The 144,179-nt window shown below is 34.6% G+C and overlaps 3 protein-coding genes across 5 annotated transcripts in view; 2 read left to right on the top strand and 1 right to left on the bottom strand.

Annotated features, from left to right (window-relative positions):
* The window catches only part of CFP1 (CXXC-type zinc finger protein 1), an 8,411-nt gene extending 2,625 nt beyond the window's left edge, over window positions 1-5,786 (bottom strand). Inside the window, exons 1-4 of one of the 2 annotated variants that reach the window (XM_051215568.1) lie at window positions 5,706-5,786; window positions 3,825-4,195; window positions 1,638-2,083; window positions 346-607 (exon numbers count right to left, since the gene is read on the bottom strand). In XM_051215568.1, coding sequence (XP_051066098.1) covers window positions 346-607; window positions 1,638-2,083; window positions 3,825-4,166 — 1,050 coding nt within the window. In that variant the 5' untranslated portion in view covers window positions 4,167-4,195; window positions 5,706-5,786. Of the gene's footprint in view, window positions 608-1,637 lie in introns of both variants that reach the window. The other variant, XM_051215567.1, reaches the window with a different exon arrangement.
* Window positions 5,787-10,091: 4,305 nt separating this feature from the next.
* On the top strand, window positions 10,092-22,994 carry MS3_00007311 (uncharacterized protein). Of its 2 annotated transcripts, XM_051215566.1 has the most exons (12): window positions 10,092-10,794; window positions 10,829-10,913; window positions 10,947-11,022; window positions 11,051-11,152; window positions 11,187-11,514; window positions 13,619-13,703; window positions 13,737-13,868; window positions 15,231-15,417; window positions 17,242-17,534; window positions 18,046-18,168; window positions 19,188-19,297; window positions 22,222-22,994. In XM_051215566.1, the coding sequence occupies exons 1-12, from the start codon at window positions 10,769-10,771 to the stop codon at window positions 22,376-22,378; spliced, it is 1,704 nt and encodes a 567-aa protein (XP_051066096.1). In that variant the 5' UTR covers window positions 10,092-10,768; the 3' UTR covers window positions 22,379-22,994. The 2 variants fall into 2 exon arrangements, with proteins under 2 accessions (XP_051066096.1, XP_051066095.1); XM_051215565.1 differs by having other exon boundaries at window positions 11,187-13,703; window positions 15,231-22,994.
* A 17,363-nt stretch (window positions 22,995-40,357) lies between these two features.
* CNGA3_3 (Cyclic nucleotide-gated cation channel alpha-3) lies at window positions 40,358-137,579 on the top strand. Its single transcript, XM_051215561.1, has 11 exons — window positions 40,358-42,147; window positions 73,821-73,879; window positions 86,942-87,003; window positions 105,284-105,372; window positions 107,604-107,706; window positions 114,383-114,537; window positions 121,534-121,617; window positions 122,476-122,572; window positions 128,956-129,254; window positions 135,059-135,119; window positions 137,220-137,579. The coding sequence occupies exons 1-11, from the start codon at window positions 40,484-40,486 to the stop codon at window positions 137,304-137,306; spliced, it is 2,760 nt and encodes a 919-aa protein (XP_051066094.1). The 5' UTR covers window positions 40,358-40,483; the 3' UTR covers window positions 137,307-137,579.
* Window positions 137,580-144,179: the final 6,600 nt, after the last annotated feature.

The raw sequence follows: 144,179 nt of genomic DNA, 5'->3' as shown, positions 1-144,179 counted from the left end.
GCACTAGGTCGTCCACTGCGTGTTTACGTGTCCACTGAAGCAATCGATCGATAAAACGCTGCTTACCAAAACCTGCAGTCCACCCGTTACAACACTTAATATTACCTACTATGATCTGGAATCCGACAACAGAATCATTCAGTACTCTGTCATCTTCAATGATTGGCTAACTGATACCTACGTAATACCTAGGATGAAAATGTATCGGTTCGAATTAACTCATTATACATCAGGGCAATCAGAGAGAACTGAACTACAAAGTGAAACCAGGAGTGAAGATAATACACTGACAAAAAAAAATTGTGAACATAAAAATCAAAAATTGCCTGACATGAGAGAAATTACCATTTGTTCATTGTTTCGTCCAGTTTTTCGCTCTTGAGCTCGACTAATAAGTGCCGTAAGCTTTTGATGCTCCATTTCTAATTCAACCAACCGATTGTGTACTACACACTGTTCCTTACTAATTTCTTTAAGACGCAATTTGTCAATAACGGTAGCCATACAATCCGGTAGCCTTTCTAATTCAGAAAGAGCCGTTCCAGCTTTCGTAAACAAGTTAGGATACCAAGCATGAAAACTTTCTGGTAGTAGAGTTTCTAAGCGCCTAAAAAAGAAAATGTGTAATTTACCAGTCTTAAAAAGCTCTGTAATGAATAGTGAACTGAGGTCATGAGAAACTTTATTTTGAAGACTTTAAGCTACTTCAATTTCTTATCAAAGTACTCCCTATTTGTATAAAAATAATTATCTCATTTGTTTTCCTTGTCCAAGATGTCAGTGAAAGTCAGGCTCGCTACTTTACGTGAAACCATACACACATCATTCGCATTCTATAAGGGACTAAGTTTTTCTTAACTGTTGGTTAGCCAACAGCGACTTTAGCAAAAGTTTCATACAGAAATTCACAGCCTTAAATGTCTCACTAGAATTATGTGTGCAGACGATTGATTTTTCTGGACTCAACTCATCAGTTACCACTCAGGTAGTGAACCAACGACCCGAACGCACGTAGCCATACAAGTCTGATATGTTTATCAACACAGAGACTCTATAATCGTCCGTAACTGACAGTACTATTAGACCGATTCGCGTATTTATTCGACAGGCAATATATAAGGAGGTATTACTGATCAAGTAAATGAGTTAGATGCCACAACAGATGTTCATTTTACGACTTTCCGCCCATGAGTAGATCGGTCAAACCCGAAAAATGAGTTCCAGATTCAACTTAGGTACTGTATATGTATTCAGCTTTTATGTCATAAATAACGCCTAGTACTAATGGTCATAGCAATATAGGTTGCAATCTATAACAATTGCGGTAGGACTAGTAAAAACAGTGGGTCACTCGAAATTTTCAAAGGAGCCTCATATGATCTTAATCAATAATCAAACAGTTAAAGGTTGGGTGCTTTAAGTGTTATGAAATAGTATTGTACCGGCATATATAAAAGGAGCGATAAATTACGCCTTTATAGACTGCTTGATAATGATTTGGAGCAGACACAGTAAATATTTTTATAATGGATTTTCGTCTTATTACTTCTAAACATTTTTAAGTCATTAGAGTTTAAAAATGTGATCTATAAACAAAATATTTCGTAAATGAAGCAAAGTACAGATAAGCTACAAACTTGATGGCAAGTTTAATTCCACATTCATTTGAACAATATTTTGTATCTGGTCTTGCTGCAGCTCGAGTGCATCCAGGACCGAAACATTGTCGAGGCTTTTTTAGTTCGTTAGGTATTAGTGAATCAAATACTTTTCGTGGGTTGCTATTATTTGTCTTTGGTTTTTCAACTCGACGTGTAGCAATCTTACGACCAGATGATGCATGAACAGTCCTAGCACTTCCACCTTGATAGCGATTAACAGTTCTAGGTCGACCAACGGATTTGGAAGATTTATTGGAAGAAACAATACGATTACTCTCTGGATTGTAAGCAGCTGTCCTTGGCAAACTGCTGCCAATTCTACGTTGAGAACGATCTCCATGTGAACTTTTGCGATGTGAACTGCAACTATTTCCAATTTTACGTGAACCAGTGAGTTGTGTTCGAGAAGTGCGACTAGGACGCTAAAAAAATTGGTAATGTAGAGTGAACAAAAGCTTCGCAATTGAAAACCTAGGCGAAATTATTTCATTAAGACGATAAAAGAGAACAACTTTTTCAGTTACAGTGAAGTACAATTAGTTATAATTAATAATGTTCAAGTATACCAAACGATAATACGAGTGGTTAGTCCTACTACATTCGCAGACCAATCGTTCAAAATATCATTTGCTTCGGTCTGGGCACTCGGGCAGTATTACCCCCCACACAAATCAAGTGACTTGTGTGACGCATGTGTATTTGGTACCCCTTTGTATCAGTATTTATGTGTTCAAATAAATAAATAAAAAGGTCCAAAAGGTTTAGAGTAATGTTGCGAAGAAGCACATAAAACTGTAGAAAGATAGGAATTACATGTTCTAAGCAATAGCCACCTATGTTTATTATGGCTAATGACAAGTATCTCAAACGTTTCAATGAATAATGTTCTATACTTCTACACAGTGGAGTACATTAACATTATCTAGTTAACTGCATTTAATCCTTAAAATTTCGGTTCTTATTAATATCCACAAAATAAGGACAACCTTGAGAAACCTAATATCATTTTCTTATCTAATATAAAAAACTGATCAATTGAATTATTTTAGAGAAACATTTTTTAAAAAATGATTTAGACTACTAGACTTCACATTTTGTGTACCATTTTTAGAGCGGAGTCTGATAAGAGTTGCATGACAATTGATTAGATGTTCAGGTCCTTTGTTTTTTGCAGGCATACATAGCTGAGATTATACGAATGACAGAGTATAATTGACTAAACTATCATCAAAAAATCAGATGGAGATGTACAGATGATAGAATTAATGATGAAGTAGGATGGAATCAATACTTAGTATGATAACTTAAATACAGTTTACAAATCTCTTAACTGTAGCTCACTGCACATAAATTTTAGCGTTAATAAATCGTTATACCTAAATAGGAAAACACTACAGTAATTTAAAGTAGCCAGCTTCGACACTAAATATTAGAAAAATTTCCGACCATAAGACATGACTACCTGTGATTTTAATAGGAAATAAAAAAAACTGTTGTATACATCAGGAAAAGAAATAAGGAGACTTAACTGTTGAATTTAGATTTAGCGTGCCTAAATGAATACAATTGAGCATATCACGCACAAAATGTTTTGCGAAATGGGAAAGATGTACATTTTCTAGTTAAAATTCATCCAATACTTTTTTGTCAGACATCGTTATAATGATTATCGCTAACTTTCCTTCAATCCAAAGCAAATGTGAACGTTCAACTGTCGATAGATTGGGTTTAATTCTAATGCTAGATTGTTAAGGTGAAACATGTTACAAAATAATATTTTGGATGCTATACTTACTAAGAGGTATATGCTAAAACGTGAGTAAATTAAACTCAATAAACCCACGTAAGTAACTTTACAAAATTTGGACACCAGATTAATTGACTAAAGCAGTTTCTCACTGAAATAATATCCCCATCCAGTTGTTCTTTTTCAGGCCAACTTTCCTTCATGATGTCGTGTGAAATGTAACGAACTGATTATATCTGTCTCAAACAAGTATAGTTGAACACCTGAGAAAGGAATGGCATATCATACTGTACTATTACATTTTATTACAGCCACAAAACAAGAAATTTTCTTTCGACCTGCTATGTACATTTAAGATCACACTTACGATGTAAAAACATTGGGGTTTTAAGTATAAATAACCGAAATTGACCTACTTTTTTCTCATAATCGGAAGCAACCCAGTCCTCATCTTCTGCATCATCATCTTCATCAAAGTCATTGTCATCATCACTCACGAGACCTTCAACGTTACTATCATCAAAATCATCACAAGTTTCATGTCCATTTGATGAGACGCGGTTTGTTGCTGACCAGTTATCAGAGAGAACGGATTCCTTGTAACTTTTTGATAAATCACTTCGATGACTGCTACCTTTTACAAATTTATCACGAGGACTGTTTTGACTGAAAGGTTTAGTATCGGCAACACTGTCATCCCATTCACAAATTTCTCTTCTGCTAGGCAAATTCTTCTCGTGATTGTATTTTTGACTCATTTTGTAGTGAACGTGAACAATTTGTCACACTTTAGAAGCCAAAAAGAGAGAGATGATATTACTCGATATGACTACTTCCGTTAATTTTAAATAGGAAATCCAAGCTGGTGAGCTGGTAAATCTGATCGCTTGCCATAAATATTCTGGCGATTGCCTGTTACTGGCTAGTAGCAACTCCAACCAAAATCGAAGACAATTATGACTGAGTGACTTTGGTAAAACGTTAGTTATATATACGAACTACTGCTCGGAAAAGCTGCCTTACTTAAACTATGACTACGTCTAAGCTCTGGTACACTCGTATGTTCTCAAATAAATAAATGAAATACATCATACAACTTAAAGTGATATCAATGGTATACTTCAGAAGGAAGTGGCTGTATGAATATCGAAGTATAAAAGTGATAGTGATCATGTAGTTGTTTGAAAGAAACTACATTTCTGTAACTGTGATCGAACTTAAGTCATTTTATGCTACATATGGATAAGTATATGAGATATTTCGTTACGAAAAAATAAAAACTGTGATAAAATTAGTTAACACACCGATGTGTGACACTAATCTAAAAGATAAAGCTTCACGAAATAAAAGAAGTTTGAAACTTAGCTGACTTTTCGCGACTAATAAATGTTGAGTTCTGAAAACTAACCGGATGACCACAGCGAGATTACACAACGAAAAATAGCATCGTGGTGCTGATTGCCATAGTATTTCGGATCGTTTTACATCACGTTTAGCACTAAATTCCGTCTTGTTTACTACCAGCTTTCTTAAATAGTCTTCTTTGTCATCTGTTACTGGTGTGAACGATCCTAACATACAGAATGACATTTTCCGTGCTCCGGAAGACGTTTTGTATCAAATGTTTTAGCTCAGGATACCCGCATAAAACTAGACGAGTCTTACTATCGAATACGGAGTTTTCGTGCCACTGAAGAATTACACATGAATAAATACTGATTGGTAATACTATGTCTAGCGAATAAGGGAACAGTATAACTACAGTTGTATCGGTAGTATACGGAAGTAGTATGTTGGGATAACTTCTAACAAATAGAGATAGACTGTAGAGATCGTTTCCTCTAATACTGAAATATGGTGACCGGTTAACTGAGTATTTCTAGATATAGCAGTTCTGTTCTGTAATTTAAGAAACTGTGACCGCCAAAACTTTCAATTTTAAGTTGAGAAATGTCTACTAATTTCAAATGCTTGTCAGAACACTAGCAGTAGAAAATTTGTAGGGAACTTTTTTGAAGAACAGTCTCAGAATAGAAACCACAATCATCAAACAGTCCAATGACTCGGAATTACACACCAAATAGAATGAAAAGCGGTATAATTGAGAGGGATATCTTAGATAAATTAACACTTTTCGTTACTATTTGACGCTGACAAGGAAAAATATTTGTTTTGCTTAAAATATTTAAATATTTCAAGCAATCACAAGCAACCAATAAAGTGGAAACAGAGGCAAACAAGGGGAGATAAAGCGAAAGAAAACGTAAATAAAGTGTAAATGTTGATTGCACCCTTACGTCGTTTATTTAGGGGAAATTTGTAGACAAATTTACGTAACGTACATATCCGAATATGCCGCCTCCCGTTCGTATATTTTCAGATACGTATATAAAATAACGTACGTTCAACATATTTTCCCCTTTGTTCGCTCTTATTAACCTCTTATTGATTGTTTAAGAAGCATATATATGCTTGGTGGAATATCCTCATAAACCCCTTACAGGCTGCACAGGAACAAATCTAGCTGGATCATGAGTTCAGCGTATGATTTGATCGGATGATCGATCCGAACCTCCCACTTTCCTGACATGTTAAGAAATTAAAATGAATGCAACTGACAGTCCTAGCAACACACAATTCTAACCGTCAACCTCAACTTCAAACCTTGGCCTTTGAAGTGGTCTAGTGAACTGATCTCAGAGACTTGTGTCTGAGTAGTAGGAGAGCAGCCTTGTTTAGGTGAGGGGCGAGTATGAACAGCAACATAACGAGTGACATACTTCAATACGTAGAGAGCTAAAGTTATCTTTAGGCTGTTTTTTGAAGGATTCAGAGGGTTTTGAACCAATAGCTTCTGGCAGAAGCCTCTATAACTTTCTGACTTAAAAAGTGCTTTTTGGTGTGAATTTTTTCTCGTTTTATCCTCGGTTGATCTCCCCTCCAGTGTAGTTTATCAATGAAAATCACCAGTTATCCGTTATAGTAGGGAAAATTATGAAAGCTATGGTGTGTAGCGGTAAATAAACCCACGGCTTATGTACTCCGCTAAGTCGTCGACATCAATGTCGACCTCTTCATTTCACTTATACACGTCCCTAGCCGACGTTGCCCGACCATTCATCTGCACCAACTGACGTTTGGGTTCACCGTGCTACGCATCCCTCAAGACTATTAGCCATCTTTGATCCAAAGCTTCTCTGCATATCAATGACTCGCCAAATATATATCCAAACTCCCTTTCTGACTTTTGATCTGACTGTTTTCAGTCTTCGATAATAAAGATGGTAGGTTGGTGAAAATATTTTAATCATCACAGTTTGTTTTCCAATGAAGGTCCAGCTTCTCTGAAATGTCCACTGGTGGAGCTGAATCCACTTATTCGGGTGAGGTATCCTAGTTATTGACCACTCGATGAGGAAAAAGGAACCTCACTCTGAGTCTATGGGATCGCGATGGGTTGCTTCCCTCTTGTTATTGTGTCATCAAAGAGTTTTAACAAGGACTTCTTTGACGGAACTCAATGTTATGAAGTGAATTGACTTCATACTGTTGCTGTCTGACTATCTGCTAAAAGCTTCTTCGACTCGTTTCGTTTAAACAGAATTACGACCCCATTTCGTCAGGAAAATATCTTTTGTTTGTCAAGTACGTAATACCTGCAATTAATACTTTTCTCCGTATGATACATTATTTAGTACCACAGGAAGTCTTGACTCCTTAGTGTTATATTATCAATCTTGAGATACTTTGTATTTTCAAATATAATTAATTATCATTACTCATTATCGTTACATTATTTTGGGAATTCACTTTGATGTAATAATTAACCTATCCAATCATACTTGATAGAAGAACTCTGAAAAATTCGGAAACTTCCATGTACCTGGAAAGCATAATCGATGAACAAGAAGCATCAGATGCATGCGAAAATGCAAGGATTGGCGAAGCGAGCGCAGCACTCTTACAGTTAAAGAATATATGGAAATCAAAACAAATATCAACAAATACCAAAGCCAGCAACCTCAATAGAAACGTAAAGACATAAATTTGGAGAACCACCACTTTAGTGAGTCAGAACACAAGTGGTGGCAATCAAATGATTTTGAATACAAAACTACGGAACATCTTAGAAGAATCTGAGCACTACACAAAAAATACTTATTTTGTAAAGTGTCAATCAATCGTCTCAATTTTGACTGTTCCTTTCGCAAATGTCAATCAGTCGTATCAGACCTCATTTTTCCTTCATTTCCACAGCAATCATTCACTGTTCTCATTCACTTTCCTTCGAACTTCCTAACCTTCTGTTGCCAGGTATTTCACTTTCGATAGGCGATACATACTATTTATACTATTTATACACATAACGCCACAAACATCATCAAAAAGGTACATGTATTTGTAGAATTATGGTCTACTGTGATATTAGTACCGCTCTAATAACAAACCTAACCCTATAATTGTAGATTTGTCATGATGCAACTGCCTAATCTATAAGATCTTACGTGGAAGTCACATCATCGTCTACACCACCTCACTACATCGTAACAAACACCAATGCATGATAGAGAACAGACTTAGGCTAGAAATCGAACAATATATTTAATATGAATAGAAGATATAAGGTAACATTCAGCACGGACCATGCCTGCATGGCCAAACCATGTCATACGATCGACCCCGATTAATTCAATTGCTCCTCCCCCTCTTCACATTTGGGTTTCTCTCCGTGGTAATTGTTGAATGTCTATTTCCCACATTTTCTCGTATCAGGGCCCAACGCCACTACATATTAATAAATAATTGTCTACACAAGATACTCACCGTCCATTGGCCGGATACCATTAGCAACATCCAACTGTGGAAGAGAAAAACGCGAGCTTTCAAATAAAGAAGAAATTAAGGAAGGACATTCAATGAGGATCGGACAAAAATTTCAGAAATAATCAAACTGCATCGCGAAGCAAGTGCTAACTTGGAATCCTGAAGTGAAACGGAAAAGAAGGAGACCAAAGAATTCATTGGAAGCAGACATGAAAAGGACGAATAGCAACTGAGAAAGACTACCCAGGACAGAATTGGATGGGGAATGCTGGTGGGAGGCCTATGCTTTTCAACGAGGAGCGACAGGTGTAAGTAGGTGATTACATAACTATCAACGAACAAAAGAAGCTTCATCCCCTCTACAGAAGAGCGACGTGATTCAGGCCAAAAATATTTTCGATTTTGTTACTTCATCTGCTGCACTAAGGCTAAATACCTGGACCATGTTCGTTACACTTCTATCACCTGATCAGGTTAATGTGACACAAAAGGTGAAATTTGACAACGAAGGTGGTTTTGTACTTATAAGTTACATGCTGACTCAGACGTTGTATAGGTCCCCAGCCATATCTGAAGGCTACGATGGATGATGCATCGGTCAGCGTTCTGATATGTTCAATCGGTGGTTTTGTTGAGTTTGTTGATGCTTAGGTCAACGCAATCGTTTTTACTGATTCTATGTTCTGTCATATGACCTGGAGATAACGTTTTTCGTGACTTTGCTTCATCTTCCTAGGTAGCAACTCCTGTGATCATTATGGAAAGCAATAGTGATGTCAGTTTAGTAGATAGCTTGCCCTGTTCTGAAAGATGCAGCTAGGTAATCAAAATGGTCGGACTTATCGAAACACTATAAACTGAGTTAATTTGAAATCTATTGTGATTTTCAGACTGCCTCGATAGTAAGTGGTAAGTGGCGTGATATTTAGACAAACTGTATCTTGGTTTATCAGTAGTTAGTAAAATTTAGGGTTCCTGAGACGTTTGAAGGGTACTGAAAAGTACTGATTGAACGTAACTTAAAAGTATCTCAGCGGTCTTCAGGAGCAGAAGGGTTGAATTTCTTTTCCCGACCGTATCTTAGAGTATTGGACAATCGTTAATCTCACTTTTTCTGAGAACTTCTAACTCGACCTACATTTTTCTCCGCATGTCAGAATGGGACATTTAAGTCTTATACACAGACAATCTAGGAAGTAACTGATCCCTGTATCAAGCTTTCGAATACTTCAAGAGTCTGGTTACAACCAATTTCTAGGTTTTATTCAAAAGAAGGTTCGGTGGACGGAGATATCTAGTTTACAGCTAATAATATCTACAGTAAAGGACTTGTGACAATCATGACTGATTGTTCGGAACTTTTTCGTTCATTTGTCCGTTCTAAAAACGTGGACCTGGGAACATATTCTATAATATATCTTGTCTATGAACCTCTTCAGAAGACAGATCAGACAGTTTTTGATGATACGCAGGGTTATCGTCTGCTTGTCATTTATTATGTCTAACATTTTGATTCAGCACAAAGATATTATGCTAGAAGAATGAACAGTAGTAGGACGAATTCAAATCAGATACTAGACAATAGTGACACAAAGCGTTACCGAAATTGAGGCAACTACTTTCATACTAGTTTCATGGTGTCTACAAGGATATATATGTTTGAGCAGCAAGGGTTTTATCCAGATAATAATTATTTCTGTAAGGGCATCGTGGACGAGGCTCGACAAAACATAGGACTTCCATTCTCTGGGTTAACATCAATCAGTGGTGGATCACAGTCAGATAATTTACTGAAGATATAATAACACACAAATTTATTAAAAATACGCCAAATCATTAGCAATGAAAGCTGGAATGTCTGGTTTTTGATAGAACAAAACAGTAACAAATGGTAAATTAAATCAAAAAATGATAACAGGTGTTATGAATTGAACTCTACTTAAAAGCTCCTCCTGAGATAAAGATCAAGAATTGGTTCATTTGATTAATAAAAACTCCTCTGGACGTGTGTTACCGACGGGGTGGCGCGAAATATAAATACGATACAATTTGGGCCAAAAATCGAACACTGTTGCCTGAAAGGATGTAATAACGCTATTAAAATTTTCAGTCACAGGTTGTTGACGATTAAGCAGAAGAATAGATGACAGAGGTTGCGTTTATTTGAATAACATCGATAGCGCGAGAATTAACCAATTAATTAATTGTCTGTTTTTATTAGTGCAAATAAACATTAGATATGAATGCGTCTGTACATTAAGTGTTATAAATAAAATGTGTGATTTTTATATTGTCGTTACGAAAATCATTGAGTATTAATATCTCTGTGGATTTTTCCCTGCTCTGAATTCAGTGCATGGAACTGAGAATTCAAACTTTCAGATCATTTTTATGCAGTAGCCTTAGGAAACGTCGCATCATGAATCCACTAAAAAGGGGTTAACAAAGTTTTTCGGCATTTTTTCATTAGGCAAATATATTTTTGCTGAACGTTATACTAGGTCGAACTAACGCGCAACTAACAAACCTCAAGGTGATGCCGGATGGTCTGTCTCATAAAATGTATGTTATAGTTGAAAATCATTTTATTGAATAGCCTTATCTGTGGAGATGTCAAAGGGAAAGTCAGTGCACTATACTCAAGGGTTTCTAAGGTTATGAACGTCGCTGGACAGTTTGATGTAGGTTCTTCACAAACGTTTTTATCAATTAAGATGATGTTTTGTTTAGGAGACTTTTTTGGAACTCAAACTGATGAAATAAAAAAATTAATCGATGGCAGTTTGGCAGGTATCTTTCTAAATTTTTTTATTTCCAGCGTCTCTTCCTACCTATATCGTGTCCCCATATAGAGAAATCGCTCGAAAGTTTTGTCAAACGGAATCTGGTTGTGAGCTTTGCAGTAACGTCACGTATCTGGGTAAATTTGATTATTTCGTATTAATCGTTGTTAGGTTCTAAGGGCACATATACGGCTATGAGTGGTTTACGTGTAGTATACATGGCTGAGTGGGAACCTAATTCTGATAACTGTAATCTACCATCCAGTTTACTCAGTGAGGCTCTTGCAGCAGAGGACAGCGGCTTTTTGGGCGTTGATCTCTTGCTCACTTGTCAGTGGCCGAAACACGTTAATAAACTAACTCTATATGAACTCCCTGACGGTTGTCAGCAATGTATTGACTCTTCCTCGATTTTAATTTCGCGATTGGCTTATCTCACTCGACCAAGGTACCATTTTTCATGTGGTAACGGAGTGTATTACGAAAGGTCACCATACAGGTAATACATGATTTTCAAGCTTATTGTGTATCTTACTCGATAATACAACCGATGAGACTATAATTTATGGACGTACCAATGAGGTATAAGATAACAGGTCTCGGGTTTTAGCGCGAAACTCACTCAATAATTCGGCTAAGTAAAGTTTTGGCGTTATGGATGATGCCAGTTCGTAATGAAAACCTTGAATCTAATGCATAACCTTAATTGTCAACTATAAATCATAATTCTGATTCCTCACACAAGTTTATAACTCTAATTTGGTCCTAGTTGGATCTAGGTGGACACTCTTAAGTTCACTTTAGCGTCACTCAAAGCTCGTCCATAAATTATAGTCCTACCGCATTACTTCTTTTCCTCTTAACAAGTGAAAATCTCAAGTGTCTAGACAAAATGTCCATAAACTATCGTTTCTTAGATTGTTTGGGGATATTGTCCAAACGCTGTGTTGGACAATAAATGGAACACAGTATGGCTGGTTTAATTATATGTAGGCGAACCTTAACCGTTGGTGCTACCTTGACGTGGTGGTTGGACTTACCTGTCGTGATATATCGTTCGGGCTGTACTGACTGGAATAGTCGTTCCTCAAGGTCGGTTAAAGAGCTGTAGGACTAGAATAACTAAACCCAAGGTCCGAGGGCGAAATCATACTGCTGACTGTACAGTGGTGTGATAGCAGTAAGGTGTTTACTTAGCATGACAGCAATACTGTCTTCCCACCAAGTAAGGGTGGGGTTAGAAAAGATTGACTCTAAAAATACACACCTCACCGTATCCCACGGATATCCGTCTCTGGCGGTGAGATCTTAACAAGTATGGAGCCAGCACTAAAAGATCGTGTGTGACTGACCTCAAGCAGTTGTCCCTTGGGCACTGCAGTCGCTCTCTAAGGTCACTGAAATCAACTCTCACTCAATTTCCTTTTCAGATACCGCTAGAAGAACCCTTCTACGACGTAAGCAACTATGAAGTGAAAACCTCCCTCATACCTTCAAACGCATTCAAGACCACTGTATTCATAATCAACTTCCCTCTTCAGCTTCTATTATTCCTCCTACTCCTAATATCAACTCTAAACTTCATCCGCAAGTGTCACTATAGCCAACAATCCTAGCTGTAGACAAACTAGATATAGTCCCTAGTTGTTGTTGGGTTCTTACTGTTTTCAAATAAACATTTATTTGATTCAACTGTAACTTAGATTCTAGCAAATCTGCTTGTGAAGTCATTGTTAGTTGAATATAACTTCATAAAAGGTTGGCAAAACATCTGTTATCTTGCAGTATGTACAATAAGTAGCTACATTTGTAGTTACTCATAAGGCAAAGCTGAACTATAAGGCCAAATTGTAGTAACTTTAGATGGGCTGAACATACTAACCTTGTTCATCTTATCAGAATACAACAAATATAAATAAATGATTTGTAACTCTAGGACTAGAATTTAGGATTAGGATGCTGAGTGTAAGATTTACGGTGAGAATAAGGGTGTAAAGTGTAGGATTAACGGTTGGAGTTAAGACTTAGATTACTGACAAACCAACTGTATAACTTAATCCCTATTCTGAACCATAACCTTAAATCCCGAACCAAAGTATTAACTATGAAGTTGAATTTTAAAGTATATAGTGTTGCTTTCGTCATTAAAATCGGTCCAAATATTTTTTCTGAGTTAAAACAATATAATCAGTGACCGACAATTCATCTGTATGAACCTCTATTCTATTCTCGGTAGACGAGATGCTGTATTGACACACACCGTCTTGATGCGATTTGCACTTTGGTGATTGGCTCGTCATCATAGTGTAGCTTTACTAACCATTCTGTGGCGTGTATATAAAACAATAGAGTTCTTCGCTTGTTTGGCTTCTTTCTTTTGGGACACATTGCGACGGTCCCTCTGTATCCGCTCTGTTTTATGAGGTTTCATAACCCGCTTATTTCACTAGTTTCTTGAAGTTAAGTGGCTTGATTAGTTCTTATACAATCGTTACGGCCTTGTTGTATTTTCCTCAAGACAGTTCGTTCGCTTCCAGCTTTAAAATTCTATTTTTATGGAGTTTGATACTTCTAACGTTTTTGTTCCTATGATTCGACTGTAGAAATCACCGTGTTTTACAAGAAAAAGCTTGTCATACTACACGTTTTATATCATTGGCAGATGTGAAAAATGAACGTAACCAGAAGGTATTGTTATGTAAATTTTACTAATTTGTTTAGTATTTATATGCTCTCAAGTTAATCCCGATTGATAAAATGGATCATCAGGATTTAATAAATCAACCTCCAGACGTAACAGAAAATCCATATCGCGAATTTGTTGACCATAAACATTCTTTAGATAGAGAAACAGTAAGTTAAACTAGTTAATAGATATATGGTAGTTAACGTGTATGGGAAACATGCATATTCCTATTTTTACCTATTTTTTTCGTATGATTTTAAAATAGTCAACTACAAGACCCGAAAATAGATATCTTACTTGTTCACATTCTTTACTATGTACTGCTTACGATTGTACATAATTCTGAAATCCTTTGCTCTTCGTTACCGAAATCCACATCAAAAAGACACTATTATGTTTGGGGCGAAAGCCAACGTTGTACACTACATAGAAATTAATATTGGCTTGGGATTTGTATCTGTGTATATGTATGATTATAATATACTTCCATTTATTTAGTACAGCTTTTGCTATGTTTATTTATTTATTTCAACACATAGATATTGGTACGAAGAGGCACCAAATACATATGCGCCACACAAATCTAATGAGATTTGTGTGAGGACTGTGATACTGCTCGGGTGCCCAAACCGAACCAGGTGGTTATATTAGGGGGCCACTCCCCGAGCCTTCGACCTGAAGGTCTGATCCACAAGGCAGTGGAACATCGTGAGGAGATGCAGTCCCATGGAAGCCGGCGACCAACAATTGGTTCATACGCCATTTGTTCCCGCAGGATACTGGAGCCCATGTGCACCATTGGTTTGGGATCCGGTTAAGGCGCCGGACATTCTCTTTTCGTTCTCTCACTTTCGTAAACAACACCCCCATCACGAGAAGGCAGTGAGCAGGACTTCCCTGGCAGAGGCTATATACGCGTGGCCATGTGAGAGCATTTGGAGAGGGAGAGCGGACTCTCCCCACTCTCGGCCGTATCAGGGCATTCGGGGGCTATATGATGATAATTGGTTATACAAGATAAGTGAAAAAATATTTCTCCATTCAGTTTAATTTGGCGAACCACTTCATTCCTGAAAGTTGAATTATAGAATAATGCAAACTCGTACTACAGCGACGTATTTATTCATAGTAAGATATATGAAGCACATAGATTCGTAGGTCGTCTCTCAAGGTCCACATACGACCGGATTTTGTCAAAATCTACTCCAAACAGAACAGCCGAAAAAGTTCCGACTGTAATTGTCGTTAATAATTGTGGCATTCTCTACGTAAATTAAACTAGCTATTATTAATCCATTAAATTGTCATTGTGTGACTTAATCTTTCCAAATTGACTCTTACCGCGGGTCATTATACATCAAAGTTGATTATTCCAGTTATATATATATATATATATATATATATATATATATATATCGTGGTAAGTGTCGTAAGGTGTTCAGCTGCGGGTTACTAGGTAGAATTATGCTTCATAAGTATACATACATGCATCCAAATTATTAGCTCTATGTTTTAATATCGATTATTAGGAGGTACAAACTGAGCAATACTTTTACAACATGAATACCAACGAAAAATCAGCAAATCTTACGAAAAAAGGCACTCTTCAAAAGCGCAAAATAAACACTAATACATTGGAAGACACAGATGACAACAAAAGACAACTTGTTGATAAAAATGATATCAGTGAGGAAAGTTTTCAAGAGAAAATCGACAGTAAGTGAGATTTGTTTTCTAGACACTTATGTATGCGTTCTTGACATAATACTGACAGAACTTAGTATCCTTAATCAGTCACATTTTTTGTTGTAATCATTGGAGAATAGCAATTGCTTCACCTGTCTGCAAGATTCTCAGTGTGAAGGAATTAGGTAGACTGCTATTAACACGATACATTATTGCTAAAGATTGCTCCATGTTGGCTGTATGTCCCGTCTGAATTAAATGGGTTGAAATGAGGCTATTAACCGTTTTGACTATACTTTTGCTTAACCACACTGGGAGGTGCTCACGAGCCCGAATGTACACATTTCTAGAACATCTACCAACATAACTTGCTCCACAGGAGTAGCTGGATACAGAAAGAGGTGGCTCAGTCAGTTAGTCAGTAACAACGTGGAACTCCGTACGTATGTACATCAGTTCGAGTTGCCATACCACATTAGCACAGAGATGCAGTTATCGATTCAATTCCCGTAGTGGTAGAGGTAGTAAGAATATAAGCAGTAATAGGAAAGATTAGGGTTTGAAGATGTTATTCAAGGAGTGTAGTACAGTGAAATAAATTCAGAAAGAAAATAAAGGACATGAAGAATTCAGAAGATTAGAATTTGGGAGAACACAATGTATGGATGAACCTGTGCCATTGCAAACGGTTTTGAGCCATGTCATTCAGGGTCTCTAACCATCGGCTGCCAATTGTCTCGCGGATCCCAACCAGGTACTCTACACCTACCAACATGGCTCAGTCCACTTCATGGATTTGTGCCATGTTCGGGTCTGGCCGCCCTTAGCTTTCTTCGAAATTACTCCTACACCATAAAACATCGCACATCGGGGCAGTCGATGGTTGGGTATACGTAACACTTGTCCCAGCCATCTCAACTGATGAAGTTTCACTAATTCATCAATTGATTTGTCATCCTTACCTAGTACCCATTTCCTAACAACTGAGTTACCTACTCGGTGGTCACAGGATTTATGAGCAATGTTTCGAAGACATCTGCGATCGAATACTAGTAACTTACGAATATCCTCTACTATGACCGGCCATGTTTCACAGCCATAAAGCAGGACGGAACGAACTGCTGCACAGTAAACCCGTCCTTTGATTGGTAGACGGATATCTCTCCTACGCCATAAATGATGCAGGTTGGTAAAAGCTAGTCGAGCCTTCTGTATCCGTGCTGAGATTTCGTCACACACCAGATCACAAGGGCTGGTGAGACTTCCAAGATAAGTGAATCGGTCAACACGCTCAACTACTTCACTCCCTATCATTAGTTCGGGTGTCGATGCAACCCAATCCTGAAGTAACATTTTGCATTTCGACGGGGAGAATCGCATTAAAAGTACTTTGAATTGATCTGTTTAACTTCAGTCTTAACATTACGCTCAGTGCATCGCTTCTGAATTGTAAGCGTATATACAGAGGCTTTTTATTCACCGTTAGGTATTCCCTATGTTCTCTTTTATTGGCTATGTTTTTATTTATAAATTAATCAGGATATTCATTTTCTTTCATGGTTGTGTATAATGTCCCTGTTTAATCTTCGACCGTATATAGTGAGCATATGGTCTGGATTCTATGGTGCAGTGTCTTAATAAGGTTTCTTTTGTATTGCAGAGGAACAAAACGAAGAAGGTTTGTATATTGGCGCGTCCAAGTAGTTTTCTTGTTTATGTTTCTTCTTAGTGACCCGTCTTTTCTCCTTGAAAGTAGAACATCTAGAAAGGCTATCCTACTCCCATTTTCCTTCTCACATGTGAATTTTATTATTTTTCAGAATATCATTGCTGATGTTTTATTTTTTGTTACAGAAAACAGAAATCATGCAGCTTGTTGGTTTTGTTTAGGTAATCCACAAGTGAAAAAACATTTAATTGTTAGTATTGGTACTCAAGCTTATGTAGCATTACCACGTGGTCCTATTGTACCTGACCATGCATTAATTTTGACTATTGGTCATCATCAAAGCTGGATTTCTTGTCCAGAATATGTTCGTTCGGAAATTGAAGAATATAAATCCCGGTTAAAACGTATGTATGCTGCACAAGATAAAGCGATGGTAACATTTGAACGAAATTTGAAAACCCAACATTATCAACTTCAAGTGAGTATGAAAAAATGGGGTCTGTGTATCCATTTACTGGCTTTTGTTTCTTAAACCTGATTTTCACCTGAACAATTAGTTGTCAGGTTTTAAATGTAAGTTTTTGGACGGCAACTCAGACACAACGCTTCTATTTGGGAGAGCTTGAGGTCCTGGTCTCGATCGTCGGTGGGTTCGTGTTAACTATTATTTTGAGGTCGTGTACAAAGAGGAAACGGTTATTTAGTTCTCCCTATTTTCCAATAATTGTCCAACTGAAATCAGTTTGTGATTTAAATCGTTTTAAAAAAGTTGATTTTTAATCAATTTACGTTGTTATCTGAGCTGTAGTTTCGATCTCAGTAAATCAGTTTAAATCTTTGTACCTTTAATAATAAGAACACTCTAGTTATAGTTTTAACCTCAGTTATTTCGCATCATTGATGTTTAACATTTTCTGTGCACATGTTTTACTTTGATGTTTTTAACAATCGTATACGTCTTTGTTTATGGTTTTATTTATTCACTGAAGGTTGTTCCTGTACCATTTTCAGTTGCAGCGGAGGTGAAACAGGTATTTCTCGAGCTATCTGCCAATACTGATTTTAGTCCATGCGAACTGAAACCAGTTCCTCGACGGACAGAATTAGATGAAGTATGTTTTGTAAATTTTCGTGGTTTAACTTTAAAATTATTTTCAAAAAAATGTATACAGTATAAATTGAAGGTTAGCTTTAAAACTAGGAATTAGTTCTTTTTGAAACCACTCCTCGATCATAACTTACAAGGTTCATAAATGGTAAATAGAAATTCAGAAAGGTTCAAAAGATAATCGCTAGAGTAAAAAACGTTAATATCTTTGCCCCCAAATGCCTTGGTACGGCCGAGAGTGGGGAGAGTCCGCTCTCCCTCTCCAAATGCTCTCACATGGCCACGCGTATATAGCCTCTGCCAGGGAAGTCCTGCTCACTGCCTTCTCGTGACGGGGGTGTTGTTTACGAAAGTGAGAGAACGAAAAGAGAATGTCCGGCGCCTTAACCGGATCCCAAACCAATGGTGCACATGGGCTCCAGTATCCTGCGGGAACAAATGGCGTATGAACCAATTGTTGGTCGCCGGCCTCCATGGGACTGCATCTCCTCACGATGTTCCACTGCCTTGTGGATCAGACCTTCAGGTCGAAGGCTCGGGGAGTGGCCCCCTAATATAACCACCTGGTTCGGTTTGGGCACCCGAGCAGTATCACAGTCCTCACACAAATCTCATTAGATTTGTGTGGCGCATATGTATTTGGTGCCTCTTCGTACCAATATCTATGTGTTGAAATAAATAAATAAATCACTCATCAGCATGATAGTACTAGAAATTTTGATTTGTTGGCATTTTTATTCGCATATTGAACAACAGGAATGACTTACTTCTATTCTCAAACTCCAGGTTATTCTCAGTTTGAACTAATTTTTTTAGTTGTTGTTACTATCGTTCACATAATCACATTCTTTTCTTTTCTCCTAGTTCATCTCTTTCGTTATTTATTGCTAGTCCCTTTTCGTTTTCGGATTCTACAATTTGTCCGAAAATTTCATTAGATTTCATTTCTTTTATATATTCAGTAACTACCGTTATATATGTTTGTATAATGCAAACTCTCCCATTTATTACTGTTTAATATAGATTTGTAGGGTTGGAATTCCCTACTTTTTTGTTGAACTCCCTACTGGTGAGAAACTTTTTGGACGAATTCCAAAAGATCGTATTTCCAGTGCGAACTTACAATTTGGTCGGTATGTTCATTGTATTACTGCTAATTAATTTGAATCAAAAAAGCTTTTGTCATAAGTTTACTGGGTGTACACAGCATATGACCTAATACGAACGGGTTACCGGTCGAAGTTATCATATCTCATCTAAGTGCAAGAGTAAGGTAAATTAATAACATAAGAAATCGAGGAGTCAGAACAATAGTACTGATGTCAGTTACAGTAATATGATATATAGGATGACACTAAGGGCAATATTTAGGGGAGTGAATTGAACTAATATCGCTTTTGAGCTTTATCACCCAAAGCTTAGACTAGCCATAAGTGGTTTCACGGACTGATGTTGCGTATTAGTTTGATCTCCACTAGTCTTCTAATACATTTTTATGCCAGTCAGCATCACATGCTTTAGTGAACTGTTACTATGTACGTGTATTACACCCCATAATCGCTCCTGTTTCAGAGGTTTTTCGGCCTCACCAATTAATTCCCCACTTTTATTTAAGTCTTGCATTTAACCTCGACATCATTTTTACCATTTCCGAGCGATGCTTTGTCAACCCGTATGGTCAGCTACTCAGGACATGTACCTGTTCTCCACTCTCAGGGACTACATTTCACAAAATTATGGTAGTACAGTTGGAACAGTTTCCTAGTAGACTCGCTGTGATGTTCAGGTAAACACCTCACCTACCCTGTAGACAATGCATATCGTGGGAGCTTTTTGACTGCAACCACAAATTCTGGGCTATCAGGACTTCCAAAATGAATGGTGTGGTCAATGCTTTAAACTGCTTAGACTAGACATCGACTAAAACCGCTAGTAGAGTAAATTTCGTATTTAGAAAGAGACAAAGTCACTTCTCTCATTCCTCGATAGTTACCCATGGCATTCAGAATATCTCATTATATCAAGAATTTCACCAGACAAAACTGTTTTATCTGCTTACTTTAGGTTAATAGGTAAAAATTCACATAGGTTAGCTTCCTGAAAGTCAAAGAAAAGATGTTATCATAAGAAGACATTTGTTTAACAAATCTAAGCAGAAACGAATGTGGATTTCCTCGAGAAACATCGCTTGACTCAGCTAATCACCATGACAGTTTTCCATAAGTTCCGTCTCGATCAATGATGTTAAAATGCACGAGCCTTAGAGGGTTGACTTCTTTCTTTGGGAGGCCTGTCGTCGGCAGATACTTCCATAAGATCTGTCGTTAGGTTAAATCGATTACCACTCTCATGTCGAGTTTTTGTATAAACTTTTGTCCCGAAACCTGTTAAAGGGTGAATCTTTCATCTACAAGATTTCATTATTATTAGGAGATTATTGTAGGTTTCGTGGTGGTTATCGTCTAATTTGAATGGGACTCGTTCAGTGATCGTGATCCACAGTTTAAATACCACATATAAATTTACATGATTACCGGATTTCAAGTATGTCAGTATATATAGTAAGTCTTCATCGGGACATGTTTTATGTATACCCAACCTCCTTCGGCTTGGGCACCCGGGCAGTATCACAGTCCTCACACATATCAAATGACGTCTGTGTGATGCATATGTATTTGGTGCCTCCTAGTACCAATATCTATGTGTTAAAATAAATAGATAAATAAATAATCCAACCACTGCCTACCTCGACAGCCAATGTTGTCTGGTGTAGGAGTAGGCTGGAAGAAAACTAGAGGTGACCAAACCAAAACATGGCATAATTCTACGAAATCATTGACTATTGAACTGAGCCATAGGTGTAGACTACCTGTTTGGGGTCTACATGATAATAACCAATATCTGGAGATTCTGAATGACATGGCTCAGAATCGTTTGCGACGGCTCAGGTATATCCATTCTTTGTCTCCCCTTCAAATTCCAAGCTTCTGAATTCATCATTGTTTTTGCTTCACCAATCCGTATTTCCTTCTCGAGTCGTTTCTTCGATGTTTAATCTTTTGTACTACCACTGCTACTGTGACTACTTCTAGTGCTTTCGAATTTCGCCCGGCAATTTCATCTCTGTGCTAATGATGTATAGCAACTTGCAGAACCGATATACATACGTAACAGGTTCCATGTTGTGACTGACTGATTAATATAGTACTGCAGACTTTTGCTTTAGTTCAGTGAGTTATGATTCTGTAACCTGTTCCACCTAACGGTGTATAAGAGTAATTAAGTGTACATAAAATGTCAGGAGAGCGGACGCGTAATTTTCATAATTTTCGATTTTCAACTGGTGTTGTGTTGGAAGTTCGTGTCCTATTCACTTTTGTTTGAACAGTCGGGTTGTATCACTGATTTTAATGTAAAGAGAAAACGGCTCAAAACTACCCACTGTAAATGAATAACGTTGCCATAACTATCACTACAAAACATCAAACAATATGCGCTGTCCATAATCCAGTTCATTGATCTCTGTACAATTAGTTGATCACCGAGTTATGACTAATGACTTGTTTGTCTAATCTTTTTTAGTGCTAATTGAATTCTATCAATCAAGTTACTACGTAACCACTAGTCTAAGTAGCTCAACATTACATGCACTATTTTGAGATGTTAGGTAGTTGGAATAGTCAGTAGGAAACTCTATATCTAGGTTCCATCTTGTTTGACACTCATCAGCAAGGTGCTTGTGTAAACGTCAGTCGTAGCCTGAACAACTTAGCAGTAACGTTTCAGACAGTGTAAGTCTGAGTGGCACGGGTTCGAAGTGCACAAAACGAACAAAAATTTCTTCAAGTTTGCAGGTGCACTTTGCTAATGAGTACCAGCTATCATAAAATTTAGGTCTAGGGTTCCCTGTTGACTAACTCTTATTACTTAACACATTAATTTGTAGATTTTTAATCAACTGAATTCTTTATTCATCTAATACATTTTTTACTATATTTACAACTAATATGTTATTGTCCCTTTCTTACATTCTTTCTACTATTTCTACTATTTACAGTATTGTTCTAACAGATCCACGTATTTTAAATTGTCCAGAAAAAGCCGACTGGCATGATTGTATAGATGAGGAAGATGAAGAAACTGATTTAGCTAAACATTTCCGAAAAATGTTTTCACCATTTGATGTCAATGATGATGATAATGATATTGAATAAACAGAGCCAATTTTTAAAGAAAATCTTTTTTCCAACAGCATTTTGTTTTATTTTTTTAAAAAAAGAACGAATTATTCATTCTCTAAACTACCATCTTCATATGTCTTTAACAAATTCTATTTTCTTGTAGTAAATAACGAAATAAGAATGTAAATTGTACAGATTCAATTTTCTTTTTTAGACAATACTACTATTGAATTATTTTTTCGTGGTTAGTGTTTTTCTAACGAGTTAGTTTCCTACAGGATGGGGTCGCTAACCCTATGCCCAAATGTTATAACTTGTGGCATGAGTGCCCCATTAATGTATACATAATGATACCTCTAATTAGGGAGCAGTGAATTATCAATCGGACCAATGACACAAAACACGTACGAGCAGTCTAGAGTTCTTATTGGTCCTGCTTCCTGCCTAGCCCAACTAGTTAAGTCCAGAACACCAATCTCAGCCTCTGTAATATGAATCATTTATTTCAAACATACTGAGTTTATATACCAATCAAACAGACCACAACGTAGTATAAAATAGAAAATAACATTTGTACAAAATTTGGCCAAATGTGGCTGTGAATGTGAGAGACTGTAATTAGTAAACTGGAAATAACTTAAGAATGGTAAATCGTATAATAATAGTTCATAGGTCAAAATAAAGCTCATAATAAGAGGGATATGAATATGAATAGTTTAGTTATTTGACAATTATACGATAAAAATGTACGTATAGTATTGACTGATAAATGGATCCGAAAAGCTACCATTCATTATGCTTATCGGGACATAACACCAACCCTCTTCCTTTTCCCGGGTTTGGGACCGGCAGTAACTCTAGAAGAGCTACAGGCGGAGAATACTACTATAGTTTTCTTAAATTAACAAAATGAACATATTCTCCTATACAAATGTTATATAGCTAATGATATCTGAGTGTTGAGAAGAAGGAAATATTGTGTATTTTTTTAAATACGTGAATATGAGAATCCAGATGAAAATAAGCTGGTCAAGTGGCCCCAATTATTATATAGTAGGAAGATTAAATTGAATAAGTAAAACTGAATATTGTTCTCATGAAAACTGATTATACATAATGGTTAAGTTGGAATAGTATGATATTTAAGTGTCAAATGAATATGTACATATTTGTGTTCATACTTTGCAATATGTACTAATAGGATACTGATGACTAGTTCAAGAAAGCCCAGAAGTTTGATTTGGGACAAAATAATACTACTAAGTAGTAGTATGATAGTGTGTCACCGTAAAAATATTATTTTATAATGGTTAATATCTGGCTTAGGTATAGTTTATGATCTATATTGTAAAAGTATCGAGATTTCATTGATTAGGATTGTAACAGAGGACCTGTATTGCAATTTTTCAGGTCGTAAATGGTTGACGAGAATCTGTTAGTATCAAATAAATTCATGTAATTCTAATAACCTTTACATACCTCATAAGTTCGATTCTCTTGCACTCAAAATATTTCCGTTCATGAATCTATTATTTATTTTAGTCGGTTAGTATTGTTGAATATCTGAAGAGGCATTCATTTCACTAAGGTTGACAAGAAGCATAAAATCATAAGCTTATTATGTATTCCGTTAGTTTAATAACAGATGGGCTTTTTTAATAGTATCACATTAATACTTACGGCGGACTCACTTGTTTATGGGTTATGTGCTCGCCTTGAAGCATAAACATCTGGAGTGCGTTACTTGACGCGCCGTAGATTTCAACGATTACCTATCTTAAGTTAGTTCGTGATGTAAATCATCTTCAGTTTAAATAATCTCCAAAAACTTTTCAACATAAGTTCACAGATCATTATATTGGATAGTCGATAGGAGACCATAGACCTAAATTTCATGCTAACTATCAAGATGTATCTGTAATCTTGATGGGACTAATACTCCTTGTAGGGCTCAAATCTGTATCACTTAGCTTAACAATCTGACACGTTACCATTAAACTGTTCGGATAATAACTGACCTCGTAATTAATACATCTAAATATATACACATAAAATGTATATTATACATCCTAATAAATTAATCATATATAGAGTTGGTTATTATCAGTTACAATGATTATCTTCTTTAAATTTGACCACATATGGTTGGTACACAAAGATATTTCTTACTTTCATAAATTATTCCTTAATCTGGTTGATTTTATAAGAAAAAAAGGTCTTATATAATTTACACCATAGTATTCAGTGTTTTGTTCCTACTGACGTCAATTTAGAATTTGTATACAGAGGTTTATTTTCCATTGTAATAAGGGATTACAACCAATTCAAACTAAAATAGTGTAATTAATATATAGATATATTTTATTACTTCGGAAGTGAATATATCTATAATAAAAACAAAAAAATCAAGATTATCAGTTTTATTATTTATACTAGGTGGGCAAATAATTGTGAATTATCTGTTTTCTTAACATGATTTTACATTTACCTACCAAATGTGTTTTCATTCATCTAGTAATCATATGAATACCCTTAAATTTTACAAGATTAAATAAATCTGGATTATGTCTTGTACAAAATTATTAGCTTAAAAGTCTTATTCTATAAAAGTTATGACTTTATAAATTAAACAGTGAAATTCTGTTGATAAATGTCTGAAAGTAATTTCCCTTTTTAAGTGTCATCAAATAAAGAATCCACTGATGTTTGATGATGATCATCGTATTAGGTCAAGTGATTGGACATAAAAAGTGGAGGCTATCGGTCAAAATCTAATGTTTGAATTGTAACATGCCGACCACAAGCTTGTGAGTTAGATCATTTATGAAGTTGGGGATGTAGATTGTTGAGAAATATCAAACTTGAATAATACATTATTAGGTTTATACTCGTAAGGTACATCATAGAGATGTAAAGGTGTTGTAATAATTTTTATCATAACGATATTCTCTATCACTGTCGAAGAGAATAATCTTTATAATACCGACTATTTGGAGTTATTATATCTTTTACAACGAGAAGGGTCTTTTCTGTCATGACAGAATATAAACTTAGATACCAGCGTTAAATGACAATATTCTTGATGATTACTTTTCAACATAAACCTCCTAGATGAACAACATATCCTCTTCAGATTATAAGTAATCGGATCTTGCATGATATTTTGAAGAATATGACATTGATTTAGTAATAAAAGTGTGAAAATAAAGAGTATAATGACCAGGTAAGTAAATGACTTGGTGATACATTATGTTAAGTTTCTCCTACTCATAAGTAGTATAAAACGTTATTACTCATTTGATGCTATTGAGCTCATCTGTTTCTTATGTAGAATCTCTAGAAAAAACTCAATAGACTATATACATCCGTTACGCGTTTGTTGAAAACCCGAACGTTGTTGCTACCTTGACGTGGTGGTCGGGCTTGTCTATCGTGATGAAGCAACCGAGCTATACTGGCTGGAACAACCGTTCCTCAAGGTCCTACCATGTCAAACAGGTTGGTTGAAGGGCGGTAAGACTAAAAGCAACAAACCCAGGGTCCGAAGGCGAAGTCGTACTGCTGACTGTACAGAGGTGTGACAGCAATAAGGTGTTTTCTTCAGAAAACCAGCATCTGCAGCAATGCTGCGTTCCCACAAGGAGGGGTGGGGTTAGAAAAGGTCGACCCTAAAAATTCACACCTCGCCTTATCCCACGGATAACCGTCTCCGGCGGTAAAGTCTCAACAAGTACGGAGCTAGCACAAAAATTACCCATGAAAAGGTCGTGTGTGATCGACCTCAAGCAGTTATCCCTTGGGCACTGCGGTCACGCTCTCAGGTCACTAAGACCGCCTCTAATCCAATTTCCTTTTCAGGTACTTCCAGAAGAACCCTTCCGCGGTGTGGGCAACCGGGAAGTGATAACCGCCCTCATACCTCTGACAGCACTCAAGACCGCTGTATTCATAATATGTTAAATAGATAACTGTTTTGTTTCGTTCTGTATTTTGGTCAAATATTCTATCTACAATGAATTGGTCCGTATGTATTATTTCAGGTGTAATATATTTAACTAAATAACTAAATGGATTCACTTGAATTTTTCAATGATAATATCATCATATAGCAATTTAATTATTATCTATGTACGGCTTACATAAATAAAATCATTCAACTTTATTAAAATGTTTACTCAGAGATCGGGAAGATTATTAATGCTAATCAAGTTTAGCTGTAGAAAACAAAGAAATATCGTTCATAGTTTGAGCGTTATTCAGTTGGATTCTGTCATAGTTACAAGTAGATCCATAAATATATAGGAATTCAGCAATTACTATTCAAAACTACAATCTATAACTAGTTTTTTGTTTCAATATTTTTAAATCCACATTTCATTTCACAAATCAATTTAAGATTCAGTATTTAGGTGTGTTTTTCAAAACAGTCATAGAGTGCAGCTTGACAAAATTTAATATCTAAAAGGAACATCATAACACGTAACATAATTGGTGATTGATCTATAATAAAAACTAATTAATAGCAAGCCCGGCAATGGTTGCATAGTGCGAAATTATGGTAATTGGCATTGAGTAATTTATGAAACAGTTTGGCTGTGATCTCTGGCAATGAGACAGAGTGGAGAATGAGATAGATTTGAATTCCTTAGATTTATTTGTCTATATTCAAATGTGTATCTATGTATGAGAGCTATCAGTTCAAATTGTACCTGGACTTAGGTTTTGAGTTCGATTCTGTTTAATGGAAACTAACTACTTATTATATACCTTAAGTTCTGTACCTATTAATATTTAGAAATTGACATGCTTTGATTCAATAATATAACGGGATGATCTTACAAGTTATGAGTGTAAAATACAAGTTACTGACAGACATAGAGCCTTTTGATGTTCTGACTGTAACCCTGAAAATTTTAAGGTTTGTTTGGTTTATTGACCGGATGGTTAACACAATAATGGGTTTCATAAAATTCAATGGTAATGGTTTAAGAAATAGCACAAAGTGAGATACACAGAAAATTTTAGTTCGGGATTTATCAACAGTACGTACCTTCAATGAGTTCATCCTTAATCTGCTCTCTAATTAATAATAACATGAATATATAAGTTTTCTAAACTACATTTTGTATTAACCTGTTGAATCCTTTTATTATTGATTTATTCAGTATCCAAATTGTTACTCTGTGCCTATTTCTCTTACTGATTGTGAATTGATTTCTATTGAAATCTTAAAGATGATCAATAACTTGACTGAATTACAATATTACTTAACTGTTGTGTATGTTTTGTTTGAACGAAAACTGAGCATAACACTTCATAACTAAAGGGAAAATGTAGAAAAAATGATGATAAACTGGAGATAAAAATCTGCTACACATTACCTATGCGTAATTGATTATATTCGATATATATGAATATGGAGTGTATTGGTTTTTCAATAACTGAAAGCACTTGACACAGCATCGGTTAGTATGTTACTTACTTACTTACGCCTGTTACTCCTCGTGAAGGAGCATAGGCCGCTCACCGGTTAGTATGTAATGATCGATTAATTTACTTAATGTAATGTCTTTTATAAATAAAAGATAAATTTGTGTTAGATTTCAAATATTGTATTATTAACAATTTAAGCAATCAGTTTTTAACAGTTGAGTGACACATTCGAATCCCTGTTTGCCTACTTCTGTTTGAACAGTTAGATAGTATTCGAATGGATAAACTCATCTTAAAGTTACATCAAATTAACTATTGACTTATGAATTCATTTGTGAGAATTTACCAGTTGACATTAGTTAGATAGATAGAACAGCAAACAGAGTATACGAGTAACCAGTTCAAAACTTCATTAATTATAGGAGTAGAAAGTCGATCAATCAGAGAACTAACAAAAGATAAACTAACTGATACAAAATTATATCAATATAAGATTTTGCTGAGATTGTAGAATTTCTCTATACTTTAAAACATCAACTGATCTTGGACTAGACCACTATTGTAAACTATTGGCTAACTTCATAGTCCAATTCATAAAGTTTGATTGAGAAGCTGTATCCCCCAAATGCCCTGGTATGGCCGAGAGTGGGGAGAGTCCGCTCTCCCTCTCCAAATGCTCTCACATGGTCACGCGTATATAGCCTCTGCCAGGGAAGTCCTACTCACTGCCTTCTTGTGACGGGGGTGTTGTTTACGAAAGTGAGAGGACGAAAAGCGAATGTCCGGCGCTTTAACCGCATTCCAAACCAATGGTGCACATGGGCTCCAGTATCCTGCGGGGACAAATGGCGTATGAACCAATTGTTGGTCGCCGGCTTCCATGGGACTGCATCTCCTCACGATGTTCCACTGCCTTGTGGATCAGACCTTCAGGTCGAAGGCTCGGGGAGTGGCCCCTAATATAACCACCTGGTTCGGTTTGGGCACCCGAGCAGTATCACAGTCCTCACACAAATCTCATTAGATTTGTGTGGCTCATATGTATTTGGTGCCTCCTTGTACCAATATCTATGTGTTAAAATAAATAATAAATAGAGAAGCTGTGATCAGTTGAGTTCAACTATGTCATATATGAGATAGTTATTCAAAAGTTGATTAGATAGATTATATGAAGGAGATTTGAAGAGTTTATGTAAGTGAGTATAAAGATAATTTATTGTGAATAAAATAACAATCAGTTAATGAAAGATAGCGTAACAAAATACAAATAAAAACAACAATTACAGATGATTTAACTAGATTAACCATGATAGTGATAACTTGACAACTGTCTCTTTTTGAAAGCATAAATTTGCTTTAAGTTTTTAATATCTGTTGATTCCAAGAAGCATGTAGAGCTGGTGAAGATTTGTAGCTCAGTTGGATGATTTTGATGAAGTTTTGTTCTCCAGCTCAGAGAAGCATGTAGAGCCTTTGGTTTTTTTATTTGTTAATTGTTTTAAACGATTGGTCTCAAATTCTTTGGAACAGAAGAAAAATGTAATTTCTTTTAAGCTTCTCTGAAGTAGTAGCTTTTGAAATGACAAAAATAAAGAGAATTCAGCGAAAAGAACTTTCTTTTCGACAAAAGTCTATAGAAGGATAGAAATGATTACACCGTAAATTGACTCGAGACTCTTATAACCAGGTGAGGTTATGTAATAATCAAGGTGGGAAATAATTTACGGGTCAGAATTATGGAAGGTAATTGTTCAATCGACAGATATGAAGAAAAACGACAAACTTAAAGGGCATAATAATAAACTGAATCATAATCAAGCAAACTTGTGTAAGGTAATAATAATAACTAATTAGAGTTTAAAATTGCAAGACAATAATTTAAAAAAATTCAATAATAATCAAATAAAAGTGAATATAAAAAAAAGTCAGAAACATACCAAGGAAGGATGATATGTTAGCCGAACCGTCTCTGCACGCAAAGATTGGGTTTGGGTTGGTAGATTGCTAATGCCTCAGCAGTACATAAGATTTTGATTCGACTTCCCTTCTAATTCTTTTGATTGTGTAGAATACTTTAGAAGAAAACCTCTTTGGAGCGATGTGCCCATAGTTGATTAAATGCTCCTGTATTGAACTAGTAATTGTTTTGCACTCTCCTTTTAAAAGTCATGCCGGGCAGTGTTCTGAGATGCGTTTGGAAAGTGATAGCTTTGTGCATTCAATGTAACCTGCCCCATATGAACAAGTAAATTTATAGATGTACTTAGATGTGGCTTAAAGCCGAAATTTATCCTTAACGCATCCGTGAATAGTAGACCGACTTGAGGAAACAATTCGGAGCTTAGCTGAGTAGAACGTTTTATTAAACGATTTTGAAATCTGTTTATTCAAGATTTTAGCAACCGTATCTCCTTTAAATTCCATATTCACAAAAAGTTGTTTTTGTGCTGTCGGTGCCTTTTCCGGATGATGTCTAGGTGTTAATTTACTATCGATGAATCTAGATGGGTAATCATTCCTGATGAGGGTCTGTCGAAGTTGAAGTAGTTCCTTATCTATTGTGTCAGTAGAACATATTCGCCTGACCCTTGAGGATAAAGACTGAATCAAGTTCCTCTTTCTACTCAGTGGGATACAGCCATGGATCCAATCTTTTCTATCCTTCTATAGACATATATTTTCCATATATAACTATAAATACGAATGTACAGCTTAAGTCAATGACTTCGTTGAGAAGAAAATTTTCCTCGCTGATTTCTCTTTATTTTTATTCACTGACACAACAGAAATGATAAGTAGTTAACTTGATGTTGACTAATCCAACAGCGATTTATTCATCGGTAACATTGGTACAACATAATTTAATGGCAAATAATTCAAGAAAACTTGTCTTAAAAGTCAAAATCAAGCTTTATGATTGTCGATAGGTGTAAACAAGACCCATCTACCACTATGAATGATACTCAAACTGTTCAGAGACTTTTGTACCAATTCATCAACTGCAACTGACCATCCATATGGCTGGACGAAGTAGCAATCGAACATTCGTAATAAATGCAATCTGCATAAAAATTTCAGAAATCAAATAAACCTTTAGCATTTATCACACTTTGACATTTGAATGAGTAGACTATAAGTAAAGTATAGTTCTTCTATGATTTCTATGTTTGAATAAATGTTTTCAGAGAGTGTTTATACAAGCTGAATGAATGATTTTGTTAACTGAGGCTGATAAGACACATCATTCAGACTAATATTAGATAATAGATAAAGTTTAAGCAGAAATATTTATTCTAGAACAAGCGTATTTTCGTTAGAGATGGAATTCGGAACACATGTTTCGCCTTATTCAGAGACTCGTCAGACAGATGTATTCTAGCTAGCAATTGCCAACTATGACTGATCAAAATTCATTAGTGAACATTAACGACTGGATAACCCCAACATTTTTAGATAATAAAAATATTTATTTACTAAAATATTAAAGCTTACTACATCAACTAATCTTTCTATTAAGGCTTGTATAAAATAAAGTTATTTATATGTATGTAATATACCAGATTTTATTCACCTGTTTGATATATTTCAAAATTAATCTATAAAATAACATCTAAGCTGACTTAGGTACTATGGTGTGCGCTACTGATGTTAACAGATATAAGTAGCATATATCACCAGTCGTAAATGGAATGCTTAACAACAGGAAGTTGAGAAAATCGGAGAGAAGAGAACAAGAACAGAGTGATTGGTATGGAAACGGAGGAACAACAAAGTCTGAGATAACTGATAGATATTTTGCAAATGAAGTATTATTATATGGTTTTCAAATTTTACCAAGATATTCTGTAATGTTGCATTAAAATACATTCAATTGTCTCCATGGATATTCTCGTTCACTATAGTACTATATTTCAAAGGTATCATTACTATTATTATTGTTATCACTACCAGTATTGTTATTTATTGAGAATTATTTTACTATAACTATGACTCACATTATAGTTAATAATCATAAACATAAGAAATTGCTTGCAATAAAAACATTGAAGATGTCAATCTCTAAATCCAATTTAATAGAAAGAAACTAAACGAAAGTTTATATTCGGGGAGTCTTCTTTCGAAGTCTATATTAATAGATCTTCCTTGTAATATTTGTATTTTTGAGTAGTAGGAACTAAGAGCGAAGAAATCTGTTGTATTCTAGATTAAAGTGTCATATTAGACTAATTACTATCCTGTAACCATATAAGGGAAGAATAGGCAACGGTACAATATATAAGTCAACTTATTTAATAGATTGTTTTGTCAAAAGCTTCTTTGTGCAAGTTATCAGTTTGCCACTATTGTAGATCATTGAATAAGAATAGAAAATCTGTTCACTACTCCATAGTTTTAATTGGTTCGTTAGTTTATATTAGGTTTGTGACAGACTTTGCATTCCAAGTGAAATGATCTTTTCTGAATTATGTACAGCATGGAATATATTCCCATGTTTATTATTTATTTTTGGATTAATGTATACATTTATACATGTTAAATAAAATATGAACAAAATAACCACTTCCTGTTTATAGTATTATGTATGTGTATATGTAATGTAAATTTTACGTTACATTCATTGAAAAATTTCCTGACGACATAATGTTAAATGGTTATAAAAGCCGTAAATTCTATCGTGTATGTGTTCACAAATTAATATTGATAAAATCAGAATAATTTGATTGTTTTCTGAACTACCTTTTTTTTGGCATGACCATTCATTAATGTAGTTAGTCAGTCAGTAACCACGTAGAACTTCATACGTATGTACATCAGTTCGAGTTGCCATACCACATTAGCACAGAGATGCAGTTGTCGATCCAATTCCCGTAGTGATAGAGGCAGTAAGAGTATAAGCAGTAATAGGAAAGATTAGGGTTTGAAGATGTTACTCAAGGAGTGTAATCCAGTGAAATAAATTCAGAAAGAAAATAAAGGACATGAAGAATTCAGAAGATTAGAATTTGGGAGAACACAATGTATGGATGAACCTGTGCCATTGCAAACGGTTTTGAGCCATGTCATTCAGGGTCTCTAACCATCGGCTGCCAATTGTCTCGCGGATCCCAACCAGGTACTCTACACCTACCAACATGGCTCAGTCCACTTCATGGATTTGTGCCATGTTCGGGTCTGGCCGCCCTTAGCTTTCTTCGAAATTACTCCTACACCATAAAACATCGCACATCGGGGCAGTCGATGGTTGGGTATACGTAACACTTGTCCCAGCCATCTCAACTGATGGAGTTTCACAACAATTGTCTTGGCATCCTTACCTAGTGCCCTAATGTAGTTAGACTTGTATCCATCTCAGATATAAAGTGAAATAGATTGAGTGGATTATATTAAGTGATTTCCTGATAATGAGAAATCTGATAAAGTAACAAGACACAAGATATGTGATTGAACCCTATGATACATTGATTATTTTTAAAGGTTAAATAAACTATTTGTCTCAGTGGAGGTATTATTACTAAGATTCGACATGATAGTAATTGAACATTGGCTTACACTCATAAGATAGACGTCAAAACTGTACTTTTCAACTCATTGGTCCTTTATAATTCTATAATAACTCTTATTATTAATCTCAATGGGTTTAATAATGTTATATCGTTTGTTAACAAAAGTTGTAAAAAAAAGAAAAAAAAACTTATTCGTATCGTGGATGTATGAGTGAACCTCTACTCAACGTCTTTTAAGGACATCAAAATAATATGTGAAACAGAAAAATCAAATCTGTTACAAATAAAATTATTATCATTGGTGAATAAGTTTGAGGTTCTTTGTAACATTTTCAATATTCTGCTAGTGAATTGTACTCGAGACTGTTGAAAAGTAACAACAGTTGAATTACTTACTTACTTACTTACTTACTTACTTACTTACTTACTTACTTACTTACTTACTTACTTACTTACTTACTTACTTACTTACTTACTTACTTACTTACTACTCACTTACACTTACTCACTCACTCACTCACTCACTCACTCACTCACTCACTTACTTCACTTCACTCACTCACTCACTTACTTACTCACTCACTCACTTCACTCACTCACTCACTCACTCACTCTCACTTACACTCACTCACTCACTTCACTTACTCACTCACTCACTCACTCACTACTCACTCACTCACTCACTCACTCACTCACTCACTTCACTCACTTACTCACTTACTCTCACTCACCCATTCACTCACTCACTCATTCACTCACTCACTCACTCACTACTCACTCACTCACTCACTCACTCACTCACTCACTCACTCACTCACTCACTCACTCACTCACTCACCACTCACTCACTCACTCACTCACTCACTCACTCACTCACTCACTCACTCACTCACTCACTCACTCACTCACTCACTCACTCACTCACTCACTCACTCACTCACTCACTCACTCACTTCACTTCACTCACTCACTTACTCACTCACTTACTTACTACTTACTTACTTACTTACTTACTTACTTACTTACTTCTACTTACTTACTTACTTACTTACTTACTTACTTACTTACTTACTTACTTACTTACTTACGCCTGTTACTCCCAATGGAGCATAGGCCGCCGACCAGCATTCTCCAACTCACTCTGTCCTCCATCTTCTTTTCTAGTTCCATCCAATTCTTGTTCACTTTCCTCATGTCTGTCTCCATTCCCCGGCGTAATGTGTTCTTTGGTCTTCCTCTTTTCCTTTGTTTAGCTTTGAGGGTTTCGTGTGAAGGCTTGTCTTGTGGCGCAGTTGGGTGCTTTCCTCAACATGTGTCCTATCCACTTCCACAGCTTCTTCCTAATTTCTTCCTCCGCTGGAATCTGGTTTGTTCTCTCCCACAGTACGTTGTTGCTAATAATGTCCGGCCAACGAATCTGAAGTATTTTGCGTAGACAACTGTTAATAAACACCTGTGTTTTCTGGATGATGGCTTTCGTAGTTCTCCAGGTTTCTGCTCCATACAGTAGAACTGTCTTGACATTTGTATTGAAAATCCTGACTTTGGTGTTGGTTGACAGTTGTTTTGAGTTCCAGATGTTCCTCAGTTGTAAATATGCTGCTCTTGCTTTGCCGATCCGCGCTTTCACATCTGCATCAGATCCACTCTCTTCATCAATGATGTTGTCCAGATATGTAAAGGTTTTTACATCTTCCAAATCGTCTCCGTCAATTGTGATTGGATTGGTGCATGCTGTGTTGTATCGGAGAATCTTGCTTTTCTCTTTGTATATATTGAGACCTACTGCTGCTGAGGTTGCTGTTACACTGGTTGTCTTCTCCTGCATTTGTTGTTGCGATTGTGATAGGAGGGCCAGACCATCTGCGATGTCTAGATCGTCCAACTGCATCCTAGATATCCACTGTATACCGTGCTTCCCTTCAGATGTTGCCGTCTTCGTGATCCAGTTGATCAACAGTTGGATTGGCGAGACTATAATTTATGGACGAACTAATCAGATTTACGATAACAGGTTTTGGATTTCGGCGCGAAATTCATTCACATATTTGGTTAGACAGAGTCTTGACATTATAGCTGATGTCAGTTCGTGATGAAAATCCAAAATCTAATTTCTAACCGCGACCATCAACTGTAAATTGTAGTCCTCATTCTTCAAACTGCTTTAAATCCTTCATTTAGCATTAGTAAGTAAGTGGACACTCGCAAGGTCAGTTTACAGTCGCTCAAAGGTCGTCCATAAATCATAGACTCACCGTTAAATTACTTTCAAAATTTTATTTGGTGTGAAACTATTTACAGCATCAAAAGATTAATTTTCTTATCTAGTCAGAATATTATTGTATTAAGGATATTAATCGCATCATTGAGGTTAACAAAATTGTGCATAAATATTCAAGAGATACATTATATACATTAATTATCATTGTACAATAATCAGTGTTATCACTAGTATAGGAGTTGTGGAGATTATTAAGTTTTTGATTGAGATCATGAACCGATTGATGTTAGACCACCACCTTTGGAAACCTGGAAGCACTGGACGGCCGTTTCGTCCTATTGTGGGACTCCTCAGCAGTGCGCATCCACGATCCCGCTCGCAGGATCAACATGTGCTCACTAGTGACTAGCTTCGTGAAGGAATTCTCGGAGTTCTAGTGAGAAGCCGTGATCAGTGGAGCTAATCCATGTCGGGTAGAGACAGGTATCTACCTCAGTACAATGGGAGTTGGTCGCGCAATTTCGTGGATTGGTTGGTGTTAGACACTATCACCATTGGATGCCGGCTCAGTGGTCCAGTTGGTTAAGCGTTCGCGCGCGAGACCGAAGGCCCTGTGTTCGAATCCCGCTCGGGGGATCGCGGATGCGCACCGCTGAGGAGTCCCACAATAGGACGAAACGGCCATCCAGTGCTTCCAGGTTTCCAAGGGTGGTGGTCTAACATCAATCGGTTCATGATCTCAATCAGTGTTATGCTGATTATATCTTAGTATCGATTGAATTTTGTTGACTAACCTACAATATGTTAATCCATTATGATTGATGACGGTGTGCCGTTCTCCAGACGTTATTTTGTAAACTATCTCTTGTAAACCATACCTCTTCTGTTCAGATTATGAATCAGTTAAGTGTATTAAAACTTTTTAATGATGTTCCGATGGTTTTATAGTTGAATAGCCTTGCATTCTATGAAGTCTTATTAAGATATACATTCTACTTACTTACTTACTTAATTACGCCTGTTACTCCTCGTGGAGGAGCATAGGCCGCTCATCAGCACCCTCCATCCAACCCTGTCCCAAGCAATCCTTTCCAGCTCTTTCTAGTTGTTATTCATACTTTTCATACCTACTTCCAATTCCTGACACAGTTTGTTCTTCGGCCTTCCTCTTTTCCGCTTCCCTTCAAGATCTCAAGTTAGGGCTTGCCTCGTGATCCAGTTTGATGATTTGCGCAGTGTATGTCCTTTCCATTGGCATCGTCTTTTCCTAAGTCCCTCTTCATCTGGAAACTGGTTTGTTCTCTACAATAGTAGGCTGCTGCTGATGGTATCCGGCCAATGGATGTTGAGTATCTTGGGCAGACAACAATTTATAATTACTTGTACCTTCTTGATGATGGTCGTAGTAGTTCTCCAAGTTTCATCTCCGTACAGTAGAACTGACTTGACGTCCGTATTGAAGATTGTGACTTTGATATTGGTTGAAAGTTGTTTTGAGTTCCATATGTTCTTTAACTGTAGGAGTGCTGCTCTTGCTTTACTAATCCTCGCTCTTACGTCTTCATCTGATCCTCCTTATTCATCGACGATGCTTCGCAGGTACGTGAAGGATTCCACGTCTTCCAGAGTTTCTCCAGCAAGTGTGACTGGGTCGATGTTCTCCGTGCTGTATTTGTGAATTTTGCTTTTTCCCTTGTGTATGTTGAGGCCTACTGATGCAGAGGCTGTTGCTACACTAGTTGTCTTCATTTGCATTTGTTTGTGCGTATCGAATAGAAGGGATATGTCATCTGAGAAATCCAAATCGTCCAGATGCATTCAACCTGTCCATTGTATTCCGTGCTTCATCTCAGATGTGGGGGTCTTCATAATCCAGAAGAAAGAGAAAGGAGGAGAGTAAGTAGCCTTGTCTGACTTTGATCCTCACTTGGAATGCATCTGTCAGCTATCCTCCATGCACTACTTTGCTCTGTAGTCCGTCCTATGAGTTTCGGATAATGTTAACAATCTTCTCAGGAACTCCTCTGTAGTTATGCCTCTTTAGTTACCACATTTTCTCAAATCTCCTTTCTTTGGTATCTTGACGAGGTGTCCTTTTTTCCAGTCCTTCGGCACTTGCTCCTCCTTCCAAATCTTCAACCAGTTAAACGAATCAGAAAGCTGATGATGGCAAGGAAACTTTGATTGACCACTGAAATAATAAACATATAAATCCTTGATGTGATATAGGTTTGTCTTTCTGACTCGAACAAGGACATGTAGGCTGAGATCTCGATTAGGAGTATAATTGGCTTCTCTCAATATCGTATGTCGTATATAATCTCTCATGTGCTATTTGATGGTTATGGAAATTTATGAACTTTGGTTTTGTGTTATTTTATACCTGTCATGTAAGATGTATTTGTGTAATTAACGAAGACACAGGTGGAGACAACTAATTTATTTAGATGTAGAAAAAGATTACAGAGTTATTTAACAAAATGTCAAAATCATATGTCTAATCCCTCATTTTCAAAATGTCCATTAATTGTCTCAGACTTTATTGTTTCTTTATTTTCACACCAATTACTCTCTGTTCCCGTTCTCTTCTATTCGATCTTCTCAACCTTCTGTTGTCAGCTATTCAATTTCTGATTGACATTGTATACTATTTATGTCAACGTAAGCAGCACATATCGCACCTGCAATCTTGAAGCAAAGAATATTTTCAGAAAAATTTTAAGTCATGTCATTATCTCAAATATTACAGGTAAATAACGACCATTTCCAGACTGAAATAAAGCACTTTCGACATACTATCTTTTAACGCTCTACGCATATAATTTCTGACGTTTTATTGTCTTTAGTTTCACTTCTTCCCTCCTTAGAGTGGTTGTGAAAATTACTTAGGTTCAATCTTTTTTTGTTTCTCCATGAAATTATGTATTTGTGGGTCATCGAATGTGTTTAGTGTCAGTTAGTCACATACTAGGATGAAGTACCTGTCTAGTGCTTCTTGGATTTTATTGCGTGCTGAATTTTTGTCAGTAAGTAAAAATTACATATAATCATTTCATTTTATTCCTTAAATGAACGTTTTTATTTCCAAACCCTATGTTTCTGAAAATAACCACATTTCGACCATGTTTCATCAATCTTGTTAGTTCAATCGGTTCATCTGATGTTATCAATTTAAAAAATAAAATGAAATATACATTGAGGAATTTTTATTTACATTATATTGAGTAAAATCTGTAAACTTTGGCTTGAAAATAATGGGGATTATCATGATCATAATCACTTCATTCATCAACACATGTTTAATGTTAATAATTTACATTACAGTATACTCGGTATTTCGACATATTCTCATTTCACAGTTATTTAAACTGTGTATACAGAAAAAAACTATCCGTAACAGTTTTCTAAACAGTAATTAGCTACCTTTCACATTTATTAGTAAATGAACATGATCAGCTTTGTTTTTATTACATCTCTCTTCAATGCATAATATACTTGATTTATGAATTCGATATATTACACTCCTTTTGTTTTGCCAAAAAAATACTGAGGAAAAGAAAACCTGATATCCATTATACTTGATATTTTTCGAAGTTTTAAGTGATTAAATTTACGGTATATTGTAAACAATTTTTTAAGGCGAATAAGTACACGTGGTTACCAAACATTTCTAGTCAGAAAACTGAAACATTTATATCAGTGAATAAAATGTATTGCTCAGGAGTTAAAAGTGAAACCACCTTGACTTATAGTTGTACATAAAATGTCATCATATCCTACGCTGGTAATGTGACTGGATATTTTTGGGGTGATTTAATTATAATCAGTCTAGCGTTTTAATGGTTGTTGAATTTCGAATTACGATCGAATTAAGACAATCCATGAAAAACTTGAAGCACTAGAGAACCATATCATCCTAGTATGAGACTCAGAAATGCACATTCATGACTCCACACACAAAAATCAAACTTATGATTTTCTCTCCCGTTCTTGAATATTTAACCTCTAAATCCTCATTCAATGGTTTAGAAATTAAGCATTCGAAACTAGATCATAAATCTCAGGTTTGATTCTCACAATTAAAGTGATAGCTGCTTATTGCTGAAGAGTTTTATCACAAAATAAAATGGTCATCTAATGTTTTCTAGTTTTCTATGGTTGTTTAACTTCGATGAGTCTCTGAATTCACTGAACTTCATGATCATTTCAGGTGAAAAGAATATTTTCCTACAACTTTATGACAAACATTTATCAGAAGGGGTTTGTGGAGATCTTAGAAATTTCACAGGTTGAAATCATGAGTCGAGTGAAGCTAGACCACCAAGAAAAACCTGGAAGCACTGGAAGGCCGTTTCGTCCTAGTATGGGACTCCTCAGCAGTGCGCATCCACGGTCCAGCACCGCGCGAGATTCGAACTTAGGACCTATCAGTCTCGCGTCAAGCGCTTAACCAACTTGACCACTAAGCCGTCATCCAATGGTGTTAATGTCTAACTTCAACCAATCCACGAATGGATGCGCATTGCTTAGGAGTCCTATACTAGAACGAAACGGCTGTCCAGTGCTTCCAGGTTTTCCATGGTGGTCTAGCTTCAATTGACTCATGATTTCAATCCGTAAAATAAACATTTACATAATCTTTTTTGATTCATTTATTTGACTTAAATATATCTTTTTATGTTTTAAAAAATGAGATTTATTCATTTTACATATAAAATCATTATTATATCATATGTTGGTTATAATTTAGAAAAACAAAATTGACCAATCACAACTCATGAATTCATCAACCAATCATGAATGAAGAAATTGTTACGGTAACAATTCAATATTATCACCTGTCAAAATGTATGGAATAAACTTCTCTTTCTTTTGTTTTTTCTTCTTCTAAACACAATTAATTCATTCATTAAATCAATTGAAAATATAGAAAAAAATAAACATTTATTTTTATTCAATCAATAAATGATATAATCAATAATGACAAGTGAAAATAATCAATTATCTAAACCAAATTCATTATTAAATATTGATTATTCACATGATCATTTATCACAAAAATCAATATCGGACAATGAAATTATTTCATTGGATTATAATAATACATATGATAATAAAACTTTATCATCATCTCAAATGAATCAAATACATGAAAATATATTAGATCCATGTCAATTATCGTCGAAACAATTCCTTAATATTCATTCAAATGATGATATATCATTATCTAAATTAGATAAAATGACTAAATCATCTATTACAAAATTAAATAAATTCTATGATCATACACAAAATGAATCACATAAGTCTTCATTAAATAATAATAATGCATCACGTCATTGGAAAAAATTACAATGTACCATGAAAGTTGTACTAAGTTCAATGGATCATGTAAAATTTAAACGTAAATTATATAATAATAATGATACATCTAGAAGAGATTCATTTATGTATCGTTTCTCTACACAAAGACGTGGAACATATAGTAATGATGAATATTATTCTGATACAAATTATGATCATTCATTTATAGATCAATTATATTCACAACAAAAATTAGATCATTATCATTGTATTCCAGAAATTGGTAATAATGATAATAATGTTAATAATGAAAGAAAATCATCATGTCATCAAGTTGATTCAAATGAACAAATAACTAACAATAATGATAATAATAATAATTCAGAAAGCTTGACAACAACAATTATTCCAGAAAAAGAATTATTATTGGAAAATCAATTAAATTCAATATCAAAAGAGGAAATGTTCTACTTAGATACACCAACTCCAACAAATAATAATAATAATAATACCAATACTACTACTACTATTACTACTACTAATAATAATGATAATAGTAATACTAATGATTATTCCTTTAAAAAGAAATTAAGTAATGAAATAAATAAAAATGATAAATATTTTGAATTAGATAAAGAATCTGGAAAAAATAAAAAATTTTTAAAAAATTATAAAAACTCCCATTTATTCATTGTATTTTATCCAAATAATACTGGTTATATAATATGGTTAACAATTGTATCTTTAGCATTATTATATAATTTATGGACTCCAATAGCACGTCAAGCATTTGATGAATTACAATCCAAATATCAAATCATTTGGTTATCATTTGATATTCTAGCTGATCTTATATATTTAATTGATATATTTGTACAATGTAATACAAGTTATTTAAAATGTGGATTAAAAGTACGTGATCATCAAAAATTAGCTAAATGTTATATGAAATCTTATAAATTTCTATTAGATTTATTATCATTATTTCCATTAGATTTAATACAATTTAAAATTGGGATACAACCAATGTTACGTTTTCCAAGATTTTTTAAATGGTATCGTTGTCATGAATGGAAAATACGTGTGGAAAATAGAACTATATTTCCTAATTTATGGAGAGTATTAAATTTAATTCATATATTATTCTTAGGTTGTCATTGGTTTGCTTCATTTTATTATTTAATATCAAAATATGAAGGATTTAAAAATCCATGGGGTTATCAACCATATACTGATGCAGAACAAGTAACAATGTCAAGAAGATATTTAAAATCATTTTATTGGGCTACATTAACTTTAACAACAATTGGGGATTTAAGCTCACCTTCTAGTAGTATAGAGTAAGTAAAATTTAAAAAAAACTTTTTTTTTCTCCATTTAAATTATTGTTATTTTAATCACAATATACAATGAAGGGAAAATTAGGTAAATATAAGATCATATCAACTATATTGAACATTTCAAAATTTCACCTTTATTGACATCATTTTTGTCTGTTTTATTAACGGTGATTGGATAGACAGTTTTACTAGAGTGTAATATTCATTTGAAACATCTTATACAAATCAGTTTGGGATAAACTCCACATTCTCAAGTCATCAAAGTGTATCGTAATTAGTAATTACAGTTGTGTTTTCATCTATTTAGTCAGCTAATTATAGATATTTTGGAATAATAATTATCATTATAGAATTAATTAAAGGTGTGATGTTTGCTATATTGTAATTTTTCTTCTATCATAATTTAAGTGTTCCACACTTGACAAGTTTCATAGCATGATGGAGTGGTAGTTTTTTCGTAGACAACTTTACATTGTTTATATAAGCCAGCACAAATGACAGAGAATGAAACATCTCTATCATAAAATATGACTGTATAAATAATAAGTCCCGCTTCATTTTGGTTAGTTGCCAGGTGCAAGGACAATGGAGTTTATCTTCACTCCTAAAAAAAAAATCAAATTTCAGTTTTAAAATGAAGAGAAATGTTTCGATTGAGAATATGACAATACCGAGTAAAGGATCAATAAATGAGCAATTTATTATTAATTTACTTATAGTTAGTACTATTTACTTGTTTTAAAAATCTAAAATAATAATTTTTTGGCAACATACTACTACTACTATTATCACTACAACCTATCAACATTGTAAATGATAACAGTTTGAGTGACGTGAAATCATTAACACAATTTTAAGTTTTATAATGAAATAAAACTCAACTGAATTGTGACTCATAAACGTGACTTCTTGCAAACATATTGATTGAGTTACTTTTAAAAAAAGAGTATTTTAATATGTACTTTGTAATTTTACAGCCGTAAACATTTTATGGAATGACGTTTATAAGAAAAAAAAATCAATAAAATGTGCAGTACTCGAGAAAGTATGGTGTAATATATGAAAACATTATACATATATGCAGCAATTTGGAAGACTCTCCCGGTCTCCCACATTGTGCGAGTATTCCATGTACCTAAATAAATGATTGCTCTGATTGTCAGAAGGGGCATCGACCTCGTAACTTCCGAAGGAATTCGGCTTTCATCATGAGGCGTCATAGTTCTTCTAAATGAAGACCTTCTGACTCCCAGGGCAGAGTTTAAAAGGTTTGAATAGTTTTTTCTGGTTAGCGTTTTTTTAGTGAGTTAGTTTTCTACGGGATGGGGTCGCTAACCCCATGCCCAACCCTCCTCCTTTATCCGGGCTTGGGACCGGCAGTAGCCCCCGGAGGGACTCCTGGCGGAGTTATCATAGATATATAATATGTAATTATTAGCTAGATATTAATGTTGGGCAATGATTATTAATGATTTAACTCATTTCATTTGTTCATAGATTGTTTTACAATAAAGACTAAGAAATATATATGATATAAATGGTTACAAATTCTGTTTATTCTTGTTGTTAGCATAGGTAAATTCAGTAGTTTAGGTCAGTTCTTTTTTGTAAAGCTCCTGTATTGAATCTTAGAAAAGATTAATGAAAGTTGAAAATGTTTTGAAATGTTTTAAGACATTGAATACTGGCCTAAGCTATACTAGTAGATACAAACTATTTGGTTGAAGTTTGTGCTGTAACCATAATTTGTTGTTAAAGCCTTTGGGTGACATGGTATATTGAAAGAAATGTGCTCGCTCTCTGTCATTTTTCTGATCTTGAGTTCCAATATTATTTCGTACATAACGTTTATTTTGTTTTGTTGTAGTGTATCGCCAGCGTTCAATGTTTCCTGATGTCACTTTCGATAATTTTGTAACATATTAGTTGTATTATAGAGATATGGCAAGTTTGGTTAAAAATACTTTTATGACAGGTTCAATGTTTATTATGACTAGATAAATGAGATAACTTCATGGGCAATCAACGGAAAAATAAGACTAGTAGGAATTTTTCTACATGAACTTCTACTCGAATTTATCTGAAATCACCAACAAAATGTGAATAGAGTTGAACGATGAGGTTGAAACTTAGGTCTATGATAGGATAAATGGAATGTGTTTTGTCCTATCTGGGACTCCTTAATTACATGTTCCATCATAACAAAGTAGACTTTCACTCCAGGACTCTAACCTGAAACAGTTTTCCTTAAGCGCCATCACGTTATTCACTTAGTTACCGTGTTAAACTAGCTGCCTACTTTTATGACAAGTGCATGAAAAGCAAGCTGACGGGTTCAAAATTGGACAAAACGCACGTTTCGCATCCCATTTCAAGCCACATTCCATCTATTGTGTATTAAATTAATTCACTATATCGAAGCAATCCACATGTGATTTCTATTATCCAACCAAGACTGATCAAATTTCAGTCCAAAAATATCAGCAACGGAACAATCCAACGCATTTCAAATTGATTTAGATCTATGATATTCCTCAGTGATTTTACATAAGTACTATTTTCCAATCATAGAATACTCGAGACAAGCCATTTTAAAAGTTATTGATATTTCATAGATTACCTTCCATAAACTATAGGATATTATTTGTAAGTGTTTGTATTTTTCCATTATTGATGTTAAGGATTTAGTGTTCATTTCCTATTAGCATATATAGTCAGTCTGAGCAATTTACTGTGATATTATCATTTAGTCACAAGCTTTTTAAAAAGTTAGATCGCAGCTAACAGCGGAACTCAGGACGTTGGATTAGTCCTATTTGGGACTTTTCGGATGGATATATCTTAATCCCAACGTTGAAGTTCACTTCGGAGCTTGGAATTAGTACATATCACTTTAGACACGAAAACGTTATTCACCAACTTATTGAGTTCCGATAGTCAATGTGACAAAAATCCAAAAGTCATTTTCTTGGTGCTGCTGCTGCCTCTTGTTACATGCTGATCATATATTTTGTATAAGGTAGAGAATATTAACTATAATTGATAAAATTAGACGTGAATTTTTATATTTGTTTCATTACTTCATAAGTAGTTAACAATTGTCAACTTTCCACACACCTTTTATTAACTGCTATTCTCATTATTCGTTTTTTAACTAACCCTTCTATGAAGCTCCATGTTTGCCATAATCGGAAACCGGTGTCAGTGATTAATGTTTACAAAATTTTATCCAATTATTCTCTAAAAATCCACTTAAAACTACTTATCGAAGAGTTCATCTCTGGAAAACTTAGACTGAATAGCAAGATTTAGTAATGTATGGCAGAACGATACTTCTTCATAATATCTAGAGACCTGTTAACAACTCATGATAGTCTGGGAGATGTAGATATAACAATGATAACAAAGTAAAATAGATAATTTAGATGAGATTTCAGTCAATAATAATCTGTTAGATGTCCTAACGAGTTGAAATATAGCGATAGTTGAGGAGAAGTAGAAAATTTCAATCACTTTTGTGAGCTTTTAATAAATAAATAGATGTTGACCGTCAAACTCCACACAAAATAGAGATTGAAGAAAAGTCAAAAAGATTGAAACAGTGATAAATAAAACTAGATAACTTTTTACAATACTTGATGGAACCAGAGTTAAAGTCAACTATTAACGTACCTTTCATGTGAAAAGCAGAAAATTGATTCATCCTTAAACTAACGACTGAAACGATGAGAGAAATATTTTGAGAAACAGTCTATCTTCTCTACAGATAGTCTCTAAAGTCTTTATAGTGACCAGTAAGCTAAATGACAGATTAATATTTGAACTTTTAAGTATTTGTTAAGTAAAGAAAAGCATGAATAACTCGATGGATAAAACATTGGCAGACTTTGATGGACTTATTCAAATATCTTAAGAAATTATAGTTTTGTTATTTTAAAAAGACTGAGACCAGGAAATAGACTTATCTCTTTTTGACTGTTCTCAGCTTTCGATTAATACAGTTGATAAGATATGATAATGAGTTTCTTGTGATAATAATAGTTGCTAACAGCTTATTTGTAAAAAAAACAGAAATGATCAAGAAGTATGGCATATTTACAGAATACTATTGATTTATATAATAAGGAGTGTCCATTTTTGTCAGTTGTTTTATCTTTCCAATTTAGGTATTGCATATCATACGGTACTAAACATTATTCAATTAACACTAATGACATAATATCTGTATAACTGATCGGTTATTTTGAAGATAATTAAATATGGTTAAAGAATGGGATTTATTATAAAAGCTGTAATTCAATAAATTATAATTTGACATTTGATATGTGAAAAGTTTTACTTTGTGAAGGAAAGTTAAAAGTCATAGAATTACAAAAAAAAAAGAAGAAAAGTATCATGAATATATCTCATAGAGATTAATCTTGACAGTTTGAAATCTAGTTTCTTGTAGTGTCTGTTATTATGTTAAATTCATATACCTTATTCTAGCTTTCGGACAGCCTATTCTATTCATTCTAATTGAGTCACATTTTGACCTTGTTAACTATTCGTTTATCAATCTTGACTGTTTTTATATGAGCGTGTAGGTCTGTGTACATTTCTTATCCCATTACTCATCATCACATGTCTGTAACTTACTTTTGTGTAACTATAACTATTGATGAATGGTTGGCTAAATGGGAGTTAGTGACTTACCAGCCACCTCCACTGCGCGTCGTTTCTCTTCTTTCTATTCCATTCACTTCATATGCAAAAAATATAAATATTCATGAGTCTATTCTCGTTATTTGACTTATTTAACTCCGTTATTGACTAATGCGATTTAAGTCGATGATAATATACGAGGATAGGCAATGTCTATATTTCGACAGCAATCATTCATACGATCAAGTTGGAGTCAGATGTCGGGCCACTAAAGTGGAGAGCGCTTTCGACAACTACGTCCGATCCAAATGACGACAAAATTAAGGGCCCCACACTCTTTACAAGTATACATAAGTATATGTTTTCTTTTTTTCTTTAATCAAAGATCAAAATATTTTCAAAGAATATTTAATCAATAAAAATAGGTTAAGGGAAGTCATTTGGTGTAGATCAATTATTGATATTTGTGTAGCAATTAATAAAAATTCATAAAATATTGAACAGATTTTTGTATGAGTATTATTTCCTTTTCAATAGTGTTCAACAGGAGCACTTATAAACAAATTTTATCATCTATATGCCTCCTAGTAAGCATATTGTCATTTAAATTATTCAATTGGCTTTTACTGGTTCAAAGTTGCGACTATAATTGATTTATAATAGTAGAATATATTATCATTACTCTTAACATGGGTATATTCTATCATTCATGACAGTTTGCTAGAATATTGAGGTTTATTCTCAACAATAATCACATTTGAGATACATGGTTAATTTTAGAATTAGAATGATTTGTAATTTTTCAGTTATTACATCACTATTAGTATCAGAGGGTTTTTGTGCAGATTGTAGTAATTTCAACAGTTGAGATCACGAGTTAATCGAGGATAAATCACTATGGAAAACTCGGAAGCGCTGGACTGACGTTTCGTCCTACTGTGGGATTCTTCAGCAGTGCGCATCTATGACCCCGCCTCGCGAGATTCGAACCTAGGACCTATCAGTTTCGCGCTCTAGCGCTTAAGTATTAGAGCCGGCTTTCAATGGAGTTAATGTCCACAACAGGATGAAACGGCCGTCCAGTGCTTCCAGGTTTTCCATAGTGGCCTAGCTTCAATTGACTTATTATCTTAACTATTGCAATTACATGAATAATAATTGATTTTTTTCTGTTGTTTTTCTAATTAATGCTTTAAAATAATGAACAAGAGATGGAATATTATTATTGTTAATAATGGCTTTATTATGTTATTATATTTTGGTACAATATAGAATTCTCAGCACAAAGTAGTTCAACAAATTCGTTTCACAAAAATAAAATAAAGAAAGAAAAAAAGAAAAAAAAGCTCTGACTCTGTACAACTTTTCAAATTAGAGACATGTTGTGATTACATCTCAGTCCTACAGGAGGTTAGTCACGGCTCGGATAGCTCAGTGGTAACGTCTCTGACCGTGAAGCTGGGTGACACGAGATCGAATCCGTCAGGGAGCACCAGCTCCCTCAAGATTACAGGTACGCCTTGCTGACGAGTGCCAAGTAGCACGAAACCCGGGTCCAGGGTTTCCTGTTGACTACCTCCAACCACCATCTAAATCTCAATACATAGTGCCCACAGTGTCGAGTCACCTAGACTGGTGGCCACATTGCAACATGATCGATAGCATTCGATCTGCACTAATAAGGACTAGACAAGCATGACATTGATCACCACCCAGTGATCAATCAATTGTGATATGCTTAAGTATACAGATTATTGACTAAGTTAACTCTAACAACCTGTTCGTCATAGATTATATTTGCTAGGTAAGATAATAAAGAAATTTTATGACTTTGCTTGTGTGCATGAATTTTAATCTATTTACATCTCGTTCTACATGAAGATATACAAGGAGAAAGACATGATTGTAGAGGATGGTTAGTATCTGATAAGATAACTACTGATAAAAGTTTGCAAAACTTTAAATGTCTATCCACAATGACCTCGAAAAATTCACCATACATTTTGTTAACTCACTTCAGTATTGTTATAATCACCAGTAATCAACCCTGTATAGATGGCACGAGTGATTATATTCATTAAAACATTGATTAAAATTATAATTGAATTTATTTTAAGGATATAAAATAAATTTTAAATTTAATACAAAGAAAGAAATAAACAAAAGTAAACAAATAAATAAACCATATTGGTTAATTAAAACAAATAAAAATTTTATTATTTTCTATGTCAGTAGTTGAAATCATGAATCAATTGAAGCCAGACCATCACGGAAAAGCTGGAAGCATTGGACGGCTTCCAGGTTTTCCATGATGGTCTAGTTTCAATTGATTCATGATTTCGACTACTGAAATTATTAAAATCTCCACAAAACCCCTTCTGATATTTTCTATGTATTTATTTTATTGGATTAATAAATAAAAAGAAGATATTTCTAATGGAATTCGAGATATTTGTAAGATATACAGTGGTAATTCACAATTACTGAATACATAAATTATGTAGAAATGATAAGACAATGATTTGATGAAGATATTATTCGAATTTTACTCTATTTCATATACTGATGAAATAATAGTTTATTGGTTTAGGCATTGAATTTCTAACTACCAGGTTGCAGATTCGAGTTTAAATCTAACTAGTTCAGTTTGAGCAGTCATATGGTATTGTGGTGTGGGTTACTTATATCCATATAGGTATTATAGAATGGTGGTCAGACATATAATGTATGTCGGCAGAAGATCGATTAGGAGAGAACGGAAACGGAACGCGATGGGTATGAAAAGGCATGAACAATGAAATCTGAGACAATGAATTGATATTTACAAAGAAACAGTGAAGTTTGAGACGATGGATTGATATTTTGAAAATTAACGATTTACTATATGGTTCTCAGATTTTATTGAGATGCTCTGTTATTTCGTATCAAATGTATTCGATTGTCCCCATTTGTGTTCTTGTTCACTACAGTATCACGAGCTCTCACATATAGGGTGTAAATGAATGTCACGTATTTGAATATGCACTCGATGAGCTGTATTCTAAATTGTAAGTTGACTGAAGTTGAAAATAAAAATACTGGGTTAATGAGTCAATGAGATTTAGGGGTTTTAACATCAACTTTATGTTTAGAGGCAATGACTGAGTTAAGCTGAAGTATAAAACAGTTATAGAGTTATTATTAACTTTTAATAATTTCCCAGTTAATATTAGGTGATGAAAAATTCAATTTGAAATGGATGCGCACTGCTGAGGAGTCCCATACTAGGACAAAACGGCCGTTCAGTGCTCCCAGGTTTTTCATGGTGGTCTAGCTTCAATTGACTCATGATTTCAATCAAAAACTTAACAATCTCCACAACCCCTAAACTGACAATTTGAAATTGTTCAGTTACATCATAATCATCTGATGCAGTTATTGAGTAAATGCCCAACCGTTGACATAACTGAGTTGAATCTGCCATGAACTCTTACCAGTATACCATATCGTAACTAGTCGCTAATGAACTATTTACTTAAATAGTAGTGAAAAATTTCACTTTCAAGATAATTTAATACGTACTGATTTCCTATGTTTACCCATACTTTATTAGTTTACTCTTGTGTTTTTATGTACGTCAACTAAGATAACATTAGTGCAAAGACTGATTCATATACATGCATATTATGACTGAAATTCTCGTCAAGTTTAGTGTTTTTTAACTATGTTTACATCTATATTTTACTACTTGAATCAATAATACACTTTTCTCAGTATGAAGTTGCGGAAATTGTTGAGTTTATATTGAAATCATGAATGGATCAATGTTAGACCACCATTGAAAACCTGGAAGCATTGGACGGACGTTAAGTCGTATTTCTAATGGAATTCGAGATATTTGTAAGATATACAGTGGTAATTCACAATTACTGAATACATAAATTATGTAGAAATGATAAGACAATGATTTGATGAAGATATTATTCGAATTTTACTCTATTTCATATACTGATGAAATAATAGTTTATTGGTTTAGGCATTGAATTTCTAACTACCAGGTTGCAGATTCGAGTTTAAATCTAACTAGTTCAGTTTGAGCAGTCATATGGTATTGTGGTGTGGGTTACTTATATCCATATAGGTATTATAGAATGGTGGTCAGACATATAATGCTGGTGAGCAACTTATGCTCCTTCACGAGGAGTAACAGGTGTAAGTAAGTAATGGAACTCCCCGACAGTGCGCATCCACGCACCCGCACGTAGGACTCGAACCCAGGACTTTCGGTCTCAGGCACGAACGCTTAACCACGTACTAGATTGAAACGGCCGTTCAGTGCTTTCAAATTTTCAATGGTGGTCTAACATCGATCCATTCATGATATCAATCTAAATACATTTTTAATTACTCTACTAATTAAACACTTAGTATCAATACGAAACTGCTCATTTGTGAACACGCAGTTCAAACATGTCTGGAGTAAAATAATTATCATCAGTTTATATTGGATAGTCATCGAACTTTAGAGGGAATTATTTGGAATTAGAATTGTACTACAAGACATCTGCTCAATGACTCTAATGTTCAAGCGACTGCTATGAGACCAAAAAGCTCTGAATTCAATACTTCAGGAAGTAATGTGAACATACTGTTCAGAAACCTAATACTAAGACGAAACAACTGTCCAGTACTCCTTAGTTCTCAGCGGTGTCGTAAATGTGATGAATTTTTCGTCTACGAATCAGATCATTTTTCACAAACCTGTCAGTCATTCTAAACTTATTGTGCTAAATTTACCTTTCTCAAAAGTCTTATTCATTATTTCAATGAATATTACTAGTTCATTTAACACTAGACTATCAGTGCTTCATTTCAATTTTGTTCTCTTATCATTAGTTATATAGACTGCGTCATTGTTACCATTACCGCAAAAACTATTTTGATTAGTATAATTTGTTTATATGAAATAAAACTGTTTAGTATGATGTAAAACTTGGTGGAACATGTTACTGAAAATAACATTCAAACATATACATACACATAGGTTATCTTTTATTTTGTGTCTCCAAGGCATTTCTTGTCAAAATGTTAGATCATATATGTTTGTGTGTGAGTTTATTCATTCTTTTAAGATACATACAATAACAGCTAAGCATATTTTAATGATAAATTATGTAAAACAATAATTGAGTGTAATACAGTGCGACAGGTATAAATTCTCATTATATATATATTACAACTGCTTTTCTGCTTTTCTAACTCTATATAAGGATACTTTAATATTTTGCTTTTCATGGTTAATATGACGAACCGATCTTCATTGAACAACCACTAGACGAGGAAGCAATTGAAATTCCTAGGATAGGACTCCTCAACACTGCTCATCTGTGATCCATCCACTGGCGGTCAAACACGGGGTCTTATGTCTTGTACGAGAACAATTAATCTCTAGACAACTGAGCCAGAATCTAGTGGTATACATGCTTAACTTTGATCAGTTCCTGATATCACAAGTCTATCCTTTAATGTACACTATGGTTAGGTGCCTTTCGTGTAACATAGTTGAACTTCATTGTTTATGATTTCTCACTAGAACTCCAGAATCACCATTCATAACTAGTCATTAGGTAGTAAATGCCTAATTACTCTATAGTTTATTTAGTTTTATTTAAAAATTATTGTGTTAAGTTACATCTACTCTTTTACCTATCGTGAAAACATTATCATCAGGTTACCTTTATTGCTTGCTAGCTAACTGAATACAGAGTGTTGGGAGAGATTGGAATTTAAACTTGTTTATAATAAATTAGTCTTGCTTTTAAAAAAAATATTTTTCCAATAAACAACGTAGGTGGTATCATTCACAGACTGATCTCAGTAGGGGTATCATTAAATAGCTGTTTAGCTCTATTGTGGGACTCCTCGCCAGTGCATAATCACAACTTTGTTGTAAATCAAACCCAGTACCTTAGCTGTATGCCAAATAAATTCAAGCCACAAGATGTGCAACTAATAAAGTGGATTTCTTCATGACCCACTACATAGAAACAATTATATTTGTCCGGTTTTTCAGTTGGAGAACTTATTGGTAGTACAATTATTGGCAATAATCAATGAAATGCCATGTTGACAAAACAAGATTTTAGTCACTTGTAAATAAATATTGACTTCTGATGATAATGTCTTGTAAAGCAATGAAAATCTTCCGACTTAATAACCAGAACGCGAACAACTTTTTAGCTTGGTCGGATACGTTCAGTAATGTGTAATTTCAAAGCTTTTGTTAGGATGATGAAGTCTCATTATTTCAATAAACAAAAATTATTCATGACGACATGAAAAGTGATAAATTAATCCGACTATTTCTAAGGTATACAGTAGAAACTTGTTATAATTGACTGTACTTGAAACTGTAACTAAAACAGTATAGCTATTATTAGACTTAATATGATTTATTCTAATCAGGTTTGTCAGTTTTAGTCCACTTAAATATATAAACTTTTCATACCATTTTAACTCTACATGTTTGATTATAATCAAAGATGTCTTCCGGAGGCTGATACTTCTAGTGAGATTTAAAACTGAATCATTCAGTGATAAAGTCCAAGACATCATGACTGAACGATTTCGGCCCTGAATGGTATATGAGAGTATGATATTCATGCAAATTTTTCGTTTCTTAGCAATTAACGTTATATTGTCAAGTCTTAACACCTAATATGGCATTGAGCTATCTCCAGTCATCTAAACTAATGACTACGTTGAACTTAATTTATAAATTCGATAATCACTAAGGTCTAAATGAACCTAGCAATACAAATCCTACACTGATATTACTAAATTTGTCACAAGCTTTAGATACAGTATTATATAATTAACACCTGTATAAAAATTTTACAGATAAATGTGCTTAGGTTAATTTCAGGTACATGACATTATAACATACTGATTAATTAAATTAATGCTTTCAAACAAAACCTGATTAAGGCATCAAAATCATTCTTATTGTTGTCAAGGAAAATAAAAAAAAGACATTCCTTACATTATAAAACAACTCATGTTGAATAATGTAAACGAATAAATGGTTACGTAAAGTAATATTAGCATTCAACAATAAAGATTTTTGAGAAAAATAAGTAGTCTGTTACAATAATAGTCATGAAAGACAAGAAAACTGATCTATAGAGAATAATGAGAATTAACTAAATTTTCATTGATTTAATTGCCTATCAACTTTATTATTTTAAATCATTTTTTGATTAAGACCATGAACCGATGGATGTTAAACCACCATTAAAATCACAATTGATTGATCACTGGGTGGTGATCAGTGTCATGTGTGTCGAGTCCTTCTTAGTACAGATCGAATGCTATCGACCATGATGCAATGTGGCCACCGGTCTTGGTGACTGGACACTGCGTGCACTATTGTGAGACTAGATAGTGGTTGGAGGTAGTCAACAAGGAACCCTGGACACTGGTTTCTTGCTACTTGGTACTGGTCAGCAAGTTGTGCCTATAATGTTGAGGGAGCTGGTGCTCCCTGACGGATTCGATTCCATGTCACCCAGCTTCACAGTCAGAGACGTTACCACTGAGCTATCCGGGCCACGACCAACCTCCTGTAGGAGTGAGATGTAATCGCAATTGGTTGACCACTGGGAGGTGACCAATGTCAGGGAGAACCAATTCCCTCAAGATTACAGGTACACCTTACTGACGAGTGCCAAGTAGCACGAAACCCGGGTTAAGGGTTTCCTGTCGACTACCTCCAACCACCATCTAATACCACCATTAAAAACGTGGAAGCACTGGACGTTCATTTTATTCTACTGCATTGAGGTAGATATCTGTCTCTACTCGACACGGATTAGCTCCGCTGGTCACGTCTTTTCAATAAAACTCCGAGAATTCCATCACGAAACTAATCACTAGTGAGCACATGGTTATTATCAGTATAGGGTCGCGGAGATTATGAAGTTTTCGATTGAGATCATGACCAGTACAATGGAAGATGGTCGCGCAATTTCGTGGATTGGTTGAGGTTAAACATTAACACTGTTGGATGCCGAACGGCTCAATGGTCTAGAGGTTAAGCTTTCGAGCGCAAGACTGGAGGCCCTGGGTTCAAATCACACGAGCGGGATCGTGGATGCGCACTGTTGAAGAGTTCGTTAATAGGACAAGACGGCCGTCTAGTATTTCCAGGTTTTCAATGGTGGTCTAACATCGATCGTTTGACGATCTGAATCAAAAACGTAATAGTTTTCACGACCCTATACTGATAAATCATTTTCATTTTATCTTATAACACCGAAAGTCACAAATGGATTATGTCATCAGTTGTTAGTTTTTGTTAAGTTGTCCTTTGGTTTTGATTAGTCTTTAATTGTAACAAGCTATTACTATACATTTAATTGAAGTTAAGTAACAAATTATAATTGAAACACAACTAGAAATAGTGATTATTACCTACCTGTAATGACACCCGATTGATGTAACAGTGGCTACATAGCATAAAAAATCCAAATCCTACCACAGTCATTCCGGTTTGTATGAATTGTTTTTATGCAAAGGTAGCTTAAAGTCAAACATACGAACCTACATTACGTTTCTATGTTCTGTCGATCAAAGAAGTAACTTCGCGTTAGCATTCAATCTGAGTTAACCTATTTTAGCAATATGGAACGTAGGAAAGTAGATCAGATGACAACAAGAAATATCACAATTAATCATTTATTTCTAAAAACGCTGACCATTTATTTCCATCGATTCCGTGAAATAAGTTTCCGGCGTGGTGAGTCTGTGAGAATTACTTACTTACTTACTTACACCTGTTACTCCTCGTGAAGGAGCATAGGTCGCTCACCAGCATTCTCCATCCAACCCTGTCCTGGGCAATCCTTTCCAACTCCTTCCAGTTGTAATTCATCCTTTTCATATCTGCTTCTATTATCCGACGTAATGTGTTCTTTGGCCTTCCTCTTTTCCGCTTCCCTTCAGGATTCCAAGTTAGAGCTTGCCTCGTGATGCAGTTTGACGATTTGCGTAATGTATGTCCTATCCATTTCCATCGTCTTTTCCTAATTTCTTCTTCAGCTGGTAGTTGGTTTGTTCTCTCCCACAGAAGGCTATTGCTGATGGTATCCGGCCAATGGATGTTGAGTATCTTGCGTAGACAGCTATTTATAAATACTTGTACTTTCTTGATTGTGGTTGTTGTAGTTCTCCAAGTTTCAGCTCCATACAGTAGAACTGCCTTGACGTTCGTATTGAAGATTCTCACTTTGATATTGGTTGAAAGTTGTCTTGAGTTCCATATGTTCTTCAATTGTAGGAATGCGACCCTTGCTTTGCCAATCCTCGCCTTTACGTCTGCATCTGAACCTCCATGTCTATCGACGATGCTTCCCAGATATGTGAAGGATTCTACATCTTCCAGAGTTTCGCCATCAAGGGTGATTGGATTGCTGTTCTCCGCTTTGAATTTGAGGACCTTGGTTTTCCCTTTGTGTATGCTGAGGCCTACTGATGCAGAGACTCCTGCTACATTGGCTGTCTTTATCTGAATCTGTTCACGTGTACGTGATAGGAGGGCTAGGTCATCTGCGAGGTCCAGATCGTCTAATTGGTTCTGAGCTGTCCATTGTATTCCGTGTTTTCCTTTAGATGTCGAGGTCTTCATAATCCAGTCGACCACCAGAAGAAAGAGGAATGGAGAGAGTAAACAGCCTTGTCTGACTCCGGTCCTTACTTGGAATGCATCTGTCAGCTGTCCTCCATGCACTACTTTGCACTGTAGTCCGTCGTATGAGTTCCGGATAATATTGACAATCTTCTCAGGAACTCCGTAGTGTCGAAGAAGTTTCCATAATGTCCTCCTATCTACACTGTCGAATGCCTTTTCATAATCAATGAAGTTGATGTATAGTGACGAGTTCCACTCAACTGATTGTTCGACGATGATCCGTAGTGTTGCAATTTGGTCTGTGCACGACCGATCCTTACGGAATCCAGCTTGTTGATCTCGAAGTTGGGCATCTACTGCATCCTTCATCCGGTTCAGCAACACCCTGTTGAAGACTTTCCCTGGTATTGACAGTAGTGTAATGCCTCTGTAGTTTTCACATTTGCTCAGATCTCCTTTCTTTGGAATCTTGATGAGGTGTCCTTCTTTCCAGTCCATTGGCACTTGTTCCTCCTCCCAAATCTTTTTGAATAGAGGGTAAAGCATGCTTGTGGTTACTTCGACGTCTGATTTCAGTGCTTCAGCTGGTATGTTGTCGGGTCCTGCTGCTTTCCCGTTCTTGATTTGTCTGACGGCCATTCTAATTTCTTCCGTCGTTGGTGGGTTGACATCTATAGGAAGATCTGTGTGTGCTGCTTCGATGTTCGGTGGATTCATTGGAGCCGGCCTATTCAGGAGTTCCTCGAAGTATTCTACCCATCTGTTTCGCTGTTGTTGAATTTCAGTGATTGGCTTGCCTTCTTTGTCTTTGACCGGCCTCTCTGGTTTACTGTATTTCCCTGATAGTTTCTTCGTTGTGTCGTGAAGATGTTTCATATTTCCTTCTCTAGCAGCTTTTTCTGCCGTCGTTGCTAATTCTTCCACGTATTTCTTCCTGTCGGCTCTAATGCTCCTCTTCACTTGCTTGTTTGCTTCTATGTATTCAGCTTGTGCTTGGACTTTCTCTGTGAGAATAGTCAGATTTATTTGTTTGGTTATCTGGGGCCCGTGAGATTGGACCGTAAGACAGGAGGGCGGTTGTATTGACCTAGTCTAAATATTTATTAACTCCTTAAATTATCTACTTAGTAGAAATGAAATTTGGGTAACCAATAACAGGCTAAAATCGAAACAACAGCCAAGAGTAACATTAAATGACTTCTAATCCATAATACAGTTTCCCACCCTCACTCGTCTAATGGCTAGAATAGAGAACAACTCATCAAGTAGATAAATTCTAACTATACAGTTAGAATTTATGAATCACACAAACAGTAATATAGAGAAAAGTCCTGACCATACATCAACAGAATTGAGAACTTACAATGTGAGCAAAACTAAGCGATTAGTGGAAGAGAACTGAATGGTAGGCCCATAATAATTAAACCATAATTCCAGAAAGATAAGACAATACAATTATTTCTGCGTCTAACATGAACTTACAAGTAGGGGAATACGAGAATATAATAGTGTAAGTATTTATTAATTATACAATAAAAGTATAAACAATAATTTCAGATATGGTCGTTCCAAAGTTTAATTTCACTTTACGTTTATCCCAACATAGTACGTTGGTCAAGAATGTAAAAGATTCAAGTACAACAAATGGCGTCGATTCTCTAAGGATTGCAGAAATCGTTTACTGACAAACACCAACTAACAAAAAATTTAAAGTCATAGATTCTCACTATTTAGCGTTGACTACTTAGCATCAGATCATACTCTCCATTGAAAGATTTTGTCCGTTTTAAAGATTAATACATCAATATAACTAGTAGTTTGGTTCCATTTAGCTCACAAAACAAATCTCAACTAAAATCATTCATCTTCCCCACCATTTCAAAAAGGCAATTTTTAGAATGTGTACAATTGACATATATATATATATATATATATATATATATATATATATATATATATATATATATATATATATAAAATAACATTTATACAATCATTATGAATGAACAGTTTCCCATTTGTCTATAAATTTAATCTAATTAATTAATACATTATCGGCTGGTTTCTATAACAATGTAACATAATGATCAATTATATGTTACTAACATTTGGTAATTCCTTATAATTAAAAAAGAAAAATGGTTTTACCTCATTGTGATAATTAACAAATAAACTGGTTGGGAATGTATATTATTATCTAAAAAAAAGAATGAAGATTTTCCGCTTTTAAGACTTTACTGAATCAATATCAAGAGAAAAAACCAAATTTAATAAAGACGATATTTATACTATTCAAGTAAATTATATGTTCTATACAGTATTTTATTTTATGTTAATATCTAAATGTGACCGTATATATGTTTAATGATTCCCAGTTTTAAACAGTTCTTCACTTAATGTATACTACATTCAAGTACATTAGTTAATTAGTAATGGCTACATTCAAAAATGTTTAAAATATTTATCATAGATTGATTTCATCTTGGATACAATTGACAATCTGTGAATACTGGATAGTTGTTCTTTCTAGACTCCACAATCGATTAATGGATCAGATCCATGAACTCCAAGTCATGTGACAAATGCGTAATTGTTGGATTCACTGTGTTTATGTCCATTAGTACACATTTTTGACTTCAATTAATTTACAGTACTGCACAACCACTTTCTATTCTTAAATCAATTATAAATTTTTGTGAATACAAAGCACATGAATTAGGACAGTATATATCATACTAACGAAAGCCTTTAGTTCACTATCATCAGAGTCAGTCCATTCTTATTGAACATAATTTTCCCCTTTACGTTCTTTATTGGATGACTATTATTTAATTGTTCATTTACTGATCCAACGCAATTGTGTCGGCTAGTAAATGTATCAATAAATTAATATTGTGATTATTTACTTCGGTAACCTAACAGATAACTAGACTAAAATCCAAATTCAGTCATGTTATATAGCTGAACAGAAATAAGATTTTAGTAATAAAAGAATAATTACTATTTCTATTAGTGAACTTATCAATTTTGTTGTGTAGTTTGTTATCTTGTCGTTGAAAGTTAATCCTATTAAACTATAATTAATTACTGAGTTTGTAAGTATCATTACCAAGGTTTAACTTGATAATTTCGAATAAATTGAGCATTAAATAAGTTGTTATAAATAAATTAATATATTTGTAATGTCCCAATGAGTAGAGAAATTAATTTTTCTGACGTTTCGTGACTCAGTGTAAGCCACTTCTTCAGAGAATAAATAACTAAATCTCTGAAGAAGTGGCTTACACTGAGTCACGAAACGTCAGAAAATTTACAATTAATTGGCCACATGTAGGATACTTAAAGACTCATTTAAGTCTTCAGTACATATTATATTTATAAAATCGGGGTTGATTATAAAACGTTGACGATTTAGAGCTCAGAATAATGATTTGTAAGAATTGCGTTCTTTGATCTTAAAGGTTGTATCTTGGGATGTCAGTTGCTCAATTCTATAATCAAATTTGTTAAAAGAAGTCAACTGATTATCAATTGAGACTAAATGACTTAAATTGAAGAAGATAATTTTCCTAAGTTGATTTTTATCACAGATTAATCTCACCTGGAGAATCGATGAAAACTAGCAATCAGTAGATATTTTTTTTAAAAGTCCTACTTTAGGAATTCATAATGATATGCACCCATGGATTTACTAGAAGGACATATTCAAAGATTTAGGTTTTTGGCAAGTGGGTAAATACAGTTTTATAATACTAGATTATGTAATACGAATAGATGCACATAGAGGCGACCAGAAGCGGAAGCTTATCTTTTATGGATACAGAAAATAAGTCCCTACTAGTGAAGGTTATTCGCAGTTAAGCCGCGTTAAATGTTCTTCTAATCTTTGTTGTTAGACGATTTTTGATTACGTCTGATGTTCGATCACCTTTAAATTCCAGACTTATATAAAGGTTTTTCTTCGGGACGGAACAACTAGATTTATTGTCGTAAATACTTTCGTCCATATTCTTTTCTATAAAACTTTCTGGGTAACCATTTTTCGTCAAGGTTTTCTTGAGGAATACGAGTTGTACCAGTTCTAACAGTTCACCTGCTCTTGTGAAACAAGATACATTAGCCGTAGCCAGCGCTCGCTTTCAACTCGGATACCGGAAAATATTCCAGCTTGGTTCTATAAAGGAAAGCAGTTGGGAGTTCTATACCTGAACACCTAATCGACTGTAACCATTCTACAGATTCACAATTCGATTTTAGCGTTGTTTATATGATTTGTTTAAATCTACCCAGATTTCTTCGTATCCAACTCTTAAAAATAGCCGAAGCTCTTACCATCCAGAAGCTTAAACCAGAACTATGCGTACAAAAGAAGTACGTCTCATCGTTATCGTTACCTTGGCTTTAATTATTTTGATTATCGTAAATACAGTTTTATTTACCTACTTACTTACTTACGCCTGTTACTCCTTATAGAGCATAGGCCGCCGATCAGCATTCTCCAACCCACTCTGTCCTGGGCAAATACAGTTTTGATGAATTATTATACTAACATAAAGTTCAATTATCTATCACTTTATAAATACTAGTAGAATATTAAAAATAACATTTACACTGTACATAAAAAATAGTTAATATACATGTAAATCACTTATATTCATGTATCCATTCAAATACACTAACAACTATTGAATGACATTAGTTGGCGTTTTTTCTCCTTCTTCTTCTTCTTCAAAAAATCACATGGAAACTATTTTGATGACGTTATTTTTCACAATGGAATTTTAAAAAAAAAAATAAAATTAAACGGTTAATACTTTTTTTAATCAAATTTATTTAACATAATTTTTAATTAATAATCAATAATATTTTTCATTGATAGGATACCTTGTATTGTTTATTGATTTATTTTATATTAAAATGATCAAGATTATGAAATATCAATATAAATATCAATAGAATTGATTGATCACTTTGGTAATATTTATTGTTAATTAACAATAATGAATTGATTAATTTTCAATCAAAGACAATATGAAGTTTTTGTATGATTGTTTAATTAATTAGTTTTAGACTGTTAGAAAGGCAATTTCTGATCTTAGTTATATTAATTAAGTTTTGATATTTAGATTTATTTCATAAATTTAATCAATATATTTTGTTAATGAATATTACAGAAGTGAAACAGGAAACTTTGATGAGACTGAATAGATCTTATCTGAAGTTCGAAATGTATTTACATAATTACGTCTATTACTCGTCAAGAAGGAGCATAGGCCGCTCACCAGTATTCGCCATCCAACCCTGTCCCAAGCAATCCTTTCCAGCTTTTTCCAGTTGTTAATCACCCTTTTCATGTCTGCTTCTATTTCCCGACGTAATGTGTTCTTTGACCTTCCTCTTTTCCGCTTCCCTTCACGATTCCAAGTCGGGGCTTGTCTCGTGGTGCAGTTTGATGATTTGCGTAATGTATGTCCTATCCAGCCTATTCAGGAGTTCCTCGAAGTACTCTACCCGTCTGTTCCACTGTTGTTGAAGTTCAGTGATTGGCCTGCCTTCTTTGTCCTTGACCGGTCTCTCTAGTTTACTATATTTTTGTGCTAGTTTCTTCGTTGTATCGTAATGCTGTTTCATATTTTTTTTCCTTTGCAGCTTTTTTTGCCGTCGTTGCTAGTTCTTCCACGTAGTTCTGCTTGTCGGCTCTAATGCTCTTCTTCACTTGCTTGTTCGCTCCTATGTGCTCAGCTTGTGCTTGGACTTTCTCTGCTCGTGTTCGGCTGTTGTTAATCGCTGTCTTCTTGTTCTTCCTTTCTTTGGTCTTGTCCAGTGTTTCTATAGAGACCCATTCTTTATGAACCTCTTAGCACGTTGAAGTTAATGCTTCTTTGATACTTTCCCAGTTGTCCTCCATAGTAGTTTCTTATTCCTTCAGTAGATCTTGTAAGGCTTGGAACCTGTTGTTGAGAGCTATCTTGAATTCGTTGATTTTGTTAGTATCTCGAAGGAAGGCTGTATTGAACCTTTGTGGTGCTGTTTGTCCAGTCGTCTAGTTCTTTTTTAGCTTCAGTTTTAAATTGTCCACAACCAGGTGGTGATCTGAAGCTATGTCAGCTCCGCTCCTGATTCTTACATCTTCCATTATCCTTCGGATTTTTTATTGATGCAAATATGATTTATCTGGTTCTCTGTGGTGTGGTCCGGTGAGATCCATTTAGCTTTGTGTATGCGTTTGTGTGGGAATACTGTGCCTTCTATGACCAATTTGTTGAATGCACATAGATTTGCAAATCTTTCCCCATTTCCGTTTCCCTCTCTCTCTGTCCATGTTCTTCCATGATATCTTCATATCTGATGTTGTCTATTCCGACTTTGGCATCAGAATGTTGAGGTCGTTTCTTGAGCACTTCTCTATGATTGATTGCAGCCTCTCATAAAATTGATCGTTAATGTCATCGTTGCTATCATTGGTGGGTGCATAACATTGGATAGTATTCATTGTGATCCACTCCTTCTTTGTTTTGAATGATGCTTTGATGATTCTGGATCCGTGAGATTCCAATGCTACAAGTGCACTTCGTGCTGCTTTGGACAGCATGAAAGCAACTCCCTGAGTGTGTGGAGCATTTTCCTTTTCGTGACCGGAGTATAGTAGCATCTCTCCCGTAGCTAGCCTTTTCTGTCCAGCTCGGGTCCAATGGGTTTCGCTGATTCCCAGTACTGCCAAGTTGTATCTCCTCATTTCTGTTGCTATTTGGCTGGCCTTCCCGGTCTCTCACATTGTCCGGAGGTTCCATGTGCCTATAAAAATTGTTGCTGTTGTTGTTAGGAGGGGCATCAGCATTGTGGCTTCCGAAGGAACTCGACTTTCATCATGAGGCGTCATAGTTCTTCTGAATGGAAACCTTCTAACTCCCAGGGTAGAGTTTAGATAGTTTGAATTATTTTTTCTGGTAAGCGTTTTTAGCGAGTTAGTTTTCTACGGGATGGGGTCGCTAATACCATGCCCAACCCTCCTGCTTTACCCGGGCTTGGGACCGGCAGTAACTCTAGAAGAGCTACAGGCGGAGTTATATAATTGAAAGAAGGAAATATATATTCGTTTACCTTTGGATCGAATAACCTGTCTAAAAAAATGTCAAAAACTCATGAAATAGCTTATTTTATTCAAAGATAATTTGCATCGATGATTAGGTTTATACCTGTAATAAGTATTATTAGTTTTTTTCCGCTTGTTTTCTTTAAAATGGCCACTGGGTAATTAGCAATGTGTGTGTAGAAATGATATGGGATTAGTGAATGATAGTTTATTTTATGATGACTAAAATTGTTAGTTATTAAATAGCCAAGCTAATTAATTCTAGAAGAACATCGAGAGCAACCGGTGTAAAGCGAACTACGAACGAAAAACAGATATCTGTCATATCAAATGAATTGCGTTGAGATAATATAATTGGGTGTTCAGTATTGATTGTATATGAATACCTGAGCGGTAAGTTGATCAACGTACTTACTAGCTAGATAAATCCTCCGGCAATTTCTTTCCGCTGGCAAAACACAAAATAATCATATTGGGAATGGCATTAGGACAATGTGGAGATGATTAAATTAACAAAGACAAGGTTAATGGAGTGCTTGAAAAATATATTATAGCCGGTATCTAAATATAGGTATTTATGAAGTGCTTTCTTCATCTTATTTTCTTTTTCATAAAACTGATCAGAAGCTAAAGCATATTCAATAGGTCCTAAAATAAGATCGAAGGGTTTTAGATCTTTTACGTCAAAATAAATTTAGAGTGTACGTTTTCAATCGTAATTCATTCCCTTTGTAAAATCATTCCATTTCAAGTATAATCCACATACTTTTATTCATCAATACTTCATCATCAATACTTTACAAGTATTTTATTTTATGACTTTCACACACACACACACACTAGTTTCTCAAATAAATTACCATTCGAAATAAAAATAAAATACAACATAACTAAGCGCCTGGCGCGAAACTGATAGGTCCTGGGTTCGAATCTCGCGGGGTGCGGGATCGTGGATGCGCACTGCTGGAGTCCCATACTAGGACGAAACGGCCATCCAGTGCTTCCAGGTTTTCAATGGTGGTCTAGCTTCAATTGACTCTTGATTTCAATCTGTGAAATTTCTAAAATCTCCAAAAACCCCTACTGATATCCCACTGATTGTTGATCAATTACTCTAATGATTGTATTCTATTTCATTTATAAATAATTTTCATTAGAATTCTCTCATTAGTCAAATTATTTTTACGAATTCACTAATAAAGAAAAAAAGAAATGATAAACATTTTCCATCATATTACCATAATGAGGAAAATTATCTACAATTAAGTACTTAGTAGAAAAGAAAATACAGAATAAGAAAAAAAACTGCAAACGATGAAAGCTCCACAATCAAAAGAAAGACTATCCAGCTCAAAGAATAGAATTCTATCAAAATTATCCGACTGAGATACAAATCTTCTCCACCATCGTTTAACTTTGAATAAATTAAATTTCTATACACAGTATTATCCTTATATGTATGTATATATATATATATATATATATTCTTTAAAAAATTTACTTTTCATCTTACTACAGCATCCGTGGAGAAAATGGTTCTGTTTCCAATTTATGGTATGATAAATTTAGAAATAAAAAGAAAACTATTTTAATTACTCATTTGCATAGATACTGCATGTTTTAGTATTATGTTGTATTTTTAATATATACACTACTTAAATATGTATATATATATGAATGTTGTATATCTGTGTGAATATAAGTACTATGTATAGTTTGCACGAAAAATTTATTTTTAACTAATGAATGATTGAATTTCGTTTGAATTTTATTTTGGTTAATCAGTAGTTAAATGCACGAGTGTCAATTTGTATACTTATATATATCTTTTGCCTTCCCACTACATTTGTCCCTGTTGTTTATTCACTCTTTTGTGTGTGTTTTTTTGGAAGGGGATGGGGAAGGTGTAGATTAAGGTGATAAAAAAATTAACAAACTGAATAAACAGTGAATGAAATGTAACAATAATACTATAAAATAGTAAATGTTGTGTTTAATATTGACTGTATGTGTCGTTGTATGTAGAAAGAAGGAAAGGTTGTTTTGGATAGAATATTGGTTTATATCTACTTGAGTTTTTTGTTTTTAATTCAAGAAAAAAGAATATCAATGTATTTTATCGTTTAAGTTGTCAGTTTTGACATAATATCGATTGAAAGAAGAGAAACGTAACTTCATTGTTTACTTATTATTTTTATTACAACTAAGGGGAGTTTGTAGAGACTTTGATTTAAAGATGGATAACACCATTAACTAAATTTGGCTTGATGATAAATTGAAAGGGAATTAGTGCTAGACAATTGTTTTGTCCTAATATGGAGCTCTACAGGAGTTGCTTACTGGTAAGTTATAAGGTTCTAGTGTGAAGTTGTGAGCAGTTGAATTCATCTGTATCGGGAGTAAAATAATTATTACTGATGACGATGAGTGACGATTTAGTTAGATTGCGAACTAACTAGAGCATTCTATTTCAACTTAGTAAACCATAGATAATGCGTTCTTTTAACAAAAAACCGAAAAACTCATTGCTTGATCCTAAGCGATGAGAAGTAGTAAACTAGGACAAAGTTACTGTTTAGTGCTTCTAGTTGTCAATAGTCATCTAAATAAATACAGCTAGCAATATGAACTGTAGTTATAATTTTTGTTAATGATCTTATACCAGTTTATTTGAACAATTTATTGTTTGCATTACAAAAATAAATGACCAGGTATGCAGTTTCAGATACAGGGGACAAGTTGACAGTAGGGAATTAATGATAGTGTAGTGAACAAGAACACCAGTGAGGACAATCGAATGTATTTACAGGACTTCTTAATAAAATCTAACAATTATAAAGTAAATATTTAATTTGCAAAATGTCCATCAATTGTCTCAAAATGATTCAGACTCCATTGTTCTTGCATTTTCATACAAATCGCATCCTGTTTCCATTCTTTACTGTTCGATCCTGTTGTCTCTCTGCTGCCAGACCATCTGTTCACGACTTACATCATCTACTACATATATCAATATAAGTACCACACACCACAATAGAATATCTTTGAACTAATAAAAAGCTGAGGCAAACATATACATGCTATGACCAACAAACTATCTCAAAATCTAGATTGCCATTAATCATTCTTACATACAGATTATCTAATAAAAGATAAAATGATGTAATACGTATCCAAAGGTGATATTTTAAAATAAGAATCTTATAGCCACGACATACTTTTTTGAAAATTCGGAGAATGAAAAATACAACATTCAGTGAAAAGGTTCTTTTTCAAAGGAATCAGTCTTAGAATAGACAGGCACATTTATATATTGCATTCAGTTGGGTATTATATTATCATCATTCACAAATGATTGTGAATGTAATTCAGGTTTTTTAATTACAACTAAATAATCAGTAGTAGATATGTGATACAACAGATAACATTTTAGGTAAGTACATAAATTATCCAATAATTACATGTGTTAACGCATAAAAAGGACTTGAAATATTCTCAGTTAAGTCATAATATTTCAACGGCGAGATGAAGAAATGCCAAAAATCTCCTGTTTGAATTGGATTAGGAGTTTCAGGGAGAGTTGTTATAACAGTAAGGTTAGAGAAAAAGGCAAATAAATATGATCCCGTATTTTTTATGACCGACTACTAACTATTCGGTGGTTAGTGATTAAATGAATTAATGAAGTTAGAATACAACAAAGGAGCTGAAGAGCCTGGCTTCTCTAAACCTACAAAGAGGTAGGTAAGCACAGTTACTTAGTCTAAGAATGATGAGTTTATAATACAAGATCTTTAATCCCAATACGGTTGTTCTTTAATTGATTGTTTTATTAAGAATGTTTAAACCATATATTTAACTGTTTAAGTGCAGTTTCAGAGTTTAGTATACTAACAGTAACGTCAAGTGACTTCCAGTCAATAAAAGTGTATTTAATGTTAACGTTATGTATAAGTAATCATATAAAGAAACTCTAGTAGTTCTTCTTTTCAAATGTTCTGATCGACAATAATGAAAGTGTCATCAACGTAACGTACAGTAAAAGTCAAGTTTATCGATAATATCTTTGAGAGGTCTATTTTCTAGTTTCGCGAGAAAAATATCTGCATAGACAGGACCTAGAGCTGAACCCATCACTATATCATCAATTTGTCTATAATGTGTTATTAAAGACAAAATGAATAGTCATTGTACACTTCAAAGGTAATTCTTTAAGACTAACCTCAGCAATTCCAATATTGATTTATTTTTTTTTCAAGTCGTTGTTGGCACACAAAGTCAATAGTTTCAGTTAAATGTTATTAATAAGCTTGACTTTTACTGTACTTTACGTTGATGACACTTTCATTATTGTCGATCAGAGAATTAGAAGAGAAGAATTTTTAGAACTATTTAATAACAAACATCGAACAATTTAAAAAAGCTACTGAAGATTATCTATCTTTATATATTATATTTATTTGTAATTAAAACACCAAGGGTGTTGTTTCTTCTGCTGACAACATGATAAAAATGCTACGTAATCGCATTGTTTTTTTTACAAAAAATCTGTTTTGTTTTTAACTTTACAAAGTGCAGAGTATTGAGTAAGTAAAGTATTTTTCTATTTAAAGTTTTATAAAATCATATCAAAGAAATGATGAGATGAAGAGGTGAAATCAAATGCTGATAAACAATAAGTTATGTTTTTGATTGAAGTCATAAGTCAATTGAAGTTAGACCACCATGGAAAACCTGGAAGCACTGGATGTCCGTTTCGTCCTAGTATGGGACTCCTCAGCAGTGCGCATCCACGATCCCGCACGCCGCGACATTCGAACCCAGGACTTACTAGTCTCGCGTCAGGCGCTTAACCAACTAGACCACTGAGCCGGCATCCAACGGTGTTAATGTCTTGCCTCAACCAATCCACTAAATTGCGCGACCATCTCCAATTGTACTGAAGTAGACACTTGTTTCTACCCGACATGGATTAGCTCCACTGGTCACGGCTTCTCACCAGAACTCTGAGAATTTTCTCACTAAGCTAGTCACTAGTGAGCACATGGTAATTATTAGTTATGTAAGAGAAGCAACAAAACATTCATGAAAAATGATTATTGCCATCCCATTTTAACAAACAAATTTGATCAACACTTATGACAAAAAAGCTGATTTTAGATGTATTAACCTTAAGTACATTTTAGGTTTTATTGTTTAGAGAATACTATCTTTTGAAAAGTATCATGAGATAAACAGATATATTTATCATCATAAAGCTTGAAGTTGTATTGTATCTGCTAGCTTTCATCATCAACATTATTCAAGAAACATATTATCATTGATCAGTTTTATTAGCTATAACTTTACATCTCTTGATTAACAGATTTCAATCAAAGGGAAGATGGTCGCGCAATTTCGTGGATTGGTTGATGTTAGAAACTATCACCATTGGATGCTGGCTCAGTGGTCCAGTAGGTTAAGCGTTCGTGCGCGAGACTGATAAGCCTTGGGTTCGAATCTCGCAGGGTGCGGGGTCGTGAATGCGCACTGCTGAGGAGTCCCACAATAGGACGAAACGGTCGTCCAGTGCTTCTAGGTTTCCAAAGATGGTCTAACATCAATCGGTTCATGATCTCAATCAAATGAAAAGTATAAACCGAAAGTATTTTTTGTAATTGTACTCTAGATAAATTATTCATTAATGTCTTGGTTGTATATCTATTTACCCATGAATACAACTAACCGACAGAAGCGTGGATCATCACCAATTTCTAGTGATAATAATCTTTTAATGTATCGAATTGATTGAATGTAAATTCGGTACAATAATAAGTAGTGCCTAGTTTCTAAACGTTCTTTATTTAGTAAAACTACTTGAAGTTATCTTTGAATTCCTTTGAAAATAGTCATTTATCTAATGTACAACATCAATAATGTAAAATAATAAATATCTACCTAAAATATTTCCATTTAATATAAGATAGTTCTTGAATGATTATTATGAAAATAGATTTCAAATTACTGTATTATAGTTTCTCTTTAAAAGTTATTTACATTACGTAACAACATAGAAAACTTTTTAGGTTAAATCTAAAAACAATAGATAATAACAAATATTTCAGATTCTGGTTGTTAATAAACCCCTTCTAATAACAATCATCTGCTCACTAGTGACTGACTTCAAGAGGTATTTTCTGGAGTTATAGTGAGAAGCAGTGACCAGTGCATTTCAACCAGGTCTGTTATGAGATAGTAACTCATTGATAACAATGGTGGATGTGTCGCTCAATTTCGTGGATTAGTTGAAGTTAGACATTAACACTGTTGAATACCAGCTCAGTGGTCTAGTGATCAAGCGCTCGCGCGCGAGACTATTAGGCCCAACGTTCGAATCTCGCGAGGCGAAGTCATAGATGCGTATTGCTGAGGAGTCCCACAATAGAACGAAACGGCCGTCCAGTACTTCCAGGGTTTCCATGGTGATATAGCTTCAATTGACTCACGATTTCAATTATTAAAATTACAATCTCCACAAAACCCCTTCTAATAATATTGATTTAATTTGTGATCCAGGTGTCGTTGACAGGAGTATTTGAACCCAGGACCTTTAGTTTCATACGCGAATATCCAACCTTTAGACCACTAAGACGTCATCAGACGTGATTTGGTAATTATTCTTAATTCTATTATCTAGAAACTATTGATCTAGATTTTCTAAATTTTATCAAATAATCTGTAACTTTAAGGATATTTTCGTCATCTAAATATAGTTTATCCCATCTCGTCAAACAGTGTGATTTAAGTCACTGTCATATATCTTTTATAACATTATTGTTAAAGAGGAACTTATCTAAATGAACTTGCTGCATTGAATACAAGAAAATTGAGAAAATAACAAAACCATCAAAATTTACTCTTTAGTAAAGTTGTTAGTTTAGTGAATATAACAACTAATACTGCATTAATATTTACAAAATAAATAGACCTTTTCAATTCGGGACAATGAGTATTTATGATCAGTAAGGGATAATATTGATAAAATAGTTGTTTTGAATGGAATAAATGATTTAATTGTGAGGCTTTCATTTTCTTCGTAGATAGTATCATCAGCATAGATAAACAGATAGAAGTGAGTTATGAGAATCTTTTTCACAGTTGGCTAACACCATATTTCCGTTAACCTTGGAGCTAACTGATTGTTGCTGACACTTATTCTATCAGGTTAATTAGGAACAATATCAAACTAAATGTTTATACAATGAAAGCTTTATGATTAAACCATTTAACTCAGACAATTCTATTTCATTACAATCAAATTAACATCGAGTCACTGATAAAATGACTGAAGATTAAAATATGTAAACTATTACGTAATATCTCACCGGTATAACAAATATTAAGATCTCTGCGAGATACAAGTTCAGTGATTTATTACTACATAGTTATAACTTAGAACAAAACAACAGCTACTTTCTACTTTCGTGTAGTTTAATGATTTTTGAGTGATTTTGATTAGTGAATCAAATAACTTTTCTTTAAAGTTTACAGAATGTTTACAAAAAGAAATCTAATTATTAATATTAACAAATATTGATATTCAATATTATGAAAGTTTTATATGGCAAGCCGATAACATTTAACAAGTATCATTGGATTAATAATCAATTATACAACCATTAATTTCATTATAGCAACTGACGTTATTTATATTGAATACTTTTTTCGTAAAAAAAAGAAAGAGAAGAAATATGATCTACTTCCTGTCTTACTTTTAACTTAGATAAAATTACTCAGTAACCACCTGCAACCACCATCTAAATCTCAGTATATAGTGCCCGCAACGTTGAGTCACCTAGACTGGTGGCCACATTGCAACATGATCGATAGAATTCGATCTGCACTAATAAGGACTAGACAAGCATGACATTGATCATCACCCAGTGATCAATCAATTGTGCTCAGCAACTATCACTCATGTTTTTATTTATCTATTTTTTTTAAAACAAGAAGCCAATATTAATATAATCAGGTTAATTTGTTTATTTTGCATGTTTTCATCAAAACATATAAAAGTTTCTAAAACATATACTTTGCATGGTTAGTTTGCCAGGTAGATTTTCTCGATGTTTTATTGAAGAGAAGTTATTTGTTGAATAGATTAAAACAGTAATGAGGCATACATGACATTGTATAAAGAAGTCACTGTAATCAAAAATAGAAAAAAAGGCATTTAAGAGTCTTTGGATCAATGATATTGTGTTCACCAATTGACTTAAAGATGATTGATTTGATCTAGTGTGATATCATGAAATTTCCAGACTCAACTGTTAGATGTTTTCTTGTTTTTCTTTGTCTGTTTCGAAATATTTATATTGTTTGCAGTTATCTTATTAAATGTTTGATTTCGGCAGAACGTGTTACTATACAGTATTAAAGAGTAATAATAAAATATAATAATTAGTTATCCGCTATACGGTACATACGAGACCGAAGGCCCTGGGTTCGAATCCTGCGAGCGGGATCGTGGATGCACACTGATGAGGAGTCCCACAATAGGACGAAAAGGCCGTCCAGTGCTTCCAGGTTTTCAATGGTGCTCTAACACCAATCGGTTCATGATCTCAATCAAAAACTTAATAATCTGCACAACCCCTATACTAGTAAAAAGTATATTTTTAAATCCACTTGGTATTGTTTACTTGAATCTTCCCATGGATGATTAACACCGCAATTGATCAGTCTCTTACTAGTATGTGTGCAAACTGGCGTATTGCCTCGATATTTTCTTGATTTACAAGCATTATAAATGATCCTAAACATCAATGGAAAGATTCAAGTGAATTGAAACTTCACTCAGTCGCACAAGAAAGTGGCTATCAGGACTCATTAGCTAAGTGGATAACGCAATAGCATTTAAAGCGAATAGTACTAAATTCGAGTCCGAGAGTGAACATCAACTCTGAGATGTTGGTACATCCAGCTGACGAGTCTGAAATAGGACGAAACGCGCATCCTGGACTTCACTTCTAGACACTATCCATCTTTGCCTATAAAAGTATATATGTCTTAAATTTGAGAATCGAGTTTTAGAAGTTTAACCATGAAAACCTTCGGAGGAACTGGAAAAGTTAAAGGTATAAATGATGTATTCCTGTTTGATATTTCACCTGGCTAAGTAGTCTTGTAGAATGAATTGGGTTAATGGAAGTAATTTTCAAACTTTCTATCTATGGTAGTTTGGAAAAATTTGTTTTATCTGTGAAACACTCTAATCAGTTTCATTTGAAACAAGAAATTCATTTTGTATGACTTATAGACAAAATATTTGCTTTCTTCCAACACATATTCTGAATTGTTCCATAGTTTGTAACACGTCTTACGTTGGTTAGATAACCATTGAAAATTAGGAAGCTGTTTTGTTCCAATTGTGTTTACCAGTTTATATGAACATCCCAAAGCACGCACATTGAAAGAAAAGCAAGGACGATTAATGTTTGCTTTTCTAAGCATATTCCACAAAAACCTAGACTACGAGGAAGACTCATTTTTTGGCAGTGTGATTGCCTTCTATCTACCTGACAGTAGTCATAGTTTTGATGTCTAAAAGTTATTGAAGCTATCAATTCTCCTTTGACGTGGTTAAAAAATTTTCCTCATATGACACTGATTATTAATCCTTACTTCTGATCTGATCTGAACTCAGTCAATTTAGTTCTAAGAGTTACATAATTATAACATTAATATCTCATTTCTTAATAACTGTGTTTCTATCCTCTCACTTTTTACTTTAAACCATTCTTACATTCAACCTACAAATATTCACACTTTAATAAATGAATATCTCTAAAGCAATTAGTCCCTTTTATAAATTTCGATAGGGCAATTAGAAGACGTAGTTGATCTGAAAAATGTAATGTGTTTGAGCTATACAATTCGAACAATCTGGTCATACATATACTTGTAAGGGCATTTTTGGAAACCATGCTTTAGCATATTGTTTACAATTTTGTTTCGCTTTTACAGAATTCTAAACTGTATTCTATCGGGCTTTCTGTTTCTAGTGGTAATTTATAAGGTTAATAGTTTACTTAAAATGTAAAAGGTACTTGAAGCTATTGTCGTACTGATTTAGCACGTAATATATCCCATTGCATTTTATTTGTAAGCATATATATATATATATATATATATATATATATATATATATATATATATATATATATATATATCAGTAATGAATAGAAAACTGATTCTCCAAATTACCTTTTATTTTCATCTCAAATTTAGGCTTACATTTACAATTGTGTCATACCTCATTGGTGTATTCATTTTTGCGACAATCGTTGGTAAGTCATGATACATTTTTTGACTTATATAATTGATTTCAAGTATTAAGAGGTTTTATGGTAATTCAGCGGATTCCTTTTTATCCATTCAAATGTACTACCACTTTTAGGATTGAACAATTACATATTTCTCTTATCTACATAAGTGAAGACGATTTTTTCGTGCTATGGAAATTATTAAATTCGAAGTTTCACGTGATGGACTAAGTGATTAGACAACCATTAACAGTCAGATAATACTGAAAAATCTATTTACTTTTAGTATGGAACACTTTGACAGTGTACATCCATGATCTCATCGTAGATTCAGCTCTGTACTCTTAGTCGTTAAAATTTGAACTCCTATTTTAGTATCCAGTAGTTTAAATTTCTAACTCTAATCCATACGCCGTATTATAGGACTATTGTTTATTCCCAGTGATGACACTTATCTCATACTTGTTATAGGGGAATTCCACCGGCTAATATATTTTTATGATAAATCCGAAAATCAATCCCTAAGGCTAGTCACAAGTATGTACATTTATAGTGTTAGTGAATTCATCATTGCGATACGTATAATGTACATATTGCTTATTGTTAATGGCCTTTTAATAAGAATATTAGAGGATATTCTACTTTACATTTTTCAATTGATGACTTTCGATGATGTAAATAACCTACATTCGTAAACTTCGATTACTCTTAACGATCTAACACACATTTATATGTTATCAAATGATTAGTTAATCGAATGAACATTGAAAGTGTGCTTCATTATACAATAACAATATTAATATGATAGAATAACAATACAAAAGTTATAATTTGAATATTTCAATATAAACAATTATTAAGACTTAAGTTGATTATAAGGAAATATAAATTACGATATCCAAAACTGAACAAAATCATGGTTTTATGTAACTTGTCATTCAAAGATGGTGAAGATTTGTAGCTCAGGTGGATGATTTTGATGGAGTTTTGTTCTCTGAGCTGGATGCTTTGATCGTGGAGCTTTCATCGTTCTTCTGAACGACATCATCAGCACAAACTTCAGATAGAAGTGAAGTGTTCGAATTTCAAACACGACCAAACCATCCAGCTCAGAGAACAAAACTCCATCAAAAATTATCATTCAACTCAGATCTAACTTCATTAAGTTAAATTTAAGAAATAATAGAACGAATAATTAAATATGATCAAGAGTTGTTTAATTAATTGTCGTTGTTCTATAGAAAGAAATTGAATTTCTGTGTAGTCAGTTCTATTAAATAACCATCTATTTGTAAGGTTTAGTAGAGATAGCCCCCAAATGCCCTGGTACGGCCGAAGGTGAGGAGAGTCCGCTCTTCCACTCGAAATGCTCTCACATGGTCGCGCATATATAGCCTCTGCCAGGAAAGTCCTATTCACTGTCTTCTCCTACCAGGAGTGTTGTTTACAAAATTCAGAGGACGAAAAGCGAATATCTGGCGCTTTAACCGGGTTGGTGGGCATGGAGAGTCCGCCTAGGGAAGTTGGAAAACCCTAATTCCAAATCAATGGTGCACATGGGCTCCAGTAACCTAAGGGAACAAATGGCATATGAACCAATCGTTGGTCACCGGCTACCATGTGACTGTATTTCCTTACGATGCTCCACTGCCTTATGGATCAGACCTTCAGGTTGAAGGCTCCAAGTGTGGCCCCCTAAGATAACCACCTTGTTCGGTTTGGGCACCCGGGCAGTGTCACAGCCCTCAGATATATCAAATGAGATCGGTGTGGCGCGTATGTATTTGGTGCCTTCGTGTACCAATGTCTGTTTGTTAAAATAAGTAAATAAATAACTAGTCGAGATAGCTTATTCAATACAGACAATTTATTATCTAAATATGTATCGATGCATATACAAAAAGTCGATTTGATAAAAAAAATTTTTCGAAGCGATGTTTTGTAGAGATTGAAGTAATTTTAATATCAGAAGGGGTTTTGTGGATATTATGATAGTTTTAATAGTTGAGATCATGAGCCAATTAAAGCTAAGTCCTTAGAGAAAACCTGGAACTACTGGACGGTCGTTTCGTCCGACTGTGAGACTCCACAGTGACGCGTATCCACGATCCCGACCTGTAAGATTTGAACCCAGGACCTACTGTTCTCGCGCTCGAGCGCTTAACCATTAGACCACTGAGCTGGCATCCAATGATGTTAATGTCTAACTTCAACCAATCCACGAAATTGAGAGACACATCCATCATTGTCTTCAGTGAGCTGACCTGGTCGAACTCCAATGGTCACTGCTTCTCACTGGAACTCCATAAAATGCCTCTTGAAGTCAGTCACTAGTGAGCAGATGATTATTATTAGAAGGGGTTTTGTGGACATTATAGTAATTTTGATGGTTGAATTCATGAGTCGATTAAAGTTAGAACACCGTCGGAAAACCTAGAATCACTAGACGGCCGTTTCATCTTAGTATGAGACTCATCAGCAGTGAGCATCCGTGATCCCATCTGGCGGGATTCTAAACCAAGAAGTTCGGTCTTGCGCGCGAATTCTTTAACTTGAGACCACTGAGCTGACATCCAACGGTGTTAATGCCTAACTTCAACTATTAAAAAATGTTTCGAGGTAGATTTTCTTAAATGTGACTGTAAAGGTTTTACTGGTGTTTGTAGTTATACTAAAAGGATTGTTTCTTTAAACTTGGGAAGAGACAGAGTAGTTCGCATTATTTCTTTTGTACTAATTATACTTGTTTTAATTTAGTTTGGTTGTTTATTTACCATCGTTTATCCTTGAGCACAGAAGTCCAGTTTATGATGTTAGTATGTGTTACAAATCAGGATTTAACTGTCTGATAATAAATTTAAAATATTTCAATATAGCAATAGAATGGTATGTGTCAAATAGACATCTTGAAATAGCATGTAGTGTCAGTTATTATGGCAAGCCCATATACCTTATTCTAACTTCCGGACATCCTATTTTATTCATTTTACTTGAGCCATATTTTGACCTTGTCAATTATTCGCTTATTAGCCTTGACTGTTTTCACATGAGCGTATATGTGTGTACACTTCATGTCCCATGACTCATTATATGTCTGTAGCTTATTTTGTCTGACTATAAATATGGAATAACACTTGACTAAAAGGGAGTTGGCATCCCAGCCATCCTCCCTGTGCGTCATTTTGCTTGGCTCTGTTTCATTCACTTCATATACGAAATATATGTATTCAAATGCCATTCTCGTTAATTGACTTATTTAATTCCGTTATGGACTAACGCGATTTAAGTCGACGATAATATACGAGAATCAGCGATAGCAAACATTTGTACTCTCTAAATAGGAGTCAGATCCACGGGCCACAAAAAGCACTAATGAAAGTTTTCAATCCAGCTGGCTGAAGGCATTTTAAATTAAGTCCTTGAAACAGAGTAAAAGGATGTTTTAGGTAATAGACATTTTATAGTGTACTTGAATAGGTATTATGAAGAGAATAAATCGCAGTATATAGTTTGTTCCTGATGAATATTTATTGAGAAAACATTGTTTTTCTTCAAAGGATTGCTGTTCTGACTAATCTCACCTAAGTAGAAATTATTTTTTCATTAACTGACATAAATTAAATCACTATGCGAAATCAGAGGGTAATGAACAGTCATTTCGTTTTAGTTTACTTCTCTTTATGAGTAAATATGAATGGATACACATGAGATTCAAACTAAAACCTTCAGAATTTATTTTGTGTGGTATTGTGGATCTATAAAGCCATTTTTCTGTTGTTGACATTTACAACTACAGTTAATCGATGTAATGACGCTGCCATTATTATTTGATATTTGTGGTTAAATGTCTAACATAACTAAACTTCACTAATCATGATCACTCTCTTGAATGTTTTAAATCTATCTCTGAAATAGTCTTAAGTGAGATAATAATAATCATTTGTTTGAATGCTTTGATGAAGGTTATTTCATTTGCTCAATGTAGTCCAAAATCTTCATCAAAATATTCAATTAAGTAAAGATACGAGGGAGATAGACAATTTAAATAAGTAGAAACTGCTTGTTTAATAAATGAATGAATTTCGGTAGTCAACTAAGACATAAAAATAAAATACACTATTGATTATGACGGACTTCGATTTCACAGAATTAGAAGAGCGTTGGTTACTATGTAACCTTTTGTCCACAATTTGTTATCTAACAATCATATATCAAGGCACTAATTAAGCTGTACACTTTACATATTCATAAATAACATCCTAAATTCACATATATTTATTAACATATTCAGCCTGCCACCGATTATCTTGTGTCTGAAATTCATTTCATCACAATTTGAGAACTTGTTTCATGAAATAATTATCAATAACATTGCATTCAGATTATAAATACTTTAATTATCCACTATAATCAAACATATCTTTCTAGTGTATGTATAAAGTAGGTGGAGCGTATGCTTTACTCAATAATATAGAAACATTCTTAGTTTACAATCTAGCTAAATATTATTTATGCTTAGATGAATAGACAGGTATCTACCTCAGTACAATGGAAGATGGTTGCGCAATTTCGTGGATTGGTTGATATTAGATACAATCACGCGTCCGCGCGCGAGACCGAAGGCTCTGGATTCGAATTCCGCGAGCGGAATCGTGGATGCACACTGCTGAGGAGTCCCACAGTAGAACGAATTGGCCATCCAGTGCTTCCAGGTTTCCAAAGGTGGTCTAACATCAACCGGTTAGTGATCTCAATCAAAAACTTAATAATCTCCACAACCCCTATACTAGTGAATAGATTATATTGGTCCGTCAATCTTACCAATAAACAACAATTTATTAATTTGCTTTTTGTGAGATAAACTTAATCTACTAACAAAATTATACATACATGAGTTCAGATTATATTTAAGTGAAGATATATTCAAATCAAAATATTTGTAGTTTTTCATCGATATACTACTTCAATATTTATGATCATCTCTAATTTTACTTTATTTCGCCTCAGTTGGTTGATAATTAATTTATTTCTTCATGAGCTAACAGTAAATTGAATCTAATATCCGACTGATTTTTCTAAAATTGTTATTTATAATGAATTAGTTAGAAATTTCATTATACTTTTAATAAAAAATAATAACTTAATGGATATTCTTCATTTGGTTCATGATTAAATTTAATGATAGTATAAAGGTAATCTAACAATTGAATTCATGAGTCATTTGAAGCTAGACCACCAGAGAAAACCTGGAACTACTGGACGGCCGTATCTTCCTATGGTGGGACTCCTCAGTAATACGTTTCCACGATCCCGACTCGCGAGATTCTAACCCAGGACCTATCCGTCTTGCGCGCGAGCGCTTAACCTCTAGACCACTGATCCGGCCAGCATACAATGGTGTTAATGTCTAACTTCAACCAATCCACAAAGGCAGTCATCATTTTTCAAAGTCTAATATCCGATATTTTCAAGAATATTTATGCTTAATTAATGGAAAACTATTCTGTGTAACAATATAATTTACACTAGGGCACTCATTTCAAATATGCAAAGTTAACTGTATATGTCTTCAATAAACCCAATACTATAACGTATACCAACTTACCGGATGAAAAATACGAAGATTATATATAGCATTCGTTCGTTAAATAAATAGAAAAAAACTAGATTTTGCAAATACATTAACCACTTAAGAGTAAATTTGCAACAAATGCAGGGACATATATCCTATTGCTAACGAAACATTCATGAAAACTGAAAACTGAGACTCGCATTTATAAATAATAAGTAGATAAAAGTAAGTGCTATGACATCAAGACGTTCGTCAGTACATAACATAAGTTACAGAAAACTAATGCAGTTCCCGCATGATATTTCATAAAAATTTATTTAAACAGACTGAATGATCGTTTTAACAATATTTAATTTTGCTATTGCATGTTTTAGGAGTTTTAGTTCAAGCATAGTCTACATTATTAACTAATTCCTAATATAAAAAAAGATGGATGGTAGCTAGTAGTTTAATACAAGATGCGCGTTTCGTCCTGATTAGAATTCGTCAGCTTATAAAGCCTGTGAATAAGGCAATATTGAGGCAGTCCACACTGGATGGACATATGCTAACAAGAGACTGATCGATTGCAGTCCTAAACAACAATGGGAAGATAAAAACAAACAATACCAAGTGAATTTAATTCTAAATAGTTATAATGTGTTTACTAGTGTCTAATTGTTGCGACCATGGTTTATTTGCCCGTTAATCTGTGCTTAATATCCAGGCAGATAGAGAGTTTTCTTGATCTAGTTTACGGCCCTGACATGATAATTCAGTAAGTATAACCTTGAGAACTGTAACACATTACCATATGGTCTCGAGATCAGAGACAAGTAACCACACAACACTGACCCTTGAACCAAATGGTTGGCAGACGCAGAGAGAAGACAAATTAACTTAAACTGTATATTCGAAATATTCGTGATTCACGTAGGGAGAGGTAAGTGAAGAACTAGATGAATAACTAGACCACAATATACTAGAAATGGGGAAACATCATTAATAACTGGTACACTAAACTATAGAAAAAACAAAACATATTCTCATTACTATCATTAAACTTGGATACATAATAAGATGGTAAGCGTAGTTTCTATTTTCAGTTTCTAATTCCTTGTGAAATAAACTTCAAACATTAGTGACCTACCTCTTAATTCCATGTGTAATGCTATTTGAAAGAGTTAAATATGCAAGTTCAAACTGGGTGAATGCTGCATCGTATTGACACCAGTGATCTTAATAACTCTAAAGAGGTGGCTTATATTAAGTCACGAAACGTCAGAAATACACTTTTTCTACTTACTAGGATATAAGAAAAGCATATTTATTATCAGGTTACAATATGTTCCTTAGTCTAAGTGACTAAATACCTGCATCTTATTGTTCGTTATTTATTGATTCCAATCAACTGTGTTACAGCTTTGTTTGACTTACACTCCGATTCAATCAATCATTCTATGCCAATCATTAGAACGTGTGTCTATCCTGTTAATCCTTAAATCTGACTCATAACTGTTTAACCTTATGTAAGAATTAATTGAAAAGTATCTTCTTCATTTCTACTTGCTTTGTAGAACTATAGAAATACAAGATACCGAAGTAAGGATAGTATATTACTGGCAAAATTGAAAATCAATTACATCATGATATTTATAACAAGTCTTAATTAAACAGGATTTTTTATTTTAATTCACATATATTGGTTGTTTGGATCTGCCCACTGATGTTTAGGATTGCTTCTTTTGTCATATGTGATTCCTGTGTGTGAGTGAATACCAACTATTGGATGGAGCTACATCCGGAAGAAAAGTCTTGAATAGGACGAAACGTTCGTCCTGGATTTCAGTGACAGCAGCTACCCATCACTCCCTATGAAGCATTTTTGACTTATTAAAATTTTACAATCCAACTGCTGCTGTGGAGATAGTTACATAGGCCGTGCTCATAGGGCTTTATCCTAGCGTGTTCGTGAACATGTAACAGTATGGTTGAGAAAAGCAGTTACTAAATCGACCAACAGTACTATTATTTCTCACTTGGTAGATAGTGCCTGTTTTGAGGAAGTGACTCACTGAAGACAATGATGGACGGTGGCCCAATTTCGTGGATTAGTTGAAGTTAAACGTCAGCACCGTTGGATGCCTGCTCAGTGGTCTGGTGGTTAATTGTTCGCACGTGAGACCAATAGATCCTGGGATGGTGGGTGCACACTGCTGAGGAGTCCCATACCAAAACGAAACGGCCGTCAAGTGATTTCAGATTTTTCATGGTAGTCTAGCTTCAATTGACTCATGATGTCAACTATTGAAATCACAATCTCCACAAAACCCACTTTCTGATAATTATAAATGATAGTTTCATTTTTGGTGTAAATGTAATACAAATCAATTAAAGGCTCAGATACGACTAAGTAAAACACACTTCACTATTAAGTTCACATTGGAAGTAAAATGTCAAAACGGATATTCTGCTTCCAAAAAAAAATAAACGAAACAAATCAATAGGGAGAAATAGACAAGAAAACTAGTTACATTGGACAATATATTACCTTTATTTAATGCGACATTCCTGAAACAAAATAAAGAAGCCATATAATTATAGAATAACACTTATTTACTTCAAAGGTGAAGCTCAAAAGAATCTAAAGACCCTATTATTATTTAATCCATGATTCTAAAATAAAAAAACACAACTAGAAATAATAGAACAAAATTTATTTTAGATCTGATCTCTTCAAGATGTTAATTTCCATTCAAACATATACAAAAAATTCTTCATGTATCTATACAGTCCATTAATAAATCTTTGTAATATTAAACATGCATATAAATATAGAAAATGATCGTGATGTCTAGAGTAACACATGTTACCAAGTAGAAAAAACAAAACAGAAAAAAGAAACAAGAACTTCAACAACAAAAAAAACTATTTGGTAGTTTACACAATAATTAAAATAATCACATCTTAGTCTACTGATGACAGATACAATGATCAATACTTATTGGCGATATGGTTACAGTTGATCTTTAAATCACACACGAGTATGTGTGTGTGTGTGGGGGATGTACATCATATAATCTGTTATCAATAATTATTATCATCAAAAATGACTATTATTACTTTTTACTTCATTTTTTTTGTTATAATTCATTATAAAGCTTTTTCTTTATTAAAAAAAATTATGTTCATCATGTTACTTTAGATATTAGTGGATAGTAAAATAACGTTGGTTACAATTTCTATTTAACTGATCACCTGTCTTGGACAAATTCTCTCTGTCTCTGTCTCTCCCTCTCTCTCTCTATCTCTCTCTATCCAATTCTAATGATAAGTTTAGTTTGGAAAACAGTTAACTGCATGGAATTAAATGCAAACAAACAATGGTATTTAATAAATATAGAATAAGAATATAAAATAAATGTTTTAAATGCTAAGTATTCTATATTCCATACGTAATATGGAATATTGAGTAAAGTCACCATTATCATTATAATAAATACCACAATAAAATGAGTAGGCTAGATTATATTAAAAAGATCAATGTATTCTATCACAGAATAATAAGTCAACATAAAGCAGTTTATCTATTCCCGTTCGAACTGCTTTGTATTTAATAGTGTTAACTGACATCCATCAACAAGGCGTAACTGTAATTTTGATGAAATTGATACTTGTTTTTGGATTAGAATTTTAGTCTCTCAATTTTGATACTCTTAGATAATATCACTGATGTATTTGTTGTACATAAAGCAAATATTGAGGATGTTATTGATCATAATAACAGAAGTTCCACAATTAGCTCTTTTAACTTAAAGAACTTGACAACATCAAGACATCCACTTGTGTAGTAGTGATGTGGTTGTTTTGTTTTCATGTTGACAACAGACCTTTCTACTTTTTGCCTTATTGTATGTTATAATTAATATGTATTTTATTTTACTTATAAATTATCATTGTTTACTAAGAACACAAAATTATCTATCTCAGTTGATTGATATTAGAGAGAAATTGAGGACTTTACAATATTGATTATTTATCTTATACAAGTATCTAATGTCTCATGAGGGGGTATTGTCATTTTTTTTCATTATGGTAATTTATTATTCATTAATAATAATAATTAAGTAATCCTACTTTCAGCTGAATGATAATTCCCCCTAAGTTGTAATTAATTTTACTTAATTCTCTGAAGATTAAACCTATCACTTTCCATCTTTCTCTCTCTATATATATTTCTCATTAATAGTAAATCTTTTCTGAGATTATCCATTTGGTCACCGTCTCCATTATCCCTATGCCCTACAGTACATAAAAAAGCGTACATATTATGAAATTGACATATGGACAATGATTTTCTTCAAATAAAATCCACAGCTTTATAATGCAATAAGATATAAGAAAATATAAAGGAAAGACACGTTTAATATTCGGTAATTGATTGTGTTTTTTATTTATACTTTAAGTAATCACAAATCACTAATTTTACCACGACTACTACTACTGTGGTGTAGTGGTGTATGTATTACTGATGTCAACAGATTTAAGTAGTACGTAACATCAATACAAAGTAGAGTGTCTGTCGTCAGAAAGTTGAGAAAATTGAAGAGAAGCGAACGAGCACAGTGTGTGATTGATACGAAAACGAAGGAATAACAGAATAAAGTATTTACTGTATGGTTCTCAGATTTTATCAAGATATTCTGTGTTGTGTTGAGATGCATTTTGTTGTCCCAACTGGTGTCCTCGTTCACTAAACTACTATCAGTAATGATAATAAGAGTAGTAATGATAATAATAATAATCTATTCCCACATAATTATTAAATTAGTTATACGAAAGTATTATTTTTGAAGAAGTTTGGGAGGGATTTAGAAGGAACTTTACATATTTTTTTTTATCTAAAATTGTTTGTTCTTCTTGTAAAAGTACATCGACAATTTAATACATGCACAACTTTCACATATGTTAAAATATCTAACTGTTTCTCCGGGAAATTCTAATTCCTAATTAGGAAAAGAAGTTATTATTTGTAGTAAATGTCACTTCATCCTTATCAAAGATTTAATACAATTTTTTGCTTGAAACACTATAGTGTGAGCTACTTATATCCACATATGCAGCATATAACGATAGTCATAAATAGAATATATTTCAGTAGAAGTTCGAGAAGGAAACAATGGGAACGGTAAGCAATTGGTATGAAAATGCACGGAAAGTGAAATCTAAGACAATGGACTGAAATTTGTAAAAGGAACAGTCAAGTTCGAACACAAGTGATTGATATTTTGCAAACTAGCTATTTACTGTATAGTTATCAGATTTTAGTGAGATATTCTGTAATTTCGTGTTCTAATGCATTCAATTGCCTCATTCATGTTCCTGTTCACTACAATACTCCTAACACACTCGAAATTAATTGATAATTGTTTATGCTGGAAGTGGTGTTTTTCATATTTGTGTTGTGTTGTTCATTTTAAGATGTTCATCATAAAACTAATCGAATGTGACTAAACGCTAATAAATTTTTATTCTCTTCTACATTATTTAAAATTATAAAGCAAATATAGTTTAGACCATTATTTGCGTTGCTATAATAATGAACCCTTAACAATCGTCTCTATTCATATATACTGATATATAGTATTAAATACATCCTTATGTTTATACTGTCATATCTACATTGAATAGATTCAGTGAACTTTAACTTTACTGATCTAAGAGTCAGTTTATAAACAACGTTTTGGTACTTTGAATAAATGGCTAAATAACTAATTTCCTTTGCCAAATTTTTATTATCATACTTTCTTAAATCAATTAAAGTAATCAGCTAGAATCTATGGAGAGTAGTTTTCATTAGATTGTTTTAAAATATAACTTTATTACATCTAATGTGTAAACTACTTTATTATTGTAGGTTGTAAAGAGAACTTATGCAGTACAAGATGTTACTTAATAATTTATCTTATGTTAATAACTTCATGTGGCTAATAAAAAAATTTGTTGTTCATTTAGCAATACCACATTGTATTATTAAGCTTTCGTTCCTGTGAGCATAGAGATATATAGAAAAATTTAAATGTCGTTGATATTGACGATAGACTGAAATTAGATATCCACTGAAAACCTAGGAGTACTGGGCAACTGTTTTGTACTAGTATGAGACTCCTTGACAATCCGCACTCACGACCGCCACTGTGGATCGAAATTTGAACCTTCATTCTTGTATGTGAGCGGCTAACTATTAGATCACTGGGTGGTGATCATTGTCACGTATGCCAGGTCCTTCTTAGTGCGGATCGAATTCTGTCGACTAAATGGCCATTAGTCTAGGTGACTTGACATCGAGTGCACTATGTTGAGATAGTCAACAGGAAACCCGGGACCTGATTTTCGAGCTAGTTGGCACTCGTCAGCATGGTGTACCTGTTATCTTAAGGGAACTGATGCGCCCTGACGAATTCAATGCCATGTCACCCAGCTTCACGGTCAGAGACGTTATCACTGAGCTATCCGGGCCGCGACTGACCTCTTGTAGGACTGATACGTATTTACAATTGATTGGTCACTCAGTGGTGATCAATGTCATGCATGTCAGGTCGTTCTTAATGCAGATCGATAGTTAACCTCCAGAAGTTACGAATCCTCACTAGAAGTTTACAAGCAGTTAACCACCAATGAAAATGGAAAATGGTGGAACAACACCATGAATTATTCAAACTCAGGCTCAGTAGTCGAGAATTCACGCGTTCGAGAGCAAGACGGAAGGTCATGGGTTTGATCCTCGGAGATGAGTTCATGGACAGGCACTGGTAAGAACTTACATACAAGCACAAAACATATGTTCATTGGTTCCTGGTTATTGGTGTGTATCTAACTTAGGTCGATTCGTAATATCAGCATTCGAATTTATTGTCAACTGGCACTAACATTCATTCTGTGATATTTTTTTCTAATTATATATTTCCAAACAAAATCTCATGTATTAAACTTATCGCCTAAAATTCTTGGGCTACTTAATTACATAAGCCGCCTTGCTTTTGAAAATCCTGAGTAGTTTGATAATATTTCCTATTTTAGAATTGTTAAAACTATATGTTTCGTATTTACTGGCATAATTTAGTCATATGCTACTAGTAAATGCAATGACATTTATCATAAACATTAAATGAAGACACGGTAACTGATAGACAACAAGATATTCATTGATTCTTATGATTCTTACTTACAAAACGATCTTTCACTTCGGAATTGTAAACGTTTAATGTATTTTTTTAGATAAAAAAGACTTGTGTTTATATTCTAAACACTATTAAAAATGTAACTAAGTGCAGAACAAATGTCACTTGATAAAAGTCCGTTTATTTATTTATTTTTTTTTATCTCTTTCTATGACTACGACATTAATTCAGCGGTAATTCTTCACTGTTTCAGATAGTATTTTACGAATGTTCAAAGTTGTTACTTTATTTTGCTCCTCAGGGAGGGTAGGGGATTAATTTTCGTGTCATGTACTTCTTTCTTTATTTCCATAGGTCAAGTTGGAAATATTATCACCACAAGAAATGCTCATCGTACTGAATTCGAAAAAATATTAGTAAGTTTCTGTTTTTCTATTTGTCTTTATAGTCGTTTTAATAATAAGGACGTTTAGGATGCCCGAGTATAAGAATGTTTATCATCTCTTCATACAATTTTTAGTATACGGTATAATTTTATGAAAACAAATCCTAGCTGTCTCCAACTTTGATAATGATGATTTGAAAAGGATTTTTTCAAATTTGTAGTACAAAACATAACCAGTCATCTTTTGAAAATGCTTAAATAGAAAAGTGTTTTGAGTAGTACTTTATATCAACGCTAGATCTCTAAACGGCATCAAAACACTATATCTTTACCACTAAATAAATCTCATTTACATTAAAATCATGAACTAATCAATGTTAGACCACTGAACAACTGTTTCATTCCAGTATGAGACTCCTCAGTAGTGAGAATTCACAACCATGTGCGCAGGATTCAAACACAGAACCTTAGTTCTTTCACGTGAACGCTTACCTTCTAGACCATTAAGCCAGCAGCCAACGATGTTGATACGTAACTTCAACTAATCCATAATGTTACGGCACCAACTTTTATTACCGGTCGGTAGTTTCCACACATCCGGTGTAGCTTAACTCCAACGATCACGGCTTTTCACTAGGATTCCGACTTCAGTGAAATTCAATAATCTCTACAACCCAAAACTGAAAACCTCATTTTTTCAAAATTTATTATGATCACCTAACTAACTGCGTACATAACTTGAACTGAATAATTATGAATGTTAACTGAATTTAATCACGTTCTCTTATAAAATGCATACAAATTATTCTGATGATAGATACTAGAAAACTCAAACGGAAATAATAGTTGTTGGCATATTTTCCCTGTTTGTCGCTCATTCAAAAAAAGGAATATATTGTTAGTCATTTATCTTACATATGATGGGTGGAAACAATTTTTATACTGACTAAACTGGAAGAAAAGTTTGATGATTGAATGTTGGTGGTAAATATCCACTGTTAAAAACATTTATTGAATATGTTTCTGGATAACTACGGTTTAATCGGACATTTTCTGTAATATCGCACAAATAAAACCGATAATTCATTACATTACGAAAGTTTACAGTGTTGAGGAGAACTATTATTATGAGCTCAAAAAAACAAACATCCAGAAAGTATTAGAAATCAGTTTTGGAGATAGAAAGTAATCGATAAAAATAAAACTGTACTTTTAAACATGTTGATGACTGAAATCAAATACTCCGGTTCGACGAACTAGAGCTTTTTCATGGGAAGAAGTCAGAATCAAAGTAGTGAATGATAAGTAATGTGAGAATGACAACTTTATGCTAAGTACTTGTCTGATCATGTCCAAATGTTGAATTATGTTTGAAAATGTGTGTGAAACAAGTTCGAACTGTGATATGTAAAAGTATGGATGTAGCTGAGTGAAATTGCTATTTGAAACAATTGCGTTAAAGTTGGCAGTTCACTGTGATATAAAGCCACGATAATTCTGGATGTTACAAAACTGAAAGTAGACTAGAATACATTGAATTAATTGGGATTATATGGATTTCAAAAAATGAATAAAAATATGTGGGTATGCGCCGTTATGTTGAGCAAAACGATTCCGAGACATTTATATTCACAATAAGTAACTGATCAGCCAAATATCTCTTCTGGTTGATAGCCATTTAGCATGATATTTATATTGGTGCAAGAGTAGACGACGGTATTTCTCTCCTTCATCTCCAAATCAATTGTCGATTTTCATGCTACAACTAACTGCAAACAATTTCGTTCATTCGTTTACATAAGGCTTGGACTATCTGACTTATAACATATCAATGATTATGACAGTAGGTAACATTAATCTAAATACTACAGAAAACATTATTTCCACTATATTATGCATTATTGATGTATACCGGTGGACATTATATTAGATTCACAGATTCTTGCTCATCGCTATCAACCAAATGAAATCTTAATGAATTCAGATATTGTTAGGAATAGGATTCCAATTTTCTTACAATTGTTAGTCGACTTTAAGCGTTTCTAATAATCGCAAATACTGTAATAAGAAGACGAAGATTATCAGAACTATTTCTTATCGCATTATCGAAATTTATCAAAGGGACTAATTACTTTAAATTGTAAATACGTTCGAATAGATCATTAATTAAATTTAACAGTCACAGTGAAAAAAATTACTGAAACCGGATTATCATGGATAAAAACAATTTATCAAACTAAAAAAGGAAGCTGGTTTCTGAGAAAATAATAATTCGATCCAAGTTACATGCTTCTGCTTGCTTCCAGTTGTCTCTTAGTTTCAATCAACAACCATATTCAAATGTCAATGACTTATCATATAAGTAAGAAATTCTTTAGAACGATTCTTTTTCAAAATGAGCAGAATTGTGTAAATGTTCGTCACTATAAGTTAATCAACCACTGGTAAAACAGTCTTTATGCTTCCATTAAAATCTGGATGTTGATTAAGTTTTATTGAGGGAGATATAATTAGCTGTAATTATTCAGTTGTTATAAGCAAAAATGGATGTTGGCTAGCAGTGGAATCCAGGACAAGCTTTTTGTTCTATTTGGGACTCGTCAGCTGGTTGTACCTGCATCTCAGAATTGGTGTTCACTTCGGGACTCAAACCCAGTACCGTTCGCTTCAAACGCCATCACGTTATCTACTTAGCTACTTATTCCTGACTTATGGCAAAATTTAGGCAGTCCGCATATGATGAATATATGCCAATAAGAGACTGAACAATTGTAGCCCTAAACAACAGTGGGAAGAAATAAACACACAATAAAAAGTGAATTTAATTATATTTGTGTTCTTAGTTGATTGTTTTTCCGTTATTATCATATATAACAGGACTCGTCTCCCGTATTCATGACCAAAATCATTGATCTGAAAAATATATTTGCGTATTACAACGTTGCTGATTATAATTGTCGAACAACTAGAATCAAATATGGTGAGACATTATTTCAATTCAATTACTGTCCGCGAAAGAAACTGAAGCTTGAAAATCGGTTCACTATTATTATAAATGAACCTTTTGCACATAATACACCAGTAATAAGTTATTGCATTGGTACTTACTTACTTACTTACGCCTGTTACTCCTAATGGAGCATAGGCCGCCGACCAGCATTCTCCAACTCACTCTGTCCTCCACCTTCTTTTCAAGTTCCATCCGGTTCTTGTTCACTTTCCTCATGTCTGTCTCCATTTCTCGGCGTAATGTGTTCTTTGGTCTTCCTCTTTTCCTTTGACCTTCAGGATTCCATGTGAGGGCTTGTCTTGTGACGCAGTTCGGTGCTTTCCTCAATGTGTGTCCTATCCACTTCCACAGCTTCTTCCTGATTTCTTCCTCCGCTGGAATCTGGTTTGTTCTTTCCCACAGTTGGTTGTTGCTAATAATGTCCAGCCAACGAATCTGAAGTATTTTGCGTAGATAACCGTTAATAAACACCTGTATTTTCTGGATGATGGCTTTCGTAGTTCTCCAGGTTTCCGCCCCATACAGTAGAACTGTCTTGACATTTGTATTGAAAATCCTGACCTTGGTGTTGGTTGACAGTTGCTTTGAGTTCCAGATGTTCCTCAGTTGTAAATATGCTGCTCTTGCTTTGCCGATCCGCGCCTTCACATCTGCATCAGCTCCACCCTGTTCACCAATGATGCTGCCCAAATATGTAAAGGTTTTTACATCTTCCAAATCTTCTCCGTCAAGTGTGGTTGGATTGTTGCATGCTGTGTTGTATCGGAGAATCTTGCTTTTCTCTTTGTATATATTGAGACCTACTGCTGCCGAGGCTGCTGCCACACTGTTCGTCTTCTCCTGCATCTGTTGTTGCGTTTGGGATAGAAGGGCCAGATCATCTGCGAAGTCCAGATCGTTCAACTGCATCCTAGATATCCACTGTGTCCCGTGTTTCCCTTCAGACGTTGACGTCTTCATGATCCAGTCGATCACCAGGAGAAAGAGAAAGGGTGAGAGTAAGCAAACTTGCCTGACACCGGTCTTCACTTCGAACGACTTTGTCAACTGTCCTCCATGCACGATTTTGCAGTTTAATCCATCATATGAGTTCTGTATGATATTGACTATCTTCTGAGGCACGCCGTAGCGTCGAAGAAGTTTCCATAGAGTTGTTCTGTCCACGCTGTCAAATGCCTTTTCGTAGTCAATGAAGTTGATGTAGAGTGATGAATTACATTCAATTGATTGTTCCACAATGATCCGTAGAGTTGCGATTTGGTCTGAACACGATCTATCCTTACGGAATCCTGCCTGTTGGTCACGAAGTTGGGCGTCTACGGAGTCCTTCATCCTGTTTAACAATACCCTGTTGAAGACTTTTCCCGGAATTGAGAGAAGAGTGATGCCTCTGTAGTTATCACACTTGCTGAGATCGCCTTTCTTCGGTATTTTGATCAGAAGTCCTTCTTTCCAGTCTTTTGGTACTTGTTCCTCATCCTAAATCTGATTGAAGAGAATGTGGAGTATCCTTGCAGTTACCGCTACGTCTGCTTTTAGTGCCTCTGCTGGAATGTTGTCTGGTCCCGCTGCTTTGCCACTCTTGATTTGTCTGATGGCCATGCTGATTTCTTCAATTGTTGGGGGGCCAACATCGATTGGGAAGTCCGTGGGTGTTGCTTCGATATTGGGTGGGTTCAGTGGGGCTGGTCGATTCAAGAGTTCTCTGAAGCGTTCTATCCACCTGTTTTGTTGCTCTTCAATGTTGGTGATTACCTTGCCTTCTTTGCTTTTCACTGGTCGTTCTGGTTTGCGGCGATTTCCAGAGAGTTTCTTTGTCGCGTCATACAATTGTCTCATGTTTCCTTCTCGTGCAGCCTTTTCCGCCGTCGTTGCTAAATCTTCCACATATTTACGTTTGTCGGTTCTGATGCTCCTCTTCACTTGTTTGTTTATTTCCGTGTATTCAGCTTGTGCCTTGGCTTTTTCTGCTCTTGTTCGACTGGTAGTGATTGCTGCCCTCTTGTTCCTTCTTTCTTGAATCTTATCCAGTGTATCAACAGTGATCCATTCCTTGTGGTGTTGCTTCTTGTGACCCAGGACCTCATGACATGTTGAAGTGATTGCCTCTTTGTTGGGGACGATAGATCCCCAAACTCATATTTTAAAATTTTATCTTATCGATCATCGAATCGATTAAATGTTAGATATTTTTATTGGGGTCAATTCATGAACTATCGATTAAAGGCGCAAATAGGTCAATTGATGAACTATCGATTAAATGTACAAATAGGTCAATTGATGAACTATCGATTAAATGTTCAAATAGCAGTCAATTGTTGATTAATGTTCAAAAATCTTCCATGACAATATCGATTGTAAATATTTGTATAAATACGCTTGACTTGTATGCTTGATCTGATCTGCCTGCCTGACTTGTTATCTGCTGTTGTCTGTAGAATACACTTTCTACACCTTACCCAGACTTCTTGATCGAGTTAGCAGAGTTGGGGACAACGGACCAGAATAGGCTATCGAGTCGCTGAATCAGTGATCCTTCGTTCGTTCGACATAACAAATTGGCGACGGTGGTTTTGAATTATGGACCCTGCCAAACTTGAACTGTTACTTGAACAGCAGCTAAAATTGATGCAAATGTTAATGGAGACCAAGGTTACGCCTCCCTTACAGCCAAGCACGTCTAGTTCAACCACGGCACCATCAGTAGATGGCATCGCAAATAGCATAGCTGAATTTCATTACGATCCTGATTCTAATGTTACTTTTGAGATGTGGTTCAGGCGATATGAAGATCTATTTAAATTTGATTTCGCCAATCAAGATGATGCTTGGAAAGTGCGGCTGCTACTTCGTAAACTGGGTGCAAATGAGCTGGACAAGTATTGCAATCTGATCCTGCCGTTGAACCCACGAGACCGATCATTTGCAGACACAATTCAAACATTAATCCAACATTTCGGCGATAACTCGTCACTGTTTAATACTCGTTATCGTTGCTTGAAGCTAACTATGAACGAAGATGATGATTTTCTTACGCATGTGGGCGTCGTCAACCGCGAATGCGAACGCTTCCGGTTAAAGTCCTTGACTGAAGATCAGTTTAAGGCCCTGATCCTTATTTGCAGTCTACAGCACCAAAAGTTCAGTGACTTACGAACAAGGCTACTAAGTCGTTTGGATCAAGAGCCAAAACTCACCCTGAGTGATATAGCTAATGAATATCAACGTCTCATTAATCTTCAACGACACACTTCTATGGTCCAGAATGGTGGATCTAGCCGATTTGAAGTACGAGCGGTGCAACAGACACCTCGCAAAAACAAACACGTCCCCGCTTCATCCAGTCCATCTCACTCCAGCTCTAGACGACAGACTAAAGCAACTCCTCCTGCTCCTTGCTGGCAATGTGGTGCATGGCACTACGTTCGAAACTGCCCATTTAATCAACATCGATGCAAGAAGTGTAAGGTTATTGGTCATAGGGATGGTTTTTGTCTGACGAAGAAGACTCCAAGTCAATCCAGAAATACCAAAAAGACCCTTCCTAGATCCCGCACCAATTCATTGAGCTTAGTATCTTCGTGTCAAAGCTCATCACCAAGTCAGAGAAAATTTATTACTGTTAACATTAATGGGCATTCATCTAAATTACAAATAGATACAGCATCAGATGTCACTATCCTTTCTCGTAAGACTTGGATCAAAATGGGCAGCCCAAACTTGCAGCATACAATGCAAAAGCCTCGTACTGCGTGTGGTAACTACCTTCACCTGCTAGGACAAATGGAATGTACAGTCACTTTCCGTGATTTGGCATTTGTTGGGGTATGCTACATAACGCCAGCTGACCTAAATTTGCTCGGGTTAGATTGGTTCGACCACTTAAATTTAGCTGATGTCCCGTTGAATACCATATGCAACCTGGTATCACAACCCCAACTACGACAACAACCACACGACTTGGAAGCTTATACGAGGAACCTAATGACGCAGTTTTCGACTATTTTCCAACCTGGATTGGGTCGCTGCTCTGCCATGAAAGCAACACTTCGATTGAAAACTGGGGCTAAGCCTGTTTTTCGCCCAAAGAGACCTGTCCCTTATGCAACATTACAAACAGTAGATGAAGAGTTGAACCGCCTTCAACAACAAGGAGTAATCACTCCCGTTTCCTACTCTGCATGGGCAGCACCTATTGTGGTTATTAAGAAGGCCAACGGCACGATACGTATATGTGCTGACTTTTCAACAGGTCTCAATGCAGCTCTAGAACAACATCATTATCCCCTGCCTGTTCCCGCAGACCTATTTACCATGCTGAATGGGGGAAGATTTTTCGCTAAGCTGGATCTAGCTGATGCTTATTTGCAAGTGGAAGTAGATGAAGCATCAAGAGAGCTGTTAACTATCAATACTCATCGTGGTTTGTTCCAGTATAACCGTCTACCTTTCGGAGTCAAAACTGCACCATCTATTTTCCAGCAACTAATGGATACCATCCTATCAGGTATCTCGGGAGTCGCGGCTTATTTGGATGACATTTTAATTGTAGCAACGACATTAGAACAGCTACGAGAACGCACGACATTGGTACTGCAACGCATCAGTGACAACGGTTTCCGGTTACGCCTAGAGAAATGCCAGTTTTATTTGCAGTCGGTAAAATACTTGGGGTTCATTTTCGATGCCGACGGCCGCAGGCCGGATCCTGAGAATATCCGAGCTATCAAACTGATGCCAACTCCTACTAATGTCTCGTCACTACGTTCCTTCCTGGGACTTGTCAGCTATTACTCAGCGTTCGTTCCATCGATGCATGATATTCGCGCCCCACTGAATAGCTTACTGCAGAAGAACAGCTCTTGGAACTGGATTAAACAGTGTGACGCTGCCTTTTGTAAACTGAAGTCCATTATTAGTTCGGAATTGCTGTTGACACACTACGATCCAGCCATGCCGATCATCGTAGCTGCAGACGCTTCCGCCTATGGCCTAGGCGCTGTTATCTCCCATCAGTTCCCGGATGCATCGGAAAAAGCCGTTATGCATGTTGCCCGCACACTAACCCCAGCAGAAAAAAAATACAGCCAGATAGAAAAAGAAGCGCTTGCACTTGTGTTTGCTGTGCGCCGTTTCCACAAGTTCCTGTACGGTCGGAGATTCACGCTTCTCACAGATCACAAGCCTTTACTCGCAATATTCGGGTCGAAATCTGGCATTCCAGCTCATTCAGCAAATCGCCTTCAGAGATGGGCTTTAGCACTCTTGGGGTATGATTTCGAAATCCAGTACCGACGCACTCAACAATTCGGTCAGGCGGATGCCTTATCACGGCTCATTAGTGACCAGTTGGCGGCTGAGGAAAACACGGTAATCGCATCTCTGCTAGCGGAAGACCACGCCGAATGTTATCTGACGACCGCAATACGAACTTTGCCGGTATCTGCAACGGACATACAAAATGCTTCTAAGAGCGACCCCATCATCAAGAGAACTATGAGCTATGTCACCAACGGTTGGCCGTCTAAGAAGTTTGATGGTGATATAAAACAGCTGTATCAGCGGCGGGATTCTCTATGCATTGTGAACGACTGCTTGATGTTCGGAGAGAGAGTGGTTGTGCCAGAATCCCTTCGTGCAAAAGTGCTGAAACAGTTCCACCTTGGTCATCCGGGGTTAGACGAATGAAATCCATAGCCAGGAGTCATGCGTATTGGCCGCTAATGGATCAACATATAACAGAATTGGTTGGGAAATGTATGCGGTGTCAGCAAGCGGCAAAAATGAACGCCAAAGTTCCACCAGTTTCATGGCCACAACCTGATCATCCTTGGTCCAGAATACACGTCGACTTTGCAGGCCCGATTAACGGAACCATGTATCTAGTTGTAGTCGACGCCCTTTCGAAATGGCCTGAAATCAACCCTATCATACCGCCAACGACAACTAAAACAATACAGATCCTCACAGAAATTTTCTCCCGAAATGGTATACCAGATGCCATTGTATCTGATAACGGTTCACAGTTTACCTCAAGCCAATTCCAGTCATTCTGTCAACGACTAGCCATAAAGCACTTACGCTCGCCACCATACCACCCGCAGTCGAATGGGCAAGCAGAAAGGTTTGTGGATACGTTCAAAAGAGCCTTGGCTAAAACAAAAGGGGAGGGGACGCCAGCAGACGCGTTGCAAAATTTCTTATACGTGTATCGAACAACACCAAATGAGACGTTGCCTGAGCGAAAGTCCCCAGCAGAGATCCTAATGGGAAGAAGACTGAAAACGATCCACAGTCTGATGCATCCAAGTAATGCACCGACACCAGTACGGACAAAGTTTGAAAAGCGATCCACGTACGAAGTGGGATGTCCGGTGTTTGCCCGTGATTACAGACCGACCCATAGTCCATGGACAGAAGCGCGAGTGGTCAGAAGAATTGGTCGAGTCATGTACGAAGTTGAGGTAGGCAGCGACAGGTGGCAACGCCATCGGAATCAGTTACGCAAACGGTTAGCACCAGACTGCCCATCAACAGAATCAAGTATTCCTCTTGACATCCTGCTAGACACATTCAACTTACCGGCAAACCCACCAAAAGAAAAACCTCAACAACAAGCTGAAACACGTCACAGACGGTGGCCTATCCGAGAACGGCGAGCAACAGTCAGGATGCAGGTTGACCCCAGGAAAGCCCGCTATTAAAGGGGGAGGAGTGTTGGGGACGATAGATCCCCAAACTCATATTTTAAAATTTTATCTTATCGATCATCGAATCGATTAAATGTTAGATATTTTTATTGGGGTCAATTCATGAACTATCGATTAAAGGCGCAAATAGGTCAATTGATGAACTATCGATTAAATGTACAAATAGGTCAATTGATGAACTATCGATTAAATGTTCAAATAGCAGTCAATTGTTGATTAATGTTCAAAAATCTTCCATGACAATATCGATTGTAAATATTTGTATAAATACGCTTGACTTGTATGCTTGATCTGATCTGCCTGACTTGTTATCTGCTGTTGTCTGTAGAATACACTTTCTACACCTTACCCAGACTTCTTGATCGAGTTAGCAGAGTTGGGGACAACGGACCAGAATAGGCTATCGAGTCGCTGAATCATTGATCCTTCGTTCGTTCGAGTAAAACGCATCAGTAATCGCATTCAAGCAATAACGAAGCATAACACTCTTTGATCCCCTTCCAGTTGCTCTCCACAGTAGTTCCTTCTCCATTTAGTAGATTACGAAAGGCCTGGAATTTATTGCCGAGGGCTATCTTGAATTTGTTGAGTTTGTTAGTATGCTGAAGGAAGGCCGTATCGAACTTTTGTGAAATTTTCCGCCCTATTGTCCAGTGCTTCTTGAGTTTCAATTTCATCTTGGCGACCAGCAAGTGATGATCTGATGCTATATCAGCTCCTCTCTTGGTTCTCACGTCCTCTATTGTCCTCCTGAACGTTTTGTTGATGCAAATATGGTCGATTTGGTTTTGCGTGGTGTGATCCGGTGAAGTCCATGTGGTTTTGTGTATGCGTTTATGTGGGAATATGGTGCCACCTATGACCAGCTTATTCAAGGCACATAGGTTTGCGAATCTCTCACCATTTTCGTTTCTTTCTCCCAGTCCGTGTCGTCCCATGATGTCTTCATATCCAGTGTTGTCCGTTCCAACCTTGGCGTTGAAATCTCCCATCAGAATGGTCAGGTCCTTTGTTGGGCACTTCTCGACTATTGACTGCAGCCTATTGTAGAATTGATCTTTAGCGTCTTCATTGTAGTCGTTGGTAGGCGCATAGCATTGGATGATGTTCATTGAAATGCCCGCTTTCTTTGTTTTGAACGAGGCTTTGATGGTCCTCATCTTATAAGTGCATGTTGTGCTTGTTTGGATAGCATCAATGCAACTCCTTGTGTACGTGGGCATTTTCTTCTTGATGGCCGGAGAAAAATAGAAGTTCCCCTGAAGCTATTCGTTGTTGTCTAACTTGCGTCCAATGTGTTTCACTGATCCCAAGCACTTCTAGGTTGTATCTCCTCATTTCTGCAGCAATTTGGAAGGCTCTCCCGGTGTCCCACATTGTACGAACATTCCATGTACCTAAATAAATGGTCACTCTTGTTGTCAGAAGGGGCATCGGCCTCGTAACTTCCGAAGGAACTCGGCTTTCATCATGAGGCGTCATAGTTCTTCTAAATGAAGACCTTCTGACTCCCAGGGCAGAGTTTAAAAGGTTTGAATAATTTTTTCTGGTTAGCGTTTTTTTAGCGAGTTAGTTTTCTACGGGATGGAGACGCTAACCCCATGCCAAACCCTCCTCCTTTATCCGGGCTTGGGACCGGCAGTAGCCCCCGGAGGAACTTTAGGCGGAGTTATTGCATTGATAGTACGTCTTAAAAATGACTTGAGGCCTAGATACCTTACCAATCGTCTACATTATCTTATTTTTATATTAGCGAAATATTAAAGTTGAATGACCAAACGCATTAGACCTTTTAGGCGTAAAGCCAGACCAACGGTTAGATTTTTGTCAGCTACTTTCATATAGCCTAATTTGAGTTAATGATATGTCTGAAATGGAAATATTTAAAGAATAAACTGATCAGATCTATCATATCATTCTTCATGATTTTCTCAGCCATCAACTATAAACAAATAAAGATACTGTATCCAAGATGTAATGTTAACATTTATGTTTCAAGACAAAAAAAGATCGATCTGGAACTATGGAAAAACGTTGATGCTATTATTGAAATGATTTGTTTAGATTAGTTTTCGTTATCAAGACATAAGCCATGTATCACCTGATTCACTGTTATAACTTGTGATTTGTTTTAAATCATTGTTTTCCAAAAAAAGACCCAGATTAGAGAATTCTGATATATGTAGACAGGTACGATTATGTAAACAAAGTTGGTTTGACCATTTACTTAAAGTTATATTATATTATAGATCAGACTTTCAAATATACTGTTTTGATTATTCAGTAGTACTCTTCATCATTTAATATCAGTCATATAGTTGGGTCAGAAGTGGTATAATACAAAGCGTTAAGAATACAACACATATAAGTGAACAATTGTTTTTCAGTTAGATGGTTATGAGGCTTTACTCAAATATACATGATGACGATCTAATTGATTAATTAATAATGATCTGAAAATTAAAATATAGCCAATAAGCTAGATGATATGTTCTAGTGATCTACTCATGAAATATTACTTACTATCATGTTTGCTTCAGTCGGTCATTCTGAAATAAGCTTATTCACGGATGTTGTTTAACAATAGAAAATGGTTTACCTTATTGATTATCGGTTAGCAACTGATTAGTGTTCATTATATGGATCAATCACTGATTTATGTGAATATTTATTGAAAATTACGGATACAATAAATTGGCAATTAATCTATCTGATAATCACATAGTTGACTAACATTACTCATTATGTAAAAGCAAATATAGACCCATACGATTAAAGGCACTTGAAAAAAAACTAAAATCATTTTTATGTTTAAACAAAGGCAAGCATACAATCGTTGGTTCTAGTGGTTTCATGAGTACTATTTTATCGTTTAGTGATAAGATTCATTTCGAGCTGTTCACTAATAGAAGTGTTATAGTAGAAACACGTGTTTAAAGCACATAATCGCATGACTTTCTTGGTGTTGGATTAATAACAAATGACAAATATATCTCTATTTATATCTAAAAATGTGGTTACATTTGAAGTTGATAGTTTGTATAACATTTCTATTGATTGAAACGTATTGTTCACATGTGCTATTGAATTCGACTTTTCTTAATCAAATAAGGTGGTCAGTTTGTCACAAGCCACATAGAATCTTGAGTGTGCGTTGATGCATCACATTAATACATCAAGATGAAAGTATCAAAATGAACATCACTTCTGTAGAAGTGGTGGTATAACTGATAGTTAGAAAAACCACATAAATATTCGGATTAGAGAAAACAAGATTGGTTTTCAGAATGAAAGTTGTAAAATAACTTTGAAACTGAGGATTTTTAAAAAGATCAAGAATGAACGTATTTAGCCCATTATAGCCAGTTTTGAGATACGCTACCCAACGTTTTGAATCATTGATGACAATAATTGTAAGAGCACTCAACATATAATCCGCATTTACTAACATGAATCGGACTAACAGTCAATAAATTCATGGAGTTATTCGTATTTCAGTCTGTTAAAAATCAGATTTTTAGACATTAGAGCATAGTCAAAAGACATGCGTTCTTTTTAGACTTATAGTGATATTGAGGTGATGCATTTGATAGAAATCATCATTGTAATACAAAATGAAAAGTGATGAGACAGTGATTTGTTCGCCTCATCTACCAACTTATAATGTTAAATGTCTGTCTCCTAATGAAGTTATTATATCACAACTTGGCATAGAGGAGGATTGTGATGGGAAGTTGTTCATTAAAGTTTTTAGTATTGATAATTTTATGCTCGTACAAGTTGATGCTTCCACGACATAAAATTAGCTTAATTTTATTCCACAGATTTTGAACCAAATCGATAACTAGATACAATATGATAAATGAATACATTACCAGTGTTACATATATTCAAACAACTATCAGAAAGCTCTGTTGGAATGTATCGTAAATGGTTTCCCGGTTATTAGATAAACTCAGTGGGGTACAAAACGATATCGTGATAACTTCTGAAGTAGAAAATAATGACTGATTGCCCACTTTAGACATACTTTTGTGTCAAAGGGAGGATGGTACTATAACCCGGTCAGTGTATAGGAAACCAACTTGGATGGGGCAATATTTAAATTTCCATAGTTTCTGTTCATGGCAATACAAACGAGGTTTGAGTGTCTCTTTAAAAGGACTAAAAGAATTTGCACTGCTGACATCGTTGAAAAAGACGAAAAACTGCTGATTGACACATTAATATCAAACGGTTATCCACCAAAGTTCATTAATAGGTGCAAAAGACACCTAACGCCATCGTGTTTATTCGGTTCCGAAGAAAAATGTTTATATTCATCTACCATATAGAGGTGAATTCAATATTGTAGTTTTAAGACAGAGATTGAAAGCAGCCATCGAGAAAACCTGTTATGCTCCTTAATTGGTTGTGATTGAAAAGTTTAAGCCCTTGATTCCAAAATAGACCTACACGATGCACAAATGATTACGCCACATCCCATTTTATTTACCTATTCACATGTTTGTGTGGACACACATACATAGGGCGGAGTAATCGAACAATGTAATCAAAGATCATTGAACGTGTGCCTAGATGGCTTCAAAACCAATTAGTGTCAAATGATCCGAACAAAATGCGAGGTAAAAAACCATGTTAATCGATAACGAAACATAAAATTGAAATGTAGCACAAAATTGACATTATTACAGCTTTTAAAACGTTGTATAGAAATTGTCATAGACGATTTCTCAAGTCTATTGAAGCCTTGGCTATTTGTAAATTGAATTCCCCCTTATGTGTACAAAAACAATTTGTCGTAAACTTGAATTTACCTTGGTAATACTTAAGTCATTCTAGGATAATGCGATAATTTCCTATTCTTTCTATACTATATAAAATTGTTTCTCTCCACTTTTTTACTTGAACGTTCATTCAATTGACCTTTATTAGTTTTCATAGAAAATGCCCTGACAATTATATATGTGACCAGATTGTTCGAAATCTGTAGCGCGAATACACCACATTTTTCAGTTCAATTCCGTCTTCTCATTGTTCTATCGGAGTTTTTAGAATTGCCTCTATCCAAGATTTCCACATTTTTCCAGTCGAATGTGTGTCCGCAGTTGTGTATTAATATAAGTGAGAATATGTCACGGCGTTTGATCGTTAACTGATATTCATGCAGGCGAAGATGAAGGAGGCATCCACTTTGTTCGATGTAGTGTTTTCCGTAGTTGACATAATTTATTTTGTAGATGATATTCGATTTTTCTTCTTTTGTCATTTCATCCTTTGGCTTTCTTAGGATTGATTGTAGTGGTTTCGTTGGTTTGTGTGTAACACCCATTCCGAAAGGTTTAAACAATCTCGCTGAGGTATCTTATATGTATGGTAGGGTGATTCGCTTTTTGTTTTCTATACTTAACTTTGTTTCTGATGATGCGTTTGGCTGGTATTTTTTGATGAAGTTGATTGGGTAGACGTTCTTTTGGAAGATGGTATTCAGGTATTTTTCTTCATTTTTTCGTACTGTGAGTATGTTGCAGTGTGTCCTCGCTCTCTTGAACAACTGCATACAAACTTTGTTCAAGAGATTGATCACACCATGGAGAACCAGATAGATCAAATTTAGTTCAATAGAAAAATCAGGAGGATAATGGAGGATGTGAGAACAAGTAGATGAGTTGATATCGCTTCAGATCACCACTAGCTGGTTGTGGTACACATTCCTTCCCATTGATGTCACTACACGAATGATAGAACAAATCACGATGACCACCAGACAAGTCAACAGTGGGAAAGCAGCAGGACCTAACAATATACCAGCTGAAGCTTTGAAGTCACACATAGAAGCAACTCCAAGCATGCCTCACCTTCTTTTCAGGAGGATTTGGGAGGAAGATTTATAAGCAAAGATATATAGCGGCTAGCAGTGGAATCCAAGACACGGGCTTCGTCCTATTTGGGACTCATCAGCTGGATATATTTGCATCTCAGAGTTGATAATCATTCTGGGTCTCGAACCCCAATACCTTTCGCTTCAAATGCCATCACGTTAACCACTTAGTTACTATTTCCTGATAGCCGCTTGCTTTAAATTCACTTGGTATCGCTTACTTTATAATAAAAAATATTTCTAATCAAAATTGGAGATTAATTAGACTTAAAGGAGATGACTCTAATTATTATTAATAAGAAAATTTTAATTTTAAAATAAGTGAAAATTACCTTACCAATACAAATGTATGTCAATTGTTTTTTAAAACAATCAAAGATCTATAACCTGTCTAGTCTCCTTATTTGTAAATGTATATATGTGGCATTACATTAACCTATTGAAACAATAGATTACATAAATATGCTTTAAAGACTTCAATATTTTAAACTAATTAATAGTACAATCTTGAAATATTTAATGATTAGCGTCGCATAATTTTCACTAGAAATGTCCAATAAATGAAGAAGTTCAATTTTAATACATTTTCTTATCAAAAGTGAAATTGAACTTGTTAAGATCACAAAAAATTGCCGATAAATCTTTTATGATCATATCAATTCAAATGTTTATTCAACTGTGGTGTGTGCTACTTATATTAACATAAGTAGTATATGATGTTAGTCGTAAACAGATGGTCTGGCAGCAGAGAGACAAGAGGATCGAACATTAAAGAATGGAAACAGGATGCAATTTGTATGAAAATGTAAGAACAATGAAGTCTGAGTCATTGTGAGACAATCGATGGACATTTTGCAAATTAAGTATATACTTTATGATTGTTAGATTTTATTAACAGGCACTGTAATTTCGTGCTAAATGCATTCGATTGTCCCCACTGGTTTCCATGTTCACTGCACTACTATCGACCTATATCATTATAGTTTAAGCTCACATTTAATAATCGTCTTCTAATTATTTAAGTTTCATTTATGTATTTCTTTAGAATTATGTAAAAAAAAAGGAAAAACTTTCCGAAAAATTTGGAATATTTATGTTTCGAGTAAACATAAAAGTTTTCTTACATTCTTATTTCATATTTTATTCAATATACATAAGTAGCAAATAGATATAACATTTATAAGTGAATTAAAAGCAGAAATTATGTGTAATAATCAATAAGATAGCCTATTTGAATATCTGGGTTACTTTTTCCTGCCATTTGGATAATTCAACAAGTTATTTTTTTGCTTGTTTGGTTTAATACATTATTATGCCTATTAATCTCATAACCAATTCAGGTGTGTTTGTGGAAAGTTTACGATATTTCACTGTACAAGTGACAAAACAGTCCAATTAGAGACATCATGATTACTGTTGATTCTTGAAATGTTAACATCTAACTGGTAACTAATCAATATTTATTCCAAGTGTCGATTAAGAAATAAGAAAAGGAAACTTGTTGAAATACCTTATGCTAAGAATTCTATATTGTACCAAAAGTATTACACTGAATAAAGACACTGATAATAGTAATAATAACATTAATAATAATAATGACAGTAACTTGGACGTCTCGTATAGATTATTATAAAGAAAACATTTTAAATCTAAGAAACGTCAGAAAGTATCTATCATCAGTTCTTATAGCATATATAAACGTGCTACTTAGTTGACTTTGATGTAATTAAATGAAAAATTGCTCTTTTAACTCGTATTTATTCAAGACTTGAATAGTTTACTGGTAATCTAACGCCGCCTCGCCCGAACACTCTACTCGACCCACCTCTCTGCACCAGACTGCCCCAACTAGCACCCCAGCCCCAAGCCTGCAACGGCATCCGCTGGACAACACCCTTCCCCTCTCCTGATTGGGGGCGACTACAAATGTAGTGAGCAGAACACCCGTGGGGACAATATATATGGAACAAAGCCATTAAACAATAATAATAATGAATAATCGAATATATTTAACATAAGATTACAGGACTTGTTAATAAAATCTAACAATCATAAAGTATATACTTAATTTGCAAAATGTCCATCGATTGTCTCACAATGACTCAGACTTCATTGTTCTTACATTTTCATACAAATTGCATCCTGTTTCCATTCTTTAATGTTCGATCCTCTTGTCTCTCTGCTGCCAGACCATCTGTTTACGACTAACATCATATACTACTTATGTCAATACAAGTAGCACACACCACATCAACATCACTTATTGTGATAATAACTGAGACACTTCTGAATCTAATTTTTTTAAAAAAAACAGCTTTCTTCAAGATTGAATATATGCGTTTTTTGGCAACAAAACCCGAAAATTTTGGAACCTAAGTCAAAATATTCGTGTTAGTAGCATAGAAACACTTAACTGTCGGTTTCCACTCTCTAATAATCATTTAGATAAAGCATTTGAAAAAAAATGATCTGTACAATTCTATTAGTATTAACGTATCTTTTATAGATGGAATACGATCCAATCAATAAGTAGTCTTTCATTAACCCTTAGTTTTCAATTTTTTGCCTTTCTATAATAATCAATATCTCATCGTACATAAAATATTGTTGCTCAGTCAAACAGGTATCATTTATTTATAAGGATGTGGTTTGATGTTAATTACCTTAGTTTCAATTTCACATTGATAAACTATTCCCATTCTGTATATAGGATAATGCTAAAAGTTATATGCGTGAAAATTCAGTGAATAAAGATCTTCAGAATCGAATTCTTCGCTGGTATGATTATGCTTGGTCAAAGTGAGTTTGTTGAAATTTGAAAAAAATTGTAATCTGTTGTCTAATCAAACTTAGTTGATATAGTTGTAGTCTTCTGGCTGATATCAATATACATAAGGATAACGGTAGTAATGTAAACATGGATAGAATCCAAACATAAGGTTCATAGATTGAGGTTTATGAATTGGAATAAAACATACTACAGCCTCAAACAAATCAAATTTAAGATAACTACTCTTTTCTTTTTGTGAAAAATTCTAAACGAGAGGAAAGCTGGTTTTTACCTTGCGATAAGCGTGATAAAATTGACCCTTATTTTGTTATTAAGACACATAATTGAAAAACATATGTCTGTTGTGCAATCGCAAAGACATGGTATAAAAGTTAAGTTACAAGGGATGCTTTCTACTTCTAATGTAGATTTTATGTGAAATGAAATCAACACGACGAGTGTACTACATGTGAATTAGAGCATAATCAAGGCTATCTCTAATGTTTATCACGTTCCTCCGTGTATTTTGACTTATCCGAAGCATAAACTTAACTTTTTGAAGATTTTTTAGTTGTGTTTTAGACGCTATTGATCTATGCAAACGACATTGTTATTGACTAGTTATGAGTCAACACTTCACATATAGTCCACTATATAGTGCCGAAGCAGTATGAGAAAACAATAAACAATATCTAAGGCTTTAAAAAGACTATCAAGGGTGAATAATCTTTGGCCATATGGATAGCTTTCTTTACTTCAGTTTTATTTGATTTACAACAAGTGAATCAAATCACAATATAGGATATCTACTATTTATGTAAAAAACTGAATGTTTATTGTAATATTTTATAAGTTGCAATATACGTAAACTCACTCTACATCAACTTCATTGACTACGAAAAGGCATTTGACAGCGTGGACAGAACAACTCTATGGAAACTTCTTCGACACTACGGCGTGCCTCAGAAGATAGTCAATATCATACAGAACTCATATGATGGATTAAACTGCAAAATCGTGCATGGAGGACAGTTGACAAAGTCGTTCGAAGTGAAGACCGGTGTCAGGCAAGTTTGCTTACTCTCATCCTTTCTCTTTCTCCTGGTGATCGACTGGATCATGAAGACGTCAACATCTGAAGGGAAACACGGGACACAGTGGATATCTAGGATGCAGTTGAACGATCTGGACTTCGCAGATGATCTGGCCCTTCTATCCCAAACGCAACAACAGATGCAGGAGAAGACGAACAGTGTGGCAGCAGCCTCGGCAGCAGTAGGTCTCAATATACACAAAGAGAAAAGCAAGATTCTCCGATACAACACATCATGCACCAATCCAATCACAATTGACGGAGACGATTTGGAAGATGTGAAAACCTTTACATATTTGGGCAGCATCATTGGTGAACAGGGTGGAGCTGATGCAGATGTGAAGGCGCGGATCGGCAAAGCAAGAGCAGCATATTTACAACTGAGGAACATCTGGAACTCAAAGCAACTGTCAACCAACACCAAGGTCAGGATTTTCAATACAAATGTCAAGACAGTTCTACTGTATGGGGCGGAAACCTGGAGAACTACGAAAGCCATCATCCAGAAAATACAGGTGTTTATTAACGGTTATCTACGCAAAATACTTCAGATTCGTTGGCTGGACATTATTAGCAACAACCAACTGTGGGAAAGAACAAACCAGATTCCAGCGGAGGAAGAAATCAGGAAGAAGCTGTGGAAGTGGATAGGACACACATTGAGGAAAGCACCGAACTGCGTCACAAGACAAGCCCTCACATGGAATCCTGAAGGTCAAAGGAAAAGAGGAAGACCAAAGAACACATTACGCCGGGAAATAGAGATAGACATGAGAAAATTGAACAAGAACCGGATGGAACTAGAAAAGAAGGTGGAGGACAGAGTGAGTTGGAGAATGCTGGTCGGCGGCCTATGCTCCATTGGGAGTAACAGGCGTAAGTAAGTAAGTAAGTAATGTACGCAAACACCATTTTCTTATTCGCTAAACCATTTATTCAACTTAAGTGTTTCAGTATACTTTAACACTCAATCAAGTGTCTTGAGCATTTCACTGAGTTACTGAATCACCAACTACTGAAAAAATCTGGTCATATATATCTATGTGTTACATAATAGTCATAGAATGAAATGGAACATATTTGAAACTATGTATCAAATCCTTATAAGTTCCTAAAATCCTATTACTGTTAACTGTTACATATACATTATGACTTTTCATTTATCAGAGGTAGTGGAAGAGGCGGTCAAGATATTAATTCATTGGGAATGTTACCAGATAAATTAAAAACAGAACTTGCACTCAATGTAAATTTGGAAACATTAAAAAAGGTAATTTATTTTATGGCGTTAATTCGATTTCATTTTTTTCCTTTTTATTACTTTATTATTATTTTAAATGGAATTCAATAATTTGATAAATGTTTATATTCTCATGATGTTTACACATCAACCATAAAATTATTGAATAGCTAGTAGTATATAATGATTTCTCCTCATTAGTTTGATATATCTCATTTTAGACTACTTTTAATTGAAGGTACATTCTTGTTTGTTTAGTTATCTACCAACAACATTAAATAGTAATACCACTGTAATCGCCAAGTGATTGAGATTGAACAATGTGTACAATTGGTTATCGTCTCAATAACTGAATAAATGAGTGGTTCCATAGATCATTGAAGTTCATGTTTTTTAATTCGCTTTACGATCAATAGTTTGCATTACTGAACAATACCAAACAGGAATGAACCAATCTTGTAGAAATTTCTAGATTTTATCGATTTCAGATAAAAATGTAAAAATGTAGGATTCATTTCTTCAAGAAATCAAGTACTAATGGTCCGTCGCGTCTTTTAGTATGCTGTTTGGTAACTGTCCCCAAGGACGGTTTTGTACTGTATATATACGTTTTGAATTGCGTTTGTTGTTATCGCTCGTTTCTGGCTATTTGCAGAATATACTTCCATATTCCAAGCTTGGACTTCTCCCTCTAGTTAGCGGGGCTTGGACGCATCAATAGCCAACTTACCGGTCTTTGGTCACCGAGTCTTTGTTCTCGTTCGCAGATTAAATGAACTCGTGATAGCTTCAACCCTAGTAAAATCCTACCTGTTACGTTTATTTTCCTAAAACATTACCTAAAGGATGCTGAAAAAACGTTTATAAAAAAGCAATTCACAAGAAAAAGATTTCACAGAATATCATGACAATAAAATCACTTGGAATACAAAATTGAGTGACAAAATTTATCATTACATTATTGTAATTATACTGAAGTAACTATTTCTCTATTGAAAATATGTGCAATAAATAGTATCATAAGGCTATGAATGATTAAATCTACTTCATATAATCATTTCTATTAAATTTAAAGTTGTTATTTTATTTCTACTCATCATTACTACTAGTAATAAACAACTCAACGAATTATTGACATTTTCTGTGTAAACAAAATACTTTAATCTGTTGACATATTTGATTATATTTAAGATTTCCTTATGCGAACTTTAATTAATTTTTTTAGAATAGATTTAAGTGCTTCCAGATATTCCATGGTGCAACTCAGTTGTTTAGAGGTTAAGCACTCATGCGTGAAACTGATAAGTCCTGGGTTCGAATCTCGCGAGGCAGGATCATGCATGTACACTGGTGAGGAGCTTCATACTAGAACGAAACGGTCATTCACTGCTTTTAAGTTTTCCATGGTGATCTAGCATCGATTGACTCATAAATTCAACCATTAAATATAAAACTGTTAGTAATCACAAAGTTAAAACTTACTAAATTATCCAATCAAGATAGTAAAATATCAACAAAAAAGCGTTATAAGCAATGATGGATAGTGACTAGCAGTGGAATCCAGGACGCGCGTTTCGTCCTATTTGGGACTCGTCAGCTGGACGTACCTGTATCTCAGAGTTGATGTTCACTTCGGGACTCGAACCCAATACCGTTCGCTTCAAACGCCATTGCGTTATCCACACATCCTGGATTACACTGCTAACCACTGTCCATCATCGCTTATAATGCTTGTGAATTAGGGCAATATCGAGGCGATCTGCAAAGTATGCACATATGCCAATAAGAGACTGATCACTTCCAGTGCTAAAAATCAATGGAAAGTTTCAAGTAAACTTACCAAGTGAATTTAATTCAGATTATTATTTGTAAGTTATAAAATCGAATGCCAAATACACATCCTAACAATGTACAGTATATAACATTAAACATATTTTTCGATGGAAATATTTTTAGCACACGTTTGAGCAACTAATTTCATCCATTTCATGGATTATTAAGTATAAGTGAGTCATTGAAATGTATCATTTTCAACTTTAACATATCTAGAAACTTAGTCCATATTGCAGAATAATATCATTCACTTTCAAGTCTTAAAATAATTATCATTGAGGATATTGCATAACTTCAAAGTACATTGTTTACGTTAGAATTGTACAGCTTGACACTAAGTGACGAAAACTTACGTGTTATTGTTAGGTTTGAGTGATGGCACCAAACTAGAATGCTTGTGTTACATTGTCACATGATAATGACTAATGTCTTATGGTTTGCTTTATAGTATTGACTAAATTTCCTCTTCAATCTTAAAATACAGCTAGTATTTGATCTTACTTGGGGATGGATTTGATTATATAAAAGAAGTATAAATTTTCCCAATTTACTTCAAGTTGTAAAGTCAAAACATTTAAATGATGAAAATTATTCATAATTTTATCTAATGTCCAATGATAGACCATGTCCTAACTATCACAATAGGTTATTGACTTGATGGATCTTATTAATTAGAATGGAGTCAAAATAACAGTTGAGACAGAATAATATTAATTTATTAAATTTCGTGGATTCTTTTCAGCTGCTAACAACTATATTCGTACTAAAGAATAACGTTGGTGTATAATATAAAATAAAGTAGTAGACATTAGTGACAGGGAGAACTGGAGTAGCGGTGCTTACATATGTGAACAAGCTTATGTGAGATTATTGCAAGATGAACTTTAAAACATAGCCTGACTGAGGTAGTTATTTTATGGAGTCCGGAAACTGGTAAGATACATTATGTAATCAATAAAGAAGATATGAAAAGCTTACATAGATTTAAGGTCATCTAAAAAATGATATAGAAAACATAAAGCGAAGAGGTGTCAGTTATCTAGAAACCGAAGTTGATGGCACGGGCTACATAATAATTGTAAAAATGAAGAGTTTGTATAAGAATTTAGCAAGTAAAAAGTACTAATGAATGAATAAGTCATTCCAGAGTAGGTGAAATAATAATTGGCTTTGCGAAGATTTGGATAATTTGATGAGAAACCGTATGTTATCAAAGTTATGCAATTTATTTACGCATTACATTTCCAATTGCTATTTCCTTTAAAAACTCTTAAGGATTTATTATTACTATGTACTGACTATGTGAAATTCGCTTTAGAAGATGAGAATTTTCAACAGATTGATAGAGTAGCTATAGATAGTTCTTTAGGATCGTTGCTGGCATATGCATTTATGCGGTATGTGAAAAATCTAGATGGAGACTCATTTCAAAAGACGTGTCTGTATAAGAGTTGCGTGGACGATATCGTAATCATCGTTAATAACCGTGAAAATGTGAACCATTTGCTAAAAGAACTCAATACAAGTCAAACGCATATTTCTTTTACTGAACAAGCTCCCTTTTCTTGACATATTGATTAGTTGAAGAGTCTATTGTTCCATCAAACGTATAAAAATCAGACATGAACAGGGCAATACCTTAATTTCCGTAGTTAATGTCCAATGCAGTACGATGTGGGATAATACAGAGTTTATTCAATAGGATAAGTCGTTTTTGTACTAGCGTTACTGTGGAGGGAGATATGAAGCTCTTAACTGAAACATTTATGAATAACGGTTATTCATTAAATTTTATATGCTGCTGGAAGCGTGATAATACGATACAATCTATGACGTTTTTGGCAGCCAAAGAATGAGTCTATAACACCTTAGAAGCAACTCAAATAGACTCATATTGAAACAAAGACTAGCTATCAATGAGACATTTTATGCAAACCAACTCGTCATTATTGAAACGTCAATGTCTATGTGTCGCCAACAGCATGTAAGCGATTGTGTCACATCCCATTGCGTCTACTGATTAACTTGTATGTGCGAAAACACGTATATAAGAAGGAGCAATAGCGAGCTGCAAGGTTGGCTGAGAACTATCCTTAATGGCTACAAAAACAAATGAATTCCAACGGTCAAATAAGATCACAGCGTAGACAAATATATTCGACCACTGAGAAATATTTGGTTGAGCCTGGTCATAAGATTGATATCAAGTTAGCCTTCGTAGTTTTGTATAAACGTTTTATAGGCTGTCTACCATTGTTTATCGAAGCATTGACTATATGAGAACTGGAACTTCTTTTATTTGTTCAAAAACAATTTGTTCTTACCCTTAACCCACCCAGGAAATATTGATTTACTATGCAATGTGGTCTTTATATTGTTTTTATGTACTTTGTTGTTATCATCTTTATTTCCGCTTACCTTCTAGTTTGTCAAGTTGACCTTTTTTCAGATCTAATGTCTTAACAAAGATATGTGTGATCAGATTGTTCGAAATGTAATGCACATAATTTTGATGACTTTCGCTTTCTCATAGTATTATTCAAATTTATGAAAGGGATTAACTGTTTTAAATTAGCGGAGATTTTATAACAAAGTAAACAACATGGTAACAATAATAAAGATTATTACAAATGACCTTTAATAAGAATGTTAATTTACCAAGGTTATGAACAGTTGATAACTGTCTCTTTCTGAATACATACATCTGGTTTGAGGATGTAGTGTCGGTTATTATGTTAAGTCCATATATCTTATTCTAGCTTTCGGACAGTCCATTCAACTTGAGTCACATTCTGACCTTGTTATTAATTCGCTTATCAGTCTTCACTGTTTTTATATGAGCGCATAGGTGTGTGTACATTTCTTATCCCATTACTCATCACGTGTCTGTAACTTACTTTTGTGTAACTATAATTATTGATTAACGCTTGGCTAAATGGGAGTTAGTGGCTTACCAGCCATCTCCACTGCGCGTCGTTTTTCTTCTCTCTATTCCATTCACTTCATGTACAAAATATATGTATTCACAAGTTCATTCTCGGTATTCGACTTATTTAATTCCGTTATTGACTAACGCGATTTAAGTCGATGATTATATACGAGGATAGGCGATATCAAACATTGGAGTCAGATCTCGGGCGACTAAAGTGGAGAGCCCTTTCGACAACATCGTTCGATCTAAATGAGGACAAAATTAAATAACGGGCCTCCACGAAAAGGATTTTATTCGCTACTTCTTCAGTGAATCGACGAGTTATTTTGTCTGTCAATGATTATGAAGAAATGATAACAATCACTGATAAACCAAATATAAAATAAATGGAGAACTGTTGCATAATTTAGAGTAAATTCATCTCCTAGTCTTTTATTCTTCTGGAAATATTCGAGAATATCAATATGTACGCTTCTCTTTTTTCTTTCGATGTTTGTACTTCGTCACATACAGGTAAATTGATAAATACATCTGGAAGCACCAAGAAATATGGATTTGTAGACTTTTATTTGTTTCAAGGACAAGTTTGTTTTCAATTACTATTCTTCTAGTCCTTCATTGGTTTAAAGTTTATGAGTATAGTCTAAAAAAGTTTGCATAATTCCTTATTATAGCTTAATAGACGAAAAGTTATAATTATTATGAATCGTACTCCATATATTTCTCCGGTGTGTATTTCTTTGCAGCTTCTTAAATTTTATAGTTCATCAATGGTTGAGATCATGAGTCAAGTGAAGCTAGATCACCATGGAAAACCTTGAAGCACTGAACGGCCGTTTCATTCTATTGTGGGACTCTTCAGCAGTGTTTTTATTTAAAAGAACACATCAGAAATTCATTAGATTATCAAGATTTGAATTGAATCATTACAAAATGTACATTATTTCATAAATATCCATAAATACATATTTTTACGTCCTTTATTCTTTGAAGTAATGTCAAACCTGAATTGTATGATTAACAACGAAACATAGAATCCTTATCTTGACAATCGATATAAGAGTGATAAACCGGAAAAAAGTCCTTTTAAAGTTTCTAACCAAATATAAAGTCATAAAGTAGTCCACGTTAATTAAATAACGAGTACTGAAAGTGTGAGTTTAGTAGGCCTTATCAATAATACAAATCACAAGTGAATTGTTACGTAAATGACTATGGTATTTAACTTTTTATAACTTTATATTCTCATTATGACTAAAATCTTTGCTTGAAATTCGATTTCTGTCACAAATAATTATTTCGTTTTAACGTTACTTCAACTGTTTTTTTATCGCTGTTAATGATAACGTTTTAGCTGTCGAATTAATTGCTTATAGACTTGTCAGAATGAGGATTTGTGGAGAATATAGTATTTTAACAGTTGCATTCACGAGTCAATCTAAGCTACACAACCATTGAAAACCTGGAAGCATTGGATGACCATTTCGTCTCAAGATGGATTTCCTGGAGTTCTAATGAGAAACCATTACCAGTGGAAACAGTTATCAGCTTCAGACAATGAATGAAGGGTTGGGCAAAATCATAGGTTGATTAAAGTTAGACATTGATACTGTTGGATGCTGGTTCAGTGGTCTAGAGGTTAAGAGTTAATGTACGAGACCGAAAGTTCAGTGTCCCAGTCCCACATTTGGGGATCGTTAATATGCACGGGTAAGGAGTCCCATACTAGGACGAGACGGCCGTCCAATGCTTCTAGGCATTCAGTGGTGGTCTAGCTTAAATCGGTTCATGAATCCAACGTCTAAAATTAAAGGCTTGTTTAAAAATATTTCTTTTGTATATTTTTCTGTTTATAAATGTTATGAAATGATTTTTCCCTTCATGACTACATATTTAATTGTCATTTTTTTTTGTGTTTTTTGAAATATATTCTATTACAAGGTGACAATATTTCATGAATGTCGACCAGAGTTTTTACATGATATTGTTTTGAAAATGCGTCCACTAGTTTTAACACCTGGTGATTTAATTTGTCGTAAAGGTGAAATAGCACGTGAAATGTTTATTATTGCCGATGGTGTACTTGAGGTACTCAGGTAAAATGTGATTATATTTTGTTCAAAATACTTTGTTTATCATTTGTATTTGTTTTACTACTGTTATAACTTGTGGACTGGGTGCCCTATTAATGTTTTCCTTAATGATACCGCCAATTAGGGAGCAGTGAAAATCAATCGGACCAATGACACATAAAACCCATAAGAGCAGTCTAGAGTACTTATCGGTCCTGCTACCTGCCTAGCCATACCAGTTAAATCCAGAACACTTATCTCAGACTCTGCAATATGAGTAGTTTATTTCAAGCATACTCGGTTTATATATCAAACAGACAAACCACATAGTACCATAAAATGTGAAACAACATTTATACAAGATTTAGCCAAATGTGGCTGTGAATGAGGGAGGTAATGATTAATAGATAGGGCATAATTCATGAATGGTAAATCGTATAATACTGGTCCACAGATCGAAATAAAGTTCATAATAAGAAGGACATGAATATGAATAGTTTAGGACGGAACGGCCGTCCAGTACTTCAAGGTTTTTCATGATGGTTTAGATTATCGGGATATAACAACTACTCATTTTTGTTCCTTAGTGTGTTTGTAAATTAATGACAATAATTGGATTGGTTTATATTTTCTTTAATGTTTAGAATAGAAGTTGATAATCTATGTTGATATTCACGTATATGAAATTCCATTCAATATTTTAAAAGATCCCTATAGACTTGTTAAGTTTAGTTGTGATTTTAATTTATTAAAAGCAAAGTGATTATATAATCCGTCAAATATGATTTAAATAGTGGAATAGTCTCGATTAGAGTATTACACAGGATTATAAGTTCGTTTATTAAGATATAATTTCCACTAATCTAATTTATTACTTTTTCATAAACTTAAGTGAAATCCATTACTTACTTCTGGTAATAAAAAAAACATTGAAGAAGATTCTTGTAAAGTAATTGAATAACTCATGTCAAATTTATCACGTAATGCTTATGCAAACCAAAGCCATTGCGATAATTTGCTGGTATTTTTGGACTCTGGTCCACCAGGGTGATTGGTACCTATATGGTTGCGCCACAGGATTGAGCTGTACCTATATGGTGTCTGGTTCTCCTGTTAAACAGGGTTGAGCTGTACTGTTTGGATTGTCACGTGAAAGTCCGGATGGTGTCTGGTTCTCCTGAAAACCAATGTAAAATTACCCTGGCCCACAAGCGTACATAATATAACTGAATATATATTGTTGGACTCGATTTCTTAAAGAAATAGTTTTAACTTCTCCATATTTATTCTTGCTGAAACCAACTGTCATTGATTTTTATATCGCACACAAACTATCATTTAGTCAAAAGGAATAAATCTGGATATTATAGGGTGATTTTTTAAAATTCAACAACATGTATGATTTCATTGTTTAGTCTAAGTTATATTGTGATTTTATGTAGATTTGTTATATATCTATAGCAAATGAAATATCATTATAGGTATGCATTTTATATATAAGATGTAGATGTATCTTTTCAAGATGTTATTAAAAACTGGTCACATTCAAACATAAACATTATTAATTAAATAGTTGAATTCATGAGCTAGACCACTTTGGAAAACCTGGAAGCACTAGACATTAGCACAGTTGTATGCCAGTCCAGTGGTCTAGAGGTAACGTGATCGCGCGCGAGACTGATAGGTCTTGGATTCGAATCTTGCTAGTCAGGATCGTGAATGCGCACTGCTGAAGAGTCCCACAATAAGATGAAATGATCATCCATTGCTTCCAAGTTCTCCATGGTAGTTTAATTTCGAGTGACTCATGAATTCAACTATTAAATTACTATAATATCCACATGTACTCCTCTCTGATTACAAACATGATGAATCGGAAAATACACAACCATATAAAATGCAATTATACTATTAAATCTTAACATTCTGTTCAAATTCAGTACATTCATTTTATTTATTTATTCATAAACATTTCCCCTTCATAAATATACAACTAAACTCAATTTTCTTAAAATTCACTATTTTATTAAATCTTCAGGTCACTAATATTAATTTGATTGTTAGATTTCTTTTTGACAGCAGTAAAGATAGATAACTGATAGAAACATAATTTATCGGTCACTTAAATCAATATACAAAGATTTATTTATTTATTTCTAAGGAACTGATGAAGAAGATTTAAATTGGGTCAAAATCCATATTTTAATTAACTGGTCATTCAATTAGTATTATTAAAGTAATATATATATATATATATATATATATATATATATATATATATCAATAGTTGAAATCATGAGTCGAAAGGTTAAGCACTCACGCGAGAGACTGATAGGTCCTGAGTTCGAATCTCGCGGGACGCGGGATCGTGGATGTGCACTGTAGAAGAGTCTCGGACCAGGACAAACGGCCGTCGAATGCTTCCAGGTTTTCCATGGTGGTCTAGCTTCAACTGAATCATGATTTCAATTATTGAAATAACGAAAATCTCCACAAAACTCCTTCTGATAATATATATATATATATATATATATATATATATATATATCTTACCTCAACCAATCCACGAAATTGCGCCACCATCTTCCATTGTACTGAGGTAGACACCTGTTTCTACCCGACATAGAATAGCTCCACTAGTCACGGCTTCTCACCAAAACTCCGAGAATTTTCTCACGAAGCTAGTCACTAGTGAGCACATGGTAATTATCAGTTTAGGGGTCCAACATCAATCGGTTCATGATCTCAATCAATATATATACATATATTAAAAATAAAAAAGCAAAAGTCACTCATTAATAAGAAAGAAGATAAAATTATGATGATGAAGAGTGAAGTCATAATGAAATCCACATAACTCGCTCAAAGAAATATCGAAACCTTTTCTAGTCATATCACAATAATAAGAGTTCATTTGGATCATTTTATCAATGAAGGAACAGATTATCATTGTAGTGGATGTTACTCATAAAGCTGTTTGTAAGTAGTGGGTAGCAGAACGTGACATCAAAGTTGCAAAAATTGTCAGATAGAGTCAAAAGTTTCAGTGCATCGAAAGTACGTTGATGACAGAACACTTGTAGGCCAGTTTAGAAGACAGTTCTGATTACAGAACACATCGAAAGATAAAAATGGACGATTGAAGGTTATGTATGTGTGTTATGTAAATAATTTATAACTTCTTGCAATAAATACACCTTCCTCCTGGCTATTGTCTTCTTATATCAATATAATTATTCTTGTAGTTTGATGAAAATTAGTTTAGTATAACTACAGAGTGTTATATATTGAAAACAGTTGTCTCTGCATTGTAGCACTGAAATGAAACATCTTGATTCCCGTTCTGAGGATTGAACATAACTGTTTAAATATGATATATGTAAACTTTGATTTAAAAATTTTTAAATTTGACTTAAATCAACTTATACTTCAAGTGGAATTATAGGCTTCATAATCAGAATAAATGTGTGTCAGATGAAGTTTGAGAAATAACATTGCAATTACAAATTTGATCGAATGTTTAGTGGTAAACTATATTTATTAGAACTTTTATTAGTTGAATTCACGAGTCAATCTAGGCTAAACCCCCATTGAAAACGCGGAATCACTGGATGGCTGTTTCATACAAGTATAGGATTCCTTATCAGCGCACATCCACGATCCCGCATGTGGGACTAGAACAAGGGACTTTTGGCCGCTAGACCACTGAACCGGCATTCAACGGTATTAATGCCTAACTTCAATCGATTCATGGTGTCGCGCCAACCTGTTGAGGTGTCCCACATTAGGACGAAACGGTTTTCCAATGCTTCAAGGTTTGCCAGTGATGGTCTAGTATAGATTGGATCGTGAATGCAACTGCTAAAATACTACAATGTCCACAAATCCACATGATGATAAAAGTTTTATATGAAATTAGTGAGAAATAATAAAGTGTGGTGGATGCTAAGTTAGTGAGTCATGTATTCAGGAGACTAATAATGATGTTAAACCAATATTAAAAAAATAATAATAATAACAATACAAAGATGTGTGAGTAAAGGTAACTTTCTGGAGGTTAATTTTTTAATTTAAATAAATATTTCAGTGAATAGTATTATTGGGGCACGTTGTTTGATTTTGTCGTCATTTAGATCGACGATATTCGTTGAAGGGCTCACCATTTTAGTGGCCCGTGGATCTGACTCCTATTTAGATCGTACGAATGTTTGTTATCGCCTATTCTCGTACATAATTGTCGACTTAAATTACGTTATCCAATAACGGAATTAAATAAGTCAAATAACGAGAATCGACCTGTGCATACATATATTTTGTATATGAAGCGAATGAAACAGAGCAAAGCAAAACGACACGTAGGGAAGATGGCTGGGAAGCCAACTCCATTTTAGTCAAGCGTTACTCAATATTTATAGTCAGATAAAATAAAGCAACAGACTTGTGATTAATGGAATAAGAAGGGCACACACATATACGCTCGTATAAAAACAGTCAATACTGATAAGCGAATAATTGACAAGGTCAAAATATGACTCAATTAGAATGAATAGAATGGAATGTCCGAAAGCTAGAATAAGATATATGGGCTTAAAATAATGACTGACACTACAGTATCCATTTATTTACAATATAAAAAATATTCAATACAGTAACTAAGTGAGTAGTAAAAATTCTGGGTGTTTTTTTAATGAATGATATGTGAATACAGTGCTTCCAGGTTTTCCATGGTGGTCTAGCTTCAATTGACTCATGAATTCAGTTATTATATGTAAATACAAGTATTGAAAATAAAATGGTCCTGAAAAAACTGAATAATTTCGTTGAAATGTTCTTTTCGTGTCTTAGGAAAAAATAAGGATTCATTTTAATTTAGACATATTCCCGAAGTCATAATGCAGTGTTATTTATTACAGCGGAAATCCCTTTCTAGGTGTACCTTTTCAAAACTATACAATCATATATATAACAACTTGAACTGATTATATCATAGGTTATGGATGTTATGGGGAAATAAATGGAATTTCATTCAATAGATGATGTTCAACAATATTAAGTGGTTGGATGACAAGTACTCAGGAGATGAAATTGTTGACATAGTCACTCAAATATATTAAGTACAAAAACAAAATACACATTAATTATCAGATACATAACGAACAAGGTTAGATGCCATTTAACAAGCAAATGATTGAGGATAAGCATTACGAAGGTTTCTCACAGAAAAAACAATGAAGCAGAAATCGCAATATTGGGCTTATTCAGTCTCTTATCATAACTTAATGTGAATTTAGCTGTTATTGGTAACCAACAGTCTCTTAAAGGTATATTTAATGTGTTGACCTCTTTTAACCACAATTAGTTGATATTTAGTAGATTAACAGTGACGTAATAAATTCCATAGAATTTTTTTTCAGAGTGAAAGGTTACTTGAGAATGCATGTAAATTGATAAAAATAGCTTCAGCTATCTGAAACATTTTATAAAAAACAATGTCTATTCTTTGTGAAATGTGTAAATTTGGTAATTATAATAGACTTAACTGAAGTTCTTGAACAAATAAGAAATCAAAAACAAGTACTTACTCACGCCTGTTATCCCTCTTTGAATAGCATGGACCAACTATCAGCATTGTTCATAAAATTCTGTCCTGGAAAATACTTTCCAATTCTTTACAGTGGCTACTCATCCTTTTGATGTCTGCTTTCAATTCTCGGTCTTCCTCATCCTTTTTCCCCTTCTGAATTCCAAATTAGGGCTTACCTCGCGATAAAGTTTGATGACTTCTGTGATGTGTGTTGTGTCCACTTCCAACGTATTTTCAAAATTTCCTCCTCAGCTGGAACCTAATTTGTTCTCTCTCATAGTAGGCTGTTGCTGATGATATCCGGTCAACGGACATTCAGTATCTTGTGTATGCAACTGCTTAGAAATACTTGTACCTTTTTGATGATGGTTGTAGTATTTATCATAGTTTCAACTCCATACAGTAGAACTGTCTTGACGTTCGTATTGAAGATTCTCACTTTGGTGATAACTTGGAAAAAACGAAAACCTAAAATGAACCTGTAAATTACCTCTCATAAGACCGTTTTGTAGAGACAGTGATTTTCATCAGAAATGGATGATAATTTGAGCATCAATAATGATCACAGTAAACTATACAGCTACTTTGTAGTAGTTAAGTTCTCTTTTTGATAATTTGAGTCTGTAGCCTTACATGGAGTAGATGACATTTGTTAGTTATCACATATTGTTGCATGCAAGAAATATAGGCCAGTAGATCATAACCCAAACATTAGATGGCATTATTTCTAAAGTCTGAACATTATGAATTGAACTTTTTGTTTTGTGATTAGTGCATATTGTTAAGCTATTTTAAACTTACTTTCATAAGTGCTTATATGTTACACTTTTTATACCGTCTAGTTCAAATAGCCTTAAATTTAAATGATATGTTTAATGCGTTTTCACCAGTTCCAAAATGCTCTCACAATCTTACATCTTTTCAACTATTTAGTCGGAAAATTTTCTTATTACATTCATCTTAATAAACTATTCTCAACTGAGATAAACACTTAGGATCTGTTACAAATCCTCATGATAAGAATATATAACCGTTTGTTTTACGATGATGGTTGGATGTAGTCAACAGGAAACCCTGAACCTGATTTTTGTGCTACTTGGCACTCGTCAGCATGATGCTTGACGGATTCGATCTTATGTCACCCAGCTTCATAGTTAGAGACTTTACCACTGAGCTATCCGGGCCGCAACTGACCCCTTGTAGGACTGCGATGTATTAACAATTGATTGGTTACTGGGTGACGATCGATGTGATGCATGTCAGGTGCTTCTTAGTGCAGATCGAATCCTATCGACCAAGTTTGTTCTACAAACTGTCTAGAAATTTTAATTTTCGAAGAATAAAATGTATCTCTTACATTTTCTTATCAATAAAGTTTACTTTTAGAAAATACTGTCTCTCCTTTTTGTTTATTTCGCCTGTTTTTTTTTCAATAGTGAAGAGAATGAAGTTCTTTCTACAATGGGTCCAGGTGATTTTTTTGGTGAAATTGGTGTATTAAATTTGGATGGGATAAATAGGTGAGCTCAACTTATTTATATGAATTATTTAATTTACTTTCTTCTAGTAATTGCAAACGTCTTATTTACGTTTGTTTGATTAAATTAACTGCATAAATATTCTCCCATATTTAGTGAAATAATTATTGATAGACTTATACTTGTTAACTATCATAGAGTATAAACCACCAATACGGATTCTCCAAAGAACTCTATCCTGAGCTAATTTTTCCAAGGTTTCCCAAGTATTTTTCTTTTTTTATGTAGAAAATAAGATGTTACAGTATTTGATTCCAATATTATATACCTTAGTCCTAAACTTTGTAATCTAATAGCAACGTTATGTAACTTAAATAACAGTTTTCTATCATGATAGAAGGGATAGTAACCGTTAAACAAGTCAGTGGCTATCTGAACTCAGTAGCTTATGAATAACGTCTTGGAATTTAAAGAGAAGGACAGTAGGTTTAAACCTCGGTACCTACAATAACTTTAAAATGCAAGTACAAACTTGTTTTTTGAATGCGATAAAGCGATTGTCCTAAATCTTACAACAAGTCGTCACTTTGGAATGTAGGTTTATTATGACAGAGTAAAATACTATATGACTATCCAAATGAATCAAAGTGATGGTTTCGAACAATTGGTTTGGTAGTTGAATATCAAATACCTAATATTCTCGCTAACCAAATTACTTATTACAAACACCAGCTGGTGAAAAACTTGAAAACTTGTACGATTTAAAATAATTTTTCTCTGAACATTTTTAGTAGTTTACACTCAAGATCTTAAGCGATATAGGACTCATGACATTTAACGTTCGCATGACAAACATAAACTCTGATGATTAACGTTTAATTCCTTCCCTTATCGTTTTAGACGAACTGCTGATGTGCGTGCTGTTGGATATGCTGAATTATTTGTTCTAGCACGTGATGATATATTAAAGGCATTGAAAGATCATCCAGAAGCTGAGGTAATATTGGTTTTTTTATCAGACTATTTATCTCATTACAACTACCATTTGCTATCAAAACGTATTCAATAATAACAAATTTTATACACCCATGCCATTGTGATCGGTTCTGATCGGTGTCACCCACAGTCTCCAACCATTGGCTACGATAGTCCTGTGGACTCCAACCAAGTAGTCTGCATCTACCAACATGGCTAAGACCAGAAGTTAGTGACTTCAAGCACTGATGTCAAGTTTCGATTTGGCCACCCCTAACTTTTTCCCAACAGCTATTCGCAGTCTTCATAAAATTGATTTTTAATACTACTATTCAGTAGTATAATCAAGAGATAACTATTTTCAGAAACTACTGTAAACTTAATAAAAAAATATGCTGTTTACTGACAAAAATTAAATGTAGCATATTTTACTGTATAAAAAAGAATATAGGAGGCATATTTCATTTTATCTGAACTACACTAACTAGACACATACGCATAACTATGCTGGTATTCTAAGTGAGATTGAAATACGGTACTGATAAACTAAAATACTAAGAGCTTTGTCACTGGGTTACCATTTTATGAGAATTATATGACTTAAAGTTCACAGTTATTTTCATCTTAATCAAATTACTTAACGAATGTAGTCACGTCTATTTGTTAATTAGAATGATATATATAAGCGAACAGTATTGTTTTCAGTTAGATCCTCACCATGCTTTACTCTTATATGTAATAATATATATATATGCATATACGAAATTACTTTGCCAAATCCATGTGAATTAGTTGAGGTTAGATATTAGCACTGATGGGTCCCAGTCCAGTGGTCTAAAGGTTAAACATTTGCGCGAGACCAAAGATCCTAGGTTCGAGTGATGTGAGAGGGATCATGGATGCGCACTGCTGAGGAGTCTCGTACAACGACGAAGCGGATGTCTGGTGGTCCTAGGTTCTTAATGGTCATGTAACACTGATTGGTTCATGGCTTAAATGAATTCAACAATCTCCACAACCACTTACTGATATTTCTGTATAAATATAAATTCAGCTACTCTTGTGGAGAAAGCTATAGTGGACACATAACAAGATAACCGAGCCAAAGACTTAGTGAACACCTACTTTCGTGGTTAGGAAAGGGTATTTACAAAGCAATACGCATCCCTGCTATACAACATTTGATTTAAGAGTTATAAAATTGAAATTATTTGTCATTTTCTGATTAGTTTTGCATGTGGGTTTGGATTTCGTCTCTTACACATCGCAGAAACTAGAAGATTCGAGCTAACGATTCACGTCCTTATATTCATAATAGATTTCTAATATCTTTTTCCTCTCCTTGGCCAAATTAACCTTACTCAAAGATTTTACTCATTAATATTTTCCATACTCTTCGTTCATTTATTTTATAACACGATAACGTTTGAAGCAAACGGTACTGGATTCGATTCTTAGAGTGAACAACAAATATGAGATGCTGGTACATCCAGTTAACGATTTTGAAATAGGACGAAACGCGCGTCCTGGAAACCACTACTAGCGACTATCCATTTTCGCTTATAAAGCTTGTGACTTAAGGCACTATCGAGGCAGTCCGCAAAGTATGCCAATTAGAGACTGATCAATTGCAGCCCTAAACTACAATGGAAAGATTCAAGTAAACAATACCAAGGGAATTTGAATAGTTTTATTGTTTGTAATAATAAATGAAAAATAATGAAGTCACACGGTAAATGGACTACATTATATTCTCATCATTTTCCTAACTGATTTCAGTAATTTAAATAAACTAACTTTTGTACTTCCATACAGATTTTATAAAATAGAAGTGGCGCCAATTTAATTTCTTACCATGGAAACCGAAATCAGTTGATTTAAAGATATTCGTAGCCTACAAAATGTAACATGAATTAATGTTTGATCGCTAAAACGTAAACTGTTTATACAGATGTGTAATTAATAAATCTTAAAATTTTCAACTTTATGAATCAGATATACATAAAGCAACAGTATTGTTTTTCAGGCTTTACGCTGATATTCAGTAATATTTATATCACATGTTTTTGTGGAAATTATAGTAATTTCAGTAGATGAGATCATGAGTCAATTGAAGCCAGATCGTCATGCAAATCCTGGAAGCACTCAATGCGTGCGAGACCGATAGGTCGTGAGATCGAATCTCGCGAGGCGGGATCATGGATGCACACTTCTGAGAAGTCTCACAACAGGACGAAACGGCCGTCCAGTACTTCCAGGTTTTCTAGTGTCAATTGATTCATAATATTACTATACATATACGAAATCAATAAACCAATCAAGGCAGTTTACAAGTCAGTGATAATAGTGGAATGGATTACATAAATAAACAAAATAAATAAAAAGTACGAGTCAGTGGTGTGGAAATACGTCTACTAATTGTGATAAGAGTAACAAAGGCTTGTTTTACATCGGGGAATAGATCGATGACCTGAAAAATATAGACAGTAAAACAGCATTCATCAAATTCGCTTGGTGATGTTTACTTGAATCTTTCCATTGTAGTTTAGGGCTGCAATTGATCAGTCTCTAATTGGCATACTTTGCGGACTGCCTCGATAGTGCCTTAAGTCACAAGCTTTATAAGCGAAAATGGATAGTCGCTAGTAGTGGTTTCCAGGACGCGCGTTTCGTCCTATTTCAAAATCGTTAACTGGATGTACCAGCATCTCATATTTGATGTTCACTCTAAGAATCGAATCCAGTACCGTTTGCTTCAAACGTCATCGCGTTATCCACTTACCTACTGAGTCAAGAAAGCCAGAGTGAACATCAAATCTAAGAATTGGGTATATCCAGCTGAAAAGTCTGAAGTAGGACGAAACATGAGTCCTGGACTCCACTGCTAGCCACTATCAATCTTTGCTAATAATAATAGATTTGAATAGCCTTTTCAGTTATTGTTAAAACTTCAAGAGCTTATAGAATTCACAAATAAAACTGTTTTCCAATCGTGTTGTTTTAAAAGATAGACTATAGTGTATAGTTTAAATGAATTTTCCATAACAATGTGTATGTGGTAGTCAATTCAAATATCACTCTGATTCATTTAATGATATGTAAACTGCATTTTGAACGTAAAGTATTTTACCCAGATTTTATAAAATTTCTAGTATTCCATTGTCAACTATCAATTAGGCCTAATTATCATCATTTTTTTTCTTCAAAAATCTAATGGTAAGGTCTGTTATATAAATCAAGGTTTATTTAACTGTATTAAAAGATTACAAACATCAAGTGTGTTTGAATGTTGAATATTTCATTAACATTTGGTTTATTATCAATTCTGTTTCCATAATCAGTTTATACAAGATAGTGCCTATTAAAGAAAAGTACTTAAACAGAATTAAATACAATTAGGCCACTATGAAAAATTCATAATATATCCAATGAATTTTAGTATATGACTTATGTTTAAATAAAAATAATACTTTGTAAATAAAAATTTTGACTTGACGAATTCAATTAAAGGAGAAAATTCAATGACATACATACAAATTATACAATATGTGCATAAATAATTTAATAGTTGAGATCATGAATCAATTGAAGCTAGATCACCATGGAAAACCTGAGAGCACTGAACGGCCGTTTTGTCCTATTGTTGGACTCCTCAGCAATGCGCGACCACGATCTATATTCACAAGAGGACCTATCAGTCTCGCGTGCGAGTGCTTAACGTCCAGACCATTGGGCCGGTCGGCAACCAACGGTTGTAATATCCAACTACAATTATTCTATGAAATTGAGCAACACGTCCACCATTGTCATCAGTGACTTATTACTTATAAACAGACCCGGTTGTACTGCACTGGTCACTGCTTCTCAATATAACTCCAGGAAATACCTCTTGAAGCCAGTCAGCATAAATAATTATTAAAAATTAACCCCTTATTTTAAGAGATACGTATTGTAGATTTAGAGAGGAATATAATTTCTATGTGTAAAGTTAATAACATACTTACTTACTTACACCTATTACTTCCAATAAAGCATAGGCCGCTGACCAGCATTCTCCAACTCATCCTGTCCGAGGCCTTTCTTTCCAGTTCTCTCCAATTTTTGTTCATTTTTCTCATGTCTGTCTCCATTTCTCGGAGTAATCAGTTCTTTGATCTTCCTGTTCTCCTCCTTTGGCCTTCAAGATTCTAAGTGAGGGCTTACCTTGTGACGCAGTTGGGTGCATTCCTCAATGTGTGCCCTATCCACTTCCAGCGCTTCCTCCTCATTTCTTTCTCCGCTGAGATCTGGTTTGTTCTCTCCCACAGTAGGTTGCTGCTAATAGTGTCTGGTCAATGGATCAGAAGTATTTTCTGTAAACGACTGTTAATAAAATCTTGTATCACCTGGATGATGACTTTCGTAGTTCGCTAAGTTTCCGCCACATACTGTAGAACTGTCTTAACATTCGTATTGAAAATTTTGAGTTTGGTGTTGGTTGAAAGTTGTTTTGAGTTCCAGATGTTCTTCAATTGTAAATATGCTGCTCTTGCTTTGCCGATCCGCGCCTTCCCATTGTTATGTCCTTTGGTCTGTCTACCCACTTTCGGTGCTGAGGATACTTATCTAATCCAGATTAAGGCCTCCGCGCGATAGGCTGACCGACCTAAACTTGAGGCTAGTATGCATGAGTTCGAAGTGGAGTAGAGAGAAGAAAACTACTATATCACCTGATTGGCTGACAAGCACGCGAATGAGAGAAGAGAAGAGAAGACAACTGGAACACTACTCGATCTATTCCCGATATTCCTATTTCAATTCGGATTATTGTAAAAAGGTACATGAATAAATAAGTGAATAACCCGACCACAACGTGCAATAATTATGAAAAATACAATTATGTCCAAAGCTGGGAATTCGAGTAGAAAATAGGGTGCAAAATATTATGTTTCAATTACAATAGCTTCGGAACAAAAAGGAGTATGGCAATGAATCATACATCGAACGAGAGCTTATGTTCTGTAGAATAGATAATGGACAAAATTAAACATCAGTGTTTTACAAGCTTTGAATAGAATGGAATAACGTCCCGAAAAATAGCTTTCGTAGTTTGTCAGGGCTTCTTGTTTCCCTGTTCACATCACCCATCTGCATCAGATCCACCGTGTTCATCAATGATGCTGCCCAGATATGTAAATGTTTTTACATCTTTAAAATCTCCACCAAGTGTTATGTTGTTGTTTCATGCTGTGTTGTTTTTGGAGAATTCTGCTTTTCCCTTTGTAAATGTTGAGACCTACTGCTGCTGAGACAGCGTTATGTTATTAAACCAACCACTTATTCACTTACACACATTAAAACTATAGAATACTTCTATCCCTTAAACACTATATATGACTGAAATTTACTCTACTGACATTCCTAAAAATACTATCAAATAATAATTAACAGAATTGTTAAATAATACAATACACGCCTACAATGCTATATACACACTAAGTCAAAAAATTTCCTTACCTTCAGTCTAATGGATATCATTAACTATATATACTATTGAAGTCATAAAAAAGGAACTCGTCGAAGAAGAAGAAGAAGAAGGAGAAGAATCTATGCGTAGTTTTTCAACATTATATCATTCAAAGAATAGAGTTGATTTTACTTAACAATTGTTATGTGACATTATTTAGTGTTGGTTTATAAAAAGGATCCAGTAAACAGTTGGAAACATAAGTTTCTTATTAGAGTATACTTTACAATGATAAAGAAAAATTAACTTCGGATATATCTGTGACCTTTCAAAAACCAAACAGCGTAGGAGGCGCTTTACACGTGCCGTTTATGATCACTTATAAGTAAGCACCAAATGATGATATCCAGATTTAGTGAATACTTAGTTTCTCTAGGCAATCAAGCCATGTAAGAGATCAATCAAATTCCAGACAGATCCGTAACATTATACCTAAATGAAAAATATTGATTATTTTATATGTCATATGAATTTAATTGGGTTGGAAGATAGATATACTGTATATTACTGACAATCTTCAACTACTGCACATTAGATAATTATTATTGTGTTAAGAATATTATTTGTCTAAATTATCATAATTTTTGTGTAATATTTATTTTCAGAAGGGGATTTGTGGAAATTTTAGAAATTTCACCGGTTGAAATCATGAGTCAATTGAAGCTAGACCACCATGAAAACCCAGGAAGCACTGGGCAGCCGTTTCGTCCTAGTGCGCATCCACGATCCCGTCCGCCGCGAGATTCCATGCAGTGTTTCCAGGTTTTCCATGGTGATCCAGCTTCAATTGACTCATGATTTCAACTAGTAATATTTATTTGCATATATATATCATTGTCTGTAATCTTGATTCTATATTCAAAGTATCATTAGAACTTATGAAAATGTTCTTTTTTTAGTTTGTTATCCGTAAACATGCAGCTAAACGTTTATATGAATCACGTCATCGACGGTCAGGTATTTTACAAGGAAAAAAATCACCATCTTGTAGTTCTAATTTTTCAAATAAATTCTCTCCAACACTACAAACACATCCACATTTATTTCCTATAGGAAATACAATAGGATGTTCAGCTAGTAGAGAATTATCACGATTTTCTACAAGTCCAGTTTGTTTGGATAAATTTTCACTACATCGTCGGTTAACAAACTATAATGTTCAATCAAGTGAAAGATATATGAACAACTCTGATAAACAGTAAGTTGAATGTTTATTAAGAATGAAAAACAAAACTAATAGAACAGTCACAATGACTATTTTCATTTGAGTGATATTCTTATTTACTGATGTAACCTATGAAACTTCATCTTCTTTGATGCAAAAATAAGTCAACATATGGATTTCATAATAATGTGAATAAACCAAATTTTTAATGCAAATTGTCAATTAACATTAGAATATTGTTCCAACTTGACTAGTCAGCTGTGTTATAGTACTTACGGTATCTAAATTCCAATCAGTAATTGTGAAGTGTAAATCATATGAATTCCTTTTGAGCTATAATGTTATATTAATAGCCCATATGGAAACACTGTTTAGCATTCAGATAAAATAAAACATCTACAGTTACTTTCTATAACCTTCCAGGCTAGTTTCATATTGATATACATTGTGTGTTCATTAGCATTTATCAATCTACTTAGGATCTATGTACTGAGAAGAAATATTTGATCCTTAGGCTTAGATTATAAGCAAAGATGGATAGTGTCTAGCAGTGGAATCCACGACGCGCATTTCGTCCTGTTTGGGACTCGTCAGCTGGGTGTACCTGAATCTCGGAGTTGATGTTCACTCTGGGACTCGAACTCAATACCGTTCGCTTCAAACGCCATCGCGTCATCCACTTACCTACTGAGTCCTGATAGCCACTTGCTTGTGCGATGGGGTGAAGTTTAATTCAATTGGTATTGTTTTACTTGAATCCTCCCACTGATGTTTTAGGACTGAAATTGATCAGTCGAAACGCGCGTCCTGGATTCCACTGCTAGCCACTATCCACCTTTGCTTATAATGCTTGTAAATTAAGGCAATATCGATGCATTCGCACAGTATGCACATATGCCAATAAGAGACTGATCAATTTCAGTCCTAAAACATCAATGGGATGATTCAAGTAAAACAATACTAAGGCTTAGATGTTTCCATATCTGGTGTCAGTCTAAGATGATAAGTAAGTACAATAGCCTTTTATCTCTATAATATAAAAAGAATACAAAACAACAGTAGATTTGCATATATTAATTTGAAAGTAGTCTACCGATGTTTTAATATAAGTAGAAGTTATACATTTATGAATCGTTAGCTGAAAAGTTTGTTGTTTCTTATGGGATGTTGATATTTATTTTGCAGATATTATATTTATGTTATGTCCCAATAAGCATAATGAATAGTGACTTTGGGATCCATTTATGAATCAACACTATGTGTATATATTTATCGTATAATTGTTAAATGACTAAACTATTCATATTCATGTCCCTCTTATTATGAGCTTTGTTTTGACCAATGGACTATTACTATACGATTTACTGTTCTTGAATTACGCCCTATCTGTTAATGACTATCTCCCACATTCACAGCCACATTTGACTAATTCTTGTATAAATGTTGTTTCACATTTTGTGGTACGGTGTGGTCTGTCTGGTTGGTATATAAACCGAGTATGCTTGAAATAAACGACTCATATTGCAGAGGCTGAGACTGGTGTTCTGGATTTAACTGGATGGGCTAGGCAGGTAGCAGGACCGATAATTTCTCTAGACTGCTCGTACGGGTTTTATGCTTCACTGGTTCGATCGATAATTCACTGCTCTCTAATTGGCGGTATCCTTAAGTTATACATTACCAGGGCACACAGGTCACAAGTTATAACAATTTATTACAGTCAACTAATTCGATTGTTTCTATCCGTTTTTAATTTTGATATCTTTTGCAAATAAGCGATAGTTTCGGTTATTTAATTGTTTTCTTTACCAATAATCTGTAGTATTATATGAATGATTACTCAAAGTTGAACTTTATTTATTTTTTCAATTTAATGATCTATTTTTACAGTTGTGATGTGAAGCAATAAAATAGAATAATGATATTGTTTTATATCTACTTGATATTGTTCAGTCAACCATTAAAAGCATCATAGAATAGTGAACTTCTTCTGTACAATGGTTCATTTAGTTGACATTCATTCCATTCATTCAATTAAATGTAGTCAAGCCTAATAAATGCTAAGATAATGAAAATATTTTATCCTAGTATTTATCTACAAAATGAAATTTATAGCAGATTCATACAAGAATACAACGAGTATGATATAATTTAACTAAGAAAATGAAATCCAATATTTGACTTTTCCTAATTATAATCAGTACACTCTATTTGATCAATGGTAATCTATTTAAACCTTGAATTTTTTTATATTCACGAATTTCTATCTTATAATGGAGTTGCTAATGATCACACAATCGGTAATCAGCTTGGTTATTATGAGTAGTTATGCATCTACTGCCTCGTTTTACTGAGTGTTTCAATGAATATTAGTCCTAAATACCAATGTTTTTTAAATGAATCGATCTCTATAAATTGTTTTATGATTGTCCTGTTTAATTCTAAGTTACTTTTTACAATGGTTGCTTTCAAATTAAATCTTTAGTTTGTAGCGTGGCGTCAAGTCACGTTTGACTATGATCACCACCGCTACACCTTCGAGTAAACCAAAAATCAGAAGGCGATTGATGGTTGCAGTGAGATATATTTGTTGGCGATCTTGTGGTATCGAAAGAATATCGAGATCGTGCCAAAGGAGTACCACACGATTGGTCACCGATGGAATCTCCTCGAGTGCTTTAGTTATTTTTTGGGGAATTTCTCAAATAAAGCGTGGAATATCTAGTCATGAAATACGCTTAAGATTCGGTATGCATTTTTTTGAGCTTTGAAGCCCATGAATTTACTGTTTGACGAAGTATCGATTCGCTGCAGCCTACGTGAAATCAATACCGAGTATGGCTGGGGGAACATCGGCAATGATGAACGTCCACAAATACTGTCGTCGGTTGCCCAGGTTGACCGTGAGTTGTCGTGTACCATAGGTAGGAATGGCTGAGCCATTCGTAGCGCGTAGTTGAAGCGTCGTTTATTGTATTATTTATTTATTTGAACACATAAATATTGGTACAAGAGGGCACCAAATATATATGCGCTACACAAAACAATGAGAATTTAAAGACAAGGAAAAAAAGGTAAGGAGCGTGAAAGAAAAAGACAACAATAACGCACAGATCGGTGTAAGGTAGTGTAATAATAATGATAATAGTGATAGTGGAGGAAACAGAAAGGTGCAACCAGAAGAAATCTTTCACTTAAGGAAGACGCAACCACTTTTTACGAAGAAAGTAACGGAAGGTTACAGCAGGATCGTCACTAGCTTCTATTCTGAACCATATCTGATAAATTCTCTAGCCACTGTGTCGCACCATCTCTCGGACCCCAGCAAAGGAGTCGTGAAGGACCAACACAAGCCAGTCTTTTGCAGCTTTCATACCACGACACCATGTCATATACTGACCACCTCTCCGCTTTTTCCAACCAGTCCCAGCGTCGGCAAATAATGCACGACGTGGAATTTTCTGGAACGACATTCGTAGGACATGTCCAAGTCACCGAAGTCGGTGTTTCAAGATGGTGACACCAAGCGTCGTAGCTTGTGGCTTACTGTTACCTAGAGATACGACAGAAACATGGGCACCTGTATCTACTAGGTACTTAGCGTTCGTGCGGTAACCGTGCACATAAAATTAGCAGCCAACATGGAGTGAAGGACCGGCGAGTACGGCCTCATTTACTCGCCGGCTCGGGAGTTTCCCGCCTTGTATGAGAACGGGACTCGACAACGGTGGGCACCGGGCCTGAAGGAGCGGTGAAACCAGCACTAACCCACACTCGCTTCCGAAGCCTCTTTTTGGCGTGGCTTGGAAGATGCATGCGTTAGGTGAGTGGTTGCGGCTTTCCAAGACCGTGATCTAGCTCGAGGGACGTAGGGTTCGGGTATATCGCAACGGCCTCGGAAGTTAAGACATGTATGAATACGACTACCCCTGTCATTTTGAGCTGGGAAGCGACTAGCGTCGATATCCACGTTCGAACATGACGTTGAGGCAACTATGTAATTGTCTCGGTTGCCAGTCCTTGCCAGTATTTTGTCTGCTATGAGGGCCACCCGGTCGAGTGGTGCATCGTCGAGCAGGGCCGTGATCGTTGGTTGGATTTGTGCTGGTAACGATTCGAGCCACAATTCCTTGACAATTTTGGGATCAGCTGCCGTGGATCCTGCAAGAGACTGCAGGCGCGTGAGGTGGTGGCTCGGCCTAGCATCACTCAGGGAGTGACGTGTTAATAATGTCCTCAACCGTTCCCCTCTCGATGGAAGGAAATGTCTGAGGATCGCCTCCTTGAGGTGATCATAAACGTTAGGCACATTGGGGTTGAGGACGACCTCACGGACAGTAACTATGTGATCCCCTGATAAAGATTTCGGAGCGTATGCACGCTTTTGCCGTTGGCTCGTAATGCGGCGGGTCTCGAACTGAGACTCCAGTGCCGCGAACCATACTTCCGGACCGGGGGGGGATAAAAGATACAGATCGAAAATGGATAACCTGTACGTCAAAGTCTATTATATTATTACTATTCTTATCGTTATCTGTCATTTCAAGTTGTTGCCAGAATATTATATATTGGAAAATATCAATACGAAAATGTGCAACAGACGTGGATAGATAAGTAATAGACTCACCGCGATTGAAAAGTGTTCTTAGTTTTGCGTTCACCAGTTGTAGTGTGGCGTCGAGTCGTGGTTGACTATGATCACTACTACAGGAAGACTACATGCCAATTAACCGATAAGATCCCCCGTAGGCCAAATATCAGAAGGCAGTTGATGGCTGTAGTCGAGATGTATTTGTCGGAGATCTCGTGGTATCGAAAGAATACTGAGATCGTGCCAAAGGAGTACAAGCGGAACTACTGAGCAGACGTAAGTTCGTGCAAGGTCACAATCAACGGAAGGAAGAATGTCTTTATTACAGTTAAACAAACAAGTACAGTAAAACAATCAGTGGTACTATTGGTTATAATAATTGTTTCCATTAAACCAGTCGCGTTCTCTTGATAAAAGTCACTACAAGTCAATCAAATATCTCTATCCTTCGCTACTTCTTACATATCTTAAAACTGTAGTGCTATGCAAGCCGACATAGATTATTCTAGCTCCCGAACATTCATTCTACTTGAGTCAAATCTTGATCTTGTTAATTATTCGCTTATCAACCTTGATTGTTTTTATATGAGTGCATATGTGTGCACTTTTTATTCTACTCATCACATGGCTGTAAAATTAATTAACGCTTGATTAAATCGAGTTGGCTCACACGTCTCCACTGCCTGTCAATTCGCATCGCTCCCTTCGCTTCCTTCACTTAGTCCGTCTAATTGTCTGTCCAGATCAAAGAGGGTACAAAATATACGTACATAAAAATCCATTCTCATACTTGACTTGTTTTATTCTATTATTCACTAACACTATCCAAGTCGATGATTATATGCGAGGATTGACGACATATATGTTTCGACAGCAACCATTCATACAAATCTAATTGGCGCCAAAATAACAGGCCACTAAGAAGCAATCAAACTAATCGACATTTTACTCTGATGATAATTTCAACAATATTCAAAATCATACTTTTGTTACTCTAGTTAAGATGACCAGTAATATTTTTAATTCTTAAGAATGATTTTGTTTAATACAATTTTATTCTTTGATAAATATCCACGTTCGAAACAAAAGAAGATTACAGTTATTCTCTGTTATTTAGTATTAAATTCTATTTATTTTTTGTTAATGTTAATGTAAAATATTTTTATAGTCCCGAATTTGTTTCATTGTGTTTCACGTTATTATTTTGAGCATTTTTGATACATTTATATGTTTACTTCCATTGAAGATACTTGATAACACTTATGGATACTATGGAACAGTTCACAGAAAGATGGGATAATATTTTGGTAAGTTGTTTAGTTATAAATATCAAGCTTTTGAAGGTTTTAATTGTCAGCTTTGAACTTTCATTTTTCTAGCGTTTTCACATCGTTGTAGTTGAAGAAGTTTGATGGAAGTATACTGACATTTTACGTAGGATGCAAAATAAATATATTATAAAAAGTGATGATTTACGTTGACTCGGCTTCCTGAAACATGTATTTCCTAACCCTAGAATCCTTTTAGTTAAGTTTCTTTGGTATGTTGTGGTCTGCGTGGGTGTTGATAGGATCGGAAAGACTACCTTATTTTGCTTAGAATCCTCCATATGTTAAAAAACTGTAATAATATTACAGTTTTGCAAACGTAAACTTTCCTGAATAAACGTAATCGAAGAGAAGAATTTCATAATGTAATTTAGTAAAAATTATGTGTTTTGTAATATATCCTGTCGTGTATGAAAACTTAAAGGTTATTAACTAATGTGTAATAAACTACAATTATTTGCTTGATCAATTGTTTTTGTTGAATAAAGTAACAAGAATGCAACGCAAAAACTTAAGTATATATTAGAGCCTTATTCCTAAACACCTACTGAACTTCTAAACGTATACCATAATATGTGAATCTATCATAATCAAAATGGTCAAATATCCCTATTATTAAGTCAAATTCACGAATTGATCGAAGCTAAACAACCGTTGAGGACATGGAGGCTCTAAACAGCGGTTTTGTCTTGGTATAAGACCACTCATTAATGTTCAACCATGAACCCATCACCGAAGATCGAACGCAAAGGCTCCGGTCTCACACGCGAACGCTTGATCTTTAGCATACAGAACCAGCATTCAGTTGCATTCAAGTCGAAATTCAATTAATCCACAAATGATTGTCTATTGAAGCTTTCATTGTTATTTTAGATAACATCAGAGTTTAATTCATGAAAAAATGGTTACTTCACGATCAAGTTAACATTTTTGTCCTAGAATCTATGTTTGAAGTTCATAGAATAAATAAAATTCTCTCTTTTACTCCAAGTAATTAATAATGATTTTGTCTAGAATAACAATGAAATCGCTTTAAATAAAACATTTAACATAAAGAATTCAGAATGGGATTTTGTGGATATTATAGTAATTTCAATAGTTGAGATCATGAGTCAATTGAAGCTAGAACGCCATGGAAAGCCTAGAATCACTGGATGGCCACTTCGTTATGTCGCGTCACTTCAAAACCTATATGTCCTGGCTTTGAATCTCACCGAGCGGGATCGTGGATTCACACTGCTGAAGAACCTCACAATAGAACGAAATAGCCATCTAGTGCTTCCAAGTTTTTCATGGTACTTGCTTACTTACTTACACCTGTTACTCCTAATGGAGCATAGGCCGCCGACCAGCATTCTCCAACCTGAGCCTTCTTTTCTAATCCCATCCAATTCTTGTTCATTTTTCTCATGTCTGTCTCCATTTCCCGATGTAATGTGTTCTTTGGTCTTCCTCCTTGGCCTTGAGGATTCCATGTGAGGTCTTGTCTTGTGACACGGTTGATTGCTTTCCTCAATATGTGTCCTATCCACTTACAGCACTTCTTCTTGATTTCTTCCTCCGCTGAGATCTGGGTGGTTTTCATGGTAGTCTAGCTTCAATTAACTCATGATCTCAACCTATTGAAAATAAAGAATTCAATTAAACTAAACCAGTGGAGCTAATCCGTGTCGGGTAGAAACAGGTGTCTACCTCAGTACAATGGAAGGTGGTTGCGCAACTTCGTGGATTGGTTGAGGTTAGACATTAACACCATTGAATGCCGGCTCAGTGGTCCAGTAGGTTAAGCGCCTGGCGCGAGACTGATATGTCCTGGGTTCGAATCTTGCGGGATGCTGGATCGTGGATGCGCACTGCTGAGGAGTCCTATACTAGGACGAGTTGGTCGTCCAGTGCTTCCAGGTTTTCCATGATGGTCTAGCTTCAATTGACTCATGATTTCAATCAAAAACTTAACAATCTCCACAACTCCTAAACTGATAAACTAAATACATTCATATAAACTATACATTTTTCTTATAATTTCAATAACATCTTATTTCTTTACTTTTTCATATTTCATTAATATAATTCAATTAGACATCATTAGTTGATAATCATCGTAAAGAATTATTACTTTTAAAGGAAAATTTAATACAATATGCAACAAATCAAAACTCTATATAATTTGTACAGGATAAACACACACACACACACTATATATATATACATATATATATATATATATATATATATATAATAATTATGTCTTCCATATATGATTTTAATATCCATAAAATTACAATGAAGTTGAAATCTGCAAATCTACTCAAAAAAGAAAATTAATTTCAATGTTTATTACAACTTTTTATTCTTTATGTTATTGATTTTGTTAAAAAAAGAGAGAAAAACAAAAAAGAAAAAAGAAAAAAAAGAAAAAAAGAAAGAAAAAAGAGGAAAAACAAAATATATACACTTATATAGTTATTTAATTTGTATAAAACAAATGTATATGAATATAATAAATGTATATTTCTAATAGTAATCTTCTTAATGATTATTAGTAATTTTTATATTTAATTAAAGTAAATAGTTTAGATCTATTATATTTCATTATTTAATTAATATTCTAAATTTTGATAATCATGCAATGAGAAGACGAAGTTTATCAGAATTATGTGATCTATTTGTGCAATACATTTCGAACAATCTGATCATACATAATATGCTTGTTAAAACATTGTGTCTAAGGTTATATCAAGACAATCCACATAGGATGCATATATGTCAACACGAGACTGAACAATCGTAGTCCTAAATAACAATGGGAAGATATCAGTAAAAAAAATAACATCAAGTGAATTTATTGTGTCTATCAATTTACATGTATGTGTGGAAACACGTACATAGGGAGGAGCAAGCGTGATTTGTAATTAAGGGTGGGTGAACACATACCGAAATGGCTTCAAAAACAAATAGATTCCAATGGTCAAATAAGATCATAGGATAGACAGATATCATCCTCCATTGCGAAACATTTGATTGAGACGGGTCATTAGGTTGACATCAAATCAGCATTTGTAGTGTTATACAAAAACCTTCAAGAACGTATACTAACGTTTATTGAAGCCTTGCCTATACGGAATTGAAACCCCCGTTTATGCGTTCAAAAACAATTTGTCCTTACACTTAACCTACCCTGATAATACTGATTTATTATCCAGAATGGTGATCACATTGTTTTTGTGTACTTTATTATTATTTTTTTCTTTGTTATGGCTTACCTTTAACCTCTCTAGTTGTCCTTTAATTTTCATTAAAAAAATGTCTTAACAAGTACATTACGTGTGATCAGATTGTTCGAGATGTATTGCTCAAGCATATCACATAATTCTGATATAATTCGTCTTCTCATTGCATTATGGAAATTTATCAAAGAGACTAATTGCTTTAATACTCTAAAAAAATGTAAATCTATTTAAAATATATATTCTTTATGAATACAAAATGAAGGAGAGGAAATCAGTTATTCTTTTTATACAAGCATATAAATTAGAAACGTTAAACGGAAGGAAACAATTCACATTAAATATGTTCCATACTAACAGGATTAGATGACTGATTTACAGAATGTAAATACTGTATCAATTGAATAGATATATGATCAATACGAATATATAATCAGTATGAGAATTTGTGGAGATTATAGTACCTACACGGGAGATCATAATTTACCACTGACTACATATGGTTTCGAAATAACTTTTGTGAAAAATTACAATCTTCTTGACTGAGGTACCATGCAATTTGAAGTTAATTTTTAGATTCTCTTTACAATCTATGTGATATTTAATACTTTCATCGACCATTGTCATTACGAGTTCAACAAGATAAAGCAAAGTTCTATTTTTACTACTTTGTGATTGCGCCTAGTGACAATGAATAGCAATTACATACTTCTGATCACTTAATCCATAATTTAAGGACACTAAACCATTATATTAAACGTATTTGCTTCTAAGTTATGGAGCGTAATGGTTACCACTAATGTGACATACATATTTATAATTATATTACTACATTAGACAACTCTCTTTTAATCATAATAATTACTACAAATGCTATACATACTAGCTTTCTAAAATATCAATCGGAAGACTACAAATTCATTAACTACGGATCCAACTTATATATTGCCCTTGTCTAAGTGTTGGATACGATAGATAATGATTATCATCAAAATATTTATAGGTAACATGTTACTTCTTACTTCTGCCGTAGTCTCCAAAATACTCGAGGTTATGTTACTATTACATTTTATAGAAAACAAAACTTACATGATCATTGTACCGAATAAATTGGTCACATCGTTTCACTTTATTTTCATACCGGATAGCACATTATTCTTAAGTGTTTAATAAATCTTTTAACAGTTATGGTAAATTTTTGTAAACTTTAATAAAGCAAATTATCATACATTCTTTGTATTATTGTTTCATAATTTAGATCATAACATAATATGTGGGTGTCGTCATTCTGTAGATTATAAGCTGAGTTTCAGTAAATTAACTTGACATTTCAGTCATTTAATTGTTCTTTCCTCAATTAAGTAATATGAGCTATTGTTGAACATATATCTTGTGTTCATAGTCATATTATTAATGACCAAACGAGGTTAAGATTGACAATTCGGTTTTCTGTTTTAGACGGTCAGTGTATAGGAAACCAACCTGGACGGGACAATACTTAAATTTCCATAGTTTCTGTTCATTGTAATACAAGCGAGACCTGGTTAAGTGTCTCTTTAAGAGAACTCAGAATTTGTACTTCTGACACGTTGGAAAAAGATGAAAAGATACTGACTGACACATTAATATCAAATGGTTATCCACCAAAGTTCATTAATAGGTGCAAAAGTCAGCTAACGCCATCGTGTTTATTCGGTTCCGAAGAAAAATGTTTATATTCATCTACCATATAGAGGTGAATTCAATATTGTAGTTTTAAGACAGAGATTGAAAGCAGCCATCGAGAAAACCTGTTATGCTCCTTAATTGGTTGTGATTGAAAAGTTTAAGCCCTTGATTCCAAAATAGACCTACACGATGCACAAATGATTACGCCACATCCCATTTTATTTACCTATTCACATGTTTGTGTGGACACACATACATAGGGCGGAGTAATCGAACAATGTAATCAAAGATCATTGAACGTGTGCCTAGATGGCTTCAAAACCAATTAGTGTCAAATGATCCGAACAAAATGCGAGGTAAAAAACCATGTTAATCGATAGCGAAACATAAAATTGAATTGTAGCACAAAATTGACATTATTACAGCTTTTAAAACGTTGTATACAAATTGTCATAGACGATTTCTCAAGTTTATTGAAGCCTTGGCTATTCATAAATTTAACCCCCCTCCCTTATGTGTACAAAAACAATTGGCCGTAAACTTGAATTTACCCTGGTAATCCTTAAGTCATTCTATGGCCTAGGATAACGCGACAATAGTTTTCTCTCCCCTTTGTTATTCTACTTGAACTTTCATTTAATTGACCTTTATTAATTTTCATATAAAAATACCTTGACAAGTGTATGTGTGACCAAATACATCACATTTTTCAGATAAACTCCGTCTTCTCATTGTTCTATCGAAATTTATAAAAGGGACTAATTGCTTTAAATTTCTATTTTCTATTTGTAGCATCAAAATCCATTATAATATTGGATTAGTGTATGTATTAAACTAGTGTTTCATTCACAATTCTCTCTAACTGATTATTTACCAATAGAGAGTGAAGTATTTCTATGAGCTAATTTCTATGTCTGATATAACATCCATCCGGATAACCGCTATTAGATAATTAACGATGGCACATAACTTTCAGAAGACAATACGACGTGATGAATACAATATAGCACAGGTCACAAGACCACCAAAAATACGAAGCGAATACAAACAAAATGAGAATGAAGGCGAATGATGCGAATAATTAAATGAATAGGATTTAAGATGTACATGTACATAAGCAAGCGGATGAGTCATCGAGTGGTTTAAGTAACTAACATTGAAGCTAGTAAGAGTAATATATGAACGGGTTGTAACACATTCTCAAGCATAAATAATCATAGATTCCTGTGAGTAATAGAGTGGAGATACAGACGAGATGTTACCTATCTAATAAATCAAAGGACTTAACAGATTTAAGTGTTTACAAAGTCAGGTATAGATGAGGGTGCTCTAAGAGCATCCTAACAAGTTGTTGAAAAAAAGCATCTTATTCAAGAAAATGCATTCCGCATGCTGGTGAGTAGGAGATTATAAATTACGAGTGTATTTCCTTTTTAAAATAAATAAAACAATATTTTGTACAATCTTTATTCCTTAAAATATGACTGAGGCTGTCTTGTAGTTTAGTTTAAACTAACACACTAAGAAATCTGTTGGCTATCTACTATACTTAACCTTGGAACTAATTCATTCCAAATGCCAAGAGTTTGAATTTCATAGGAAACTTCAGTTTACTTTAAATTTCAGATACAGCTTATACAAAATCTAAAATTCTTGACTGTGAACAGATTAACTTCAACCATTTCATATCAATTTACTTGAAGCTGAATATTTAGGAAAATAACAGAAAATTAACATAAACAACCTTGCACATCTATTAGAATTATCTGATTATATTACTAATTATGTATATAACAGTAATCAAAATTTATCAATTTTTCTCTTAAATATAACCGACAACATGATCAAAACATTGTTTACATCAATAAAACTATAACTGACATCAGTTTTTTTAATGATAACTACCTTCAAAATGCATTAAACAATGATAACTACCTTAAATAATAATTATAATACTTAATTTCACTGGTTGAGATCATGAGTCAATTGAAGCTAAACCACCATGGAAAACTTGCAACCACTGCACGGCCGTTTCATCCTAGTATGGGACTCCTCAGTAATGCGTATCCACAATCCCAATTCACGAGATTCCAACCCACAACCTATCAATCTCACGCGACAACGCTTAACGTCTAGACCACTGAGATGACCGACATCCAACGGTGTTAATGCCTAACTTCAACTAATCAACGAAGGTGAGCCACATATCCATCATTGTCGTCATTCAATTACTATCTCCCAACAGACCCGTTTGAACTGCACTGATCACTGCTTCTCACTTGAACTCCAGGATATACATCTCGAAGCCAGACACTAATGAGCATATGTTGATTCGTATCGTAAGGAGTTTTGTGAAGATCATAGTAATTTCAATAGTTGAGATCATGAATCAATTGAAGCTAGACTACCATGGAAAACCTGAAAGCACTGGATAGCCGTTTCGTCCTATTGTAGTCTAGTTTCAATTGACTCATGATCTCAACTATTGAAATTACTACAATCTCCACAAACCTCCTTCTGATATAATCTTTAAGTCAAACAGTCTAAATTATTTAATGAAATTGTCAATTAATTAACTCCTATGATTAAAACAGAACACAGTATGCAATTGATCATCATTTGAAATACATTATATAATTATTCTAGATTTGATTAATACTTCTAACCTCCAATTATAAACAAGTTATTTCAGGTTTTTCATAATATTCACGTGCTACATATAGCGGTACTACATTGAAATCTAAATATTCAATCTTCATTTATAAAATGAAATCTATTAAATATTCTTATCATGTACTTGACGATATTATTCAATATATCATTGTTAATTAATGAATCTATACAATCATTCTTTAATGTATTTTTATATTTAGTTATCATCATGTGGTAATTTATTATAAACATTATATTCATAATTATTTAGACTAAATACAATAAAGTATTACTGTTATTATTATTCTAAAAGGAAGTTTTTTTTCTAGTCTAGTTTATTATGAACAATGTGATACTTTTTGTTTAATATAATACGATTGTTTACAATGTTGACGATGTTGAATAATTCAAGGTTCATGATTGAGAGGAATATAGAGTTTGTCTATCAATAAACAAAACTCCACTTGGAACCCCTTTGGAGTTACTGCCAGTCCCAAGTCCAGATAAAGGAGGAGGATTGGGCATGGGGTTAGCGACCCCATCCTCTAGAAAACTAACTTGCTAAAAAGGAACGCTAACAAGAAAAAATCATTCAAACCATTTAAACTCTACTCTGGGAGTCAGAAGGTTATCATTTAGAAGAGTTATGATGCCTCATGATGAAAGCCGAGTTCCTTCGGAAGTCACGAGTTTTATGCCCCTTCTGACAAGCAGAACAACCATTAATATAGGTACATGGAATGCTCGTACAATGTAGTAGACCGGGAGAGTCTTCCAAATTGCTGCTGTTATCAATAAACAAGAAATTAAATTGTACGGAATTACAGGATACTCATTATTCTTATCATCTTTTAGTGACTTGATATTTTAAAAAAATATTTTTCAAACTACTTTTACAAGTGAAAATAAGTAATTAGCCATAATTATTCTAGTCAGTTTTATATCTTCACGCATAGGTAAATGTCTATGTAATATTATTTATATCAGAAAGGGTTTTGTGGATATTAAAGTAATTTTAATAGTTGAGATCATGAGTAAATTGATATCAGTCAACATATGCTCCCTATTGACGGTCTCCAAGAGGTATTCCCTGGAGTTCTAGTAAGAAGCAGTGACCAGTACAGTTCAAACGGGTTTGTTGGGAGATAGTAACTCAATGACGACAATGATGGATATGTGGCTCACCTTCGTTGATTAGTTGAAGTTAGACATTAAAACCGTTGATTGCTGGCCGGCTCAATGGTTTAATAGTTAATCGTTGTCACGAGAGACTGATAGGTTGTGGGTTCGAAACTCATGAGTCGGGATCGTGGATATGCATTACTGAGGAGTCCCATACTAGGATGAAACGGCCGTGCAGTGGTTGCAAGTTTTCCATGGCAGTCTAGCTTCAATCGACTCATGATCTCAAATAATAAAATTAATATTATTTAATTATGAAGATAGAGACCGTTAGAAAATAAACATTGAAATGTTGGTATTATTATACTTC

The sequence above is a fragment of the Schistosoma haematobium genome, chromosome 4 (genome assembly GCF_000699445.3).
Source record: "Schistosoma haematobium chromosome 4, whole genome shotgun sequence".
Classification (NCBI taxonomy): domain Eukaryota; kingdom Metazoa; phylum Platyhelminthes; class Trematoda; order Strigeidida; family Schistosomatidae; genus Schistosoma; species Schistosoma haematobium.
This window is presented reverse-complemented; position numbering and strand designations above follow the sequence as displayed.

Coding starts and splice junctions, on each gene's coding strand:
- MS3_00007311 (XM_051215566.1), top strand. CDS start 10,769: ATGCCGGATGGTCTGTCTCATAAAAT. Junction 10,795..10,828: donor GATGGTCTGTCTCATAAAAT/GTATGTTATAGT, acceptor TTTATTGAATAG/CCTTATCTGTGGAGATGTCA. Junction 13,869..15,230: donor ATTCTTTAGATAGAGAAACA/GTAAGTTAAACT, acceptor ATCGATTATTAG/GAGGTACAAACTGAGCAATA.
- CNGA3_3 (XM_051215561.1), top strand. CDS start 40,484: ATGACAAGTGAAAATAATCAATTATCTAAACCAAATTCATTATTAAAT. Junction 87,004..105,283: donor CTGAATTCGAAAAAATATTA/GTAAGTTTCTGT, acceptor TTCTGTATATAG/GATAATGCTAAAAGTTATAT. Junction 114,538..121,533: donor GGTGTACTTGAGGTACTCAG/GTAAAATGTGAT, acceptor TTTTTTCAATAG/TGAAGAGAATGAAGTTCTTT.